This window comes from Macaca mulatta, chromosome 1, assembly GCF_049350105.2.
Source record: "Macaca mulatta isolate MMU2019108-1 chromosome 1, T2T-MMU8v2.0, whole genome shotgun sequence".
Taxonomy (NCBI): Eukaryota; Metazoa; Chordata; class Mammalia; order Primates; family Cercopithecidae; genus Macaca; species Macaca mulatta.
This window is the reverse complement of record NC_133406.1, coordinates 120622261-120766439: the sequence shown is the minus strand read 5'-3', so window position 1 is coordinate 120766439 and position 144179 is coordinate 120622261. Positions and strand designations below refer to the sequence as shown.

Here is a 144179-nt window from a genome sequence, read left to right as displayed (position 1 = left end):
GTAAATTGCTCTTATAAATCACTTACAATTTTGCCAAAACCAATAATCAATTATTTTACTATTGCATTTGATGCGTCAGCAGCATCTGACATAGTGGACAAAACTCTTCTTGAAACACTTTCTTCACCTGACTTTTACAAGGCCATCTCCTTCTAATTTTTCTCCTTCCTGCCACCAACTCCTACTCACCATATTTATCTGGCCCCTCCTTCTCCGTTCAACTTCCAAATGTTGATATGTGTATTCCAGGATTCAGTCCAGAAACTTTCCCTGTTATCCATGAATATTCTTACCCTAGCTTATTTAAACTGCTCCTGTGCCTTTAAAACTTATTCTATGCTACTCATGTCCAAATTGACCTCTCTAGGACTCAAGCACAAGGGGTGTAATTATCCTAAAGTAACCCAGGAGTTTAATAAGCTGGCCAAGGAGAGGAATTTTCCTTTTCCCATCATGAGGGGCTGTGCCTACTATAGCTCCCTGTAGAATGGGTGGCTTTCTCCCCTAAGAAAAGGGAAGCCCTTTGCATGAGCCCCAAGGACTTCAGGCGCCGGGTAGTTGATTTTTCCAGATGATCTTGTGAACAGCTGGCACCTAAATCTAGACTATTTCACACCAAAAGCCTGTGTGCTCCTCCATTGATAAAGCTGCGTCCTTGTGCTTACATGATAAAAAATTTTAACAAGTGAGACTAATGTTCCCACACTGGAATGCAGACTCCCATTGTGAGCCCAGCATTTCCTGACCATTTATGCATCAGTATTAAATAGGAGGATGGAGAATTCACACTGTCTATTCTTTTTCTGATCAGTAATCTTTGTGAGCTTTCCTAATACTGCATATTTTTTTTCTGAGCACAGATAAGGGACTTTATTGACAATACATGACAAAATGGGGTTCCCTAGGCCCCTCCCTCTTCAAGGGGTCTGCATGGAAACTGTGAGGAGGGGAGATCCTCAGTGTGGTGGGGGACTGAGTGTGGCAGGGACTCCCCAGCAGCTGAGGGCCTCTCTTTTCCTCTCATGTTCTCGCTGGGGGTGGTGGTCCAGAGGTCTTACTCCTTGCAGGCCATGTGAGCCATGAGGCTCACCACCCTCTTGCTGTAGCCAAATTCATTTTCATATCAGAAAATGAGCTTAAGAAATGGTCATTGAGGGCAATGCCAGTCCCAGGATCCAAGGTAGAAGAAGTGGGTATCAATGATTAAGCTGGAGGAGACAACCTGGTTCTCAGCGTAGCAAAGGATGCCTTTATGGGGACCCTCCGATACCTGCTTCACCGTCTTCTTGATGTTATCATACTTGGCAGGTTTTTCCAGATGGCAGGTCAGGTCCATGACCAACATGTGGGTGGTGGGTACATGGAGTGCCACACCACTGAACTTCCCATGCAGCTTATTGATATACTTGCTTACAGCCTTGACAGTGCCAGGAGATGCAAGGATGATGTTCCTTTGAGCCCTGAAGTTTTCATGCCACATTTTCACAGAGGGGTCATCTACAGTCTTCTGGGTGGCAGTGATAACGTTGACTGTGGTCCTGAGTCTTTCCACCATATCAAAGTTGTCATGGATGATCTTGGTCAGAGTTGCTAAGCATTTGGTGGGAAGCATGTTTTAACACCATCAAGAAGCATAGATGATGATCATGAGGCTGTTGTCATATTTCTTATGGTTCATGCCCATCACAAACATGGGGGTGTCAGCAAAGAGGTTAGAGATAATGACCCTTTTAGCTCTCCACTACAGGTGAGCCACAGCCTTCTTCATGGTAGTGAAGATGCCAGTGTACTCTATGATGTACTTAGGGCCAGCATTTCCCTATTTGATTTTGGTGGGATCTAGCTCTTGGAAGATGCTGGTGGGATTTCCATTTATTAAAAGCTTCCTGTTCTCAGCCTTGATGGTGCCATGGAATTTGTCATAGGTGGAATCATACTGGAACATGTAGACCATGTAGCTGAGCTCAATGAAGGGGTCATTGATGGTGACAATATCCACTTACCAGAGTTACGAGTACCCCTGGTGACCAGGTACCTAATAGGGCCAAATCCATTGACTCTGGCCTTCACCTTTACCACGGCGTCTCAGGGATGTGGCTGGTGCTGCACAAGAAGATGTGCTGTCTGTTGAACGGGAGAAGCAGAGAGCTGCAGCATATTATTTAATCCATAGTTATCATATTGAGAAATTCTTCACACACTCTGATGCCAACAGGTGTGGTGACTCGGATGGGCATCACTTGATATAGCAGGCTGACATTCCCTGAGCATGTGGACAGTTCAGTTGTCTCAGTGTCACTTGTTTAAAAGACAATCTTTTTCTCTATTGAATTTACTATTGTCAAAATCAATTGGCCATGTGAATTTAGGCCATTAACTCACACATAGGCAAAAATTCCCTCAAAATAAATTGTAGACCTAAATTTAAGGGCTAAACTATACACTTCTTAGAAGAAAACATAGATTAACATATTCATGTCTTGAATTGGCAAAATCCCAACTTTTCCTGGTTAAAAAATAGTTGAAAAATGAAACAGGATCAAAACTAAAAATGTTGGCATTTAAAAACCACCAATAAGAAAATGAAAAGATAAACCATAGACGGAGAAAAATAATTTCAAATCATATATTTGATAAAGGACTCGTGTTCAGAATATGAAATACTCTTACAACTAAGCAACAAAAAGATAAATAATCCAATTTTAAAATAGGCAAAATATTTATATAACCATTTCATCAAAAAGATGTAGGAATGGCCAATAAAGTACATGCAAAGATGGTCAGCATCATCAGTCAGCAGGAAAATGTGGATCAAAACTACAGTGTGACACCACTTCTTACCCACTAGAATGCTATAATAAAAAAGGACAGTAACACCTGGAGGAGGTGAAATAACAATGATCTGGAGAAACTGAAATATTCATGCATTGTTGATGGACATGAAACCATGTTGGAAACCAGTTTGACAGTATCTTAAAATGTTGAAGATACATTTACCAAATGTCGTAGCACTTTCACTCCTAGCTATCTACCCAGAAGAAAAAAAACCTATGCCCACACAACACATGAATGTGAATATTCATAGCAGCTTTATCCACAATAGTCCATAAAGTGGAAACACATCAAATATCTATCGACTGATAAATGAATAAACTAATGGGAGCTATCCATACAATTTAATAGGATTTGGCACATAAAAGGAATTAAATATTGATATGTGCTGCCACATACATGAACCGTAAAAGTAAATTAGGCTTAATGAAATAAGACACATACAAAAGACCACACATTACATGATTCCATTTCTATTGTCTCCAGAAAAGGCAAATCTGTAGAGTCAGTAAGTCAATTAGGGATTGCCTGGAGCTGGGGACTGAGAAAAAGTAGTGGTGACTGATGAGCATGAGGGATTTCTTAGGAATAATAAAAATGTTGCAAAACAGGATCGTGGTGATGGTCACACAAGTCTAAAACTGTACTGAAAATAATTTAACTGCACACTTAAAATAAGCGAATGTTATGTCAATTATACTTCAGTGAAGCTGTTTAAAAATAAAAGAAATTTAGTACTGTGGCCCCCATCAGTCTTGCCCTTTGTTTAATTTCTCAGTTTCTTTAGGGCTTTTATTTATTGGTTCCACTCAGAGACTCCAGGAGACACTGGCTGAAATCTGCAGCCTCCAGAACACTCAACAGCTGAGGGAATGTGCAGCCCCATCCTTAAGGCGATGGGGATGTGTAAGGTGCACTCTAGCATGTGCTACAGAAGACAAAGTTGTGTAATGCACCTGGGTGGTTTCAGATAGCGCTCCACAAGTCTTGGAAAGACCTATGGCCTGTAGCTATCAGAGAACAAGCTGCTACATCTTGCCACACAGGGCCAACCTTTTCTAGGCAAGTGGGTTTGAAGCATTCGTAGTCAGGTCCCAAGTAGCAGTTGAATGTCTACAACATGGGAGGAGGGCAAGACTGAGAGTCAGGTTTCAAAGCAAATCATGTACAGAATATTACTTCCAACAACTGCAGAAAGTATTCTTTTCAAGTGTTTATGGGATGTTCACCAACACAGACCATGTTGTGCTGCACCATAGAACAAGTCTCAATACATATCCAAGGATCAAAATCGTACAGGGTATATGCCATGGCTACAATAGTATTTAATTAGAAATTCAAAACAATAAGATATCTAGAAAATTCCCAATTTTAGAAAACAAGCAACATACTCTGTTGGTATGGGTTACTTGGGTCAAAGACAAACTCACAAGAAAAAATTCAAAACATCAGTAACTGAATGATGATAACCCATCAAAATGTTGGACACAGCTGACATAGTGCTTAGAGAGAAATTTACAACTTTAAATTCCTGTAGTGGAAATGAGCAAAGAACTAAAGTCAATTATATGTGCTTTTATAATAAGAACCCTGAAAAAAAAGAGTAAAACAACCCCAAAGTTAATAAATATAAGCCAATAATAAAAATAAAGAAAATCATGGAATAGAAAAATGAACAAACGATAGAGACAATCAATGGTCAATTCTTCTGTACTCCATGCACAAAAATTCAGTTCAGAATGATTTTATATTTAAATATATATCCAGAACCACAGAGATCTTAGAAGAATAAATAAGAAAATGTAGGAATAAAATGAGAATTCTGTGGGAATAAAAATTAGAAAGCAGTTGCTTACCAGGAAGATTGGGGGAGGGCAGGGAATTAGCTAAGAACAGGCAGAAAAGAACTTTCTGCAGTGAAGAAAACGACCTATACATTTTTTGGGTGCTACTTACATGGACATATATAACTGTCAAAGTTCATCAAACTGAGCACTTGAGATCTGGGCATTTTAATGAATATAAATTATACCTCTTTTTTTAGGTAGAGGAAAGTATCTTGGAGAGCTCATGGTGGTGAAATTTGGGCAGTTCTCAGGCATATGCTCAAGGAGCGTTCACAGCATCTTCAGTTCAGAAATTTGCTGAGAATGGTTTTGTACCCAAAAATACGGGAAAAGTTCAAACATCTATGATAACAGTCATTCGGGCATACAACCACAAATCCTCACTCTTCTGGTACAGTGTTACAGGCCAAGAAGAATGAGGGTTGTGACCAACTCCGTATACCACTGGAGGCTATATGAGCAAACAGAAAACTGTTCTCATGAAAGCAGGATGTTGGAAAACTGACAAACTTCTGCTGCCAGAAGGGGTGCTGAGGGCAATCACGCCCCCAGTGCAGTGTTCCTTGTGATTATCTGTAGAAACATCTGAAGCCTATTGTACAAAGAAGCAATTATGTGTATCTGGGATAAATCAAGCAGCTGACCAGCCATTACCTCTCCCTCCCCGTTCTTTCTACCTAATAAATACAAAGGGCTATAGAAGCTCAGGGCTGCCTTTGCTCACTAGACGCAAGGAGGCCCCAACCCCTTGTTTTAAAAGATATCCTTTTGTCTTTGTCTTCATTTCTGCATTCATCCCCCTTCATTCACCCCATAGTAACTGACAGTGACAAGTGGCGCCTGGGACAGGGGCGTGAGTAAAGAAGGTGTGCTGGAGCAGAGAAAGTGAAACTGACAAGACGAACGAGAATCCCCAGGAAGAGTCTGCTGGCAGATAGAAGGTCAGTGCCTTAAAGAGGTACTGAGATACAAGGTCAGCACCCTAAATAGGTTCTGGGGTATAAGGTCAGTGACCTAAAAAGGTACTGGGAGCGGGATGTTTTCTGAATCAGGGTAACATGGGGCAGAATGTTTCTATTCAGGAGCAACATTATGTGCATTTCCTTAAAGTTTTACTTAAACAATCTGGTGCTCAGGTTAGTTCTCAAACACTAAGATGCTGCAGGAGGTTATGCATAACCCATGGTTTCCACAGACAGGTACTCTTAATGCAGAAAATTGGGACAGAGCAGAAGAAGGATTAAAATGGGCTCATCAAAAAGGTCTTAAAGTTGATCCTTCTGGAGTTTAGTCCGTACTGTCCTCCTGCCGTTCTTTCTTTCTTATTCTGGTAGACAGCAGGAGTCAGGTTCTAAGTCTAAAAGTTTGAAAGAACATTTTGTTCCCCACCCACAGCACCAATTGAAAATAAAAAACAGGAGGAGGAGGATAAAAATTGGCCTGTATCACCCCCTCCAGTAGCAGAAACATCTGTACTGCCTCCTTCAGTAGCAGAAATAGAGACCCCAATACAAAGAAATTTATGCTCTGCTACTATTGCTGGAGAGCCCTTAGGACCTTGCACTTTTCCCATTTCTGTAAGGCCCGATCCAAATAATCCGCAGCAGTTTATTCATGAACACACCCCACTAGAGTTTAAGTTGCTGAAGGAATTGAAAACCAGTGTAGTTAATAATGGAGTACAAAGCTCATTTACTTTAGGATTGCTAGAATCTATATTTGGTGCTATAAGCCTTCCACCATTTGATGTAAAGCATTTGACTTGCACTTGTTTGTCTGCTGGTGCATACCTGGCATGGAATTTAAATTGGCAAGAACTGTGTGCAGACCAGCCTGGACAGAACTGTGCTGCTGGACATGGAAACATTTCAGAGGATATGCTGTAGGGTAATGGCCCTTATTCAGACCTAGAACATCAAATGGCACTCCCAGATGCTGCTTATAAGCAGTGTGCCTTGGCTGCTAAACATGCCTGGGCCACAATTCCAGAGGAAGGGGTCCCAATACAATCTTTTTTACATATCATGCAAGGATCGCAGGAGCCCTATGCACATTTTCTTGCAAGATTACAAAAGGCAGTGAAGCGTCAGATTCCTCATACCACGGCTGCAGAAACCCTAACCTTAACTCTAGCTTTTGAGAATGCAAACATGATTGTAAATGTGCACTGGCACCTGTGAGATGTACAAAAAACTTGGGAAATTTTCTCAAAGCTTGTCAAGATGTAGGAACTGAGCTTCATCACTCTATAATGACGGCTCAACCAATGGCCAATTTAGTGGTGGACAAATCTAAAAAAATGCCAAGGGGCAAATCCTAAAATGGGAAAATGTTATAATTGTGGAAAAATCAGACATTTCAAAAAACAATACCATCAGACCTCTGGGCAGAAGGGATCTTACAATGCAGCTCCCCTACCCCTACCAGAAAAAAACACCAGGACTTTGCCCTCATTGCAATAAAGAAAATCACTGGGTTAGTCAATGCTGCTCAAAATTTCATCAGAATGGCACCCCCCTGTTGGGAAATGAGAAGGGGGCCTGAACCCAGGCCCCACAAACAATGAGGGCATTCCCAGTCCAGGCCACAACCCCACTTCAGGGAGGGGTTTCTGGAGGAACATTGATTCCCTATTGCCAGAAACACTCAGAAATGCAGGGCTCGATCTCCCAGTCAGAGAGAGGGTTATGTTAGTTGGAGAAGACAGACTCACCAAGATTCCCACTGATATTTGGGGACATCCGCCAACAGGATATATGGGATTAATTTTGGGCAAAATCTGTCTTAACTTACAGGGAATTACTGTAGTCCCAGGAGTTGCTGACTCTGATTATGAGGGAGAAATTCAAGTAGTAGTAATGTCACAAGACCTTTGGGGTTTGAACTGGGAGAATATATTGCTTAGATATTGTTTATTCCCTGCAAATTGCACCCTTTCCCACAAAAGGAAGAGCAAGTAATTCAAGGATCTGGGAGTACAGTTAGGAGGGAAATTTATGTATCACAACCCATAGCATCTAATAGACCCACCTGTACAGTGAAAATTAAAGGAAAGAAGTTTTATGGGCTTATGGATACGGGAGCTGATGTGTCAGTAATATCTGAAAATAATTGGCTCCCATCCTGGCCCTTACAATTAACTTCTACATCCCTAGTGGGAGTAGGAACAGCTCAAAGTGTTTAACAGAGTGCTGAGATTTTACCCTGTCTTGAACCGGATGGACAGTCACGTACTTTTCAACCTTATGTTGCAAATATAGCTGTTAATCTATGGAGTAGGGATGTACTTACAGCATGGGATATGAAACTTACAAATAAAACTATTGACAATCCAGGATTTAAAATGTTAAAGAAAATGAGATATCAGAGCTGAAAGGGCTTAGGAAAGTCCCTACAGGGAAACCTTGATCCTATATCTATAACTGGGCAAGGCTAGGTCATCAGGATTTCTGACAGGGGTGATTGATATTTCTCCTCCACCCCCTGCTTTGCCACTAGAGTGACTGATTGACAAACCTGTATGGGTGGATCAATGTCCCCTATCTCAGGAGAAACTCACTCAACTCCATCAGCTAGTAAAAGAGCGATTGGATGCAGGACATATTGAAGAGGCAGTTAGCCCCTGGAATTAACCAATATTTGTAATTCCAAAAAGAAAGTCAGGAAAATGGCAATTGCTACATGATTTAAGAGCTATTAATGCACAGATTAAACCAATGGCTGCATTACAGTAAGGTCTGCCACCCTCAGCAGCCATTCCAAGGGATTGGCCTCTTATAGTTACAGATCTTGAAGATTGTTTCTTTACTACACCCTTACATGAGAAGGATAAGCCTCGATTTGCCTTCTCTGTGCCTTCTATTAATCAAAGGGAGCCTGTCTCTTGTTATCAATGGAGAGTTTTACCCCAAGGCATGCTTAACAGTCCTACGCTATGTCCGCATTTTGTAAGGCAGGCATTAAAGGAGCCTTAAAATGTTTCCTACGGCTTACATCATTCATTATATGGATGACATTCTTTTGGCCACTCCTAAGGAGTTATTACACCAATCATTCAGAGAAACAAAACAGACTTTGATTAAATGGAATCTCAAAATAGCTCCAGAAAAGGTGCAAACAACTTCCCCATACCAGTACTTAGGCACTACTGTTACTAAAAGAAGTGTTCGACCTCAGAAAGTAGTTCTCTGTAAGGACAGGTTGGAAACCTTGAACAATTTCCAATAATTTTTAGGGGATATTAATTGACTGTGCCCAATGCTAGGTATCACTTCTTATAAACTCAAACACCTTTATCGGACCCTCCAAGGAGATTCTTCATTAGATTCTCCTCGGCCTCTTACTAAGGAGGCAGAAGCTGAATTACAGTTTGTAGAACAAATCCTTCAGTAGAGACATGCCTCCTGGCTACAGGTGCAAAAGCCTTTGCTTCTGTTTATTCTTCCTACCGCCCATTCTCCAACAGGACTTTTGGGCTTTTGGGCCGGTTCATAGACGAGTCTGTAATGGTAATAGAGTGGCTCTTTTTATCCAATCAGACAGTAAAATCTTTACAACTTTTTCTTTAATTACTCAACATATAACAATTGGTAGGCATAGATCAAAAATGCTTACTGGATATGATCCAGACAAAATTATTGTTCCGTTAGATTCCCAACAACAGGTTGCAGCATGGGAAATGTTGACTGCAGGGCAAGTAGCTCTTGCAGATTTTGTGGGAATAATAGACAACCACTATTTATCAGACAAAGTTTTGCAATTTTACAAACTTCACCTTTTTATCCTCCCTGTAATTACTCATCACAAGCCTATTCCAAGAAGCCAGACTTATTTTACTGATGGCTCTTCCAAAGGCCCTCAGCTATTTAAGGACTCAAACAATAAAAACCCCTGGAGTTTCAGCTCAATGCTCAGAATTAATAGCAGTTATTCAGGTTTTATAGCTCACTGCTTCAACTCCTATTGTCTGTGATTCAGCCTATGCTGTAAATGTAGCCAGTCACATTAAGACTGCCACTATTAAAAGGACCCTAGGGCTTCTCATCGTGGCGACCCTAGAGATAAGGCGCTTCAGGACTACCGCAAGAAGCTGCTTGAGCACAAGGAGATCGACGGCCGTCTTAAGGAGTTGAGGGAACAATTAAAAGAACTTACCAAGCAGTACGAAAAGTCTGAGAATGATCTGAAGGCCCTACAAAGTGTCGGGCAGATTGTGGGTGAAGTGCTTAAACAGTTAACTGCAGAAAAATTCATTGTTAAAGCTACCAATGGACCAAGATATGTTGTAGGTTGTCGTTGACAGCTTGACAAAAGTAAGCTGAAGCCAGGAACAAGAGTTGCTTTGGATATGACTACACTAACTATCATGAGATATTTGCCAAGAGAGGTGGATCCATTGGTTTGTAACATGTCTCATGAGGACCCTGGGAATGTTTCTTATTCTGAGATTGGAGGGCTATCAGAACAGATCCGGGAATTAAGAGAGGTGATAGAATTACCTCTTACAAACCCAGAGTTATTTCAGCGTGTAGGAATAATACCTCCAAAAGGCTGTTTGTTATATGGACCACCAGGTACGGGGAAAACACTCTTGGCACGAGCCATTGCTAGCCAGCTGGACTGCAATTTCTTAAAGGTTGTATCTAGTTCTATTGTAGACAAGTACATTGGTGAAAGTGCTCATTTGATCAGAGAAATGTTTAATTATGCCAGAGACCATCAACCATGCATTATTTTTATGGATGAAATAGATGCTATTGGTGGTCGTCGGTTTTCTGAGGGTACTTCAGCTGACAGAGAGATTCAGAGAACGTTAATGGACTTACTGAATCAAATGGATGGATTTGATACTCTGCATAGAGTTAAAATGATCATGACTACAAACAGACCAGATACAAAAGCCTGGATCTGGCTTTGCTGCGTCCAGGAAGATTAGATAGAAAAATACATATTGATTTGCCAAATGAACAAGCAAGGTTAGACACACTGAAAATCCACGCAGGTCCCATTACAAAGCATGGTGAAATAGATTATGAAGCAATTGTGAAGCTTTCAGATGGCTTTAATGGAGCAGACCTGAGAAATGTTTGTACTGAAGCAGGTATGTTCGCAATTCGTGCTGATCATGATTTTGTAGTACAAGAAGACTTCATAAAAGCAGTCAGAAAAGTGGCTGATTCTAAGAAGCTAGAGTCTAAATTGGACTACAAACCTGTGTAATTTACTGTAAGATTTTTGATGGCTGCATGACAGATATGGCTTAATATAAAAATAAAGTTAAAGAAAATAATGTATGTATTGGCAATGATGTCATTAAAAGTATATGAATAAAAATATGAGTAACATCATAAAAATTAGTAATTCAACTTTTAAGATACAGAAGAAATTTGTATGTTTGTTAAAGCTGCATTTATTGCAGCAAGTTACAAAGGAAGAGTGTTGAAGCTTTTCATATTTGCTGTGTGAGCATTTTGTAAAACATTGAAAGTTGTTTGAGATAGTGGTATAAGAAAGCATTTCTTATGACTTATTTTGTATCATTTGTTTTCCTCATCTAAAAAGTTGAATAAAATCTGTTTGATTTAGTTCTTCTACAAAAAAAAAAAAAAAAAAAAAAAAGACCCTAGACCCAGAGCCGTTTAACTCGTTTCGAAGACTTCAGCAAGCTATTCACTCTCGTGCTGCTCCTTTTCATATTTCTCGTATTTGTTCTCACACACAACTTCCTGGGCCACTATGTTTAGGTAATGACAGAGCAGGTAAACTGATTGGTTCTATATTTCAACAAGCTCAAGCTTCTCATGCATTACTGCATCAAAACACTTCTGCCCTTACTCATATGTTTCATGCACCTCACACCCAGGCTCAAGCTATTGTGCAAGCCTGCCCCACTTGTCAGCATGGCCCTGGTGATACACCTGTAGAAGGATGTAGCCCACGAGACTTAGCTTCAAATGAAATCTGGCAGATGATGTTACACATGTAGCAACCTTTGGCAAACTTAGCTATGTTCGTGTGACTATAGATACTTACTCTCATATGGTACATGCCACATGTCAAACGGGAAACAGCTGACCGTGTCCAATGACATTGTTTATCGTCATTTGCCCATATGGGGGTGCTTAAACAAACAATGGACCTGATTGTGTTAGTCACGCTTTTCAAAATTTTTTACAGTTATGGGCAATCACTCATAAAACAGGAATTCCTTACAGTCCCCAAGGACAAGGCATTATAGAGTGGGCACATCAAACATCACAATGTATTTGAAAAGACAAAAAGGGGCAGTAGGAGACCAGCTACCACCTCAAACAAAATTACATTTAGCCTTATTTACTTTAAATTTTTTGACTCCTGGTACAGATAATGAGAGTCCAGCAGAACAACACTGACAAATATTACAGGGAAAAAAGAAAGTTTACCAAAGGTATTATGGAAATCCCAGGAAAAAGGACAACGGCAAGACCCAGTACATTTACTGATGTGGGGATGAGGGTATGCTTGTGTTTTTACAGGAGATGGACAAATCATGTGGGTGCCCTCAAGATGTGTGCGATCATGGAATGGGAGACTGGAGGGACCCATGGATCCCAAATCTGGGCCTGGTTCCCCCAGGACGAGCCATGAGCCAGTTGAATCTGAATGCAAAGACACAGCAAGGGCCAACCAGAGTCACACAGACATCAACCCCCATAACATGTGGACAGATCAATAAAATCACACAGGAAGCTGAGAAACTGCTGGAGCATCAGGGTCAGGCAAAAACCCCTGACTCCATGTTTAAGGCCATGCTAGCTGTAATATCCTATGCAGTATGTTTTCCCTGTGTAGAGGCGAAGGCATATTGGGCATATGTTTCCACCCGCCCACCAGAATGACCTGTACTCTGGAGTGACACTCCTCCTGAGATATATCATGATCAAGGAACACGGGCACCAGGATCCCTAATTCCCCCTGACATAGAGCAATTAGACTCTCAGAACAATGGTATCAATTATATGGCTCCTTTGGAGGGACTTCCTTTATGCATCACCCAGGATACATCGCTCAATCACAGTTGCCTTACAATTCAATCCCAGGCATGGTTGAGTTACCATGGAAAATATATGTACCTATTAGGCCTTAGCTCTATGAATATTACTGGTATAGCTACTAATCACTCCTGGCCCAATTGCCCAAATTGTATTAATTATACAGAATGGGCTCCCTTTGATCATTCTAAACCCCTCCTTGGACCCAGTGTCTTGGCCCCCTAGCTAGACAACAGTCCATGCTAATGGAAGACATTATTGACTGGGGTCCCCATGGTCATTTTGTTGGGAGAGATGAGCATAAGACCTCATGGCAAGAACTTCGCTGGCACTGGTGGTGAAACTTTAACATCTCTTCACTACACCATCTTGGGATTCAATCCCAATCTCCTGTGCAAATTGCTTGATACCACGAAGGCTTTAGCCCACGTTTGCCTCAATGGCATTATCAAGGAAAGAGAGGTCCAATTCAGAAGTTGATATGGAAAGCAGCAGTCCCATTTATGAATAGCAGCATTTGGGTGAGAACACTATTCAATACTAGTAACAGTACTAAATGCAGGTCTAATGTTACCCTTGTAGAAAATATTACCACTCAATTTACAATTTGTGTTTTTAATCCTTATGTTTTTCTAGCAGCAAAAAAGGATCAACTCCAGATGGACAATGCCCAGTTGACTTGTGATTCCTGTCAACTGTATCATTGCCTTAATCATAGCACAGTACAAACACACAGTATATCCACCCTAATAATTCTAGGTCACATTCCTGGATTATGAGTTCCTGTAAATTTGTCTGAGCCTTGGGTGGCCACCCACACATTACATCTCATAAAACTCTTTTTAACTCAGCTTACTCATGGTGCTCATAGAGCCTTAAGCATGATAATTTTTGCTATAGTCTCCTTAGTTACATTAATAACCTCTGTTGTGGTGTCCTCAGTATCAATGCACAGCTCCATTCAAACAACTCAATATGTAGAAAACTGGACTTGCACAGCCGACCAGGCATGGATGTTTCAAAATAAAAGTAACACCGAGATACAAACAGAAGTGGCAATGTTAAAGACTACTGTTCTGAGCTAGGAGAACAAGTAGAAAGTTTGCAGTTGCAGCAGGAATTGCATTGTCATTTTAACCATACTCATATTTGCATGACCAATTTGGAATATAACAAAAGTGAATATCCATGGGACCTTGTAAAGGCCCATTTACAGGGAGCTTTCACATCCAATGTTGCTTTTGATTTAATGATTTACAAAGTAAAATCCTTAACTTGAATAAGCAGACTCAAGTGTTTCAGCCCTCTTTAAAAGCTTGAACAGAATTCCAACAATGTTTAGAAAGCCTTAACCCTTGGAACTACTTCAAACAGCACCTCAATGCCTTTTTTATAACTCTTGGATTAATGTTACTATGTTTCTGGGGTTTTTTTGTTCATAGTCTGCAATATCAGCTGGACCACCAAATGGCAATTGAGAGCTGCACAACCTGCAATTACCTTTATTCAATTAATGCAAAAACAAAAAGGGGGAGATGTTACAGGCCGAAAAGAATGAGGGTCATGACCAACTCAGTATACCACTAGAGGCTATTTGAGTAAACAGAAAACTGTTCTCATGAAAGCAGGATGTTGGAAAACTGACAAACTACATCTGCTGACAGAAGGGGTGCTGAGGGCAGTCACACCCCCAGTGCAGTGTTCCTTGTGATTATCTATAGGAACATCTGAAGCCTGTTGTATAAAGAAAGCAATTATGTGTACCTGTGATAAATCAAGCAGCTGACCAACCATTACCTCTCCCTACCTGCCCTTTCTACCTAATAAATACGAAGGGCTGTAGAAGCTCAGAGTTGCCTTTGCTCACTAGAAACAAGGAGCCCCCTGACCCCTTGTTTTAAAACATATCCTTTTGTCTTTGTCTTCATTTCTGTATTCTCCCCACGTCGTTCATGCCATAGTAACCAACAGCGACAGTACAGGCCATATAATTAAGTGACTATCACTAGATAGCCTTCCTTCAATGATGTTCTTCATCTAGGAACCCAGAGTTCTCCAGGGTAAAATGGCAACTGAGGTTTTGGATATATTGAGTAAGAAAGAAAGTCACCTCCATAAAACTTAGTAATTGGAGCTGTCACCACTACAAATTTCTAAACTTTGCAAGACTGCTGCAGGATTTCAAATGATACTCTGAGAGAGGAGAGAATGAGCTCATGTGGATTTCCCTCCAAATGTATTTACTGCACAAAGGCAAAGTTCACATTACACTTGGAGATTTCTCTCAGTCTAGTTTAAGATCACAGATTGTGGATCCCAGACAACTGGTATCAACACACCAGTGTCCTGTTAAGGCTAAACCTAAGACTCTTTACCACACTGCAGCCTTAGAATTGGACTTCTCTTCCTGTTGCTGGGAAGAATTAGAGATATATATTAAAGGTCACTTTTCTTCTGAGAAAAGAGATGCTGGAAGAGACAGGAGCAATGAGTGTGTGGCAGGAGTTCAAAGTGATAAGGTGAAAGCCAGGAGCCACAGAGCATAAAGCTCCAGGGCTGCCTTAAGGGATGAAGTGACCAGCACCCTGGCTCTTCTGTCCAGCTTTTTAACAATCTAACAGTTAGAGTTTCTTTATTTTCTTTCAGCTACTCCTGGAAATGGTGAAGACATGGAATTTTTGCAAAAAAAAATGGTGTGGAGGAAAATAAAGCCTCTGTGTGAGTATATAACCATTTGACCTCTTTTTTAACCCTCTCCAGGGTCACCCTAGAATCAGATCTGCTCCCCAGCATCTTCTGTTTCCTGGAGTGTGTTGTCTGCTACTTTGGATTGGCCATGATGGGCTGGAGCTGCCTTGTGACAGGAGCAGGAAGGTTTCTGGGTCAGAGGATCGCCTGCCTCTTGGTGGAGGAGAAGGAGCTGAAGGAGATCAGGGCCTTGGACAAGGCCTTCAGACCAGAGCTGAGGGAGGAATTTTCTGGTAAGCAAACTTGATTCATGGGTGTATGGCTCCATTTTAAACTCTGCATGGGTGTGGGGAGGTGGACCTTTTCTAGCAAGTTACAGAAAGTTGTAGTCAAATCTAAGCCAATCCCACATCCACAGTCATCATAAAAAGAATATTAAATAGTATAAAATGGCATAGTGGGAAAGACACTGGATGGGGTGTCCAGAGACTGGATTCTGGCCCTGACCCAGAACTTGAGAGGCAGCCACTTTGGACACCAGGCCCATTTTCTTCTCATCTAGAAAATCCCACAACAGTTATTTTTCTTGTCTACAACTGTTTTATGTTCTGAGGCTTTTTGTCTTGGCAATTGCTTTGCAACATTCACAAAGGATGCCATTGACTTGGAGACCTCACCAGTGGGTCCCTGCCTCTCTAGACCTCCCTGAGCTTTGTTTTGTTTTGTAGCATCCTTGGCATCTTTAGTGAAGGCCAAATAAAAAGAAGTGAAGGTATAGGCAAGTGTGTAAGTATGTGTGTGTGTGCCAGAGAGCGAAACAGAGAGAGAAAATGAGGGAGAGAGAAAATCAGAGAGGGAGAATGAGAAAGACAGAGAATGCATGAGAAAGAGTGAGAAAGAGAGAGAGGATAAGAGAGAGAGAGCATCAGTGAGAGAGAAAACTCGTGCACAAGTGCACAGCACAAAGCAGAGACAGTAAGAGGCAGTATGAGGCCAGATATGCCTCATTTCGATTTTTCATATATGGCTTTATTTTTTAACCATTTGTCTCTGTTGCTCAATCATCAAGAAATTGCAGAATTTGGTGTAGCAGATCCTTGTGCAAATAACCCCATGAGGGGTATAAAAGGGGTTGTATCCAACTGAACAATGAACCATCAAGGTCCTGAAACATAAAGCAACTTGCCAAGACCATCTAATTAATGTGTAGCACAGCTCAGACCAGAGCTTCCTCCAGAGGCTTCGTCACTTGACTCCAGAGCTGATGCTTGGCAAAGTGGGTCTTCAGTCTCTCCCTTTGCCTCCCTGGGTGCCCAATTCCCTGTCCTCCTCCCCAACCCAGGAGATTGGGTGGACTGTGTGTCTTCATGTGGGCTCTGGCAGTATAGAGACTCATGACCTGCCCTCAGAGAAGCCCCCACTTGACAACATTCAGGGACCACACCCAACACTCTGTTCCTCTTTTGCTCTTCTCAGACCTCTTCCAATTTCCTCCACCCTCTGTTTTCATGGTGTCTTTCACAAACAAATATTAACACAAGACCAAGATTAAATGTTTGTAATCCTTATGTGTCACCAATATTTACAATCTAACATGTAATACCAGAAAAAAGCAATGCTCAGCCTAGAGGAATTGTTCCTTATGGTGAAAAGGCAGGGGATATAACGGATGCACAGTGACCTGTATGAAGATAAAAACAGAGAATCCTTTCAGTGTTCTTTCTGTGCCAGGCACTGTGCTACATGTTTTACATGTGCTGACTCAATTGTTACTCATAGCAACCCTATGAGATTGTTAATATTATTATCCTCCTTTCTTACAGACTAGGAGACAGACACAGAGAGGTTAACTAACTCACTGGAAGTCCCAGAGTTAGAATATGGCAAACCTGGATTTGAGCCCAGAGAGTCTAGTGCAGCATCTGCACTCTTAAACAGAGTTAGTCTAGCAGCTTGAGGAAGGAGCGAACTATGGCTCCATCAAAAAGTCCCCATTCCTAGTTTCTAGATCCCTGTGAACTCGCTGAGGAAGAGCCTTTTCTCTTGGCTTTAGACTTCTTCAACTTTGAAAAGGCAATTCCTTTGAGCCAGTCTGTCTGAAGTTGGCAGCAAAGGGGAAGCAGAGGAAGGGAGCAGGAAGTGCAGAGGTGGAAATAGAACCAGAGAAAATTCCACTCTCAGGCTGTCACCCACCTCCTCCCCAGCAGCCTCTTCCCTGCCTCCCCCATTGCAGGGCCTCCTTGGAGTTGCCTGGCAATAGGAAGGGGCTGGGAGTAGACAAAACATGACAGAGGCATCAGGAGAGTAAATGGTCCCATCTGAACCCCTGGAAGGAATTGCTCCAGTCTTGAATTTTTCACTCTGAATTTTACTCTCACTGTTCTTTGGCCTTTGTTGCCAATTTCAGTTGAACTTTCTCAGAAAAGTTTATTTAAACAGCCAGTCCTGTACCTGGTGTACAGTGTACGAGGCTTGGAGGTGGGGTGGGCAAGTTTGAGTCTCCACTAGAAACGTGACCTTAGATCTGTCCCTTAACCTCTCTGATCCTAAGTTTCCTCACCAATAAAGTGGGACTCAGAAAACCTATCTCATGAGATTGCTGTAAAAGGAAATAAGAAAGCTGTGAGTGGTATGCAGATTGTAAAGCACAAACAAGCGTAGAGTATTTATCCAAGCTCCATGTACCACAGTGTTCATGGCGTGGGCTAATTCCAGGTGACAACTTTACTGTTAGCATCATGTCTTGGGTATTTCAGAGGAGCCTGAAGACATTAAAGTTGTAACCACTGCCCTCAGTTAGACAGCTGGAATATTAGTTCATTGGTCGCTAACTTTCAGCATTGTTTTCTGCTTTTGATATCTGATAAGAGTTTTTCATGGAAATTCCTCATTTAGGCCCATCCACAATTCCCTAGTAATGGCTCCACTCTCCTCCCAATTGCCCAAGCAGGAAACCACAGGGGTGATTTTGTCTTCTTTTTCTCTCAGCCCAGATCCAGTAGGTATCAAGACCTTCAAGGTAAGGTCTGAAATTCAAACCTGTTGTATCTCTCCCCTCCTCTGCTTCCACTGCTAGACCCTGCTTCCGGTCCTCATTGAAACTTTGGCATAGATACTCTGGTTAATCTCTTAATTATCTTACTTTCTCATATCCCCTATACCAGTCCATTTTATATCCTCAAGCCAAGGTTGACTCTCCACATCATAATTCTGCTTCTGTTTCTCTCTCTCTCTCTTTTTTTTTTTTTTTTTTTGGAAACAGGGTTTGGCTGTGCCACCAAGACTGGAGTGCAGAGGCATGATCTCTGCTCACTGCCACCTTTACCTCCTGGGCTTCATTCATCCTCCTGCTTCAGCCTCCTGAGCAGCTAGGACTATGGGCACGCACCACTAAGCCTGGCTAATTTTTGTATTTTTAGTAGAGACGGGGTTTCATGAGGCTGTCCAGGCTGGTCTTGACCTCCTGGGTGCAAGCAATCAGCCCACCTCAGCCTCCCAAAGTGCTGGAATTACAGGTGTGAGCCACCATGCCCTGCCTGGTTCTCTACTTATTCCAAATATAAATAAAGGGTTTCTCTGACATGGTGCTGGAGACCCAAAATCATGATCCCGCATGCTTCTTGCTTGCTTCTTCAGTGTTTCACTGCTCAGACCTCTACGGGAGCATATAGAGAGGCAGGTTGTGGGACTCCGACTCTGCCTGGGGTGAATGTTTACAGTTCCTGAAACCCCAGTGGGTGTGTGTTACACGGTGCTCTTTTAGTCTTGCTCTTTTAGTTTTGACATCTATAGGCAGCTTGTTTTAACAAGCTACAGTAGACCCTCTACCTTATCGGAAATTCAGAGGGCTTTCTATATCTCGGGTTGTTGCTTTGGTTACCAACGCAATTGGATCACACCTGGGCTGGCAGAATGAGTGCAAGGTTTTATTGAGTGGAGGTAGCTCTCAGCAGCTGGGGGATGCCAGAAGGCGAGGGTTTTCCTCTGGAGTCAGCTGCTCAATTACCTAACTCTTATCCTACTGCCCCAGGAAAACTCCACATCATTTTGCCAGTGGGTGTGTTTCTCCCAAAGTCCAGCTGCCCATGTATTCCTCTGCTGATGTGTTCCTCTGCTGATGTGTGCCCCTCCTGACATCCAGCATCGTCTGTCTTCTTCTGCCAATCTGCTTCTCTCATTGCCCAGCAGCTTGTGCATGTGCCTGTTGGGGTCTTGGGTGGTTTTTATAGGCACAGAATGGGGGCATGGCAGGCCAGGGTGGTCTTGGGAAATGCAACATTGGGGCAGAAAATGCTTGTCCTCATCTAGGTTCCTGGAAGTGGAGGCCTAGCCAGAGACCACACTCTCCTTCACCCAGCACTTCCCTTCCCCACTCCCATATCATTTAAAGGGACCATGCTCTTCCCATCCCAGCACTTCCATATCAAGAACTTTCAGAGCCCTCCTGCCCACCTCAAAGAAGTTCTCTCGAGAGAACTAGCAAAGCTGGTTCACAGAGGTCTGTCAGGACAGAATTATCCAGCACATGCTTTCTCACAATATTTTCTTAACAAAAGAGTCTTCCAGTATGCAAAATACCATCTCTTCATCTCACTGCAGGGCCTGCTATTACAGAGCCGTTTCATGCTATGTGCCCAAAGTGCACCTTCATTTAATCCTCATCCCTTAAAGTCTTGGTGGTCTTCCTGAATTGCAGCTTTCCAAACCACTTTAAATTCAGACACATTTCCTTAAGGAATCTTGTCATGCAGTCTCACCATCTGATTCCCAGAGTCCAGTCTCTTCAGCACCACAACACCCAACCGTGGGCCTGGCCCTCCACATTCAATCTACTCTGATGCCTTTTCTAACTGAACTAATCGATTTTGAGTCTCCAGCACCATCAAAAAAAAAAAAAAAAGAAAGAAAGAAAAGAAAAGAAAGAAAGATAGAAAAATCCCTTCCAGTTTCTATTTACGCATACCTTTCAGTACCCCTAGAGTACAAGTGGGGTGTTAAGAATAACCAGTTTTTCATTTGAATTCTTAACTCTCCACAGCTCCCAATGACAAGAACTGTGAAATGACAGGAGAAGTGTTAGAGGCATCTGTTTCCTAAACCATTATCACTCCAAGGCTTAGAAAACATTTCACAATGTTGGTCATTTCCCCCTTGAAAGTAAACCACTTTCTCTGCCACCAGATTAATTGTTGAAAATATGAGGCTGTCTCTCCAGAAACTCAAATTCCACAGAGACTTTAAACTGGGCCAAAAAAAAAAAGAAAAAGAAAAAGAAAAAATAATAATCCTTACCTAGGAAATTCCTTGCTTCTTCAAGGGAAGGCACTCCGAGCACCTCCATGAGCTTCACTTCCACACAGCTCAGGGGATGCTGCCAGGTCCTCCCAGTGCAGGTGTTACCAGCAGAGGGCACACTCCTCTCCCCAGTCCTCCACCAGGCTCCACAGGAAATGCCAGGGTAGGGCTTAAGGGAAGGTGTATCACCCTGACTTTACATAACCAGGTAAACAGAGTCACAGCCAGAATTGGAAGCAGCTTTCCCAGGGAACACACAATCAGGAAAAGAGTGTGGGTTTCCAACACCTCCCCACAAGCCACTGTTTGCTCAATGACTCCAGGAATGGTCCTTGTGACTAAGTTTTATCAGTCCACTCAAAATGAGAAAAATACCAGCAATTGTATGTATATTTAAGAGTATATTTAAGAGTGTATATTGCTTATATACAACTGTGTATGGGTATGTGTGTGACATAAATTCTTCCACTGCCCTTTTCTGCCTAAGGACTGGGACTGCCCATATTCTCAGAGTATAGCTTCCTGATTTTTCAGTTTTTAATAATCTGCCTTTAATGATACTGATGTCACATTACAATTTTTCAACATCATTATTTGACAAAATATAAAGTGATAACTCTAGGTCCTTTGCCAAAATTACAGTACACACACACACACATACACACACACACACACATCCATACACCCAAAAGTCTAGAAATTCTTACTCTCCAGAACCCATATGTCAGTTTCTTTTCATTTTGGTGTTTTTCCTATGGCTGTAGCATGGCCCAGTCTCAGTCAGAGTCACAGAAGAATGGACCCCGAGTCTGTTATAACCACTGCACTTGAGAATGAATATCTATGCATGTGGTTGGGGCGCCTTAGTTATATTTCCTGACACTGACAGCACGCTTTTTGTTGGTAGTTACCCAGCTTCTGTTGGAGGCCTGTGTCCAAGCTACTGTGCCAATCTTCATCTACACCAGTACCCTAGAGGTAGCCGGGCCCAACTCCTAAAAGGAAATTATTCAGAACGGCCATGAAGAAGAGCCTTTGGAAAACACATGATCCACACCGTACGCATACAGCAAAAAGCTTGCTGAGAAGGCTGTGCTGGCGGCTAAAGGGTGGACTCTGAAAAATGGTGGCACAATGCACACTTGTGCCTTAAGACCAATGGTTATCTATGGGGAAGGAAGCCCAATCCTTTCTGCTGGTATAAATGAGGCCCTGAACAACAACGGATCCTGTCAAGTTTCAGCAAGTTCTCCAGAGTCAACCCAGTCTATGTTGACAACGTGGCCTGGGCCCACATTGTGGCCATGAGGGCCCTGCAGGACCCCAAGAAGGCTCCAAGTGTCCAAGGACAGTTCTACTATATCTCAGATGACACACCTGACCAAAGCTATGATAACCTTAGTTACACCCTGAGTAAAGAGAGAGGCCTCTGCCTTGATTCCAGATGGAGTCTTCCTTTAGCCCTGATGTACTGGATTGGCTTCCTGCTGGAAATAGTGAGCCTCCTACTGAGGCCAGTTTACACCTATGGACCACCCTTCAACCGCCACACAGTGACATTGTCAAATAGCGTGTTCACCTTCTCTTACAAGAAGGCTCAGCGAGATCTGGCGTATGAGCCGCTCTACAGCTGGGAGGAAGCCAAGCAGAAAACCGTGGAGTGGGTGGGTTCCCTTGTGGACCGGCACAAGGAGACCCTGAAGTCCAAGACTCAGTGATTTAAGGATGACAGAGATGTGCATGTGGGTATTGTTAGGAGATGTCTTCAAGCTCCACCCTCCTGGCTTCATACAGAAGGTGACAAGGGCACAAGCCCAGGTCCTGCTGCCTCCCTTTCACATAACAGCCAACTTATTGTCTTCCTCATGTCCTCAAAACCTGCCCAGTCCCTGGCCCAGCCAGAAGCTTTCTGTCCTAATCATATACCAGAAGAAAGACGATGTGATTTGCTTTTTCCAAAACTCAGTGGCTGATTCTGAACAATTGTGGTCTCTTTTAACTTGAGGGTCGTTTTTAACTACTAGAACTCCATTTCTCCTCTTAAACGAGAAAGAATCTTTTCTTTCAAATCTCCTACTTCTTCACACAGTTCAATATAAAGAGTAATAAATGTTTTAATGCTTAACCTGGAGGGAGGTGTAGTTTCTGTTAATACATAGTTCCCTCCTTTTCTTTTCATTTCCAGGTATCACCATCTTTAACTTAGGAGAGTAGTATGAAGCCAGGGTTGTGGGGTGGGCAGAGTAGTGGGAGCATCCAGAAGGGCGATGAAGACTGAATAAGCCCTACTATGTTTCAGGCATGTACAACATGACCTACATATGACATATATTCCCTCACTCAGTACTCATCAGAAACCTATCATGTGGGGGTGACTATTCCCATTTTACCATTGAGGAAACCTGTTCACAGTCACACTAACTAATTAGTGGCTAGGCCTGTTACCAGGAAGTTGGCCTTGAAAGTCCTTATCTTTCTATGGAATCATGCAGCCTGAACTGGTCTTACCAGTGGTACAGCAGAGCACTGGAGCATGGGGTGCTGATACTTGGGAGAGTCCCAGCTTTTTGGGGTTACCTCTTTCTTGCCCAGTCCGGTACAGGGGAATCTCTAGAACCCAGGAGAATCCCTGAGGGGTATCTGAAAGAGTTTGCATGTCTTTCTTAACGGCCCTTAGCAGGGCAGAGAGAAGCAAAATTGCACCAGGCCTCCACCAGCTTCAGTGCCAATTTCCTTGAAGGTCTCTAGAACACACTGGCTATACGTGTGTTGGCCATTCTGATCATACATAACCCTGCATTTCACCCTTTCAAATCACACAATGAGCCACACCATGGGTTCCTGGGCAAGTAAATAAAACAAGTGTGAACTTCCCCAAAATATACTTTCTACTCAGCCCAAAATTAGAAGTCTACTATCGCACATCCCCAGGTTTAACTGTCTCTCTCTTCTTTCTCCTTCTCTTCTTTAAATCATATCCTTTCTTCTTTTATTCTTCCATATCCTTAGCCTCTTTCTTCCCTCCATCTCCTCTTTAATCACTGGTTCTCTCATTCTTCTCAATTTCCCTGAAGAGTGGAGGCCAATAAAGACAAGTTTGGTGACTTCAGTGATGACATAGTCATTAACCAATCAATGAAAACACTGTCAAAAGAAACACTGTCATGTGTATCAGGGACAGAGTTGAACTGAAGCAGATGAGTAGGTTGCTGTGGGTCCAGAGTGTGGGGAGAGGAAGCTGTCTCCCTCTGGACCTTTGTGTATCACAGCAATGATGAGAGTCACACCCAACATCAAGATGGCTTTTTTCTTACACAGGAAATTAACAGATCATTACTCAGTTGAATTTGATTACCACAATGGAGTTAGTTTCAGTGTTCATTCTGAAAAGAAAAGGGAACCATATTCTGGCCCAGATGAACAGGTTACCACCATCTTCAAAACCCCAAGGAACAGATGATCAGCACCAGCATCAGGGGGGAGTGGCCCCAGGCAGTGTGGTAATGTGAAAAATGCAACACCCAGTGGTCACTTCCAAGATGGCCAAATAGGAACAGCTCCGATCTGCAGCTCCGAGCGAGATCGATGCAGAAGACAGGTGATTTCTGCATTTCCAACTGAGGTACCTGGTTCATCTCACTGGGACTGGTTGGACAGTGGGTGCAGCCCACAGAGGGCAAGCTAAAGCAGGGTGGGGAGTTGCCTCCTCTGGGAAGCACAAGGGATCGGGGATTTCCCTTTCCTCACCAAGGGAAACCGTGACAGACTTTCGTGGAGAAAAGGTACACTCCTGACCAAATACTGTGCTTTTCCCGCAGTCTTAGCAACCAGCAGACCAGGAGACACCCTTCTATGCCTTGCTCAGTGGGTCCCATGCCTATGGAGCCTTGCTTACTGCTAGCGCAGCAGTCTAGAGGAAGATATACTGGCAATGCTGTAGCTTGACGGAGGGGAGGGGTGTCTGCCATTGCTGAGGCTTGAGTAGCTCACAGTGTAAACAAAGAGGCTGGGAAGCGTGGACTAGGCAGAGCCCACTGCAGCTTAGCAAGGCCTACTGCCTCTATAGATTCCACCTCTGGGGGCAGGGCATAGTAGAACAAAAGGCAGCAGACAGCTTCTACAGACTTAAATGTCCCTGTCTGACAGCTCTAAAGAGAGCAGTGCTTCTCTCAGCACGGCATTTGAGATCCAAGAACAGACAGACTACCTCTTCTAGCAGGTCCCTGACCCCTGTGTAGCCAGACTGGAAAACACCTCCCAGTAGGGGCTGACAGACCCCTCAAACAGGCAGGAGCCCCTCTGGGATGAAGCTTCCAGAGGAAGGATCAGGCAGCAATACTTGCTGCTCTGCAGCCTCCACTGGTGATACCCAGGCAAACAGGGTCTGGCGTGGACATCCAGCAAACTCCAACAGACCTGCAGCTGAGGGGTCTGACTGTTAGAATAAAAACTAACACATAGAAAGGAATAGTATCCACATCAACAAAAAGGACTTCCACACCAAAACCACATCTGTAGGTCACAGTCACCAACATCAAAGACCAAAGGTAGACAAAACCACAAAGATGGGGAGAAACCAGAGCAGAAAAGCTGAAAATTCCAAAAAAACAGAGTGCCTCTTCTCCTCCAAAGGATCACAGCTCCTCACCAGCAAGGGAACAAAACTGGACAGAGAATGAGTTGGACGAGTTGACAGAAATAGGCTTCAGAACTTTGGTAATAACAAACTTCTCTGAGCTAAAGAAGCATGTTCTAACCCATTGCAAGGAAGCTAAAAGCCTTGAAAAAAGGTTAGACGAATGGTTAACTAGAATAAACAGTGTAGAGAACACATTAAATGACCTGATGGAGCTCAAAACCATGGAATGAAAACTTTGTGATGCATGCACAAGCTTCAACAGCCAATTCAATCAAGTGGAAGAAAGGATATCAGTGATTGAAGATTAAACTAATGAAATAAAGTGAGAAGATAAGATTAGAGAAAAAAGAGTGTAAAGAAATGAACAAAGCCTCCAAGAAATATGGCACTATATGAAAAGACCAAATCTACATTTGACTGGTATACCTGAAAGTGACAGGTAGAATGGAACCAAGTTAGAAAACACTCTTCAGGATATTATTCAGGAGAACTTCCCCAACCTAGCAAGGCAGGCCAACATTCAAATTCAGGAAAAACAGAGAACACCAAAAAGATGCTCCTTGAGAAGAGCAACCCCAAGACACATAATCATCAGATTCACCAAGGTTGAAATGAAGGAAAAAATGTTAAGAGCAGCCAGAGAGAAAGGTTGAGTTACCCACAAACGGAAGACCATCAGACTAACAGCGGATCTCTCAGCAGAAACCCTGCAAGTCAGAAGAGAGTGGGGGCCAATATTCAACATTCTTAAAGAAAAGAATTTTCAACCAGAAACTCATATTCAGCCAAACTAAGCTTCATAAGTGAAGGAGAAATAAAATCCTTTACAGACAAACAAATGCTGAAAGATTTTGTTACCACTAGGCCTGCCTTACAAGGCTCCTGAAGGAAGCACTAAACATGGAAAGGAACAACCACTGCAAAACCAGCCACTGCAAAAACACGCCAAATGGTAAAGACCATCGACACTGTGAAGAAATTGCATCAATTAATGGGCAAAATAATCAGCTAACATCATAATGACAGAATCAAATTCAAATATAACAATAATAACCTTAAATGTAAATGGGCTAAATGCCCCAATTAAAAGACACATACTGGCAAATTGGATGAAGACTCAAGACCCATCAGTGTGCTGTATTCAGGAGACCCATCTCACGTGCATAGACACACATAGGCTCAAAATAAAGGGATAGAGGAAGATCTACCAAGCAAATGGAAAGCAAAAAAAAAAAAAAAACAAAAAACAGGGACTACAATCCTAGTCTCTGATAAAACAGACTTTAAACCAACAAAAATCAAAAAAGACAAAGAAGACCACTACATAATGGTAAAGGGATCACTTCACCAAGAAGAGCTAACTGTCCTAAATAAATATGCACCCCATACAGGAGCACCCAGATTCATAAAGCAAGTCCTTAGAGACCTGCAAAAGAGACTTAGACTCCCACACAATCGTAATGGGAGATTTTAACACCCCACTGTCAATATTAGACAGATCAACTAGAGAGAAGGTAAACAAGGATATCCAGGACTTGAACTCAGCTCAGCACCAGCGGACCTAATAAAAACAGCTACAGAACTCTACATCCCAAATCAACAGAAAATACATTCTTCTCAGCACCACATGACTTACTCTAAAATTGACCACATAATTGGAAGTAAAACACTCCTCAGCAAGTGTAAAAGAACAGAAATCACAACTGTCTCTCAGACCACAGTGGATTCAAACTAGAATTCAGGGTTAAGAAACTCACTCAGAACCACACAACTACATGGAAACTGAACAGCCTGCTCCTGAATGACTACTGGGTAAATAACAAAATGAAGGCAGAAATAAAAATGTTCTTTGAAACCAATGAAAACAAAGACACAACGTACCAGAATCTCTGGGACACATTTAAAGCCGTGTGTAGAGGGAAATTTATAGCACTAAATGCCCACAAGAGAAAGCAGGCAATATCTTAAATTGACACCTTAACATCACAATTAAAAGAACTAGAGAAGCAAGAGCAAACAACTTCAAAAGCTAGCAGAAGGCAAGAAATAACTAAGATCGGAGCAGAACTGAAGGAGACAGAGACACAAAAAACCTTCAAAAAAATCAATGAATCCAGGAGCTGGTTTTTTTTTTTTTTTTTTTTTTTAAGATCAATAAAAAAGATAGACTGCTAGCAAAACCAATAAAAAAGAAAAGAGAGAAAGAAAATCAAATAGATGCATTAAAAATGGTAAAGGGGATATCACCATTGATCCCACAGAAATACAAACTACCATCAGAGAATACTATAAACACCTCTATGTGAATAAACTAGAAAATCTAGAAGAAATAGATAAATTCCTGGACACTTACACCCTCCCAAGACTAAATCAGGAAGAAGCTGAATCTCTGAATAGACCAGTAACAGGTTCTGAAATTGTGGCAATCATTAATAGTCTACCAATGAAAAAAAGTCCAGGACCAGACGGATTCAGAGCTGAATTCTACCAGAGGTACAAAGAGGGGCTAGTACCATTCCTTCTGAAACTATTTCAATCAATAGAAAAAGAGAGAATCCTCCCTAACTCATTTTATGGGACTAGCATCATCCTGATACCAAAGCATAGTAGAGACACACAAAAAAGAGAATTTTAGGCTAATATCCCTGATGAACATCGATGCGAAAATCCTCAGTAAAATACTGGCAAACTGAATCCAGCAGCACATCAAAAAGCTTATCCACCACGACCAAGTTGGCTTCATCTCTGGGATGCAAGGCTGGTTCAACATATGCAAATCAATAATCATAATCCATCGCATAAACAGAACCAACAATGAAAACCACAGGATTATCTCAATAGATGCAGAAAAGGCCTTTGACACAATTCAACAGCCCTTCATGCTACAAACTCTCAATAAACTAGGTATTAATGGAAGCTACCTCAAAATAATAGAGCTATTTATGACAAACCCGCAGCCAATATTGTACTGAATGGGCAAAAACTGGAAGCATCCCTTTGAAAACTGGCACAAGACAAGGATGTCCTCTCTCACCACTCCTATTCAACATAGTGTTGGAAGTTCTGGCTAGGGCAATCAGGCAAGAGAAAGAAATAAAGGGTTTTCAATTAGGAAAAGAGGAAGTCAAATTGTCCCTGTTTGCAGATGACATGATTGTATATTTAGAAAACGCCAACCTCTCAGCCCAAAATCTCCTTAAGCTGATAAGCAACTTCAGCAAATTCTCAGGATACAAAATCAATGTGCAAAAATCACAAGCATTCCTATACACTAATAATAGACAAAGAGAGAGCCAAATCATGAGTGAACTCCCATTCACAATTACTACAAAGAGAATAAAATACCTAGGAATCCAACTTATAAGGGATGTGAAGGACCTCTTCAAGGACAACTACAAACCACTGCTCAACAAAATAAAAGAGGACACAAACAAATGGAAGAATGTTTCATGCTCATGGGTAGGAAGAATCAATATCATGAAAATGGCCATACTGCCCAAGGTAATTTATAGATTCAACACTATCCCCATCAAACTACCACTGACTTTCTTCACAGAATTGGGAAAAAACTACTTTGAAGTTCATATGGAACCAAAAAAGAGCCTGCATAGCCAAGACAGTCCTAAGCAAAAAGAGTAAAGCTGGAGGCATCACGCTACCTGACTTCAAACTATACTACAAGGCTACAGTAACCAAAACAGCATGGTACTGGTACCAAAACAGACATGCAGACCAATGGAACAGAAGAGAGGCCTCAGAAATAACACCACACATCTACAACCATCTAATCTTTGACAAAACCCGACAAAAACAAGCAATGGGGAAATGATTTCCTATTTAATAAATGGTGCTGGGAAAACTGGCTACCCATATGCAGAAAGCTGAAACTGGATCCCTTCCTTACACCATACACAAAAATTAACTCAAGATGGATTAAAGACTTAAATGCAAGACCTAACACCATAAAAACCCTAGAAGAAAACCTAGGTAATACCAGTCAGGACATAGGCATGGGCAAAGACTTCATGACTAAAACACCAAAAGCAATGGCAACAAAAGCAAAAATTGACAAATGAGAGCTAATTAAACTAAAGAGCTTCTGCACAGCAAAAGAAACTATCATCACAGTGAACAGGCAAACTACAGAATGGGAGAAAATCTTTGCAATCTACTCATCTGACAAAGAGCTAAAATCCAGAGAGTTTACAAAGAACTTGAACAAATTTACAAGAAAACAACAAACAACCCCATCAAAAAGTAGACAAAGGATATGAACAGACACTTCTCAAAAGAAGACATTTATGCAGCCAACAGACATGAAAAAATGCTCATCATCACTGGTCATCAGAGAAATGCAAATCAAAACCACAATGAGACACCATTCATGCCAGTTAGAATGATGATCACTAAAAAGTCAGGAAACAACAGATGCTGGAGAAGATGTGGAGAAACAGGAACACTTTTACACTGTTGATGGGAGTGTAAATTAGTTCAACCATTGTGGAAGACAGTGTGGTGATTCCTCAAGGATCTACAACTAGAAATATCATTTGACCCAGCGATCCCATTACTGGGTATATACCCAAAGTATTATAAATCATGCTACTATAAAGACATATGCACAAGTATGTTTATTAAGGCACTATTCACAATAGCAAAGAGTTGGAACCAACCCAAATGTCAGTCAATGATAGACTGGATTAAGAAAATGCAACACAACCATAAAAAAGGATGAGTTTATGTCTTTTTGCAGGGACATGGATGAAGCTGGAAACCATCATTTTAAGCAAACTATCACAAGGACAAAAAACCAAACACTGCATGTCCTCACTCACAGGTGGGAATTGAACAATGAGAACACATGGACACAGGGCAGGGAACATCACACACTGGAGCCTGTCAGGGGTGAGGGGCTGGGGGATATATAGCATTAGGAGAAATACCTAATGTAAATGACAAGTTGATGGGTGCAGCAAACCAACATGGCACATGTATACCTATGTATCAAACCTGCACGTTGTGCACATGTACCCCAGAACTTAAAGTATAAAAAAAAATTAATTAAAAAAAGAAAAATGCAACACGCCTCCTTCCCCTGCACAAAATGCAAGAGCCAACATTTCTCCAGCTCTTGTAAGGCAAGTACAACATCCATATGTTAATGCAAAATACCATAGGAACCAAAGGAAGGTGCTGGAATCAGGGACAAGAGCCCTTCCCCTGGTTTTTCAGCCTAGTGAAACGCTAGGCTTATGAAACCACCAGGGCAATTTTCACAGGGAAAGGAAAGAAGAGGACATATCTCCAGCGGGCAGTGAGGGGTGATCAGCGAAAGAGGCGAAGAGGCCAGATCAGTCAGCAGTCTCAACTAAACAGGTACAAAGGCTTCAGAGTGTTGTGGCCAACAAAATGTGCCATCCCTTCTTACACCGGAGGGTGCCAGGCAGAGCTCCTGCACCAAGCCCCGCTGCACCTCACATGATGCACCACACGGGGGCGGAAAGGCTTGGAGGGAAAAACAAGGAAGCCTGACCTGGCAGGTACTTTTGGGTCCTTTTTCTCCACCTGGGTGGCTCTGCAGGGTACCTGACAAAGGAATGAATCAAAGCACAGGCAAGTGCTCAGCCAACAGCTTAAGGGCTAGGTGTCTATGAGTACTGAGAATGGAGCTGAGCTGAAGTCACTGGGAAAAGCCGCAGGACCCAGTGGGGCTTGAATGAGGCCTTGAATTCCTCAGTGCAGGCAATAGGCACAGCCCGAGCAGTGGTGCAGAGGAGGACGGGGGGCATAAGGAGGCCCCCCGCCTTCTGGAAAGTGTGTATAGAGGGCAGATGAGAGAGCTCGGGTGCCAGACTAAGCCACAGACTAGATAGGCAGGTTCCAAGGGCCAAATATACGTTATTATATCATATTCTCCACTTTCCTGTACGTTTAACATAGGTTATAATTTTTTAATAAGTTAAATTTGATGGGGAACAAATATGCAAACTAAGAAAACACATTCACAGTCTGGCCCCAGGATTAAGGCCTCTGATTTTCCACTTCTGCTTCCAGTCTAGCGGTCCAGTGTGGGAGATAAAATAGGAGACATGTTAGGTGCTGTGCACAGTAAATGTGAAGAGTGCCATTAGAAAGGAAAATGCTTCCAGGAGATCCATTCATAGGGGATTCATGGGGTCCTTGCATTTGGGCTAAATATCAGAAGATGGGTAGGATTTCAACAGACAGGAATGCGAGGAAAAGTATTCCAGGTGGAGACAATGGAGTCTGCAAAGACCCAGGATGGGAAAGGGGTCACTTTTACGGACCAATGAGACCAGACCAGACAGCACTATGCCAAGGTAGAAATGGAAGAGACACCTGGAAAGACATGCTAGGCACACACAGGATCACCCAGGGCCACACCTGGAGACACCCTGCCTGCTTCCCTCACTGACCTCAGAGTAGGAGTTCTGTGTCCCCATTAAAGATGACTGGCCGGGCACGGTGGCTCACGCCTGTAATCCTAGCAGTTTGGGAGGCTGAAGCAGATGGATTACCTGAGGTCAGAAATTCGAGACCAGCCTGGCCAACATGGCTAAAGCCCATCTCTACTAAAAATACAAAAAAATTAGGGGGCATGGTGTTGGTGCCTGTAATCCCAGCTACTTGGGAGGCTGAGGCAGGAGAATTGCTTGAATTCGGGAGGCAGAGGTTGCAGGGAGCTGAGATCACACCATTGTACTCCAGCCTGGGCGACAGAGCAGGACTCTGTCTCAAAAAAATAAAATAAAGTAAAATAAAATAAAATAAATAAATAAAACCAAGAAACAAACAAACAAACAAAAAGACTTGATTAAATTACTTCACACATACAACATGTCTCACGTTCTCTCAAAAACTGGACTCTACGGGAAAAGAATGTCTCCTCCAGCAATGAATATTGATGGTGATGCTAAAAGTTGGGACATCATTCACTATGCAATGGGAACTGTTTAGCTGTCCCTGGAAGATTACCTAGGCAGCATGTTGTAGGATGGACTGAAAGAGATGAAGAGGATACTTCAAGAATCTAGGTAAGAAATGAAGGCCTGATTTAAGTGTTGGTAACAAAATGGAATACAGGGGCAACTGAGGTAGGCCCGAGGCAGAATGGCCGCTAGTTTAGACAAGACTGGGTGTGGGCACAGAATTCTCATGCACCCACTTTTTCAAGCCAGAAACCTGAATGGCAGCCCCCTACTCCTCCCACCTGTCATTCAGCACTACCAACTTTACCTCCACAACACCTCTTGAATGTGTCCTCTTCCTCCCTGGCAACATCATTCCGACTTTTACTCCCCACAGGCCTCCCTGTCTTAGAGAGTCACTCATGAAACCGATCCTCAGCAGTGTTGCCAGAGTTGTGTCTCTAAACTAGTCTCACCATGCCACTCCCTTCCTTAAAACCAACCACTGGGTGGAGCTCCAGGACTGTCAGGATGAGCCTGAGGGCCTTAGCATAACACAGAGGGCCTCTGAAGCCCTGGACCCTGCCTGACACTCCAGACTAATTCTCACCAATCCCTGCCCTATCCCCAGATTCTCCTACTTCGTGCCTCAACAATTTTCCAAACTCAGCGCTTCCTGCATGCAGCATGCTTTTACATCTACCCAGGCCAGTGCACGGCATTCCTTCTGCTTAGAGGGTCCCCAGCTCTCCTGCCAGCACATCCTTCCCAGCTCCTTATTCACCATCCAAAGCACCTCTTTTACAGCCCCTGTGCTTTCTGCATATCTAGTTGCACTGCCATTAATTTTTCATTTATATATCCTGTTCCCCACCCCTACACTGACATGTCCTGAGGACAGTAACTCACCATGTCATCTCTCTGTCCCCAGTGACTGACACAAAATAGACACATGGGCTGATGGAGAGATAGATGGATGCGTGGATGGAAAGATGAAACACCAACAAACTCAAATGCTAGGATGGAGAGAGGAGGTGATGGGGAGTCGGGGAGCAGAATGCTTTGAATCACAAAGCAAGAAATAATTCAAAGATGAATTTTCAAGGTGTCGATGAAACTGAAGAAGCTGGATCATCATGATGAGAGCTGGGAAAGAGAAAAACCACACAGTGGGTGTGGTGCTGAGAATGAACTCATTTGTGTGATATGAAAAGTGAGTGGGGCTGTGAGAGGCCCGTGAGCAGGGGAAAGGGAAAGGCTGATGAAGGCGAAGCCCAGCTGCCAAGGTTATAAAGGGACTGGGAATTAGATCCAAAACCTGAAATTGTGCAAGGCCCAGAATATTTTTATACTACAAAAAAAAGGAAAATCTGCTTTTGAAAATTGAATTCAGAAGAGAATCTCCCACTCTTAGTTGACTCAAGTGAGGACCACACAACCCCTCTGTCTACATGTGCTTCTTAAGACATCGGGGGACTCTGGTGGAAATTGGAAGGGAGTTCTTTTCCTTTATCTTGGCCCAGGATCCCACCCAATGGGAATGAGCAGGGAATGGAGTCGGCGATCTGAGGCATGAAAGAGGTTCACTACAAGGAAGTGGAGGGGGAAGGCTGGATGAAAAGAAAGTGGCTTGGCCACTCTGTCCCCAAAAGCAGGGGGCACTGGGGTCAGTTGCAGACTCCAAAACAGTCAGTAATCCATTCTGGAAACCTGAAGCTCCCTATTGAACAGCATAATCTTTCCTCAAGAAATGGAAGAACCAGCACTAATGAAGTCAGCCCTTCTTCCAAAACAGGTGCTGGCGACAGAGGGGTGGGCGTGAGATGGGCTCTGGGCCTATTGTCATCTTAGCATGAACCCTGGCCACTGAAGTAGGAATACCCTTCTCATGAGCCCGGCCCTAACTCCCTCCCGCACCAGCTGGAGTCTGTCAAATCCCTGGTGTAGCTCTGAGCAGAGAAGCTCTCTGGGCACAGGGCCGGTGAGGTCACCCAAGCCTGTGCTTAACACAAGGGGCTGCCATGGGACCCCACATTTCATTTTGCACTGATCCCTGTAAAATACACAGTCAGTCCTGATTATGAGAAGTTCTTTCAGCAGCAGGCAAAATACCTATTGCTGACCTTTTGTGGTTAAATAGAAAAGGTTTCCTGGCTCCTACAGGGCAGATCAACATCTTTGTGGAGTTCAGATTTTAGAGCAAAGAAATCTTCATCAGGCATGGCGGGGCACACCTGTATTCCCAGCTACTGGGAGGCTGAGGGGGAAGATCACTTGAATCCAGGAATTCAAACAGACTAGACTTCATCTCTAAAATTTTTTTTAAACTGAAGTTAAAGAAGGATCCAGGGACCTTTATTCCAGTTTTTAACTGTGGGCTCCTTTCCTTCTTTCATTTTACCGATGAGAAAACTGAGCCCTGGGAAGTGAGATGACTTTCCCAACGTTCACCTAGGCCACTGTCTGTAATGGTGACCCAGGATTTGCTATCTTTAAGGTAAAATATTTATTAAGGGAAAAAAAAACTGGGATGAGAGACATTTGGAAAGAGGACAGAGGGCAGGTTTAAGCAGAATTCCGCTGTCTAAACCATCTCTCTTGCCCATATAACCCAACCTCTCATCTGAACATCAGCTCATGGACATGGAAGCTGCATAAATGGAGACAGGCTGGTGCTTCATGATAAAGAAATAAAATTATCTGGGGGTGAGATGGACTAAGGAAAGGGGTCAGGAGGGCAAAAAACAAGCAAGTATTCTTTTCTTTTAGAAGAATATTTTTGCAAATGAGTGAAGAGTGAAAATCCTGGGTTCTCGTTTCAATTTTGCCATTGAAGTTAAGCAAATCTCTTCACCTTCCTGGGTCTGTTTCCTTTCCTGCAAAATGAAGGTTTTATGGCTCATTTCTAAGGTCTGTTGCCAGTGACACTGGGCTGTAAAAGTGTAAGATGATTTGCATCCTCTGGCACCTGCCCACTTCTGCAGCTAAACTTCATAATAACACGAGCCTCCATGTGCTTATTTGTTTGTGTGAAGCCAAAGTTATTTGAGAAAGAGGTTTCCCAGCCATCCCCTGGCTCTAGTGGCACCTGGCACCTCACTGGGAAAGGGGCATCATACCTCTCACAGGGTTGTAAAGGATCAAGAAGTGGGGCCAAGTAGGAACCGATTCCCTCCCTCCCTGATATCTGATGACCACTGAACTGCAGAACTTAATGCTGACTTAAACATGACCTTTTATTTTGGCATTAAGCTATAGATGTTTCCCAAGTAGGTTTTAAAACTCTTAGACAATCACTAGAAATTTAAATTGGCAGGGCCAAAAGAGATAGTGCCTAGTGAAGAGGAAACGGAAACCCAGAAAGTCATGCTTTGCTCAACACCACTGCCAGTTCATGCCAAAGCTCTGCCCTGCACACTCTTCTCACAGCACACCCTCAAAGGAGATGCAGAACTAGTTACTTTTTTCTTCGTGTTCTCAGGAAAGGGAGGCCATGCCTTGTCACTCCCTCATCACCCTGCCCCAGGAGCTGGAAATCCCAGAAGATACAGTCCATATGCACCGCAACTGCCTCTCTTCCTTCTGGGATCCCAGGAGCTATGATACGAGACTTGAGGACGCCCCTCAGCAGCCCCTTCTCTGCAGCACTGAGCATGAACACCTTGTAACCACCTTGCTTCCTAACATTCACACAAGCCCGTGAATCTTACGAGAGCCTTCATGTTTGTCATTTTGTTTGATTTTTCCCACACCTTATACCTGCATCTTTCCACTGCACAGATGAGAGCAAGATCAAGAATACCTATAGGGCTTGGTCTAGGCTGCAGCAGCACTGAACAGTGGCTGTGTGAGCCCAGGGAATCTCTGGCTGTGAAGTCACGTCTGTGATTTCTACCAAATCTACTAACTTCAACACAGAAATCAGCAGAGCTACTTCAGCTGAAACCTTGAAGTGACCCTTGTTTCAGACAATCGCTAATGCTACTCTTGACAAGAGAAATGTCTAGCCAGATCCTTGACAAAGTGAATTAGCTTTTCCAAGGTCATACACTGTCCCTTCCCTCACCCAACAAAGCCAGGTACAGTGGACATTGCCTGATTTGCAGCAGTGGTGGGAACCCTGACTTATAGTTGCAAAGTCCTTGGCAGAGAATCTGCTTAACACTGAGGCTTTGTTGAATGCACCTTCGTGCCCTAGCATAACATGTGAAGCCTTGACATGAAGTTGCCCCCGTCCACCTCCCACCCCCTGCAGCCCCAGGGGCCAAATCCTTAAAGTCATATTTATAGTTGGCAAAATAATTCACCCCAAGGAGGTTGGGCAGGCAGGAAACAAAATCAGCCTTCACCTTCGCCCTTAAATGATGTTGGAATGTGTAAGCATCTCTACTTCTCTCACATCTGTCTCTCTAGCATTGAGCACTATGCCTGGAACATGCCCACTCAGCTGAGGGGTGAACTTCCCAGGGTCTCTGCTCTTAATGAGTCACAGCCTTGGGGCTGGGGAAGGCCAGCCCTTCACAGATGACATCAGAACACCCAGGCAGAAACACTCCCTACTTCAGCCCTTGATGCTTTCAGAAAAGCATCTCATTGGAGTGTCTTCAGTGAATAAGAAGAATGCATGGAACTGCTTCCAGTGCATCTGTGGTCTCCAGGAGTCTGTCAATTCTTTTACCTGTAATGAACATACTTCAAATATATGTGTGGGAATGCCAGCCTGAACACCACACAAACACCTATACCTTTTTCAAACTTCTTAAACAGAGGGAAACATGGTATATGGAACGACTTGCCACCCACCTCACTGGCTTCCAAAGCTGAGCAATCCGGGCTGCTGGATTGAGGCAGGACACCCACTGGATGCAGAGAGCACTGAGAAAAGTGGCCTGGATCTCACAGGAGCAGCTGGAAATTGAAACCCATTGGAACGTGCTTTGGGTTAGTGAACATGACCTTAAAACCACAGTCTGGCAGCAGAAAACTGCAGGTCACTTGTGGCTGTGACAGTGAGACAGAGGAGCAAGGACTAGACAGTCCATTCTGGAGACTGGCCAGGTGTGCTCCTCCCTTCCCACCAGGGGCAGAGAGGATGGAAATTATGTGATTGCCAAGGGCAGCTGAGAAAACAAGTCATGCCTGGGGTTTTATTTGTTAAGTGAACTGAGTTGGGGGAATGAAGATCTGAGAGAAAGGGAAGAAGGCAGACTGTGAGTGGTGAAGACGGTAAAGGCCAGCAGCAGCCTTCCACACCTATTCCATTGTCATCTGATGGACAGCCAAGACAGGCACTTTTCCTGGCTCTTACTTATGGTATTGTCTTCACTATTTGGCACAGACATGTGAAAGGTGGGCCTACCAGAAGCAGACAAAGCCTGTTGCCCCTTGCACTGCCCTTTGCCTCCATAATTCTGGGGGAGGAGAGAATTTGAGCCTTATATATTATACTTACTGTAATCCCGAAGAAAGAAAGGGGGTCCCTAATTGATCCTACAGAGTTCTCTCCCTCTTTGCCCATTAAAATCACCCAGGGAGTTTCTACAAAATTACAGGTACTTAGGCCTCACTTCAACTAATTGCTCTCTACATTTAAAAGACAAACAGAAAAGCTCTCCAAGGTTAAGAAAATCTGTAGCTTAAACTAATCAAACCTCAAGAATTCCACGCAATCAGTATAGTTTCTTTAATTGGAATGTGGGCAGAGGCTCACTCACATCAAAGATAGAGATAGTTGAGCACAAAGGCTCATGACTACAATCTCAGCACTCTTGGTGGCCAAGCAGGAGGATCACTTGAGCCTAGGATTTCAAGACCACCCTGGGCAACATAGGGAGACCCCATCTCTACAGAATTAAAAATTTGTTAAAAGTCTAGCCAGGCATGGTGGTGCATACTTGCGATCCTAGTCACTCCTGAGACTGAGGTAGGAGAATCCCTTGGCCTGGGAAGTGGAAGATCGCGCCACTGCACACCAGTACTCTGGGTGACAGAGCAAGATCCTGCCTCATAAAAACAAACAAAAAAAGAAGGTTAGAGAAAAAAATATATATATATCTAAATGAATAGCCTCAGCACTGGCTTTTCCAATGACTCTCTTGCTGCTTGCCAAACTATGTTCTCCATACAACAGCCTGAGAGATTTTTTAAAGTAAACTCAAATCCTATGTCTCACCTATATAAAACCTTTCTGGGGCTTCCCATTCCATTTACAACAGACTCTAAACTGATCTCCAGCTCTCCCGGACACTGCATGATCTGCTCATCCTTCCAGCTCGTGTCCTCATCACACTTCCTTTTACTCACAGTGTCCCAGCCAGATTGGTCTCCCTTCAATTCTGTAAACACGCAAGACTTTCTTGTCTCTGGATCTTCACATTTATCATTCCCTTTACATAAAATGGTGTGCCTCATCTTCTCACGGTTGGCTGTCTATTGACATGTAGATCTCAGCTGAATTGTCACTGCCCTAATGAGATGAAAGATCCCTGACCATCCTCTCCCAAATAGGCTCTGCTTCATTCATCACATCACACTGTTTCTCTCCTCCTAGCTGTTACCACAACCTGCAACTAACTTATCTATTGTCTGTTTTATTGTTTATCTGTACCTGCATAGGGACCTTAGACTGTCTTGCTTCCTGCTACATTCCCAAGAGCCTAGAATCATGCCCAATGTCACAGAGAGCCCCATAAATATTTATTAAATAAATTAATCCATGAAGGCAAAGCTGGATCAAAATACATCAGCATATCTGGAGAATTATAGCAGTCAGAGGAGGAAAACAGTGAGTTAGGATGGAACGCAGCAGAATGGGTCACTACCTAAGCCAACAGACCTGAAAAGTCTTCTGTCATTCCTCGACTGGACACTTTCCTGCATGAACCCATGCCACAGTGCAGGTCCACTTTTGCCCAGATTAACCCACAGAGCCAAGAGCTGGGTCAAGGAAACATTTGCATGAAAAATGCCAAAAGAGAAAGCAGTCCCATAGCAGTCTCCCTGGTAATAACTTCGAAGGCCTATTTGCTTAATCCAAATATACATAGAGTGCCTTCACCACCCACATATTTAGAAAGGGAAAATGAAGTATGGTCATATAGCTCTGCTTGTCTATAACTGCAATTCAGATCCCAAAATTTAAAACAAGTGAACAGCCAAACTTTCAAAACAGCAGTCCCTTTACAAAAAAATAGTTCGTTAAGTGTGTGACTCAAAGAATTCCCATTGATTCTTCTCAGAACAAAAGATCTTAATAGGGCAGATCAGTAATGACTGAAACAGCCAGTGGATTATAATGTTTTGCACATACTGTGCAAAACTATGGAACTTTGCACTCTGGACAGAAGAGCTATACCTATAAAAATTTCCCAACAGAAATCATACTCTCTATCTATGAAACAGTGCAGTAAAGTTAAATCAGTTGAAAGGGAAAAAAGCAGGTGTCATTAGAATACTTGGAAGAGTAGTGGATATTTTGGAGAATCATGGTCATTGAAAAGAAGTGCAGAAGGTTAAACTGGATAAAATTTTTATTGGGTTGGTAAAAAGAAAAGGGAAATTGACCATGCTCCCAGAGTTAGGCCTTAACTTTTTATTTAGGTGTCAAATTGGCTGCTGCACTGGTGGGCTGATAATTTGTGGCCAAGGAGGGGTCTTTAATCTGGCAACCAGGATGGAGTGCTTGTGCTGAAAGTTTAGGGAAATACTAAGAAAACACATGTCTAGGGGTGACTGTCTGGCTGACACAGCAGTCACAGCTGCATTGTGGAACAGGATGCCTAGATGACCATCAGCCTTGAAGATTAATTTCAACACCCTAATTTGAGTGACTTGTAAAAAATGGAAGCTTCATGATTTAGTCTATTTGTGCTAGTATAACAAAATATATCGGATTAGAAAATGTACAAATAACAGAAACCTATTTCTTATGTTCCAGATGCCGGGAAGTACATGATCAATGTGTCTATGAGTTTCATGTCTGGTGGGAGCCCAGTGTCTCCTTCCAAGACAGCATCTTGTTGCTGCATTGTCTGTGTCCTCATGTGGCAGAAGAATGGAAGGGGTCAGCTAGTTTCCTCAAGCCCTTTTATGAGGTCACTAATCCCATTCATGAGGGCCCTGTCCTCATATGCTAATCGCTTCCTAAAGGCCCCAACTCTAAACACTATCACATTGGCAATTAAGTTTCAACATATGAATTTGGAAGGAACACAATCAGACCATACAATTTCACAAGATCAAGAAGGAATATGGGACAAAGGTGAATTTGGTATAGCCTAACTCATGCACTGCTGCAAGGGACTTTGGGAATATTTTTTACTTTGAGTCACACAGCAAAAACCAGAGACAAGAAAGAACAGGGGAGCAAAGGAAAGCCTAAAATATTCATTGTCATGACCTAGGATGTTACAGGATTTTATGGCACTTGGACTAATGTCTATTCTGTGCAATTCACCAACCTCCAAGAAAAGTAGCAGAAAGAGAGTTTTCAGATAAGAATTTCAGGGACCCTGGAAACAAATTAATATTGACTAGCCCAGTTCTTCACCAGTACATGAGAAAGGAGATATCTTTATTTTGGTCATATTGGGTAGTTTTAGTGGATACATGGAAACTTTCTCAATATGACAGTGATTAATGTCTAAGAAATCTCTTACCCAGGAGTCTCCAAGAACATGGCCTCAGACAATGGGCAGACTCATGAGAGAGCTGTCCCACCAGCCACGTCCCACAGCAAATGACCAATTCTAGGCAGACTTTGCTCTCATCTGGTCTGTTCCCCAACCCTAATACCCCTGTCATCCATCAAGAGTCAGCCTCATGGACAGTGGGGCTTGGTATACTTACTTGAAGCGTACTCTCTGGAATTTCACTTCTAGATCGCAGAACTGTTTTGTAGATACCACCTTTCTCAGCCCCCTTCTATTTGTGTTGTTTATAACTATAGTCTCACGATTCTCCTCACATCAGAAAAAGATAAGAACATTTTAGTGCTAAATTGTTCTTTGTGGATAAGTAAATAAATAAATAAATCCTTGAATACAAGACTTGAAATCAGAGAAAACATAAGATCCAAACACCCAATCACAGTCTTCTAAATCAATTTTTTTCATGCTTTTATGCTGGTTAGTGGTCAAGTTGCAAAATTTCCCAAAGGTGCCTTTATTACAGGCACTTCAATGCAAGCATAGTGGCCAGCTTAAGGTCACCTCTTCAATCCTGAAATCACCAGCTGAAGACTTGTGGGAGTCAATAGAGATTGGTTTGGGGTAAGAGTAAAACAAATCACATGAGTATATGGTATTAAAGCAATGTGGTATACAGACAATGATATTATCTTACTTTACAAGAAAATGTAGTAGAAGCTATCTTTTTATACATCTATCTGGTGATTACTGTGCTCCTGGACACAAATGTGTGTAATTTTTTAAGTTGCATCTGGCTTAGAGGTCTACATCAAAAATTCCAAGGGAAATGAGCAGGAATCTTATCAAGATAATACCAAAAGGCTGTTTTCCATTGCTTAGAAATGTGTGAAAAGGAATGTCCACAGTAAACTGAAGAGATGCATAGGAAATCTCAGAAGGAATCTCTTACCTCCTAAAAATGTCTTACATTTGGAATGCAATCTGATGCAAAGATAGGCAACAGACATGAACAGACACCCACCAAAGAAGATATACAAATTACAAGAAAGCATATGAAAAGATACTGAACATCATATGTCATTAGAAAATTGCAACCTAAAACAAAAATGAGATACCACTGCACACGCATTAGAATGGTGAAAATCCTCAACACTGACAACAACTAATGCTAGCAAGAATGTGGAGCATCAGGAATGCTCATCCGCTGTTGGTGGGGATGCAAAATGGTACAGGCACTTTGTAAGGCAGTTTGACAGTTTCTTATAAAACTAAACATATTCTTACCATATAATCCAGCAATCATGCTTCATTGTATTTACACAAATAAATTGGAAACTTATGTCCACACAAAAACCTATTTCTAGGTTAGATCTTTATAGCAGTTTTATTCATGATTATCAAAACCTGGAAGCAGCCAATTTGTCCTTCAATAGCTCAATGGATAATGAAATATTATTCAGTGCTAAAAGAAAAAAAGTGCCATCAAGCCATCAAAAGACATGGAGGAAACTTAAATGTATATTACTAAATGCAAGAAGTCAACATTAACAGGCTACATACAGTGTGATTCCAAGTATATGACATTCTGGAAAAGGCAAAACCTTGGAGACAGTAAAAAGATCAATAGCTGTCAGAGTCAAGGTGCACAGAGGGATTAATAGACAGAAGCAGAAGATTTTTAGGGCAGATGACACTAAAATGGTGGTTATATATCAGAATACATTGGTCAAAACTAAGAATGTGTGAGACCAAGAGTAAACTGTGGACTTTGAGTGATGAAGATGTGTCAATGCAGATCAATGATTGTAATAAATGCACCATGTGGCATAGGATGGTGACAGTGGGGAAGTCTGTGTATATGTGGGAGTGGGAGTATATGAGAACTCTCTGCACTTTCCCTCAATTTTGTTGTGAAGCTAAAACTATAATAGAAAATAAAGTCCATTTTAAAAACTAAATGAGATAATATATGTAAAGCACCTGATACACAGTAAGGGACTCAATTAATATATTAGAGCTCATATGTAGAGCTTTCTATGTGCAAGGAGATGTCCCATATGACCTCTTGGTCTGATCTCAACTGATTATTCCATAAAATAAATATCTGGAGTAGACTTGTAGGGGTCAAGTGTGTGAAAGTTTAAAATATTTTGTCAGATACTCACCAAAAATTTGCATAAACTTACAATTCCACGAATAACACACCTGTCTCCCCACATCTTCACCAACACTTAGTAACTTCAGTGAATCTAATATTTGCTAAACCACTTGTGGTTTTCAAACTGAGTTTAATGAAGGGATAATGTTCTTCGTAATGCAAGAGAAATCCCCAAGAAAAGAAAGCAGCTTGTTAAAAGTATGTCAGTCTACCTTTTTTCTTCTTAAACATTGGAGTTCCAAGAGCTCTTGACTTGATTGGCACAAAGTTCCAGTTTCATCTGAAGACTGAACTGGGGAAATATCTACTTTCAAGCTCACTTACATAGGTATTGGAAAATTCACTTCCTCGAAGCTTATTGGACTGGGAACCTCAGTTCCCCTTTGACTGTTGGCTACCCTCAGTTCAATACTGTATTGTCCTGTCCAGCATGGCAGCTTGTTTCATCCAGCCCAATGAGAAAGAGAAAGTATAAAACAAGATGCAAATCACTACCTTTTCTAACCTAATCATGGAAGTAACATTCCATCATTTTTGTCCCATTATACTGATTAAAAGCAAGTTACTAGGTTCAGCCCACACACAAGGGAATGAATACCAGGAAGCAGAGATCACTGGACTCACCTTAGAGGCTGGCTACCATACCATCATTGTCAGACTCCAGAGGAAATGGTTGAGTGACATCTATCTGACCTCCCCCCAAAGATAATTGACAAACAGAGGATTCAGTAAGAAATAAAAAAAGATTTTGCTAAAACCTTCTCCTTTCTCACTCTGAAGATCTTGCCTGGAAAGACAGCCAAGTTGAGCTCATATAACCCAAAAACTCTGGCCCTAGTTCTCCCTGTATGGTGGAGGGGATGGCCCATTGTTCCTTACTTCTGGAAACTGGCTCTTCAAGTACATTTCAGATACCTGGGATCCTACTCATATCTGTGCTATAGATGGGAAGAAAGTTGCATCTCCTTGGCAAACAGCTTTGGCCTGGGCAATGATCCCAGCCTCTCATTAGCATGGGAAACTTTCCAGTATTTTCTTTTTTGTGGTCACTGTTCTCTTCTATTTCCTTCTATGTATTAGTCCATAAGCACTAAGTTTCAAAAGCACTAAGACATTCTAGAGTCTCGATTGTTCACTCATCCTTCCACTTCTTTATTCAATAAACATGTATTAAGTTCCTATGATATGTCAGATGTTGTGCAAATGTTTATGGTAATAAAAATATGTATGAGACATAGACACTTTATTTCGTCAAACACTCAACAATGTTTGAACATTTGCTCTGTACAAGGTGCTAAGGATCAGTAAAGGAGTAGTACAGTTTAAGACAACACAACAAGAACAAACTCTTCACTCCACTGGCTGTAACACCTTTTTACTGAGATCTTCATGGTACAACTTCTTGAACAGGTGTTGTTTTTAAGGGTCACTCTTTCCACATTTTTCTTCTCTTCCTCAACACACAAATGAATTGTGTGTTGGACTTTCCAGTTGAACTTCCAACCCAACTATTTGTGGAAATTGCTCTAAACAAATTACTTACAATGTTGCCAAAATCAATAATCGTTTATTTTCCTATTGCATTTGATGTGACAGCAGCACCCAACATAGTGAACCAAACTCTTCTTGAAACACTTTCTTCACTTGACTTTCACAAGGCCATGTCCTCCTAATTTTTCTCCTTGCTGCCACCAACTCCTACTCAGCATATTTAGCTGGCCCCTCCTTCTCTGTTCAACTTCCAAATGTTGATATGTGTATTCCAGGATTCAGTCCAGAAACTTCCCCTGTTATACATGAATATTCTTACCCTAACTTATTTCATCTAGTCCTATGCCTTTAAAACTTATTCTATGCTTCTCATGACCTCTCTGGGACTCAAGCACAAGGGGTGTAATTATCCTAAAGTAAACCAGGAGTTTAGTAAGCCGGCCAAAAAGAGGGATTTTCCTTTTCCCAGCATGAGAGACTGTGCTTAGTATAGATCCCTGTAAAATGGGTGGCTTTCTCCCCTAAGAAAAGGTAAACGCTTTGTGTGAGCCCCAAGGACTCTAGATGCCGGGCAGTTGATTTTTCCAGACAATCTTGTGAACAGCTGACACCTAAGTCTAGAATGTTTCACACCAACAGCCTGTGTGTTCCCCCATTGATAAAGCTGTGTCTTGTGCTTACGTGATAAAAAATTATAACAAGGGAGACTAATGTTCCCACACTGGAATGCAGACTCCCATTGTGAGCCCAGCATTTCCTGACCATTTATGCATCAGTATAAAATAGGAGGATGGAGAAATCATGCTGTCTATTCTTTTGGTGATCAGTAATCTTTGTGAGTCTTCCTAATATTGCATTTTTTTTTTCTGAGTACAGACAGGGGACTTTATTGGTGGTACATGACAAGGTGGGGTTCCCTAGGCACCTCCCTCTTCAGGGGGTCTGCACTAAACTGTGTGGAGGAGAGATTCTCAGTGTTGGGGGGGACTGAGTGTGGCAGGGACTCCCCAGCAGCTGAGGGCCTCTGTTTTCCTCTCATGCCATCGCTGGGGCTGGTGGTCCACAGGTCTTACTCCTTGGAGGCCACGTGAGCCATGAGGTTAACCACCCTGTTGCTGTAGCCAAACTCATTTTCACATCAGAAAATGAGCTTAACAAAGTGGTCATTGAGGGCATTGCCAGTCCCAGGATCCAAGGTGAAAGAGTGGGTGTCAGTGGTTAAGCTGGAGGAGACAACCTCGTTCTTAGTGTAGCACAAGATGCCCTTATGGGGGCCTTCTGATGCTGCTTCACCACCTTCTTGATGTTATCATATTTGGCATGTTTTTCCTGAGGGCAGGTCAGATTTATGACCAACATGTTTGTGGTGGGGACCTGGAATGTCATGCCAGTGCTCTTCCCATGCAGCTCATTGATATACTTGCCCACAGCCTTGACAGTGCCAGTAGATGCAAGGATGATGTTCCTGTGGGCCCTGCAGCTGTCATGCTACAGTTTCACAGAGGGGCCATCCACAGTTTTCAGTCATAGCACTGACTGTGGTCATGAGTCCCTTCACTGTATTAAACTTGTCATGAATGATCTTGGCCAGCGGTGCTAAGCAGTTGGTGGTACAAGAAACATTGCTGATGATCTTGAGGCTGTTGTCGTATTTCTCATTGTTCATACCCATCACAAACATGGGGGTGTCAGCAGAGGGGTTAGAGATGATGATCCTTTTAACTGTCCCCTGCAAATGAGCCACACACTTCCCCATGGTAGTGAAGATGCCACTGGAGTCTACGATGTGCTTAGTACCAGCATTGCCTTCTTTGATTTTGGTGGGATTTAGCTTGAGGAAGATGGTGGTGGGATTTCCATTGATGACAAGCTTCCCATTCTCAGCCTTTACAGTGCGATGGAATTTGCCATGGGTGAAATCATATGGAACATGTAGACCATGTAGTTGAGCTCAATGAAGGGGTCATTGATGGTGACAATATCCACTTTACCAGAGTTATAAGTAGGCTTGGTGACCAGGCACCCAATAGGGCCAAATCCATTGACTCTGGCCTTCACCTTTACCATGGTGTCTCAGGGATGTGGCTGGCACTGCACAAGAAGATGTGGCTGTCTGTTGAACGGGAGAAGCAGAGAGCTGCAGCATATTATTTAACCCACAGTTATCATATTGAGAAATTCTTCACACACTCTGATGCCAATAGGTGGTGACTTGGGTGGGCATCACTTGACATAGCAGGCTGACATTCCCTGAGCATGTGGACAGTTCAGTTGTCTCAGTGTCACTTGTTTAAAAGACAGTCTTTTTCCCTATTGAATTTACTATTGTTAAAATCAATTGGCCATATGAATTTAGGCCATTAACTCACACATAGGCAAAAATTCCCTCAAAATAAATTATAGGCCTAAATTTAAGGGCTAAACTGTACACCTCTTAGAAGAAAACATAGATTAACATATTCATGATCTTGAATTAGGCAAAAACCCAACTTTTCATGGTTAAAAAGTAGTTGAAAAATGAAACAGGATCAAAACTAAAAATGTTGGCATTTAAAAGCCATCAATAAGAAAATGAAGAGATAACCCATAGGCTGAGAAAAAAAAATCAAATCATATATTTGATAAAGGACTCATGTCCAGAATACGAAATGCACTTACAACTAAGCAATGAAAAGATAAATAACCCAATTTTAAAATAGGCAAAATATTTGAATAACCATTTCATCAAAAAGGTGTAGGAAGAGTCAACAAAGTACATGAAAAGATGATCAGCATCATCAGTCAGCAGGGAAATGCAAATCAAAACTACGAGACACCACTTCCCCACTAGAGTGCTATAACAAAAAAGGACAGTAACACCTGGAGGAAGTGAAATAACAATGATGTGGAAAAACTAAAATACTCACGCATTGTTGATGGGACATGCAGCCATGTTGGAAACCAGTTTCGCAGTATCTTAAAATGTTGAAGATACATTTACCATACGACCTAGCACTATCACTCCTAGCTATTTACCCAAAAGAAAAAAACCTATGTTCACACAACACATGAATGTGAATATTCATAGCAACTTTATCCATAACAGTCCATAAAGTTGAAACACTCAAATATCTATCAACCGATAAATGAATAAACTAATGGGAGCTATCCATATAATTTAATAGGATTTGGCACCTAAAAGGAATTAAATATTGATCTGTGCTGCCACATACATGAACCATAAAAGTATATTAAACTAAATGAAAGAAGACAGATACAAAAGACAACATATTGCATTATTCCATTTATACGGTCTCCAGAAAAGGCAAATCTGTAGAGTCAGAAAATCAATTAGGAGGTGCCTGGAGCTGGGGACTAGGAAAAAGTGGTGGTGATTGATGAACATGAGGGATTTCTTAGGAATGATAGAAATGTTGCAAAACAGGATCGTGGTGATGGTCACACAAGTCTAAAATTTTACTGAAAATAATCTAACTGCACACTTAAAATAAGCAAATGTTATGTCAATTATACCTCAGTAAAGCTATTTAAAAATAAAAGAAATTTAGTACTGTGGCCCCCATCAGTCTTGCCCTTTGTTTAATTTCTCACTTTCTTTACGGCTTTTATTTATTGGTTCCACTCAGACACTCCAAGAGACACTGGCTGAAATCTGCAGCCTCCAGGACTCTCAACAGCTGAGGGAATGTGCAGCCCCATACCGAAGGCAACGGGGGATCTATAAGGTGCACTCTAGCATGTGCTACAGCAGGCAAACATGTGTGATGCACCCGAATGGTTCAGATAGTGCTCCACATGTCTCAGCAAGACCCAGGGCCTGTTGCTATCAGAGAACAAGCTGCTACATCTTGCCGCACAGGGCCAACCTTTTCTAGGCAAGTGGGTTTGAACCATTGGTAGTCAGGTCCCAAGTAGCAGCTGAATGTCTACAACATGGGAGGAGGGCAAGACCTAGAGTGGGGTTTCAAAGCAAATCATTTGTAGAATATTATTTCGAATAACTGTAGAAAGCATTATTTTCAAGTGTTTACGGGATGTTCACCAACACAGACCATATGCTGCACCATAAATCAAGTTTCAATATATATGCAAGATTCAAAATCATACAGAGTATATGCTATGGCCACAATAGTATTAAGTTAGAAATCCATAAAAATAAGATACCTAGAAAATTCCCAATTTTAGGAAACAAGCAACGTACTCTGTTGGTATGGGTCACTTGGGTCAAAGACAAACTCACAAAAAAGAATTCAAAACATCAGTAACTGAATGATAATAACCCCATGCACCAAAATGTTGGACACAGCTGACATAGTGCTTAGAGAGAAACTTACAACTTTAAATGCCTGTAGAGGAAACGAACAAAGGACTAAAGTCAATTATCTATGCTTTTATAATAAGAACCCTGAAAAAAAAGAGTAAAACAACCCCAAAGTTAATAAATATAAGGCAATAATAAAAATAAGGAAAATCATGAAATAGAAAAATAAACAAACAATAGAGACAATCAATGGTCAATTCTTCTGTACTCCATGCACAAAAATTCAGTTCAGAATGATTTTATATTTAAATATATATCCAGAACCACGGAGATCTTAGAAGAATAAATTAAGAAAATACAGGAGCCGGGCATGGTGGCTGATGCCTGTAATCCCAGCACTTTGGGAGGCTGAGGTGGGTGGATTACATGAGGTCAGGAGTTCAAGACCAGCCTGACCAATATGGTGAAACCCTGTCTCTTCTAAAAATATAAAAATTAGCCAGGCATGGTGGTGCATGCCTGTAATCCCAGCTGCTTGGGAGGCTGAGGCAAGAGAATTGCATGAACCCAGGAGATGGAGGTTGCAGTGAGCCAAGATTGTGCCACTGCACTCCAACCTGGGTGACAAAGCAAGATTCCAACTCAAAAAAAAAAAAAAATATATATATATATATGAATAAAATGAGAATTCTGTAGGAATAAAAATCAGAGAGTAGTTGCTTACCAGGTAAATTGGGGGTAGGGGAGGGAATTAACTAAGAACAGGCAGAAAAGAACTTTCTGCAGTGAAGGAAATGACCAGTACATTTTTTGGGTGCTACTTACATGGGCATACATAACTGTCAAGATTCATCAAACTGAACACTTGAGATCTGGGCATTTTAATGAATATAAATTACACCTCGATTTTTTTAAGTAGAGTAAAGTGTCTTGGAGAGCTTACAGTGGTGAATTTGGACAGTTCTCAGACATACTCTCAAGGAGCATTCACAGCATCTTCAGAAATTTGCTGAGAATGGTTTTGTACCCAAGAATATGGGAATAGTTCAAACATCTATGATAAGAGTCATTAGGACATACAACCACAAATCCCCACTCTTGTGGTACAGGCCATATCATTAAGTGGTTAACACTAGATAGCTTTCCTTCAATGGTGTTCTTCATCTAGGAACCCCAGAGCTCTCCAGGGGAAAGTTACAACGGAGGTTTTGGATATATTGAATAGGAAAGTAAGTCACGTCCATAAAACTTAGTGATTGGAGCTGTCACCATTGCAAATTTCTAAACTTTGCAAGACAGCAGCAACATTTCAAATGACACTCTGCGAGAGGAGATAATGAGCTAATGCAGATTTCCTTCCAAACATATTTACTGCACAAAGGCAAAGTTCACATTACACTTGGAGATTTCTCTCAGTCTAGTTTAAGATCACAGATTGCGGATCCCCGACATCTGGTATCAACCGACCAGTGTCCTGTTAATGTTAAACCTAAGACTCTTTACCGCACTGCAGCCTTAGAATTGGACTTCTCTTCCTGTTGCTGGGAAGAATTAGAGATATACATTAAAGGTCACTATTCTTCTGAGAAAAGGGATGCTGTAGGAGGTGGGAGCAAAGAGTATGTGGCAGGAGTTCAAGGGGATAAGGGGCAAGCCAGAAGCCACAGAGCAGAAAGCTCCAGAGCTCCCTTAGGGGATGAAGTGACCAGCACCCTGACTCTTCTGTCCAGCTTTTAACAATCTAACTAACAATAAGAACTTCTTCATTTTCTTTCAGCTACTCCTCGCAATGGTGGAGACATGGAATTTTTGCAGAAAATGGGGTGGAGGAAAATAAGACATCTGTGTGAGTATATAACCATTTGACCTCTTTTTTTAGCCTTCTCCAGGGTCACCCTGGAACCAGATCTGCTCCCCAGCATCTTGTTTCCTGGAGTGTATTACCTGCTACTTTGGATTGGCCATGAAGGGCTGGAGCTGCCTTGTGACAGGTGCAGGAGGGTTTCTGGGTCAATCATCCGCCCCTTGGTGAAGGAGAAGGAGCTGAAGGAGATCAGGGCCTTGGACAAGGCCTTCAGATCACAATTGAGGGAGGAATTTTCCTTGATTCATGGGTGTGTGGCTCCATTTTAAACCCTGCATGGGTGCAAGAAGGTGGACCTTTTCTAGCAAGTTATAGAAAGTTGTAGTCAAATCTAAGCCAATCCTCCACCCACAGTCTAAAAAAAAAGAAAAGAAAAAAAAGAAAATTAAATAGTATGAAATGGCATGGTGTGAAAGATTCTGAATGGTGTGTCCAGAGACTGGATTCCGGCCCTAACCCAGAACTTGAGAGGCAGCCACTTGGACACCAGGCCCCTTTTCTTCTCATCTAGAAAATCCCACATCAGTTTCTTGTCTACAAAAGTTTTCTTGTCTACAACTTTTTTATGTCCTGAAGCTTTATGTCTTGGCAATTGCTTCGCAACATTCACAAAGGACACCATTTACTTGGAGACCTCACCAGGGGGTCCCTGCCTCTCTAGACTGCCCTGAGCTTTGTTTTGTTTTGTAGCAACCTTGGCACCTTTGGTGAAGGCAAAATAAAAGGAAGTGAAGATATGGATGAGTGTGTAAGTGTGTGTGTGTGTGAGAGAGAGAGAGAGCAAAAGAGAGAGAGAAAATGAGGGGGAAAGAAAATCAGAGAGAATGAGAAAGAGAGAGAATGCATGAGAAAGAGTGAGAGAGAGAGGTAGAGGAGAGAGAGAGCATCAGTGAGAGAGATAGACAGCATGCACAATTGCACAGCTAAGAGCAGAGACAGAGGAAGGGGCAGTATAAGGCCAGATATCCCTCTTTTCGATTTGTCATCTAAGGCTTTAGTTTTTAACCATTTGTCTCTGTTGCTCAATACCCCCAGGAAATTGCAGACCTTGCTCTAGCAACTCCTTGTGCAAATAACCCCAAAAGAAAAGTAGAAAAGGAGTCATATCCAACTGGACAATGAACTATCAAGGTCCAGAAACATAAAGCAACTTGCCAAGATCATCTGGTTAACGCGTAGCAGAGCTCAGACCAGAGCTTCATCCAGAAGCATCATCACTTTACCCTGGAGCTGATACTTGGCAAAGTGGGTCTTTGCCTCCCTGGGTGCCCAATTCCCCGTCCTCCTCCCCAACCCAGGGGGTGGGTGAACTGTGTGTCTACACCTGGGCTCTGACTGTGCAGAGAGCCATGCCCTGCCCTCAGAGAAGCCTCTACTTGACAGCACTCATGGACCACCACACCCAAAACTCTGCTCTTCTTTTGTTCTTCTCTGACCTCTTCCAATTTCCTCCACCTTCTATTTTCATGGTGTCTTTCATAAACAAATACTAACACAAGACCAAGATTAAATGTTTCTAATCCTTGTGTGTCACCAATATTTGCAATCTAACACCTAATACCAGAAAAACAGCAATGCTCAGCCTAGAGGAATTGTTCCTTATGGTGAAAAGTTAGGGGATATAACGGATGGGCAGTGGCCTGTATGAAGATAAAAACAGAGAATCCTTTCAGTGTTCTTTCTGTGCCAGATACGGTGCTACATGTTTTGCATGTGCTGACTCATTTGTTACTCATAGCAACCCTATGAGATTGTTAATATTATTGTCCTCCTTTCTTACAGATTAGGAGACAGACACAGAGAGGTTAATTAACTCATCGAAAGTCTCAGAGTTAGAATATGGCAAAACTGGATTTGAACCCTTGAGGTCTAGTGCAGCATCTGTGCTCTTAACCAATAGTTCTTCTAGCAGCTTGGGGAAAGAGGGAGTTATGGGTTCATCCACAAAGTCCCCTTTCCTGGTCTCTAGATCCCTGTGAACTCACTGAGGAAGAGCCTTTTCTCTTGGCTTTAGACTTCTTCAACTTTGAAAAGGCAATTCCTTTGAGCCAGTCTGTCTGAAGTTGGCAGCAAAGGGGAAGCAGAGGAAGGGAGCAGGAAGTGCAGAGGTGGAAATACAACCAGGGAAAATTCCATTCTCAGTCTGTTACCCATGTCCTCCCCAGCAGCCTCTTCCCTGCCTCCCCCATTGCAGGGCCTCCTTGGAGTTGCCTGACAGTGGGAAGGGGCTGGGAGTAGACAAAACATGACAGAGGCATCAGGAGAGTAAATGGTCCCATCTGAACCCCTGGAAGGAATTGCTCCAGTCTTGAATTTTTCACTCTGAATTTTACTCTCACTGTTCTTTGGCCTTTGTTGCCAATTTCAGTTGAACTGGCTTAATCTTACTCTTTCTCAGAAAAGTTTGTTGTAAACAGCCAGTCCTGTACCTAGTGTACAGGGTACGAGGCTTGGAGGTGGGGTGGGCAAGTTTGAGTCTCCACTAGAAATGTGACCTTTGATCTGTCCCTTAACCTCTCTGATCCTAAGTTTCCTCATCAATAAAGTGCGACTCAGAAAACCTATCTCATGAGATTGCTGTAAAAGGAAATAAGCAAGTTGTGAGTAATATGCAGATTGTAAAGCACAAACAAGCGTAGAGTATTTATCCAAGCTCCATGTACCACAGTGTTCATGGCGTGGGCTAATTCCAGGTGACAACTTTACTGTCAGCACCATGTCTTGGGTATTTCAGAGGAGCCTGAAAACATTAAAGTTGTAACCACTGCCCTCAGTTAGACAGCTGGAATATTAGTTCTTTGGTCGCTAACTTTCAGCATTGTTTTCTGCTTTTGATATCTGATAAGAGTTTTTCATGGAAATTCCTCATTTAAGCCCATGCGCAATTCCCTAGTAATGGCTCCACTCTCCTCCCAATTGCCCAAGCAGGAAACCACAGGGGTGATTTTGTCTTCTTTTTCTCTCAGCCCAGATCCAGTAGGTATCAGGACCTTTAAGGTAAGGTCTGAAATTCAAACCTGTTGTATCTGCCCTCCTCTGCTTCCACTGCTGGACCCTGCTTCCAGACCTCATCAAAACCTTGGCACAGATACTCTGATTAATCTCTTAATTACCTTACTTTCTCATATCCCCTATTTCAGTCCATTTTATATCCTCAAGCCAAGGTTGACTTCCTACATCACAATTCTGCTTCTGTTTCTCTGTCTCTCTCACTTTTTTTTAATAGGCTTTGACTGTGCCACCAAGGCTGAGTACAGAGGAATGATCTCTGCTCACTGCCACCTTCACCTCCTGGGCTCCGTTCATCCTCCTTCCTCAGCCTCCCGAGCAGTTAGGACTATAGGCAGGCACCACAACGCCTGGCTAATTTTTGTATTTTTAGTAGAGACAGGGTTTCATGGGGCTGTCCAGGCTGGTCCTGACCTCCTGGGTGCAAGCAGTCAGCCCACCTCAGCCTCCCAAAGTGCTAGAATTAGAGGTGTGAGCCACCATGCTCTGCCTGGTTCTCTACTTATTCCAAATATAAATAAGGGGTTTCTCTGACGTGGTGCTGGAGACCCAAAATCATGATCCCGCATCACCTGCAGAATTAAATTCGAATTTTCCCCCTTATATCCAACTCTCCACAATCACCCTACTCTCTTTCAATATTTTAGTGAGTTTCCCATGACTCTAGAAATGCTTATATTCCAGGTACACTTGACAGCTCATTGCTCAGATTACTTTTCTGAAATGGGATGGGGTAGAAACAGATGTTTGCTCTTTCCCAATAAATTGCTACATATTCTGACTTCTGTGTCTTTGTTTACTTGTTCCTTCCATGGAATGTACACCCTCCACTCCAACACCACGACTCTAACCTTTCCCGAACACCTATGTAACATCATCTTTATCAGGAAACTTCCAAGCCAGTTTCAGAAATGTTCCGATCTCCTGACCCGTGTTCACACAGAGCTCCAGAACAAGACCAAGCTGACAGCGCTGGAAGGAGACATTCTGGATGAGTCATGCCTGAAGAGAGCCTGCCAGGACATCGTGGTCATCATCCACACCACCTCTGTCATAGACGTCATCGGTGTCACTCACAGAGAGTCTGTCATGAACGTCAATGAGAAGGGTACGGTAGCCTGGGGAGGAGATGAAGCAAGGTGGGGGATTAAGGATCACAAAGAAGGGCAGGAAGGAAAGAGAAGTCCCTCCACGGAACACCTGCTGTGCTCTGGGCCAAGTGTCTGCTAACCATTACCAACTGGGGGAGTTCAAAGCTGCTATCTTCAGCTTTTTACATGAGGAAACCAGTGCTAGAGATGGCAAGTAACTTGTGCAGGGCCCGCCAGGTAAGTAAGTAAGTAGGAGAGTTAGACTTTAAACTCACTCCCGTGTGACTCCAAAGGCTGTGGACACTTTTTCTATTATGGTTCCAGTCAAAAGTTGACTAAACTCCGACTTCAGATTCTTGATATCCAGCCACTCTTTGCCTCTGGGACAGAATCAAACCTTCCAGGTGCCACCACAGTCATCATTTTAAACCTTGTGTGTAGGCTGATGATAATGAAATGGGCAAAATTCCCTCGTCCCCCTCAGCAGGCATGCAATGGGGGTGTGGCTTGCTTCTTCGGTGCCTCACTGCTCAAACCTCTACGGGAGCATACAGACAGGCAGGCTGTGGGACTCCAACACCATGGCAGTGTCTGGGGTGAATGTTTACAGCTCCTGAAACCCCAGTGGGTGTGTGTTACACGTACTCTTTTAGTCTGGCTCGTTTAGTTTTGACATCTATGGGCGGCTTGTTTTAACCAGCTAAATTAGACCCTCTACCTTGTCGGAAATTCAGAGGGCTTTCTGTATCTCGGGTTGTTGCTTTGGTTACCAGGGGAATTGGATCACACCTGGGCTGGCAGAATGAGTGCCAGGTTTTGTTGAGTGGAGGTAGCTCTCAGCAGCTGGGGGATGCCAGAAGGGGAGGGTTTTCCCATGGAGTTGGCAGCTCAACTGCCCAACTCTTCTCCGACTGTCCCAGGGAAACCCCACATCACTCTGCTGGGCGGTGTGTTCCTCCTAACGTCCAGCTGCCCATGTGTTCCTCTGCTGATGTGTTCGTCCGTTGATGTGCCCCTTCTGACATCCAGTCCCTTCTGTCTTCTTTTGCCAATCTGCTCCTGTCATTGTCTGGCAACTTGTGTGTGTCCTGCTATGGTCTTGGGGTTTTTTATAGGCACAGAATGGGGGCATGACAGGCCTGGGTGGTCATGGGAAATGCAACATTTGGGCAGAAAATGCTTGTCCTCATCTACATCCCTGGGAGTGGAGCCCTAGCCAGGGACTACACCCTCCTTCACCCAGCACTTCCTTTCCCCACTCCCATACCATTTAAAGGGACCACGCTCTTCCCTTCCCAGCACTCCCATATCAAGAACATTCAGAGCCCTGCTGCCCACCTCAAAGAAGTTTTCTCAAGAGAACTAGCAAAGCTGGTTCACAGTGGTCTGTCAGGACAGAATTATCCAGCACATGCTTTCTCACAATATTTTCTTAACAAAAAGGGTTTCCAGGTGTCCAGAATACACAATCTCTTCAGCTCACCACAGGGCCTGCTCTTACAGAGCCATTCCCAGCCAGGTGTCCAAAGTGCACCTTCATTCAATCCTCATCCCTTAAAGTCTTGATGGTCTTTCTGAATTGCAGCTTTCCAAACCACTTTAAATTCAGACACATTTCCTTAAGGAATCTTGTCATGCAGTCTCACCATCTGATTCCCAGAGTCCAGTATCTTCAGCACCACAGCACCCAACCGCGGGCCTGGCCCTCCACATTCAGTCTATTCTGACACCTTTTCTAAAGCAGCTAATTGCTTTTGGGTATCCAGCACCATCTCAATAAAAAATCTTTCCAGTTTCTACTTACGCATACCTTTAAGTACCTCTACAGTGCAAGGAGGGTGTTAAGAGTAACCAGTTTTTCATTTGAATTCTTAACTCTCCACAACTCCCAACAACAAGAAATGCGAAATGACAGGGTAAGTGTTAGAGGCATCTGTTTCCTAAACCATTATCACTCCAAGGCTTAGAAAACATTTCACAATGTTGGTCATTTCCCTCTTGAAGGTAAACTACTTCCACATTTTCTCTACCACCAGATTAATTGTTGAAAACATGAGGCTGTCTCTCCAGAAACTCAAATTCCACAGAAACTTTAAACGGGGCCAAGAACTAAAAAAATAATAATAAAATAAGAAAAAATAATAATCCTTACCTAGGAAATTCCTTCCTTCTTCAAGGGAAGGCACTCCGAGCACCTCCATGAGCTTCACTTCCACACAGCTCAGGGGATGCTGCCAGGTCCTCCCAGTGCAGGTGTTACCAGCAGAGGGCACACTCCTCTCCCCAGTCCTCCACCAGGCTCCACAGGAAATGCCAGGGCAGGGTTTAAGGGAAGGTTTACACCCCCACTTTACATAACCAGGTAAACAGAGTCACAGCCAGAATTGGAAGCAGCTTTCCCAGGGAACACACAATCAGGAAAAGAGTGTGAGTTTCCAGCATCTCCCCACAAGCCACTGTTTGCTCAATGACTCCAGGAATGGTCCTTGTGACTAAGTTTTATCAGTCCACTCAAAATGAGAAAAATACCAGCAATTGCATGTATATTTAAGAGTATATTTAAGAGTGTATATTGCTTATATACAACTGTGTATGGGTATGTGTGTGACATAAATTCTTCCACTGCCCTTTTCTGCCTAAGGACTGGGACTGCCCATATTCTCAGAGTATATCTTCCTGATTTTTTAGTTTTTCAATAACCTGCCTTTAATGGTATTGATGTCACATTATAATTTTCAACATCCTTACTTTGCAAAATATAAAGTGATAACCCTAGGTCCTTTGCCAAAATTAAAGTACACACACACACACATTCATACACTCAAAAGTCTAGAAATTCTTGCTCTCCAGAACCCATATGTCAGTTTCTTTTCATTTTAGTGTTTTTCCTATGGCTGTAGCATGGCCCAGTCTCAGTCAGAGACACAGAAGAATGGACCCCGAGTCTGTTATAACCACTGCACTTGAGAACGAATATCTATGCATGTGGTTGGGGCCCCTTAGTTATATTTCCTGACTCTGACAGCATGCTTTTTGTTGGTAGGTACCCAGCTTCTGTTGGAGGCCTGTGTCCAAGCTACTGTGCCAATCTTCATCTACACTAGTACCCTAGAGGTAGCCAGGCCCAACTCCTACAAGGAAATCATCCAGAACGGCCATGAAGAGCCTCTGGAAAACACATGGTCTGCTCCATACCCATACAGCAAAAAGTTTGCTGAGAAGGCTGTGCTGGTGGCCAATGGGTGGACTCTGAAAAATGGTGGCACCTTGTACACTTGTGCCTTAAGACCAATGGTTATCTATGGGGAAGAAAGCCCAATCCTTTCTGCTGGTATAAATGAGGCCCTGAACAACAATAGGATCCTGTCAAGTTTCAGCAAGTTCTCCAGAGTCAACCCAGTCTATGTTGGCAACGTGGCCTGGGCTCACATTCTGGCCATGAGGGTCCTGCAGGACCCCAAGAAGGCCCCAAATATCCAAGGACAGTTCTACTACATCTCAGATGACACGCCTCACCAAAGCTATGATAACCTTAATTACACCCTGAGCAAAGAGTTCGGCCTGCGCCTTGATTCCAGATGGAGCCTTCCTTTATCCCTGATGTACTGGATTGGTTTCATGCTGGAAATAGTGAGCTTCCTGCTCAGACCCATTTACATCTATGGACCGCCCTTCAGCCGTCACATAGTGACATTGTCAAATAGCGTGTTCACCTTCGTTTACAAGAAGGCTCAGCGAGATCTGGCGTATGACCCGCTCTACAGCTGGGAGGAAGCCAAGCAGAAAACCGTGGAGTGGGTGGGTTCCCTTGCGGACCGGCACAAGGAGATCCTGAAGTCCAAGACTCAGTGATTTAAGGATGACAGAGATGTGCATGTGGGTGTTGTTAGGAGATGTCATCAAGCTCCACCTTCCTGGCTTCATACAGAAGGTGACAAGGACACAAGCCCAGGTCCTGCCTCCTCCCTTTCACACAATGCCCAACTTATTGTCTTCCTCATGTCATCAAGACCTGCCCAGTCCCTGGCGCAACCAGAAACTTTCTGTCCTAATCATATACCAGAGGACAGATAATGTGATTTGCTTTTTCCAAACCTCAGTGACTGATTCTGAAAAATTGTGGTCCTTTTTTTTAATTTTTTATTTTATTTTTTTTTTGAGACGGAGTCTTGCTCTGTCTCCCAGGCTGGAGTGCAGTGGTGCGATCTCAGCTTACTGCAAGCTCCGCCTCCTGGGTTCACGCCATTCTCCAGCCTCAGCGTCCCGAGTAGCTGGGACTACAGGTGCCCACTACCACAACACCCGGCTGATTTTTTGTATTTTTAGTAGAGACGGGGTTTCACCGTGTTAGCCAGGATGGTCTCAATCTCCTGAGCTCATGATCTGCCCGCTTCGGCCTCCCAAAGTACTGGGATTACAGGTGTCATCCACTGTGTGAGCCACTGCGTCTGGCTTGTGGTCTCTTTTAACTTGAGGGTCGCTTTTAACTACTAGAGCTCCAATTTTCCTCTTAAATGAGAAAGGATTTCATTTCTTTTCTTTTAAATCTCCTATTTCTTCACACGGTTCAATGTAAAGAGCAACAAATGTTTTAATGCCTAACCTGGAGAGAGGCATGGTTTCTGTTAATATATACTTTCCTCGTTCCTTTTCATTTCCAGGTATCACCATATTTTACCTAGGAGAGTAGCATGAAGCTGGGGATGGGGGGTGGGCAGAGTCGCGGGAGGGTCAGGAAGGGCGGTGAAGACTGAGTTCTACTATGTTTCAGGCATGTACAACATGACCTACATATGACATATATTCCCTCACCGAATACTCATCAGAAACCTATCAGGTGGGGGTGACTATTCCCATTTTACTGGTGAGGAAACTTGTTCACAGTCACACTAACTGATTAATGGCTAGGCATTCTACCAGGTACTTGGCCTTGAAAGTCCTTATCTTTCCACAGAATCAGACAGCCTGGACTCATCTTGTCGGTGGTACAGCAGAGCACTGGAGCATGGGGTGCTGATACTTGGGAGAGTCCCAGCTTTTTTTGGGTTACCTCTTTCTTGCCCAGTCCACATGCAGGGGAATCTCTAGAACCCAGGAGAATCCCTGAGGGGTGTCTGAAAGAGTTTGCATGCCTTTCCTAATGGACCTGAGCAGGGCTGAGAGAAACAAAAAATGCATCCAGCCTCTATCAGCTTCGGTGCCAATTTCGTAGAAGGTCTCTAGAACACTCCTGGCTATATGTGTGTTGGCCATTCTGATCATACATAACCCTGCATTTCACCCTTTCAAATCACAATGAGCCACACCATGGGTTCCTGGGCAAGTAAAGAAAACAAGTGTGAACTTCCCCCAAAATATACCTTCTACTCAGCCCAAAATTAGAAGTCTACTATCCCACATGCCGAGATTTAATGCCTCTCTCTCTTCTTTCTCCTTCTCTTCTTTAAATCATATCCTTTCTCCCTTTATTCTTCCATATCCTTAGCCTCTTTCTTCCCTCCATCTCCTCCTTAATCACTGGTTCTCTCATTCTTCTCAATTCCCCTGAAGAGAGGAGGCCAATAAAGACAAGTTTGGTGACTTCAGTGATGACATAGTCATTAACCAATCAGTGAAAACACAGTCAAAAGAAACACTGTCAGGGGCATCAGGGACAGAGCTGAACTGAAGCAGGTGTGGAGGTTGCTGTGGGTCCAGAGTGTGGGGACAAAAGCTGTCTCCCTCTGGACCTGGGTGTATCACAGCAATGATGAGAGTCACACCCAACATCAAAATGGCTTCTTTCCTACACAGGAAATTAACAGATCATTAATCAGTTGAATTTGATTACCACAATGGAGTTAGTTTCAGTGTTCATTCTGAAGAGAAAAGGGAACCATATTCTGGCCCAGATCAACAGGTTTCCACCACTTTCAAAACCCCAAGGAACAGATAATCAGCACTACCATCAGGGGGGAGTGGCCCTAGGCAGTTGGGTAAGGTGAAAAATGCAACATCCCTCCTTCCCCAGCTGTGCACAAAATGCAAGAGCCAGCATCTCTCCAGTTCTTGTAAGGTGTGCTCACGATCCATATGTTAATGTCAGGTACCATGGGAATCAACGGAGGGTGGTGGAATCAGGGACAAGAGCCTTTCCCCTGGTTTTTCAGCCTAGTGAAACCCTACACTTATGAAACCACCAGGGCAATTTTCACAGGGAAAGGAAGGAAAAGGACAGAGCTCCAACGGGCAGCGAGGGGAGTTCTAAGAAAGAGACGAGGGGGCCAGATGAGTCAACAGTCTCAACTGAACAAGCACAAAGACCTCGGAGTGTTGTGGCCAACAAAATACGCCATCCCTTCTTACACCTGAGGGCACCAAGCAGGCAGAGCTCCTGCACCAAGCCCCACTGCACTTCACGTGATGCACCACACGGAGGCAGCAAAGGCTAGGAGGGAAGAACAAGTAAGCCCGACCTGGCCGGGATTTTTGAGTCCTTTTTCTCCACCAAGGTGACTTTGCAGGGTACCTAATACAGGATTGAATGAAAGAACGGGCCAGTGCTCAGCCACCGGCTTAAGGGCTAGGTGTATATGAGTACTGAGAATGGAGCTGAGCCGAATTCACTAGGAAAAGCCACAGGAGCCAGTGGGTCTTGAATGAGGCCTTGAATTCCTCGGTCCAGACAGTGAGCATAGCCCAAGCAGTGGTGCGGAGGAGGACAGGGGGCGTGAAGAGTCCCCTCGCCTCCTGGAAAGCATGTACAGAGGGCAGATGAGAGAGCTCGGGTGCCAGACTAAGCCACAGATTGGATAGGCAGGTTCAAAGGGCCGGGGTGGGCCCCAGAGCCTGTGATGGACTGGTGAGAACTGGCAGGAAAGTGGCCGGAGGCCAAATCTTATGATGTGAAATCCTGTGATTTCTAAATATTAGTGACTAACTCTAAATTTGAAAAAGCAGTGTGAAGATCTGCTTCGGGAGAGGGATGTGTGGGCTAGTGTTCAAAGTGTATCTGCAATAATTTATATCTTAAAACGTGGTGGCGAGGTGTCAGCAGCAAATCTGTTCATTCTTGGCGATAAGTCCCAATATACATTATTAGATCATATTCTCTGCTTTCCTGTATGGTTAACATAGGTTATAATTTTTTAATAAATTAAATTTGGTGGGGGAAAAATAAGCAAACTAAGAAATCACATTCACAGGCTGGCCCCAGGATTTAAGGCCTCTGATTTTCCACTTCTGCTTCCAGTCTAGTGGTCCAGTGTGGGAGATAAAATAGGAGACATGTTAGGTGCTGTGCACAGTAAATGTGAAGAGTGCCAGAAGAAAGGAAAATGCTTCCAGGAGATCCATTCATAGGGGATTCATGGGGTCCTTGCATTTGGGCTAAATATCAGAAGATGGGTAGGATTTCAACAGACAGGAATTCGAGGAAAAGTATTCCAGGTAGAGACAATGGAGTCTGCAAAGACCCAGGATGGGAAAGGGGTCACTTTTACGGAACAATGAGACCAGACCAGACAGCACTACGCCAAGGGAGAAATGGAAGAGACACTTGGAAAGACATGCTGGGCACACACAGGATCACCTGGGGCCACTCCTGGAGATGCCCTGCCTGCTTCCCTCACTGACCTCAGAGTAGGAGTTCTGTGTCCCCAATAAGGACGACTTGGGCCAGACACAGTGGCTCACGCCTGTAATCCCAGCAATTTGGGAGGCTGAGGCAGGTGAATCACCTGAGGTCAGGAGTTCAAGACCAGCCTGGCCAACATGGCAAAAACCCCTCTCTACTAAAAATGGAAAAAAAATAGCCAGGCAAGGTGTTGGTGCCTGTAATCCCAGTTACTTAGGAGGCAGAAGCAGGAGAACTGCTTGAACCCGGGAGGCAGAGGTTGCAGTGAGCCGAGATTGCGCTAGTGTACTCCAGCCTGGGTGACAGAGTGAGACTGTCTCAAAAAAAAAAAAAAAAAAAGACAACTTGACATTCAATTACTTCACACATACAACATGCCTCATGTTCTCTCAAAAACTGGACTCTACGGGAAGAGAATGTCTCCTTTAGCAATGAATATTGATGGTGATGCTAAAAGCTGGGACATCATTCACTATGCAATGGGAATTGTTCAACTGTCCCTGGAAGATTACCTTGGCAGCATGTTGTAGGATGGACTGAAAGAGATGAAGAGGATACTTCAAGAATCTAGGTAAGAAATGAAGGCCTGGTTTATGTGTTGGTAACAAAACAGAATACAGGGGCAACTGAGGCAGGCCCAAGGCAGAATGGCCGCTAGTTTAGACAGGACTGGGTGTGAGCACAGAATTCTCATGCACGCACTTTCTCAAGCCAGAAACCTGGATGGCAGCCCCCCACTCCTCCCACCTGTCATTCAGCACTACCAACTTTACCTCCACAACACCTCTTGAATGTGTCCTCTTCCTCCCTGGCAACATCATTCCTACTTGTACCCACCACAGGCCTCCCTGTCTTGAAGAGTCACCCATGAAATCTATCCTCAGCAGTGTTGCCAGAGTGCTGTCCAAACTAGTCTCACTATGTCATGCCCTTTCTTAAAAGCAACCACTAGGGAGAGCCCCAGGACTGTCAGGACTGTCAGGGTGAGCCTGAGGGCCTCAGCATAACATGGAGGGCCTCTGAAGACCTGGGCGCTGCCTAACACTCCAGACTAATTCTCATCAATCCCTGCCCTAGCCCCAGATTCTCCTACTTTGTGCCTCAACAATTCTCCAAACTCAGCGCTTCCTGCATGCAGCATGCTTTTACATCAACCTAGGCCAGTGCACGGCATTCCTTCTGCTTAGAGGGTCCCCAGCTCTCCTGCCAGTGCATCCTTCCCAGCTCCTTATTCACCATCCAAAGCACCTCTTTTTACACCCTCCATGTTTTGTGCATATCTAGTTGCCCTGCCGTTAATTTTTCATTTATATGTCCTGTTCCTCACCCCTTCACTGACATATCCCGAGGACAGTAACTCACCATGTCATCTCTCTGTCCCCAATGACTGACACAAAATAGACACATGGGCTGATGGAGAGATAGATGGATGCGTGGATGGAAAGATGAAACACAAGCAAACCCAACTGTTGGGATGGAGAGAGGAGGTGATGGGGAGTCGGGGAGCAGAATGCTTTGAATCACAAAGCAAGAAATAATTCAAAGATGAATTTTCAAGGTGTTGATGAAACTGAAGAAGCTGGATCATCATGATGAGAGCTGGGAAAGAGAAAAGCCACACAGTGGGTGTGGTGCTGAGAATGAACTCATTTGTGTGATATGAAAAGTGAGTGGGGTTGTGAGAGGCCCATGAGCAGGGAAAGGAAAGGCTGATGAAGGCGAAGCCCAGCTGCCAAAGTTATAAAGGGACTGGGAATTAGATCCAAAACCTGAAATTGTGCAATGCCTAGAGCATTTTCATACTATAAAAAAAGGAAAATCTGCTTTTGAAAATTGAATTCAGAAGAGAATCTCCCACTCTTAGTTGACTCAAGTGAGGACCACGCAACCTCTCTGTCTACATGTGCTTCTTAAGACATCGGGGGACTCTGGTGGAAATTGGAGGGGAGTTCTTTTCCTTTATCTTGGCCCAGGATCCAACCCAATGGTAATGAGCAGGGAATGGAGTCAGCGATCTGAGGCATGAAAGAGGTTCATTATGAAGTGGAGAGGGAAGGCTGGATGAAAAGAAAGTGGCTTGGCCACTCTGTCCCCAAAGGCAGGGAGCACTGGGGTCAGTTGCAGACTCCAAAACAGTCAGTAATCTGTTCTGGAAACATGAAGCTCCCTATTGAACAGTGCAATCTTTCCTCAAGAAACGGAAGAACCAGCACTAATGAAGTCAGCCCTTCTTCCAAAACAGGTACTGGCGACAGAGGGGTGGATGTGAGATGGGCTCTGGGCCTATTGTCATCTTAGCATGAACCCTGGCCACTGAAGTAGGAATACCCTTCTCATGAGCCCGGCCCTAACTCCCTCCCGCACCAGCTGGAGTCTGTCAAATCCCTGGTGTAGCTCTGAGCAGAGCAGCTCTCTAGGCACACGGCTAGTGAGGTCACCCAGGACCTGTGCTTGGCTTAAGGCGCTGCCATGGGACCCTACATTTCATTTTGCACTGATCCCTGTAAAATATGCAGTGAATACTGATGATGAGAACTTCTTTCAACAGGAGGCAAAATACCTATTGCTGACCTATCGTGGGTAAATGACAAAAGCTCCCTGGTTCCTACAGGGCAGATCAACATCTTTGTGGAGTTCAGATTTTCGAGCAAAGAAAGCTTCATCAGGCATGGCGGGGCACACCTGTATTCCCAGCTACTGGGAGGCTAAAGGGGAAGATCACTTGAATCCAGGAATTCAATGCCGGACAAGACTTCATCTCTAAATTTTTTATTAAATTGAAGTTAAAGAAGGATCTAGGGACCTTTATTCCAGCTTTAACTGTGGACTCCTTTCCTTCTTTCATTTTACCAATGAGGAAAGTGAGGCCTGGGAAGTGAGATGACTTTCCCAATGTTCACCTAGGCCACTGCCTGTAATGGTGACCTAGGATTTGCTACCTTTCAGATGAAAAGGGGGGGTGAAGGCATAGAACTAGGAGGTTGCCCTACCAACATATTTATAAAGGGCGGGGAGGACCTGGGATGAGACACATTTAGAAAGAGGGCAGAGGGCAGGTTTAACCAGAAATCAGCTGTCTAATCCATTTGTCTGGTCCACACAGCCCAACCTCCCATCTGCACGTCAGCTTGTGGACGTGGGTGCTGCATACATTAAGACAGGCAGAGGCTTCGTGCCATAGAAATAAAAGTAGCTGGGGGTGAGAGGAACTAAGCAAAGGGGTCAGGAGGGCAAAAAACAAGCAAGTATTCTTTTGTTTTAGAAGCAGAATATTTTTGCAAATAAGAGTGAAGAGTGAAAATCCTGCGTTCTCATTTCAGTTTTGCCATCGAAGTGAAGTAAATCTTTTTACCTTCTCGCATCTGTTTCCTTTCCTGCAAAATGAAGGTTATGGCTCGTTTCTAAGGTCTGTTGCCAGTGACACTGGGCTGTAAACGTGTAAGATGATTTGCATCCTCTGGCACCTGCCCACTTCTGCAGCTAACCTTCATGATAACACGAGCCTCCATGTGCTTATTTGTTTGTGTGAAGCCAAAGTTATTTGAGAAAGTGGTTTCCCAGCCATCCCCTGGCTCTAGTGGCACCTGGCACCTCACTGGGAAAGGGGCATCATACCTCTCACAGGGTGGTAAAGGATCAAGAGGTGGGGCCAAGGAGGAACCAATTCCCTCCCTCCCTGATATCTGATGACCGCTGAACTGCAGAACTTAATGCTGACTTAAATATGGCCTTTTATTTTGACATTAAGCTATGGATGTTTCCAAGAAGGTTTTAAAATTCTTTGACAATCACTAGAAATTAAAATGGGCAGGGCCAATAAAGACAGTGCCTACTGAAGAGGAAACAGAAACCCAGAAAGTCATGCTTTGCTCAACACCACTGCCAGTTCATGCCAAAGCTCTGCCCTGCACACTCTACTCACAGCACACCCTCAAAGGAGATGCAGAACTAGTTACTTCTTTCTTCATGTTCTCAGGAAAGGGAGGCCATGCCTTGTCACTCCCTCATCACCCTGCCCCAGGAGCTGGAAATCCCAGAAGATACAGTCCATATGCACCGCAACTGCCTCTCTTCCTTCTGGGATCCCAGGAGCTATGATACAAGAGTTTGGGACGCCCCTCAGCAGCCCCTTCTCTGCAGCACTGAGCAGGAACACTTTGTAACCACCTTGCTTCCTAACATTCACACAAGCCCCTGAATCTTACAAGAGCCTTCGTGTTTGTCATTTTGTTTGATTTTCCCACACCTTATACCTGCATCTTTCCACTGCACGGATGAGAGCAAGATCAAGAATACCTATAGGGCTTGGTCTAGGCTGCAGCAGCACTGACAGTGGCTGTGTGAGTCCAGGGAATCTCTGGCTGTGAAGTCATGTCTGTAATTTCCACCAAATCTACTAACTTCAACACAGAAATCAGCAGAGCTACTTCAGCTGAAACCTTGAAGTGACCCTTGTTTCAGACAATCGCTAATGCTACTCTTGACAAGAGAAATGTCTAGCCAGATCCTTTTCCAGCCCCTTGACAAAGTGAGCTAGCTTTTCCAAGGTCACACACTGTCCTTTCCCTCACCCAACAAAGCCAGCTAAAGTGGACATTGCCTGATTTGCAGCAGTAGTGGGGACTCTGACTTAGAGTTCCAGAGTCCTTGGCAGAGAATCTGCTTAACGCTGAGCCTTTGTTGAATGTACCATCTTGCCCTAGCATAACATGTGAAGTCTTGACATGAAATTCCCCCCTGTCCACCTCCCACCCCCTGCAGCCCCAGAGGCCAAATCCTTAAAGTCATACTTATAGTTGGCAAAATAATTCACCCCAAGCAGGTTAGGCAGGCAGGAAACAAAATCAGCCTTCACCTTCACCCTTAAATGGTGTTGGAATGTGTAAGCATCTGTACCTCTCTCATGCCTGTCTCCCTAGCACTGAGCACTATGCCCGGCACTTGCCCACTCAGCTGAGGGGTGAAATTCCCAGGGTCTCTGCTCTTAATGAGACACAGCCCTGGGGCCTGTGGAAGGCCAGTCATACACAGATGGTATCAGAACACCCAGGCAGGGCTGGGCGCGGTGGCTCACGCCTGTAATCCCGGCACTTTGGGAGGCCAAGGCGGGTGGATCACAAGGTCAGGAGATTGAGACCATCCTGGCTAACACGGTGATACCCCATCTCTACTAAAAATACAAAAAATTAGCCAGGCGTGCTGGCAGGGTCCTGTAGTCCCAGCTACTCGGGAGGCTGAGACAGGAGAATGGCGTGAACCTGGGGGGCGAAGCCTGCAGTGAGCCGAGATCATGCCACTGCACTCCAGCCTGGGCGACAGAGGGAGACTCCATCTCAAAACAAAACAAAACAAAACAAGAACACCCAGGTAGAACCACTCCCTACCTCAGCCCTTGATGCTTTCAGAAAAGCATCTCAGTGGAGTGTCTTCAGTGAATAAAAGAATGCATGGAACTGCTTCCAGTGAATCCCTGGTCTCCAGGAATTGGTGTCTGGCAATTCCTTTACTCAGGTTGGAAATCCTTCAAATATATGTGTGGGAATGCCAACTAGAACACTGCACGTACACTGACACCTTTTTCAACTTTCTTAAAATCATGGGGCAACGTGGTATATGGAACACCTTGCCGCCCACCTCACTGGCTTCCAAAGCTGAGCATTCCTGACTGCTGAAATGAGGCAGGGCACCAGCTGGATGCAGAGAGCATTGTGAACAGTGGCCTGGATCTCAAGGGAGCAGCTGGAAATTGAAACCCATTGGAATGTGCTTTGGGTTAGCAGAGATGACCTTGAAACCACAGTCTAGCAGCAGAAATCTGCACTCTACGGGGTACTTGCGGCTGTGATAGGGAGAGAGGAGCAACCACTAGGCAATTCGTGCTGGAGACTGGCCAGCTGTGCTCCTCCCCTCCCACATGGGCAGAGAGGACGGAAATTATGTGAATGCCAAGGGCAGCTGAGCAAAGGAGTCATGCCTGGGGTTTTGCTTTATTAAGTGAGCTGAGTTGCCGGAATGAAGATCTCAGAGAAGCGGAAGAAGGCTGACTGAATGGCGAAGACGGTGAAGGCCAGCAGCAGCCTTCCACACCTATTCCATTGTCATCGGATGGACAGCCAAGACAGGCACTTTTCCTGGCTCTTACTTATTATAGTCATGATTTGGAGCAGCTGTGTGAAAGGTGGCCCACCAGGAGCAAACAAAGTATGTTGCACCTTGCATTGCCCTTTGCCTCCATACCTCCCAGCAGAGGAGAAGATTTGAGCCTTACGTATTATTATACTTACTGTAATCCCCAAGAAAGAATGGGGGATCTCTAATTGGTCCTACAGAGTTCTCAACCCTGTTTGCCCATTAAAATCGCCTGGGGAGTTTCTATAAAACTACAGGAACTTAGGCCTCACTCCAATTAATCGCTCTCGTCATTTAAAAGGCAAACAATCCAAAAAGCTCTCCAAGGTTAAGAAAATCTGTAGCTTAAACTAATCAAACCTCAAGAATTCCAGGTTGACCAGGTACAGTATTTCTAATTGGAATGTGGGCAGAGGCCCACTCACAGCAAATTCAGGGTGAAGTAGCACAGATACTATGCAAATGTGCCTGGGTATGGGTATGACTGTATTCTAACGCAACTTTAGGTACAAAAATATGCAGGGCAGATTTGGTAGTTTGTCAACCCTTGTTCTACAGGAACATAGCTTCCATAGGTAGAGCTGAGTGGCATTTAATGTGTGTCAAAGAAGAATGACATGGTAAAAGACTGATATGGATTTAATGACAAATATTCCATATTGGTTGCTGAACACCAGAATGCTGTCCAAGGAACCATCATTAAATAAAACAACCTGAAAATAAGGCAATTCTCACATATACAAGCACACTCACACAAAACCTGTTACTTTTAGGATCATTATTCACTATTTTAACAAACAGCTGTAAAATAACATTACAGTGAAGAAAAATGTGCACAAACTTCAGAAACACAGTTTAGATTGTCTATGAACACAGTTCCTTAATTTGTATTTTTTCACATATGTACAGTCTCTTGATTGTAAAGAGACCACATGGCTCAAGGGGTTAACTTCTCATTTTCTCCTTCCAACTCGGAGCTCAAGATTTAATCAAAACCATTTAGCCTATTTAAACTGCTCCAGGTTTTGCTTAGTAAAGAGCAGCAGCAGAAGACTGCTCTTCACCAAATTCTCCAGGAAACAAATAATACACTTGCTTCCACCATCATTAACGAGTTGGTGGAAAAAGTCCTCAGATGAACGTTTTCAAGGGTGAACCGCAGTTAACAGGGTTTGCCAAAGAAATATTATTCTAAAACTAGATAGAAGAAACAACCTCCTGAATGCATTTGACCTCACTTAATGCAGATAAGTTCCCTGAAGAACTGTAAGAAAAAATGGAATCACATTTTAAACGCACCAATAGAGTCGGGCGTTGGTAGTTGGATTGTTTTCTTCTAAGAATTTGCTCATAGAAGGGATATCAAAGTAGCAGCTGACTCTCTTATCCATGGTAATAGAAATAACGAGAGAGGTAAACGAAGTCCAAAGATTCCCACTGCCACTAAACTATTTTACATTAGCTTCACTCTCCACTCCCTGTTGAACCCATTCTCTAAAGTTGCTGATATGTAGTATATTTGATGCAGACAAGACCAGGCATAGCAATGGCAGCAAAAAAAAAAACCAAAAAACAAAAAACAATAAAACGGATAATCAATCCATGAATAATCAAAAGGTGGATGAGATTTCATAGGCACAGACTTGAGAGAACTTAAAACAGCTGGAAGAGGTAGATATACATGGAAAGAAACTCACAAAGCAGTAAGATTACCTAAAAATTGGCTATATTATTTTCAGGTGGGTCTAATATGCTTCCTATTCAGATTAAAATCAGAATTCAAAACGGACACTTGCTTTGCTTGTATTACTCCTGACTAAAAGAAAACGAGAATTAATGTCATTCAAAACTGTCTATAGTTTGAAAACCTATTTGCATTTGTGAATAACAATAAATTGATTCAGAGGGCAAGATCAACAGGCATCATACAAGCCCAGAATTATCAGGATTTTTAAGTGTTTTTATAACCACAAAAACATGCTTTCCTACAGTCCCCAAAGAGGTTCTTTACTAGAATACAACTGATCAAGTATAAATTACTAGCATCCACAGAAACTTTGCTAAAACTGTAAAAACAATCTCGTAGCTTTTTCCCCCTTCAACTGTGTCCAATATTTTGTGAAGATGCTTCCATGAAATGTGTAGGGTAACAATCACTAGTGAAGAAAACAATACCGCTTTCCACAACTCTAACTTCTAAAGGCTAACCTAGGGCAGGGATCTTCAGCATAAATAACTGAAATCTACACAATAGTCATCTAACTACAGCCCCCTACTAGAAATGGAACATGGCTAGGATACCCCAATTAGGTGACAAAGACCAGCTTTGTCAATAAGGACATGTTTGGCCCTTCTAGGCTAGCCTTAAGTTTTTCATCAAGCATAAGAATTTTCAGTGTCCTTATTTTATTATATAAATCATGACAGGCAAGTCTTCCTAGCAGCTGAGCTGGAGAATGCAAAAGGTCAGGCTACAATTATTCACACTGTCCTCAGCCTCTCTTCAGGACAGCCTGCACGCTCCTGTTCCCAGGCCTTCCCTAAGACAGGGGTCATAATACTGATCTAACTCACAATGATGTGAGAAACAACTAACAATTATTAAAAAGCATAAAGCACTTTGCAAATATCAAAGTGCTATTTTGGCATCTATATAACAACCAGAAAACATTCATTGTTTGTGCTATTTGGCAATTTTGCATTTACACCTCTCCCTGACTGGGCTCTCCTGGGTAAAGCCTTGAGATTTCTACTGTGCCTCCACATGCAGGAAAAAGACACTCTTACTTAGACTAGATCCCTCATATGCACGGAGGTGGGGGTTAGTGGAGGTCACTAACAAATGCTAAGTGAAGGCAAATGAGACCAAGGAGTTTTGCATCCCAACAATGTCAACACTTTCCTGGATTTCTCACATAAAGGCCAGCAAAACTGCGAGCTAGCTGACTTTTTAGCAGGTCACTGGGCAACTGTTGATGGTCTAAAGTTCACTTGAAACATCTACATCAGGGTGAGGTGCAAAAAGGAAAGTCACGCATAGCTGTGATTGTTCCTTTTCCCTGCACTTAAAAGACCACAGTTGAGACCTGAAAGAAATACTGGATGTGGCACACACCTGGGATGGGGAGAGGGAGGGGGAGGGGGGTCATCCAGGTAAACCACCTTGACCCAGCACGAAGCTAGATTATTTTCAAGGAAGTAGCAAAGAACCCGGAACAGAATCAGGATTTCCCACATCTGAGAACCAGTTATTAATGAATTTGTAAACCCCAGACATTGCCCCTTGAAATGAGTGCAGCGTTTTTCAGCCCACTTTCCCTTGGATGCCTCAAAATAGCAGCTAACTGTGGCTCAGAGAAAGGAAAAGTACATTAAATATCCTTTCCTATGTGACAAGGTTCCCCTACTTTTTGTGAGACAACAGGTGATGTGCAGAGACCGGGCAAACTCTGGCTTACCGCTTGGTGGAACCAAGAGAGAATCACTTATACTTGGTTTTATTTTGCCCCATAGCCCTCATTTACACCCTCTCCCTGCAGACTCCTACAGGCCATCGCGGCATACCCTAGTCTATTGCCCGCCATCCTGTTCCCACCCCAGCCCACGAACTGCCCTTCCTCAAAGTCCTCAAAGCGCCTGGTCCTCCAAGCTCTTCACCCCCTACAGCATGTATTTAAGGAAGTCATCATCCCAAGCGCATCTCCTGAACATTTCTTCCATGGAGAGGAGGCAAGTATAGCACCGGGAAAGAACAACTCTTACTCAACCCTCCTCCCACTTCAGGAAACCCCGAACACCAAAGGCTCCCCAGTCACTCTCAGATTGTCCCTCCCGCCCCTTCCCCATTTCCTTCCCCTGGGTCAGTCCCAGGACATCTACCCCCTAGAGGCTCCCCAGAGGGCAGCCTCCCTCGGACCCAGCCCCTAGCACAGGTGCAGCTTCTGGTGCTGCGCGAGGTGCGTTTTGTAGCGGAAGCCTTTGCCGCAGCCCGCGCACTTGTGCGGCTTGTTGCCCGTGTGGATGCGGCGGTGGCGGATCAGGTGGGAGCTCTGGATAAAGCTCTTGCCGCACTCGATGCACGTGTAAGGCTTCTCGCCCGTGTGCGTGCGCTGGTGCTGCGTGAGCGTGGAGAAGTCGCTGAAGCGCTTCTCGCACTGGCCGCAGCGGAAGGGCTTCTCGCCGGTGTGCACACGCAGGTGGTTCACCAGGTGCGAGTTACGCCCGAAGCCCTTCCCGCACTCGCGGCACACGTAGGGTCGCTCACCCGAGTGCGTGCGCTTGTGCGTGAAGAGGTGCGAGCTGACGCTGAAGGTCTCGCCGCACTCGGAGCACATGTAGGGCTTCTCGCCCGTGTGCACGCGCTGGTGCTTCACCAAGTCCGAGCGCCAGCTGAAGCGCTTGCCGCACTCGCCACAGCCGTGCGGCTTCTCGCCCGTGTGGATGCGCTGGTGGTTGGCCAGGTGCGAACGGCGCACGAAGCCCTTGCCGCACTCCCCGCAGGCGAAGGGCCGCAGCGCCGCCGCCCCCGCGCCGCTGGCAGCCGCGTGCGCGCGCCGGTGGCTCAGCAGATGCGAGCTGAGGCTGAAGGCCTCGCCGCACTCTGGGCACGGGTAGGGCTTCTCGCCCGTGTGCAGGCGCCGGTGCTTGAGCAGGTCGGCGCGCCAGCTGAAGCTCTTGCCGCAGTCGGCGCACAGGTTGGGCCGCTCGCCCGTGTGCAGGCGCAGGTGGTTGGTCAGGTAGGTGTTGCGGCTGAAGCCCTTGCCGCACTCCCCGCAGCGGAAGGGCTTTTCGCGCGGTGGCCTGGCCAGCGGGGGCCCGGCCCCGAAGCCCCCCGCCACACCCACCCCCATCATGCCCACCATCGCGTCGCACTCGCCCGCCAGGCCGAAGGGCTCCAGGCTGGCGGCGGCAGCGGCCTCCGCCAGACGGTGAATGCGCTGGTGCTGCAGGAAGGCGGCGCCGGGACTGAAGCTCTCCCCGCAGTCGGGGCAGATGGTGGGCGCGTCCATGATGCTGGCCACCAGGCTATCCAGCTCCCCGAGGTCCATGGCCATGGGGTGGTGGAGCCGGTGGAAGCGGCGGTGGGCGGGCTTGTCACCTCGGTGCCGACTCCCCAGGGAGAGGTGTCGCCTCCAGGGAAGTACGGGAGGGGCCGGCTGCTCCTCTTCCTCCTCCAGCCGGTTCTCCCCAGCACTCTCGTCCTCCTCCCGGAGGCTCCGGGATATGCTGTCAGACTCAGACAGTCCTGGGAACATCGCCATGTCAGCTACACCAGATTGGGCATCCTCTTCCCCATGGACAGGAACGCCTTCTTCCTCATTCAGCTGCCCCCCTGCAACAGAAAAAGGTGGCAGTGGGGGATTACGATATTTGGCATTCAAAAGGTAAGCCCAGAGGAAACCTCAGTAATAAAACTGTGATCCCCTCCCCCAGGCACTTAGGATCCCTGCCCCTTCAAGGCCCCCTGAGAGTGTAGCCTCTCGCAACTGGATCCTGCAGGGAAAGGCCTAAAGGAAAGTGCACTCATTGACTCCTCTGCCCACCAGTTCTTCAGGCAGCTGCCTCAGGCCCAGGCCCCACTAGCTGGACCCGAGGCACTGCCTAGCAGAGCCATCTGAAGGCCTGACTGCCTGTGTTCAGGATAGTCAAGTCTGTGCCAGGTGGGACACTCCCTAAGAGCTCAGGAGAAAAGGTTTACTCCAAGAGCTACCAGTGCCTTTTAAGATTCTAGTCTCAAAAGACAAGAACAGTCTGCCAACCTGAGAAAGACCACCTGGCCTAACCAGGCCCTGGACTAATTTTTTCTTTTTTTTTTTTTTTATTTTTCTTTCTTTTTGAGATGGAGTCTTGCTCTGTCGTCCAGGCTGGAGTGCAGTGGGGCGATCTTGGCTCACTGCAACCTCTGCCTCCTGGGTTCAAGCGATTCTCCTGCCTCAGCCTCCTGAGTAGCTGGGATTACAGGTTCATGACACCACACTTGGCTAATTTTTGTATTTTTAGTAGAGATGGAGTTTCACCGTGTTGGTCAGGCTGGTCTCAATCTCCTGACCTCGTTTTCCACCCACCTCAGCCTCCAAAGCGCTGGGATTACAGGCGTGAGCCACCGCGCCCGGCTCCCTGGACTAATTTTTAAAGTACATTTGGTCAGTCTGAAACAGCTTATGGTGGAACAAAAAACTGAACTCACCTTCAGGACTTTACTGTGGGTCGGGGAGGAGGATAGTAGTAGGGAATAGAGAAAGAGATGACAGAACCTAGAGCTGGTGAGCCCAGGTTAGAGGCTGGTCCAGGACACACACCTGTTGGTCTCTGGCTGCGTACCCCCAAGCAGAGGGAAGATGCTGAGATGTGAAAGGCCTCACATGCGCCCTCCTTCACATGCTTGTGTGCACTGTGGAGGAGGGCAGCAGGGAGTCTGGGACTGTGTCACAGGGGAAGGAATGTAACCTCGCAGTCCTAGCCATAAAGTATTTTAGCTCATTTCTGTCCCCAGAGCATGCACTGAGCAGTAATGAATGCCCAAAGACGGAAACAAGGAGGTGGGTGGAGGCCCAGCATTCTCTCTTTCAGGTCAGTGAGAGTAAGGCATTTAGCAGAGGCCATGGGCACTTTGGGAATTAGCCACATGAACCTAGGCAGGTCACTCACCACTGAGTTGACTTATCGCAAAGGGAGATGAGAACATAACTGTAAACATCTGGATACTTCCTATTTGCACAGTACTGTGCTTAGTAACTCTATATACAGCAACTCATTTAACTCCCCAAAACCCTGTGAGGTAGATTCTAATACTACCTGGGTAATTCTACTGTGGTGTTGTTCCAGGGGTTAATTTAGAGCCGCATTCTCTACACTGTAAAGTACTGTGCCACTGAGTGAGCCTCTTCACAGCTCACCTCAGACTGGGCTGAAGAAAAGGATCTCTTCAGGCTAACACAAGAAAGGCAAGTCAGTACAGAATCCCGCTGAATGGTCCTCTCTAGGGAACTCCCTTACAGAGAATGCTGTCCCTGGTTAGGATTCTAGAGGAGCTAGAAGTAAGTGTAAATGGGGCAAGTTGCATGGAAATCCCAGCTTTCTCCTCACCTGTGCAGGTGTCGGGCACTGCTTCCCTGTGCCTTGAGTCCTGTGGGTTGGAGCCCATCTCTGGCTCCAGATGGCCTTCTCTCTTGTTTGTGTCCTGTGGATTAGAGCCCATTTCTCTTTCTTCTGGGTCCCCTTCCCTGTCCTCAGAGTCCTCAAAATCGGAACCCATCCCTTTGTCTTCTGAGTCCTGGTGTGCACAGACACCCTGATTATCTTCTTGTTTCATCCAGGAAGAAAAGGGCAAGGGAGGTGACCAGGAATCCCTGCTCCAGAAAAACACAAAGAAAGGTCATGTCAGTCTGGTCTCATCCCCTCACCACGTCTAGCCTTAATTTCCAAGTCGAATAAAATGTATAGAGTTCCAAGCCCCAGATGGCAAACCTCCACTTCACTCCACATTTTAAAGTAAACAAGTGAGTGCAAAGGAGGGTGGACTGGGTGGCAGGAGAACAGTGACAACCTCACTATGAGGCTGGATGCCAACTCTCACTGGACCAAATCTTGATCTTCTGGGTATGATATGGATGTCTATTAGTGTGGTTTTATAGTTTAACAGTGAAGTAGCTGTTCCCATTTTTACAGGTGAGAAAACTCAAAACTCAAAAAGAAGAGGCCACTAGCCCAAGGCTACATAACTTATAAGCACTAGAGTGGGGATTAAGCAATTGTGCTGCCTCAAAGTTCCATGCTTTTCATACTCTTATTAAGCTTGTTCTCCAGCCCACAGCAACCTTGCAAGTATTTTGGTTATCATGCAAGAATTTTGGCTAATTTAAGGAGCCAGAGAAAAAGTACATCAAGACACAAGATAACAGAAGCATCAAGTATAGTAACTTCTTGTCTAAGACCATGTTATCAATAGCACCACCAACCTGGCTTTGTAGTAAGGATCTGCTTTGGAGGGAGGAGTGAGCCAAGATGATTCAAGTAGGCCTGGTGGGGCCAGGAAGAAGAGGTACAGGGGACCCTCTATATTAGAAGCCATCTCTATCATCCTAATTACATATTTTACAGCATCCGAATTGCAGAGGACCCTTAACAGGAACATACACCAGAGATAACTGGTAACCCCTCTACAGAAAAGGCCAACATGTGAATCATAGGGAGAAAATGACATCAGATTCCTAAGCCTTTTGTAGATGTCAGGATAACATTTCAAATTTAAAGGGCCCCCTGCCAAGACTGTGCAGTTGAGCCAAAAATAATTTATTTCTGCCATCCATCACTCCTACAGCTTAGCTCCAGGCAGCCAAACAGTTTCTAGGTCGAGGATCTTGGACTATAACTTTGAAGAGACTAGCTCTCTGCCTCAGCAGTCCCCAAACAGCAAGAACATGGCTGAGCAAGATGCCCCTTTCTTGGCTGGGAGCTCTTCCTGCCTCTGCGGAGGCCTTCTCTGAGGTGGCCCTGGTTCTACAGAGCCTTGGGAATGGTAAGCTGGAGTTCCAGGCAGCGGAAGTTGGAAATTCCAGCTGGGTCAGCCTCACTGTAGAGAGCCCAAAGCAAGTCAATTAACCTCTCATTGTTCCAGTGTCCTCATGAGTGGAAGAAGGGTAATGCTACTTAACCTTTCTCACAGGGAGGGTGTTAGAAGGAAACTAATGAAAAAGCACTTTGGAAAATATTGCAGAGAGTAACTGATGCTTTGAGTTTTACAAGCATGTAATACACACATTTTCCCTCTTAAGTCCTGATGCCATTCCAGCACACCCCAAAGACGTGCCACCCGCTCTGTAATTTTGGCAGATGCATCACCACATTAGACTCTTTCTGAGAGATGATGATATACTCCCTAAATTAGAGGGAACATCGAGCCCTTTCCTTTAATGTCTTAGGATATGACTGTGTCTGAGGTTGGTCAGTCAACAGGTCCTGAAATGCAGTTGAATTCCTTTAGAATGTATACTGTTTAAAATGCCAAGTTTCCAACATTTGGAGATTTCTTGTCTAAGACAGTAGGAGAAAAATCTCATTAAAGCTGTAAACCTTTTAAGAGGTATACTCCATGACTACTGACCCCAAATCACTTCTGCCCATCACTCTTGCCTCTTTGGAGCTCAGACGCAATGGACAAGTACATCCCTTGAGTCTGCATATATAATACGCCTGCAAGTGGATAGGCAAGAGTAGGGTCATCAAACATGACCTATTGATTTGCTAGTAGTGAAAAACTGCAGGCGTTGGCAAGGCGGGGGTCAGGGGACGGGGGAAGTTAAGAGGGGACCAATCAATGGTTTCTACCAATCTGAGACCAGCAGGAGGGTTCTGTGTCAATAAAGTCAAATAAGCATGTCATCAGAAACTCACAAAACTAAAACGGCAATGTACAGTGCCCAGCATGGCACAAAAGGGACTGCAGCACTCCATCCTGAGGGACAGGATTTAGGAGTCCAATCTGGGAAACAGGGAGCAGAGCTTCACTTCTAAGCCCTTTTAGGGACAGTCTTCTTAGGGGGCACCTCAGACATAGCAATAATGGAACAACAGAACGTTCTGATTTGTGATTTACTGGGAACCGAGATATCAGATATTAAATGTGGAAACATGGTTTGTCTAGATTTAAAGGCAGGGAAAGGGGAGAGCCAGAGTGAGTTCCCCACTTACAGCTGACATATGAAAAGTTCACAGTGCTGCCTCAGAATTAAGGCAGGTTCTGAGCTCCCAAGGGAGTACTTCCTGATCCTTATTCTCATTTAGACTAGGGGAGGGAGGATTAGGTGTGCTCTGAAAAGAGCTTGAAGTTCCTGTCACCCAGATACCATTCATGGGACAACAACTAAAATTTGTTTAAAAATGCATTATGTTAGTGCAAATCTGGAAATCTGCATGCCCAGTAACACGGATTCAGTTCCATTCACACTAGCACATCATGGGTTTTAGGCAGTTGTCAGGTAATGGAGAAGGTTATTTAGAGGTTAGGAAAGGTGATCACGATATAATTATATGAAAAGCAGCTGGTTTGAAAAATATTTCATTTTGGCTTATATGCATACTAACATGTATACTTACACGTGTATACACAGATCAGACAGGAAGATCAGAAGTTTAGTAAAATATTAAACATCTCGGTCACTTTGGGGGCTTTGCAGCTATTAACTCATTTAATGTTAACCTAATGAAGTAGGATATTTCCAACTTCACAGATAGGAAACGGGCACAGAAGTGTCTGAAGTCATACACATTATAAACTGCAGAGCAGGGATACATACTCTTGCAAGTCTAGCTCCCGTACACACGTTCTTAACCAGAAGCTGATATATAGTTTGAGAAGACTTGTCCTCTTTGTATATCTGTATTTTCTACATAAACAGGTATTTTTTAATCAGAAAAATAACCAACTTTGTTTTTAACATGATAGAAGATGTTAAAACTACAATTACTCTAGAAGTAATAAAAAGGAAGACAAGGGCAGGAGTTGTCATAACCTCAGTCTAGAAAACTTCATATTCAAAAACACTAGACACCATGGTATAAAGTGTCAGATATTCAGGCATATTTTGTTCCAGCTCCTTTCCCATTCACTCTCAAAAACTAGCAACATGTTTTCCTAGGCAAGGCTGGAGCTGGATATCCAATGGGCAGCAGGGCAGTGTGATCATTTTATGACCAGATTGACCTGGGTTTGAATCCTCTGCTCTTTGCCAGCCACTTTACCTTGTACAAGTTTCTCAGCCTTACTGAATCTCAGATTCTGCATCCATAAGAACAAGGATGCTGCCTCCTACCTTGCAGGGTTGTTTCTCAAGCCACAGAAATTAATGTTTATAAAAGCTGCTGGCATGTTAGAGACACAATAAATGGTAGTTATAACTATGATGAAACTTCAACCAACTTCTTAAGAAAATTATACACACCCCCATTCTAAACTGGGGGTCACCTATTCACAGCTACATTCATGGAGAATGGCCTTTGGCAAGTACAAACAGCTTCCCCCAGCCTTGCTGCTAAAGGTTCTATTAATGAACAACTCACAACGTGGATTCAAGAACCAGGGAGGGTCTAGTTGCTTAAGGGAGCTAGGTAGAGGGAGAAAGGTTTAATTCCAAATTCAGTTAGTTTTCAGCTGCTGATTGCCCATCCTGTAAACAGAGTATAGGCCTAAAGCTAAATAGGGTGTGGGTGCCTGGTTCAGTAAACTCTGACTTACACCATCTCTAAGGGAGCTCTCCTTCCCCCAATAAGAAGAAATAGAAGTTTAAAGGGGAAAAGCAATAGCCTGGTGGACATACAAAACTTAATTCTACATCTAGTTGTAATCACTGAGGGAGACAATTCTGGTTTTTGGCCAACACAACCACTGTGCTGTGTGACTTGAAGCATTTGCCCCCTTCGGGCTTCTGTTCCATGAGAAGGTTGGGTTTGAATGTTCCTGAGTCCTCTTCAGGCTTGTCATATGACACACAGGTGAGTTGATCCAGGAAGGCATCATTGTCAGTTTCATTAGACGTTTCCAGCTCCAGCTTGTTAATCCACACAGCCAACTCTTAATCCCCAAACATTCCACCACCACCATCACAAAACCTTTTTCTTGGATGCAGATCACTTCAGGGTGGGACTGGGCAACTTCAAGACTGCTCGAATCCTGGTTTCTAGAACTTGTGATATTTTCATGTCCCTTTCCCCTACCTCCATTTCAAAAAAGTAAGGCCTATCACCAGGAAAATGCTCAAGAGCCTTCTAGACAAACTCAACCCCACTTGAAAGAAAAATCAGATCACTTTGAAGACACTGCTACAGAGCAGAGGTGAATGTGATAAAGTATCTCTAAAAAGAGAAAAAGACTCCAGCGTGGGCAATAGAGCAAGGTCCCTTCTCTACAAAAAACTTTTTACAAAATAGCTGGGTGTGGTGGCACATGTCTTTAGTCCCAGCTACTTGGGAAGCTGCGGCAGGAGGATCACTTGAGCCCAGGAGTTCCAGGCTGCAGTGAGCCAAGACTGCCCCCAGCTTCCCCCGCACTCCAGCCTGAGAAACAGAGCAAGACCCCATCTCAAAAAAAAAAAAAAAAAAGAGGGAGGGAGGGAATGAGGTGGGAAGATGGGGGAGGGTAACTGAAGCCAGTAGCAGAGCCAGAATTAGAATTTAAACCAAGTTCATTGGCACATTCTCCAAATCCCCCACTTTGGGGCTACTTGTAAAATCTATCCCTATTGAACAAGAGCCCCACCACTTTGTGGATTTAACCTAACTTCCTATGAAGAGGTTAGGGCAGAGGAGTGTACACATCTCCCCCGCCTTCCTGGATTTTACATAGAAACCAAGGCCAGAAATAGTACCAGGTCTGTCCCAGCCTTTAAAAGATAAAGCAGAGGCGCAGCTCCCGCCTCGCTGGGGCAGCCTTCTGCGCGGACCCCACGCGGTCACGCGGCCCCTGGCCTGGATGGCGCTGCGGACGCGGTGTCGCCTTGGAGCAGACCTAAGCACCTTCCAATGAACTGCAGTGGGTTCATTTCCTTTGACTCCAGTAACTGAGAGGTAAATCAGGGTGACCCATTTGACGTGTAAAGAACACCGAGGCCACAGAAGCTGAACCCCAGGCGGCGTCTCTCTCAGAGGCAGCGGGTGTTCCCCTCCGCTGGCTCCTAGAAGGGACAAATAGCCAGCGAGTTAGGACTGGAAGAGGAAGGCCAGTCCCCAGCGAAGCAGCGCGGGCCGCACCTGGCAGCCCTGACCAGCAGGGACGGCCAGTTCCAGAGCAGATCACTCCCCGCCCCCGCTTGGGCCCCGCCAGCCCCCAGGGCAGAGGGCGGAAGAGTCATGTGCCGCGGCGGCCGCTGCCAGGTGGCGGGGAGCCAGGCCGGCAGGGCTGTCATGTCAGTGGAAGGAAGCGGCCCGGCGGGCGGCGGGCCAGGAGCTGCTCCCACTCGGGCCTCCAGACTGCACCTCGTTTCCTGTCTCCCACTCATTTCAAGGGTCCCTTCCCTACCTCCTCAGAGGGACGCAGAGCCGGCCAGCAGCAGCTGGAGGCTTCCTCCCTGCTCTTCCCACGCCCCCGTGCCCACCACTATTTCCCAAGGGAGAGCTTCCCTAGCAGAATCCAGGCGGGGACACCCGATTGGGTAGAGTGCTGGAAAAACAATTTCAGCCTGCGGTTCAAAAGGCTGAACTCATGACCACAACTGGGGTCTAACCAGAGATTCCAGGGGGTTAATCATTCGTCCATCTTCAGCACCAACTGGGTGAAAAGCCAGCTAGCCTCTCAGGGGATATGATCATCAGGGTCCTGCCTCCTCACTGGGAAGTTTATGGTCAAAAGGAACCCAAAGGGCAAAGAAAGCCACCTCGCCATATTTGCAGGGGATGCCTCTACTGAGCAAGGGGTAAGCATCTTACACAGAATGTGTCCACAACCAAATGTGGCAGGCGAACTTCCCCTCAGCTGGCTTTGTCAAGCACAAACCCAGACTGCCCAACCCAAAATGCCAGCCACCCACGTGGCAGACTGCTGCATGAGGGTGAACATTAATTCCAGACAGGGACAGCCAAAAGATTACTGCACCTAAGTGTTGCCCACTCTCCAGACAAGAGGAGCTAAAATAATATGGTTTCTGCCTTGTGGTTACTGCTTTTTTCCCTGGAGAAGGAAGCCCAAGTTGGAAAAAGAAGGCTCAAAACCAAGGCAACAGAGAAATCAACCTGCATCCCCACGGGTCAGCACCAGTCTGAGGCTCCTTCCGATCTCTGTGATCAGGAATAGCACAAATGCCCTTGGGGTCAGGCATTTCCTGTCCATGGGTTGGGTTAGGGCCCCTCAGTTTGGCTTGAGGGCCTCAGCTTATCATAAATGCCAATCCTCCACCACCACCCTATTCCTCCTGCACAAAATAAGAATTAGTACAGTGCAGACACAGATCCTAAGAGCCCTCAGAGTTAGACTCTCTGCCCTCAGCTGAGAAGTCACAAAAGCTAAAGGTTTTCCTGTTGGCATTTACTGTCCATGTTTTACATTTAACTGATTAGAATCTTCTGCGACATAAATCAGGGTGATCCATTTTCCTGTATATTTTCCTTATATACAGGAAATCCTTCTGTTCATGGTTTTTTATTCCCTGTGCTCCACCACCACTACTGTTTTACACCCTCAGCTGTTTTATTTCGTAAGAGAAACTTTGGGCAGCCCTCAGACTTATTATCTCTAGACACTTTCTCAGCAGCTGGCTCAAATGTTCCATGTTTGCATTTCAGCAAATCACAGACCTTGGAAATCCCTTCATTCAACCTTCTTTTACAGAGATGAAACTAAGGCTAAAAAGGGAAAGTGACTGAAAGTCAGGTTTTACTAGAAGAGTTGTGGCCAGACTCTCAATGTTGCTGATGGTGTCTCCAATGATCTTTGCATCTCTTTAATATAAAACACATCTTCAAAAAAGAGCCAGATAAATCGAGGACATATACTTGCCTTTTTTTTTTTTTTTTTTGCACACTGATTAATCAGGGTCCTCCTGAGAAAGAGAACCAACAGGATGTGTGTGTGCATGTGTGTATGTGTGTATATGTGTGTGTGTGTGTGTGTGTGTGTGTGTGTGTATATAGAGAGAGAGAGAGAGATTGATTTATCATAAAGAACTGGCTCATGCCATTACGCGGTCTGGCAAGTCCAAAATCTGTAGGGTGGGCTGACAGGCTGGAAACCCAGGAAAGCAGCAGAAAATTCCTCTGAAGACCAGTCTGTTTGTTCTATTCAGGCTTTCAACTGATTGGATGAGGCCCACCCACATTATGGTAGGGAATCGACTCAAAGTCCACTGATTTATATGTTATCCTCATCTAAAAAACATCCTCACAAAAACACCCGAAATAATGTTTGACCACAAATCTTGGCATTCCATGGCCCAACCAAACTGACACATAAAACCGTCATACATACTGTAGCTTAAAAGTGTAGTCTGCCGTAATTGCATCATATTTCAAAATTTACCCATATAAACATTTTTCATGAAAACCATTATTACATACAGATAGTCGAATAGAGTCTCAGGGTATATGTGCTATAGAGGACAGCAGGAAAAAATCAAGATTAATCTTAAAGATCTGCACAGCCACATGTATGTATTGTCTGGATTGGGGTCCTAGTTGTGTAACACTCCTACAGCAGAAAGACATGCAATTTAATCATGCATTTCACTGAAGGACAAAAGAGAAAACAGGCTAAGACTGCACCAGGGGTTTATGTGAGATATGGGAGTTGTTAACAAACAGCCTTGTTCTGGGAAAGTTGATGCTGGAATCCCATATTAATGTTGCCAGATGGGGCCAGGTGACCTCAGGAAGTCTTTTCCAACCCAGATGATTTTGCGATCATATTTCCACTGTAATGAATAGCCCTCAAGAGAATGCTTATCATAGCAAATAAGGAGAGAGGGGTGTTGGGGCCAAAGGACTTGAGGCATACATTCAATCACCCCAGCTTCCCACTGTAGATTCAACAACAACAAAAAAAACTGCTCTTCCAATTCTTTGCCCAAAATAACTGTTTGGTGTTGTTGATGAAGAATGGCTGGCGTGTTCCAGCCCAGCGCATTTCAGCAGTGGGTAAGTGACACCTCTCCTTATAATCTGCCAAGATATCTTCCAAAAAGAAAAAACAGGAATAAAAACGTAAAGAAGTCACCTGATGCCTGAATTTTCCTGCCTACCTGTTAACCTCCACAGCTAGTTTTCGGCATGAAGTAAAACTTTGCATACACTTAAAAACATGTTTTAAATAATTACATACCTGTTACTCTTATTTCCTTAAAAATTACAGATTATCAGCAAAAACCAGATCATAGGAATGTAACACACATGATCCACTTTCTTCAATAACAATGCAACAGTGACAAAAATGGCAAAGAAAGGGGAAAGTAGAGAGAACTGTAGGTCAAAAAACATAAACAAATCAACCAACCCCAATATACTGACCTTATTTGAATGCCAACTCAAACTTACAAATTACAGAAACAAATTATAAAATAACTGAGGAACTGTGAATATTAATTAGATATTTGATATCAAGAAACTTCATTTTGTCAGGTGTTGGTACTGAAATTAAGTGTACAAAGAGTTCTTATATATTTAAGAGATATATAATGAAATATTTACAAGTGAAATGGTATGTCTAGAATTTGCTTCACCATAATTCCTGGGCAAAGGGGAATGGGCTGGGGTACAGATTAAGCAATATTGGTCATATATTGACCACCGTTGAAGCTGGGTGGTGGTATATGTAGGCTTATTACACTAATCTATCTACTTTTATATATTTACTAGAAAACTTACTAATAAAAAGTTTTAAAATGAATAATTATATTTGTTCTGAAATTTTGGGTTATTTATGTTCATTTAAGTTATGGCCAGAACATAATAAAATATCAGTGATTTCCATAAAAGGAGTAGCCTGCTTTTATAAATCATGCCAAAACAAGAGTGGTTACGAGGCTTAATACTGAATAGAGCTCATGGGAACTGGGAGAAGGGGCAATGGGGCAAAGATACTAATAGAAACTTAAGTTTGATGCTTTTTGCTCTTTTTTAAAATGAGATAAAGGAATAGCTGTTATGTTCAAAATAGAATCAGATTCTGTTTCCATTTTCATCTACTTTTATATTTCCAAACAACGAAAAAAGGATCCTGCCCACCAGAACTTGTTTATTTCCACCATTAATGCAGCAACTCTACACTCCAAACCAAGAAGGAATAAACTGGATTAGGGGTCCTAGTTGTGACAGTTCTATGAGGGGAATGCTTTATCCCCAGCACAGACAAACTAATGAAAGGATGTGAGTGTCCAGTAGGTTAAGTACATCAATAATTGGTCCTCCCTGGAATCACCTTCTAAGGGGATGAAAAATGGAAGAGTGTGCACAGATGAAAAGGAAGATAACACAGTAGTGATTTATGAAAATATGATCTCCACGAGATGAACTCTGAGAGGAACAGAATTACTTTACTAGCTCAAACTGAGAACTTTTAAATTTAGGTATGTCCTCAGACAATGGTCAGAGAAACTCTGAGGATGCCAGTCAAATTGCTTCATACCACAGTACAGAGAGCAACTAGAAGATATTATGCTCCTACTTTACATGAGAACTGAAAGCTCACAGGTATTTTCTGTTTCAGCCAATGGTGCACAGTAAATCTAGGATGCACACACCCAGTCACAGGACACAGCTTTCCTCCAGGAAGTGATGCATCTGTCTCAAGAAGGAGGCTTGTGTGTCTGGGACTCATTCATACCTGGAACATCACGTTACTAAGTCATTCATCAGGTTCAGTCTGGGTTCCTTACCTTTAGTTCGTAGCACTTCCCAAAGAGAGCAACAGTACTATACAAACTTGCAAACAGAATAACGGTATTTTTCTTGAGCACCAGTTCTTAGTCTGAGAACCTTCAGAATCCGTGAACTCCCTGCAGCCTTATGGAAATGTGTCTGTAGGCACTTTCTCCTGATGAGAAGGCCCAAAGCTTTTTCTTGGACTCTGAAAGGATCCATGGAACAGAAACAAAAATCCTGTTATAAACCACTATTACAAAGGACTCATGATACATATCCTTATCAAAACAATTCAAAAATCATCCAGAGTGGTTTTGGGTAAGGGGGAGAAGAGCAATTTCACCACTATATGCCACAAGATCTTTTGGTGTGCTGGTGGAGAAGAGAAGATAACGGCAGTAAGTCCAAAAGCAGGCAGTAGTGCAGACAAAAATAGCAGTAAATTTCAAACACATATGGAGAGTGAGGGACCCAGCAAATGTAACCTGCCTGATCCAGTTTGGTGACCTCACCTAACACCCTATTTTATAGATGAGTCAGGCAATGGAAACCAAGAAAGGTTAAGTAAATTCCCCATGAACACACCAGTTAAGGGCAGACACGAGCCTAAATCACTGGCATATTAACCTTTGTTCCAATCCCCCCTTGCTACTCAATCCAACATAACCTATGGTGCTTGGCTAATTAACACTTGCGATTTAGGTCTCCCAGCATCATTAGTTCACCGGCTTTTCACTTCCTAGTCACTCAGGTTATGTGACAGGTGCACTAAGAGGGAGGGAAGTTGTTCCTCAAGACTGTAACACCCTGCCTCTCTTGGATGTATCTAATTTATAAGCTTGACCCCAGGTTTATGGCTCCTGTCAGCTGCTTACTTGGGCAGTGAGTAAAATCACATTAATCAAGCCATAACCTAGCCAGTACACAAAATGCTTTGTTAGTTAATCCTTCTCCTCTCAAAGGAAAAAGAATTAAAATCTGGACAAAGTCACAACTCATTCCTAACAAATCTTCAAAGTGTTAGCAAAGTCATCTTGCCTGCAAAGAATAACATGCAAATACTCGGATAAAGAAGGGCATTCTGGGAGTTACACAAAACTGCAACATAGGGAGGCCTAGTTCACATTTAACTGCACCATGAGATCAAGGACTCAGTTCATCCAATGGGACCCATTACTACAAATACAGATTCTCAGCTCCACCCTGTGCTTTAACAGCTTTGTAGTCCCCATACGGGAAGTTATATAGATGTGTGCCTGGTGGCAGGGAAAGCACCACTCCAAGTACATTTTGCTGTAGAGAATGTATCCACAGATAATGAGCAAATCTTACAACTTGAATTCACAAAGGTGTCAAGTTGGTAGAGGATGGGGCCACCCTTCAGATTACTGGATTCCTTTTAGGTACAATCTCCCTTGCACCAGATTCTCCCAACCCGCTCTGTCATATTCATGAGTTTAGTGCTCTGGCTTTAGTGACAGCATTTCACTGACTTCATTTTTCCTGTTTTCTTCCAGACTCCTGATAATTTTTTTCCTTTTGTAGTTTCAATTATTTTTTCTCTAGAAAAACATAGAAAATGTTCTTCAAACTTAACTTCATATGATCCTCAGAAATGATCTCTGACTTAACAGGTTTTGGATTCTCTGCTGTTTTTACTAGAGAAAAACATCTTGTTGGCTTGAAAAAAAAAGCAGTTGTTTGAATTAGCATTGACTTAATGAAATGTTAGAGTAAACACTGAATAATACTGAGTCCTTTGTATAGTATTTGAAAAAAATCATCATCTGTGTGTGTGTATGTGTGAGAGAGAGAAAGAGAGAGACAGAGAGAGAGAGGAAAGAGAGAGAAAGGAGAGGTGAAGACCATGAAGCCTCCAAAGTACTGGTTATACCGTTTAAAAAACTCTTTAAAGACATTTTTCTATTCAAACTATGAAACTCATTAAAAGGGGAGACTGCTTCATTCTGCAGTATCATTTTTAAATCACTAAAACCAATTATCAAACTATATTATATTTTCTCCTGCAATGCCATTTTTTTGCCAAATGAATCTTACAGGCTATTGGGGAACGGAGGAATAAGTATTAGTGAGCCCCAGTTAAAAACTTAACGTCACCACGACACTCTCACAGTTTCCCAGTGAACTTGGGCTTCCAGATGGGACAACCTCAGCAGACAATGTTAATTGCTAACATTTAGTTAGTGATCCAGACCCACATCAATTATCAGCTATATTATTTCTACCTTCCAAATTCAGTGGTCTCTTCTCCTTTGATCTCACCATCAACACTGTAAAGTGCTTGGCATGTAATAGGAGTTCAATAAATGGCCGCGGAAATCTTGTTGAGACACTCTCCTTGGAAATTCTCTTTGCTTAGCACCCACAGTATTGCACTGTCCTAGTCCTCCTCATACTTCGCTGACCACCCTGTCTCCTCTTAACTCCTAAAATAGGTCAGCCTTCAAGGGTTTTTTTTACATTTTCTTCTCCCTCTCCCTCAACTGTTTGGCCTCTTCCTGTAGCTTTATACAGCTCTTCTATCCAAAGACCTCACAAATTTGAATCTCTCACCCAACCCCTGACCTGCACTCCAGATCCACATTTCTCATGATGCCCCAAGCATTACAGCTGAGGAGCCTGAACGTCCCTTCCAGTCCTGAGGTGCTGTCCCGCATGTCCCATGTGATAAGGGACAGGAGGCAGCAGAAACAGGAAAATCATACGCAAAGGAGTCACCAGCATGGATTCAAGTAGAAGTCTGTCACTGACACACGGTGTGCCCGGGACAGTTATTTCACCTCTTTGAGTCTTAGTTTAATCATCTCCACAATAGGGGAAAACAAGCTACCTTGAAAGGATGCTATAAAGACTCAATGAATTTCCATTTGTAATGTATCTGGCCCAAGTCAGGTTTAAAAACAAGTATTAGTTCTTTTCTTGAATCTTTGCTACAAATCAGCTCCTCCTGGCAGTGTCCATTTCTGTTAAAGCCGTCTTTGTTCTTACTCAGAAGCTCAAAACCCTGGACTCAACTTTGACCCGTCCCTCACCCCTTTCAATCAAATCAGTCGCCATGTTCTTTTTACTTTTCTCTTTTTTCAGTTGCTACTATCACTGCAGTACATACTCTTACTAGTTACATGCACCTACGTGTCAGTACTGCACCAATCTTAAAACCTAATTGTCACTTTATTATTCTGCTCAGAAACCCCTAAGTGACTTTGTCATATAAGCGCAGACTCGAAGTCGTTAACAATCTAGCCCAAGGCTCTCTTACCTCATCTTAACCTCTGTCCCCTAACCCCAGCCCAAAAGGGTTGCTGTAAATCCCCCAGATGGCACCCGGTTTTCCCTTCCTCAGATGCTTTTCCTCCTCAAAGCATGGGTTACAGTCTGTCCTTTTCTGGAGGGAGTGGCACCTGTAATGGTTAAAAGTTCAGATTCTTGCCAGGCACGGTGGCTCATGCGTGTAATCCCAGCACTTTTGGGGGCCGTAGCCAGTGGATCCTTAAGCTCAGGAGTACAAGATCAGCCTGGGCAACAGGGCAAAACCCCGTCTCTACAAAAAAAAAAAAAAAAAAAAATTAGCCAGAATTGGTGGCATACACGTGTAATCCCAGCTACTTGGAGGGCTGAAGTGGGAGGATTGTTTGTGCCCAGAAGGTATTCACACCACTGGACTTCAGCCTGGGTGACAGAGCGAGATCCTGTCTCAAAAAGCCAAAAACCAAACAAGATTCTGGAGCCATACAGCCTGTGTCTAGCTGTTAGCCTTAAGCAAATTGTTCAACCTCTTTTAGCCTTAGTTTTCTTCATCTATAAAATGGAGAGAACAACTGAACCTACCTTATAGGGATATTAAGTGCTCAGATAGTATTATTATCATTATTTTTTCACTTTGTATGACTTAAGATACTTTTTCTTATCTTATTCTGCCTAATATTAGTTTTTAAAATACAATCATACTCACAATAATTCATATCTTATTTTTGGCTCTCCTTTTTCTCCTACCACCTCCCAACTGTAAGTTCCTTATGGGAACAAACACTTTATTCACTTTGATAATTCCCTCACACCATGGACCTTCAAATAGTTCTTGAAATGGATAAAATCAGTAGTAATTATTTCTTCCCCTCAGTCTCAAAAGGAAGACCTAAAAAGACTAGGAAATCTAGTGATTCGGCAAAATCACATCAGGTAAGGTAGAGTCATAGAGACAACCTAACTCTCCTAACTGGATCCAATAACCTGTTAGCATCAGGAGCCAAGCATGCTTAATTACCCTGAAAAATAGGTAGCCATGACAGGAAATGGCAATTAGCCTCAAAAGTTAGGCAGACCATTCTCAAAAAAGAATTCTGCATCTCTTGGCCCAAATGCCAGCATGCTTTGTTTGTATCAAATGGCCCTGTGTGGGTCCTCCCTCCACTCCAAGGGTTTAACCCTTGATCAGCTGTGCAAACAGAGGTGGCACAGGGCTGTTTATGTTCACTGTGGGGAATGCTACTAGACTCTCCCCCCATGACAGGACAACTGCTTCTGTCCCACCCAAGGAAAGCTAGGACTAGCAGTTACAGAAATTAAATGAAGAATGAAGAAAGACCAACATTTAACCTTCAAAGTAATTACAAAACTAAAGAAGTTGCTGGGTGAGGCAGGGCAGGGAGTGCATTCAACCGGGGGAGATTTGCATTTAACATTAAGAGTGGCTATTCAGACTAAAGTTTTATTCTTTGGCAGTTTTCAAGGGTTTCATGTTTCGTTTTGTTTAATCTTACTACAACAAGAAAGGCATGGATTTCTCGATTTCTCTTCTCACCTACATAGAATCATCAGCCTAGAAAACCCTTTTCCTAAAGGCCCAGAATTTGGCTGGGAAACAAATGAAGGCCCTTAAGAAAGTTAGTAAAGATTACATGCCATATAGGAAGTGTTGACCAGGAATACTTACCACACCACCAATTCAATCAATAAACACAAGCATGTATTAGGAAGTGGAGAAACAGAAACAAAGGATGTCCTGTGACAACTGCCCCCCAGACTAGTGTACGTTATGGCTGCAGTCTGGTTAAATTCAACTGACACTTATTGTTTTAAGGGTGGGTGGTAAAAGGGGAGTGTGTCTTCAAGTTAACTTCACATTTTGGTTTCTCAGTTCTGGAGTAAACTAAACTAGTTTTATGTTAAATTAAATCTGGCACACCACCACCCCCCCCCCCCAAAAAAAAAAAAAAGAAAAAAGAAGCAATGGAGAAACCTCATATACAAAAAAAAAAAAAAAAAAAAAAAAACCACCAAGAAAACGAGTCACAGGTGGGGAGAAAATATTTGCAAAAAATATATATATGATAAAAGACTGTTAACCAAGATATAGAAGGAACTCTGAAAACTCAATGAGAAAACAACCCAATTAAAAAATGGGCAAAAGATCTGAATAGACACCTCACCAAAGAAAATATACAGATGGGAAATAGGCACATAAAAAGATTTTTAACATTGATACGGTTTGGCTGCATCCCCACCCAAATCTCATCTTGAATTGCAGTTCCCATAATCCCCACGTGTCATGGAAGGGACCAGGTGGGAGGTAATTGAATCATGGGGGCGGTTACCCTCAGGCTGTTCTCAGGATAGTGAGAGTTCTCAGAAGATCTGATGATTTTATAAGGAGCTTGTCCCCCTTTGCTCGGCACTTCTCTCTTCTGCTGCCACGTGAAGAAGGACACATTTGCTTCACCTTCTGCCATGATTGTAAGTTTCCCGAGGCCTCCCCAGCCATGCAGAACTGTGAGTCAATTAAACCTTTTTTCCTTATAAATTATCCTGTTTTAGGTATTTCTTCATAGGAGCATGAGAACGAACTAATACAAACATCAATGTCATTTGAGAATTTCAAGTTAAAACAAGATGCCACTACTTCGCTTATTAGAATGGTCAAAATCCAAAACACGACAACACCACAGAGTTATCAAGCTGTGAAAAAACATGGAGAAACCTTAAAACGTATACTACTAAATGATAGAAGCCAATATGAAAAGGTCACATACTGTATGATTCCAACCATATGACATTCTGTAAAAGGCAAACTACGGAGACAGTAAAAAGATCAGTGGTTGCCAAAGGTTAGGGGAAGGGAGGGATAAATAAGTGGAGGACAGAAGGTGTCTAGGACAGTGAAATTATTCTGCACTACACTACAATGGTAGATACCTGTCATTATACATTTGTCAAAACCATAGAATATACACCAAGAGTGAACCCTAAAGTAAATTGTGGATTTGGGGTGATAATGATTATCAATATAGGTTCCTAAGTTGTACCAAATGTATCACTCTGGAGCAGGATGCTGAGAGTGGGGGAGGCTGTACATGTGTGAGGACAGGAGGCAGACAGGGACTCTACTTTCTCATTTTTGCTGTGAACCTAAACCTGCTCTAAAATATTTTTGAAATTTTATATATATACACACACACATAATGTACATGTATGTAAGATATCTTCCCCAGCTTATATAATTTATAAGCATACAACCTTACCCATACCTCATTGTAAAAAATGGTTTGTGCCATCATTTTAGGAACAAATTTAAATGAAATTTTAAAAATACATAACATATTCATTCAACAAATATTTATCAAACCCTTACCATGCACTACCCATTATTCTAGATTCTCTGTTATAGAGATTACATTCTAATGAACTTTCTATTCTATCTTCTATTTCTAAACCACCTTCTAAACCACCTCTACTTTCTAAACCACCTTCTATTATCAGAAATCATTGTCAGTACCTGCCTGAAGGATTATTTTCAAAACTAGCAAAACAAAAATAAAGTGATTCTTTGAAATTCACAAAAGTTCCCAGGTATGGGGGACAAAAAAGTTCAACAACTGGAAAAGTCTTCCTATAGTGCCCTGCTAAACTTCATCAAGCATCAAAGATGTGCTAAGCACATGAAATAGCTCTGAGGTGATGAGCCAAAGCAAAACGTTTCTTAGCAAATAAAACCCAGAAACTTTATTCCTCTTTTATAATTATGGTAAGATCCTGATAAACTTCTCAAAGACCATGTATATCTGAAGTAGCTCTCTGAATAAAAGTAGGCCCTTTCCCTTTAACTACCCATAGCAAATTTAGCCTCCACAGGAAGGAAAAACCTGAAGTATCGCATGTGACCCTCCCACACACCTGCTGGAACACTGTTGCTGGTCTAGGGATGCACAAAACGTGACTTGCTGAATAGATTCAGTGATCCCAAGGACTGTCCTATTCTCCTTTAACATGACTAATGTGCTTATAACAACCCACAGCATGCTGTGTTTATACCAGGGCTTTCAAAATTCTGTGCACCCTTGAGGTCAGAGAAAAAGAACGTTTAGTCAACCTAAATAAATGGGTTCAATCTTGTGATAGGTGAAACCCTCTTCCACCCAAAGAGGAGAAACTACTGATCTTTCAACCATCCCTTATCAATACATGATGAAATGAATGCCAAATCTGAGCCCCACACAAATCTTGCTGCTCTGATGAAAACAGAATGAATTATCTTCCTTCCTCTCCCCAGCCCTCTTTTCCTCCAATAAGTGCAGCCAGTGAAGCCCCTCTGATTTTCTCAGATGTGCATGACATCTGAGAGATTTGGCATGACAACAAAGGGAAAGGTACTAAACAATGCCCCACCCCACTACCCCAAATTATTAAACACTATAAATCATTCAGTGCCCATGTTAGTCAAGCTAAGAAAACTCAGCTTACAGTGGTCTGCTCTGGCATATTTCCAGAAGGTACTTTCCTCTTTTGGAAGTTACATGAAAAGGGTGAAAATTAACTAAGAAAATAATTATCCTCTCTTTCTATCCCTCTTCTACAATATAAGCAAACTATCAACATGCAAATAATATTTCATGCCTCCATTTCTGCATTTTAGTCAATACCAATTCATCATTAACTCAGTTTCTGAAAGTCTACCATACGCCAGGTCGTGTTCTGGACATAAAGTCCCTGTCACATGTCGGAACCCACTCAAGTCTACTTTCATTAAGAAAACACTGAACTGCAGAATTTTAAACAATGCAAGAGATTAGGGGAGAGGCTGAGGGTGGCCTGGTGTAGTTGAAAAAGGCTACCCAAAAGAAGTGAGACTTGGCCTGGCAAGAGGAATTCAGACAGGCTGGGAGAAAAAAGAAAAGAATTCCAAAGGTCTTATTAGGGGTACCCAAAGGTCTTATTAGGGGTTCTGAACCTGGCCTTTCCAACTGATGGTCATGAGAGTTTGAGGACATAAAAATAACAAATCTATGAAAAAAACAGTACTTCTCAGAATAAGATCCATTAGGATGATTTCAGAAGCACAACAATGTGACTGGTAGGAAATCTGGGAAGTGAAGGACTTCAGGAGAAGAAGGAATAAAGAACTGTCCGTTTTCTCCCATGGAAAGCAAATTCTGAACAGGCTTGGCAGTCAGCAGACCTAAATTCCAATCTACACTCAGTTCAGAATCTGGGACTCCAGGCAAGTTTCTTACCTTCTCTCCAAGCCCTAGTTTCCACATTTTTAGAATAGAGATAACAATATGTAAGTCATCAGATTAAATAAGTTATCAGAATAAACATGTAAATCACCTAGTTTAGTAGCCAATATACAGATGTTCCATAAGTGGCGACTATTATTGTAATCACATAAAAAGAAGCATGAAAAATTGCCCAGTTCAAGTTAACTGAGGGACTATTAAATTGTAGTGTCTTTGGGGAAAGTTTGAAAGTCTGATTTGTTGTCTATTTCTATATGCTACATTTTAATCCTGGTACATTGCCTGGGCTATAAAAATAAAAATGACATGGTAAATGTCTGGCTTACTTGCCAATAGCAGGACAGTCTTCGTAGTGCTGCTTTTGTAATGAGCACTTTGCACTTTCATAATTGAATGGAAACAGTTACCTTCTTCAGTCTAGAATAATGACAAACATTGTTGATTATTTGCTTGGGATTAATCCACTCCATATTCTGCCTGAGAGTTTAAAATGTAGGCTGGCAAAGAATTTATTCAACAAACTTTTTGTCAGTGTCTTTGTACTAGACACTATGATAGGTACTTTTAGGGTCTCTCAATCCAGGAGCAAAAGGAAAAGCCTCAGTCTGGCATGTCCTAGATGCTTTATTTTCACAATTGCAATGAATCCTCACAGGTCTATGAGAAAGGCTCCATCCCCTTTTCTAAGGAAAGGCAAGAGAATTAAGATTTTTTTTCATCCTTTCACTCATTCTTTGATTTATTCGTGTTTTCAAGTCAAACATCCTTTGAGCACTTGTTAGGTATTAACTCCTAAAGCAGGTGTCATTGAAATAATACAAATTACCAAGGGGTAAGATTAATTTTGACTGCAAAGGTTGGCAAGAGTTCTATAAGGGAGCTAATCAACTGGGCCAGGATATGTACCAAAAATAATTAGCGACAGATGCAGGGATGTCCAGCAAGCATGGGGTTCAACCTGGCAGTCACAGAGGTTCAAGAATGTCTGTTGCATCTTCAAGGATTGGGGAGTTATTTGCTCCAAGGATGGGGAGGTAAATTGGGGTGGGCAGGTCCAATGAAGGACAGAGGTAGGTAGGCACTGAATTGTGAAGAATTTTAAATCCCAAAGTAAGGAGTTACTTTTGTTGATTATATTAACTCTACATAGTGTGTGGTACTGAGAAACCTGTTAAGGGGCAGGTGAAAGAAAAGAAAGAAGTAGGATCTTAGATACAAAGAAAAGCCCATATGCTACTGACATAGGTTCAAGCTCCAGAACTCTTACTGACACTACATCTATTTTTTTCTTTCTACATAACAGACAAGCTCCTTCTTGCCTTAGTTTATCATCCTTGCAACCAACCTTTACCCTTTCTCCTTCCTTTCACAGGACACTAGTAATTAGGCAAAAAAGAAAAAATGTAGATTCTGAGGAAATTCAAAGAGTTTTTGGTGGGGGAGGGAGAGGAAATGTGATGCAACTCCATGAGCCTTAGTCATGCTCTGATGTGAGGTCATCATTTACCACTTCAATCCAGCCACATCAGCTGGTTCTTCTGTCTGACTAGCATCCATTTACCCCTCTATCCCAGTAGTTCTGAAAGGCCATCTGTGTGTTCCTTTGTGTAATGTAAAGGGCAGCCTGACTTCACATTTATGATCTTGTTCAATTAGATGCCATCTTATTCTCTGTTGAGCATGGCTGAACTTTTGACATCAACCTTCCCTTAACAACAACCCCCACTTCCAACATACACACACACACACACACACACACACACACACACACACACAGCCAATATGTTCTAACTAGAAATCATCTGAATTCACAGAGCCTCTTCCCTTCACTTCATTATCCTCATGCCCTCATCCTAAAGAACTGGGTTGTTGTTGTTATTGTTGTTTTCTCAATCCCATTCTTTATCTCAGTTCAAATGCCTCATCTCTCCTAAAGAAGCCAGGGTAGAAATGTTTTGTTTCTCCTCGAAAGCCATTTATATCAGGCTCAGGGCTCTCTCCATGCCCTACAGCATCATTCTTCCAACCATGAGCCTTGCATACTCCTGCCTGGCCACATAAGTGGCATTCTTAAAGGTCCATTTGGCTCCTCAAACATCTTCCACATTAAATAATATCCACATGTTGGCTTGTTGAGAGAAGAAGGTAAACAGTTGGGAACATCAACAAAAACTCAGGTAAGGGGAGAAAGGAGAGATAGTGAGTGTGGCCCCTTAGGCGTGCTGAGTTCAGTTACAACAGTCACACTTGGACTGTGTTCAAAGTTGCCCACTCATCCACCGCAGCTCCTCAAAGACATTTAACTTGCTAGCCATTATCCGACCGACCGCATTTACCAGATGCTCAGTCTTGAGGGAGGAGGGTAAGGCAGTAGGGGATGCGGAGTATTGGTGTCATCCTACAGGTTAAGGACAAACATGCCCGCTACAAGGAGAGGGATACATCACCAACTTCAATTCAGCCGAGGGTTCATGTAGTAAGGGGTGGGTGATTCACTCCTGTAGGGGAGGCAGGGCGGTGGGGGCGCGGTTAGGAAAAAGGAAAATCGTGGCAAGTCCCAGAGGAAGTGGTAGTCGATTTCCGATGCATGGTCATAACACTCAGCGCCTCTGTGTCGCTGCTCCCCCTCAACCTTTTACTCACCCACTCCTCCCAACACGCGCCTCACCCGTGCCTCCATGCACAATCCTGAGCCTCGGCATCCCCGTGAAGGGTGCAGGTTCCAGCTTTGCCCACCACCCCACCACCTGCCGACATGGACATTTGTGGTTGGAATGCCTCCCGGGGCTAGACGGCGACCCCTCTTGGGCTGCGAGCTGCTGTCCATCTCTCCACCCACTCGTCCTTATTGTGTCATTTGCCCGGTCTGATGGCAGCCCCAAAGCCGCTCATCTGTGTGGGCTAGAATGGAGAAGAGAGGAAAAGGGAGGCACACATTTCATTCACTAGTACCCAAGATGACCTGCCGCTTCTCTTCTGCCCCTTCTCGGAGCCCCCTACCCTCCCTTAGCCCCAATGGGGCTGGGGACACGGACAGACAAGGCAAGGAGAGCGCAGTCCGTCAAGGTCCACAACTGCACACAAAGCCCTTCACCTTCTCCTTGCCTTCCAAGCTCCTCCCTGGGCTTGGCTTCTCCGAGGGTCTCTGATGCCCCCTTCGGTGGTCGGCGGGACGGTCCTATTCCCTCTTGCATCGCTGTCTCCTCCCTCACGTCTCAGCCTCCTCCTTCCCGCCCCTCGCCACATACCCCTGAGGGAGCTCAGCCCCGGCTTTGCGGGCGCGAGAGCACCCCTTAAGCCCGGGGGCCTGCGCCCCAGGGGAGCGGACAATGGTCCACTTTACGAGGCACAACTTTGCCCAGCCGTTCCGCCACCGCACTCGAACACACACCCCATCCCCGCAGCGGTCGGGTCTGGTCCCGATCAGCCCCATCCCGGAGAGGCGGTTGAGCCCAGCCACAGCCAAGCTCCTACCTGCGCGGCGGCTGGCGCGGCGAGGAGCTAGGGCACCGAGCGCCCCGGCCCGAGCCCCGCACCGCAGCGCGTCTGCCCTTGTGCGGCGGCGGCGGCGGCGGCGGCTGCAGCGGCCGCTGGCTGGCCCGCTGTATGGTTGGTTGGCTGGCTGGCTGGCTGGCTGGCTGGCTCGCTGGCTGGCTGCCCGGCTGACTCCTCACTGGGGCTTCCTGTAGGGCTGGACAAAGGACATTTCCTGGGAGGAGCGGGAGAATGCTCCCAGCATGCCTCGATTTGTAGTTCCCGGGGACTTCCTGCCACCGCAGCAGCGGGCGCCCTGGAGGTAGCTCCGGCCAGGCTAGGACTCCGGGACAGGATGAAAGGCGCTCGCTGCTTCCCTAAGCGCCGTGGGGAAGGGAGCGGCCGGCAGGTCCTGCCCCACGCCCCGCCCCGCGGCGCTCATGGAGCCCGCTGCCCCGGAGGGCGCGAGATCCCAGCCCGGCACTCCGAGCTCGCGGCACCGGTTACGGGCGGCCGGAGGACGCTGCCACTGAGCTGTCCCATGGTGCGAGAAGGCTCTGCGGTGGGAGAGGCCCATTCTTTAAAAACCAGGAAGTTTGTGATGGGTTCGCTTTTTTAAAATTAATCTAAAAAGATAAAATCTATCTTTTAAAATAGATTTTCTTTTTGTCTTTTAAGCCGTTGACATCCTGCTGGGGGCCGATTAAAGAACTTGATTTCTCACCAGGAATTCAGGTTCCTTAAGATCTTGGCGCTTCATCTTTAAAACCATACAGAGCTGATTGTTTCCAGATCCCGACCCGGTGACATTCCTCCCTCCATTGTTGGCCTTGTCCCAAACATCTTTTCAAGAAAAGCAATTAAATTGAGATTGAAAATAAATTACGTAAATTAAATATTAGACATGTGAAAACGTGTGTGCTGCTGAATTAGGAAAGTGCTGGACTTTCTGCATATCTTTCCTTCATTAACCTTTAGGATTCAGCTTAGTTGGTCCTACAAAACAGATGTGATGGCCACTGTATATTGAGTGTGTGTATTTCGGGAAGTGGAAGGGTGAGGAGAAGAGGACATTGGCTACAACAGGGGTACTCCACTTCCAGCCTAGCAAGAGTCTATGATGCCCTGAACACGTTTTTGTCTCTTTCTGGGACCACAGACTCAAGACCTTTAGAAAATCAAGGAAGGACCACATAGAGACTAAATGAGTAAAAGCTGTATTCTCTCCAGGAGCATGAGCAGAATGTAATAAACTGAACTAGGAAAGGACAAGTTCTAGGATGCTCTAGAATGTGTTTGAAAAGTAATCAGATAGAAAAGTCTATGGGAGGCCGGGCGCGGTGGCTCACGCCTGTAATCCCAGCACTTTGGGAGGCTGAGGCGGGCGGATCACGAGGTCAGGAGATCGAGACCATCCTGGCCACGGTGAAACCCCGTCTCTACTTAAAAAAAAAAAAAAAAATCACCAAAAATTAGCCTGGCGTGGTGGTGGGCACCTGTAGTTCCAGCTACTCAGGAGGCTGAGGCAGGAGAATGGCATGAACCCAGGAGGCAGAGCTTGCAGTGAGCTGAGATCATGCCACTGCACTCCTGTCTGGGCAACAGAGTGAGACTCCGTCTCAAAAAAAAGAAAAGAAAAGAAAAGAAAAGTCTGGGCTTGGTGGCTCATGCCTGTAATCACAGCACTTTTGGAGGCCGAGGTGGGAGGGTCACTTGAGCCCAGGAGTTCAAGACCAGCCTGGGCAACATAGTGAGACCCTGTTTCTACCAAAAATAAAATAAAATAATAAAATAGAAATGAAATGTGGGTGTGGTGGCGCGTACCTGTAGTCCCAGCTACTCGGTCGTTTAAGTGAAAGGGTCGTTTGAGACTAGAAGTTTGAGCCTGCAGTGAGCCATGATTGCACTCCAGCCTGGGTGACAGATTGAGACTCTGTTTCAAAAAATAAAGTCATAATTACCTGTCACCTCCACTTGTCATTTCACATTTTAAATCCATATGATTAAAACATTTGGGCGAAGGGTTTAGCTTACATGTAAGTAAAGTTTATCCACTAGTAGAATGCTAGAGTTCTCTTTCTCCAGAGATCCTTAACCACAGGAATAAGATGGTCTGGATTAAAATGTAGAATTAATGAGAAGCATGCAGATAGGACTGTCCACCTCCCAAAAGTTCCTGTTGTATGCCCACTCTGTTGACTGTCCACCTAAATTAATTGTGCTGTGATCCTTGCATTTTCTGGACCGTACAAATTACTGCTCCTTCACATTCTCAACCTGGTAACGTTCCAGTGAAACTAATTCCCCCATGTCCACCCCAAAGAATTGATTACTGTTTTGCAAATCAAGTAGCCTCTAATAGTGTTCAATTTGAAAAACATGATATACTTGCTTGTAGCACTTAACGTGTAACATTGCCCATTGAAGCTATTTTTTGCCTTGCTTTTAATACAACACACTCTCCCCCTTCTCCTACGCTTCTAACTTAAGCTCAGGATAGTTAAACTTTCATTATTTCATTATTTCACTCATTATTCCACCCCATTCCAAACCTATCCCTTCCTTTTGTTTCTAATCCCAGTTATTTTGTTCCTTCAACAAAGTTTTATTTAACACTTATTCATGCTAGTCTCCATGCCTCAAGTAGACATGTAACATTCAACAGTAAGATATTTTACTGAGTAACTACCAGCTATGACTTACCCCCAAGAAGCCCACACTCCAGTTGAAAAGACAGATGTCACACAATTACTTCACGGTGTTTTAAGGGCTATAACGTTGCCTTATACTGGGGTTCGTGTTCTCTAAAAGTGGGGCTCTTTCCATAAGCCTTCTGTTCCAGTGAGTGACAGGAGTGGACAGGAGTGGCCGGAGGCAGGCTTGGGAGGGAGGAAATACAGATGGTAAAGAAGACACGTAGTGTGTGAAATTTGGTTGTGAACGGGGTAGTAGCTGAGAAGGAAGTGGGATCAAAGGACATTTTTCTGTTTGTGGGAGTTTTATGCGTTTGGTTTTTAAGATGAGAGAGCCTTGGGGATGTTTAAATGCCAATGAGAAAAGTCTTGGAGAGAAGCAAAGGGTAACAAAGAGGAGAGAGGATAAGGGATTCTTATTCAACAAATACTTGTTGAATTAACTAATTCCTGCAACTTAGTGTTGAAAATGTTGAGATTGAAATGAACAAACTGCACATTCCCAGCTAAGATACGCAGAGTCTGAGAACAGAAGGAAATGGCATTTCTTTCCTCCTTGTCATATGCTCTGTCCTGCCCTTGAGGCCCTCAAGGGAAGGTGACAGACAAGTAAATGAAAGGAGAGAATAGAGGCTTCCTCCACTGTTGAAGATGAAGTCTTTTCCAAGTTGACAATAGGTTGGAAAGGCACACCGCAACTTCAGGAAAGTCTAAACTTTCAAGCCTGTGGGTTTTTATTTCATTTTTAAACTAAAAAAAAAATTTACCCTTGCCCTTTTCTTCTTCTTCTTCACCACTTTGAGGCAAAGTAAATAATGATTCTCATCCTCATCTGTCAAACAGAGAGTTGAGCCTGGACAGATTTGCTTACATTTTTTAAGCTTTCAAGTATAAAATGGATGGACCTCTGTTGTTTTTCTTAACCTAGCAAGCATCCGTTTCCCTTTTTTTTTTGGTAACAGCACCTTTGGGAAATACCCCCATTTCCACCCTTAGGTCTTGTGGTTTAGAGAAGGGCAGAGCCCATCTTCACCTCCACTTCATTGGCAGGTAGTGATCAAGACCCGCCAATTAGCCAATTCAGTGTTGTATGAGGGATGAGCTATTAAAGGAAGCAAAACTGAGAAAAGGGGTGTGGGAAGGGATGTATGCATAAGCAAATTTTTATGACTTGTTTGATCATGCCTGAAGCCAAGTTACCCTTAGACTTTTTAGTTACATGAGCCAAATCATTCCCTTTTGGGTTTAAGCTATTTTGAGTTAAGTTCTATCTCTTGCAGCCAAAAGAGTTCTATACAGCTGGAAGTGGGATGCTGTAGTGCAGATCCTTAAATGTAAGATTGGCTGAGTTGAGGAGTGGTGAAAGTAGGAAAGATCCCTCTCTGCCAAGCTAGAGAACTGGAAATTCTTGTGATATGGTAGCCAAGAAACTGAGTGAGAAGTCTCAGACCCCAACATTTCCAGGGTGGAGTTTGAGAGGTCTTGATTGACAAATGTCAGGGTTTTAGAGAGTTTGGTCTACTTACAGTTTTTGTAAATGTTCCAAAGAAAAAGGCGTGCTAATGTTGAAACTGGCCTATGTGGTAGCAGAGAGGAAAACAATTACAGTGTGATTAAAAGATTCCCTTTCTACCAGTAGCTAGCAAACTCAAATGGTCCAAAGTCAGATATATTGAGCCATGCCATGTTGGAAAACTGAAATCCTCTGCCTCTTGCACAGTGACAGCAAAGGCATAAGGTAAAAAATTGATAATAGAAAGACTGTCTCCTGAGTCTACATCAAACTCTTCCTGCTGTGCTGTTCCTGCCAGAGGAAGGGAAGAATTAACCCCATTTTAATTGGGTGACCATATAATTTCTTATCAAAATGGGACAATTCTGAGTGTAAGTATGGGTGCTATTAATAATTATACCTAGATGACAGCTCTAAAGCAGGTCACCCTAATTAAAAGAGCTATCCACCAGGACACCACCTTGCATCAAAAGGCCACGCCATTAGTCCTCCTCACCTGCAGATAGTTATTTCAAGTTGCCCTAGGCAGAAGCCAAGATGGTGGCTGTTCAACTGAAGACTGTTAAAATGAATCAGCTCTAAGGCTTTTCCTTAAAAGACAGAAACTCCCAGGACAGGGTCTAGAGCATAGAAAGACTCCATATCCCTGAAATACAAGAGAAGGCAGGGGGTGGCTAAAACAATTCAGTCCCAAGAAAAGGAATCCTCCTCAATTCCCTTTATAGTTGTGACCATGGAGGAAAACAGTCAACAGGAATCCTTTCTGAGAGTAAAGCTGAAGGTAGGTAAATTGGCCGAAGAACTCAATTCCCTGTGAGGCAGGTGATTCTTGCTATTTCTAACTAGCAGAACGTAATATATCCCGTGGTACAGTCTCCATACTGATTATTTACCCTTTCCTTGCTTTTCTGTAGGAGTTACTCTATTTTCCCCTCTACTGTTTTATACTGACTATGTGAGGAGGGATCAGATTTGTAGGTTAGTCATAGGATGTCAGAAAGAGAGAATGAAAATCATTAAAGGTCATGGACCAGGAGCTAGACACAAAGAAAAAACAAGACAAATGAAACGAGTTAGACATGTGAAAATGCATTTGCCTTTTTGGAGAGTGGGTGAATGCATTTTCATGCATATGTAGAATAATCGCATGCTGTTAAATGGGGGCACTTTAAAAACCGTATGGAAGAAGAGAAGCCAAGAGATGGACAGTAGAGTACGGCTACTGTTTTTTGACGGCTCAGCATTCATTCCCACTTTCTTGTAACAGCACTCTAATTTTCCTTCTGAGGAACCACCCCTCCTTCAACTTTAGTCTTATCTGGAAGAGGATCTATCTTTCCCTACCTCTACCACTTCATTGCCCAGTTCTGGGGCTGGATCTGTAACCCAGGCCTGGCCAATCAGTGCCTCCCATAGCTCACAGACCAGTAACTGTGTCAGAGACAGATATGACCCAGAAGATAAAAATCAAAGAAGCCCTCTTTTTCTGTTGGAATTGCTAGTTGGAAAAAGTAACATTAAGTTGAACATGCTGGAATGTGTAGACTGAATGTGGAGTCAATACAGAAAGTGGAAGAGCTGAGAGAGGGAGACACAGAAAAAGAGAAATTGACTTGAGCTCTTCATTCCAAGCATTCCGAAATCTATCCTTGCACTTTTTAGTTCTGGGAACCATTAAATTCTCCTCCCCCACCATTTTATTTATCTGATTTGAATTGGATTTTTGCCTAGTACAACAGAAATAGTTCTGAGCGAACTCAGAATTTTAATGTTTTTTTGGAATTTTTTATGGTGAAATTACTCAGGAAAGAGGGATATGAGAACAAGCCAGGGGAAAAGGGGTAGGTTCACATGAAAAACAGCTTCCAATGAAATGTTCTTTTCCTTAGTAGAGACACTGTTGTTCTCACCGCCTGCTCTCTAACTCCATAATGCAGGCTGGAGAATTAGGACTGTGTGTGGTAAATTGACCACTTGCTAGGACATAAATGATGGGGACACATGGATCAGTCAGTGCCTATTAGGAGAACCCAGCTATGTTTTCATTCTTGTATCAGTTCTTTCAAAAAAAAAAAAAAAAGGCTGGGCATGGTGGCTCATACCTATAATCCCAGCACTTTGGGAAGCCAAGGTAGGAGGATCCCATGATCCCTATGAGTTTGAGACCAGCCTAGGCAACATAGTGAGACCCCATCTCTGCAAAAAAATTATATAAAAAAAATTAGCTGGACATGGTAGTGTATTCTTTTAGTCCCAGCTACTTGGGAGGCTGGGGCAGAAGGATTTGCTTTAGCCGGGAGGTTAAGGCTACAGGGAGCTCTAATCATGCCACTGCACTATAACCTGGGTGACAAAGTGAGACTTGGTCTCTATCAAAAACAAGCAAACAAACAAATTCAATCCTTAAAGTGATTATTTAGCCTGGTTGGTTTATTAGTAGGTAGCATACAACTTGGCTTTCCAATCTTATGTTTTGTTTTGTGTCCTGGTGGCATTTAGCTGCTTCATCTTAAGTCCTAAGACTTGTATTCTATTCCCACCCAGATCAGGGCCTCTTCCCCATTTCTACCTAGAGTCAACACTCCACCTCCAGCCCCAGCCTTTCTGTGGGTAGCTCCTTCTCATCCTAAACCTGAATGTCACCTCCTTATAGCAATTTTCTCTGGCCACTCTATCCAAAGTAACCTTCTTTATTTTCCTGCAGTCCTTTATTTTCTTCTATTCAAAATGCTTTCAATTTTGTTTACCTAGTTTGTTTTCTCTCTTGAAACTAGCTGGAAACTCCACAAGAGTAGGGATCTCTATGTCTGTATCCTTCCTACATTTGTCTCAAGAGTCCAACTTGTAAAAGCTCAGCTTTTACGATAGGAACTCATAAGAAATTTGCTGAAGACACTTAATGAATATTTTTAAAGCAGCTGTGAGGAACATCGTTGTTCATTTGTGGACTACTTCTCTTGGATATACTTTTTCAAAGTAAATTTTTATTGAAATGTAATGTATAAAAGTGCATATTTCATTAATATGTTCAGATTTTGAAGTGTATCTTATTCCCCAGAGGAGAATTTAGGGAAGGGGAAAGTGAAAGTATTTCCCAAAGGAAGTGGAAGGAGGAGGAAGGGATGTTGTCACTGGGGTTAGCTGGGCTGAAGACTGGCTCTAAAACAGACTGCCTTCTACAAATGTTTCTCCTAGCTAAAAGCCAAAGACACTGTTTCCTTGCGGGGCTTCACATAGCCTGGAACCTCTAATCCCTCAAGGTTGGGAAGAGAAGGAAAATCAATTGTGAGTTACAGGAAAAGTAGGTAACACAGATCAAGGTGTAGATTTTACTCATCTCTACACTCCAAAAACTAGAAAGACATTTCGTTCACGAAGTTTTTAAAACACATCTGTATCTGATTTAATGGAGAAGTTTTTGATGCTCTCTCTCTCTCAGATTAAATACAGGAAAAGGATGCCCAGTATCACTGCTACTCTTCCACTTAGCACTGGAAATCTAGTCCATCCCAATAAGAAAAGACAGTTAAATGTATAAAGATTAGAAATGAAGAAACAAAACTGTTATTTGCAGGTGGTCTGATCATTTTCATAAAATTTATTATAAACCAGGAGCCATCTAATTTGTTTAATATTCACATAATCTCTATTTCACAAATAAGGAAAATAGGGCTCTGAGAGGCTGCATTTACCCAAGATCGTTCAGCAGTCAGATTCAGAGGCTGAGTTTACGTCTGTGTGACAAGAAGAAAAAATGGGAACATTCAGAGTGAGAGCGTGAAGGGGAGAGCCAGGAAGCTCCAACCATCCATCCATCCCTTCAACAGTGAACAAAATATGGTTCCATCCATTTATTCTTTCAATAGTAGGAAACTTACTGTGTTGATTTGCACCTGCTCTCTTCCCTGCACAGTGCTCAGCACGAGGGACACCCCTGTGAGCGCAATCCAGTGAAAGAATGATAACCAGGCAAGGAGACAGAGCTGTTATCACTGAGCTTGCATAGCAGATAATGGGTGCTGAAGAAATTGGGGGTGTCAGAGATCGCTTCCCTGGTGGTGACGCCTGAGCTGAGTCCGCGTAGAGGTAAGTTTTCTGAGGGAGGAGCTGGGTGCTTCAGGTGAGGCCAAAGACCTGCAATGCTGTGAAGGGTACAGGGCAGCTGAAATGAAGGACAGTGCATGAGACTGGAGAAGTATGAAGGGACCCAGAATGCCCGTGTAGACAGTGGACACAGTGTCACAGGAATGACATACAGACTCTCTATACCAGTAGATAGACTAAAAGTAAATGACCCATCCCTGTAGGCTGAATGAGGCAGTAAACTGTTTTTTTTGAGAAGGAGTCTCGCTCTGTCACCCAGTCTGGAGTGCAGTGGCCGGATCTCAGCTCACTGCACGCTCCACCTCCCGGGTTCACGCCATTCTCCTGCCTCAGCCTCCCAAGTAGCTGGGACTACAGGCATCCGCCACCACGCCCGGCTAATTTTTTTGTGTTTTTAGTAGAGATGGGGTTTCACCGTGTTAGCCAGGATGGTCTCAATCTCCTGACCTCATGATCTGCCCACCTTGGCCTCCCAAAGTGCTGGGATTGCAGGCGTGAGCCACCATGCCCGGCCTGCTTTGTTTTCTTTTACTATGTCTACACTCAGTAGTCTCAATTTCACTTCCGTTGGCATGCTAATTTTCTTATAATGTATCACCAGTCACAGCTTTTTAAGTGGTGTCACCAAAACTTTCTCCTATTCTCAATAAAACTGCTTTGGCATCTAACTGACTTGACTAGTACTCCCCACCTACTTCTCTTTTCTCTGGAGGCATTGTGACTTCATCACCAGGTTTATTGTTTCTGATCAACTAAGGGGATATGGCTTCAGTGAAGGAGAAAAGATAAATCTATTTATTTAATACATGTTTATGGAGCATTTACAGCGCTAGGAATACAACAGTGAATAAAATATGGTTTCTACTCTCAAAGAGCTTGTAGACTTGAGTTGACCAAACAGGTAATAATAATACTTAGTGCCAGAATCAGAATCTCAGATATTCTGGCATTTGCTGATTCTGATACTGCGTGCTAAGTCTTGTTAAATATGCTTTGTATATGAACCCTTTAGTCATTCAATACTCTTGACAAGCTTTTGAGGCAGGTACTATTGTTATCACCCTCACCCAATTTACCTTCCTTGCCCATTTCATCTTCTAGTTGGCTTAGAACCCAAGCAGTGTATCTTCAGTGTCTGTGCTCTGACCTTCTTCACATTAATTGCTTAATGACAATCTCATGTGATAAATGACCTGATACAGACACACTACATTAGAAAAATGTCCAGGGTGCTACTGGCACCTACCATAGTCTTAGGGGTGAAGAAACGTTTTCTGACAAAGTTTCTAGCTGAGCCTGGAAGGAGGAGGAGTTAGCCAGGTACAGAGGAAGGAGGGAAGTAATTTGGGGTCAAAGGAATCTTAAGTGTAAAGATCCTGAGCCTAGAAACAACTTTTCACTCAGAAGAGCTACAGAGCATTTTGGAAGGCCAAAATGGGTCCAGGATGAGGGGGTGAGGGTGAGGGTAGGAAGGGGTAAAAATAAAGTTGGCTGTTTTAGATCTTAACATTTTACTGCTAGAAGAAATTGCATAGACAAGGCAATAGAGCCAAGTTCCAGAAAATCCTGAATTTAAATATTACATCCCTTTTAAGGCATGCTGGCCTTTTTTCTTCAAACCAAAATCAGAATCATGTTTTGGACTTGTGGACTTACTTAGGTAATAAGTCTCAGAAAAGTAGCTCTTATTAATTACATGGAGTTTGATATTTAACAATTCACCTTTGTTGAAAGAAACAAAAGTACATTAAATTACATAAAATTACCCCATAAATGAGTTGATACAATGATTGAGCTGTCATTCTTATATTGAACATGTATTTTTACTGAGCACTGCTATATATCAGGCCTAGTGTATGACACTATAGGATACATCAATGAAGAAGAAGAAGACAGGTGCTTGGGCTTGCAGTATGCATAGTTCAGCAAATCCTGAGTATCTCGGTCTGAAAAGCATGCTATCCATACTTCTAGAATATGTAAGGGTTTTAATCCAAACATCTAATTTTACAAATGAAGAAAACAAAGAGGTTAAGTGATTTACCCAAGTTCATGCACTTCAGTTTAGTACGGTGCTGGAGACTTGACCTAGTGTCACACACTGGCAAGCCATTGCTCTCTCCAATAACACCCCACTCCCTCATATATTATGAACCATGGATTTAAGAGAGTTGTTTGACAAGAAGTCAAAGAGTCTTGTAAGTCAGGATTCTCACTGTAATATTTCTTTAATAATTTCATATTCTTCTTCACTAGTGAAATAATAACCTACTCATGTCCAGCATCATCCTCTTTGCAAAACTGTTTTCACATTCATTATCTGATCTGATCTTTGAGTGGCCCTATGAAGTGGATTCTGTGGATATTAATATCCACATTTTACAGATGCGAAAACTGAGTTTAGGGAGTCGTTTCAGTGACATGAGCATGGTTACAAAGTGAGGACCAGACTAAGGGCAGACTCAGCTGCCCCAGGCCTCAATTCATGGAGGCACTAAAATATTACTGGAATTAATCAGAGATTCAGTGCTATTTAACTCAAGCTTCTACCAACACTGCAACGCAAGTGATGAAATGTAAATTAGTTTTACTCCCACTCAAGAAGGAAGTGTCTTTGGAGAGAAATGTAAAAACACTCCTAGGGCTGCAGATTTATCTGCGATATATACATGCATGTTTCTTGGTGTAATTAGAGTCCTATCCCAATCCCAAGAAGACCAGAAGCTAGCAGCTGAATTCTGAAATTGAACAATGTGTGGCATAGCAGGAGGAATAAGGTATTTTTCAGACTATTAATTTTAATCCTTTTAGTATATCTCCCATTGAGATTATCTAATTGGACAATTGAAAACTGAAGAGAGAACAAAAACTAGAAATGTGGCAAATGTTTTATTGGTATGAGAGCCAATAAGTAAATAACTAATACAGGAGAAATTGTAAAAACATATTCCTGTGCATAGATTCTGCAAGTGATGTGTGAATACATTTTTGCTATTAAGGAATTACCATTAAGTTTTTAGATTAAAAAGTAAAGTTCGGCCGGGCGCGGTGGCTCAAGCCTGTAATCCCAGCACTTTGGGAGGCCGAGGCGGGCAGATCACGAGGTCAGGAGATTGAGACCATCCTGGCTAACATGGTGAAACCCTGTCTCTACTAAAAACTACAAAAAACTAGCCAGGCAAGGTGGCGGGCGCCTGTAGTCCCAGCTACTCGGGAGGCTGAGGCAGGAGAATAGCGTGAATCCGGGAGGCAGAGCTTGCAGTGAGCTGAGATCTGGCCACTGCACTCCAGCCTGGGCAACAGAGCGAGACTCCGTCTCAAAAAAAAAAAAAAAAGTAAAGTTCACTTTTCATATGCCACCAGTGGCCTTGCTATCCTCATAGCACTTTCAGAAAAAATATTTTGACCAAGCCTGTGTAACTATGCCAAGTCAGTTATCTTTGCCCTTGGTGAGCGTGAGTGACTAATGCTTTCTAGTTATGAGCACTAGAAAAATTGTGAAACAAAGGACAATTCCAAATAAGTAGAATGTTCTGCTCTAGTTAGTGCATATAGCAAATCCCCTATTTGAGCGTAAAGAGAGATTTTATTTTATTAATGAAAATAATTGTCAATTTTCACATCTCTTGCTGTTAAAGGACATTAATTTGAAGGGACACCAAATTATCCAGGGACTGGATCTCGCTCTTAAGGCTTCTATTCAGTGGCTGGGGCTCCGTTTTCCATTTGACAGGTTTTTTGTTTTTGTTTTGTTTTGTTTTGTTTTCTCTAAATTCCCCTTTTACTACTATATATTTCCCAACCCTGTGAATGCCTATCCTTCTGATAAACTGGACCACAAAACACTCGTGTTTCATTTTATACTGTTTTCATTGGCTCTTGGGATGCTTCATGCCATGTATTGCTTCTGTCTCCTCAATTTGAAGCTCTTTGGCACAAGGATCTTGCTTCATGCTTTGCCTGTCCCACCAAGTGCTTCCAGCTGTGCTTCACACAGAGCAGCTCAGGAGTCCCTCCAGGCATGTAGCCCTCCCCTCTCTCTTCCACAAAACTCAGAGGGACTCTTCAGGAGCCACACGCTCTCATCCAGCAGAAACTTTTTAAGAGGTGGACAACAACCCAGAGTAGACACAGAGCTGGTGCTCGTCCAGCAGAGGTAAAGTCTCGGCTGGCTCTCGGTGCCCTGAGGCCTCACAGATGAGCCTCCCTCCCCACAACCTCGCTGAGCCTCTTCCTGGGCCTGATTCCCAAAGTAGACTTTCCCTTGTAGTGTAGTTAGTACTCCAGCGTCACTCACTTCCCAGCTTAACTTCCTGACTCTTCTCAACCAGCAATCTTTTCTGGTTCACAACTTTAACTATATTAGCTCTCTTATTTCTCAAACTTTGTTTCCCTTTCCTACTGTAGGACTCACTGGCTGCTTCAGTTTCTCCTGGCTGCTTCCAGAGGCACTTCATCCATTAGCAATGGATTATTTAATAGTTGCTTTAATTATCAGCGCTTACAGTGATGTATAGAGATTTCCCAGACTAGGCTATAAAATGTTTCCCTCCATCCGTGTCCATGCAATGGGGACTTCTGTCCCTTATAATTGTGTCTTATGGGCTTAAATTATACCAGCATGTTCTCCATGCATGTTTTTCCCCTGTGAGATTTTATTCATGGCCATTTGTTTCAGCTGTTGATATAGAGAAACCAGTTTAACAGCTTCAAAAGGTCAACTGAAAAAGGAACCAGTCACCCTGTGTACTCATTAAAAATAAATGGAAGCATTATGGAGAGTTATTGTATATCTTATATCAAGGCTTTTTGGGAGGGGAAATGGAATGCAGGGCCAGGTGGGAGACGGATGATTACCTGGGATTATATTCTTAGGTACATCTGTTAGGATATTTGGGATTCCTCCCTGTGAAGAGGCTAGAAAACCAGAACAAGAATTTATACCAGGCTGGGATCTCTAGAGATAAGGATTATGTGACAGGCTTTGTAAGCACAGAATCCAGGGGAGTAACTATTGTAAGAGTTCAGATAGCGATTAAGAACAATGTTGAAAAATTAGACCAAGTGGAAAGAGAAAGAGATACGAGCTGTCAAGCCAGAGTTCCGCTAAGCAAGCTGGTTAATGGTGAATACCAGTAGCTTCTCTATCTGTGTGCTGCTTACATCAACCCCAATTCCTCATCCTATTGTAGAGTTGGTACTTAAATCTGAAAACTCAGGTGTGCCCTGAACTGATATCCAGCTGAGAAAGCGTAGGGAAGAAAGGAATGGGTGGGCATAGCTAAAGATAATAGTAGAGCAAAGCAGAGATACTGGATTCTCTAGAAGGTGGCCGATGAAGGAACCTATTGTGACCAAAGAGAGTTTACCCAAGAGACCCTAAGACATTGCATTAGCAGACCAGGACACATGACTGTTTCTTAATTCTATCTCCAGTTTAGAACTACATGTTAGGTAGAGTTGACAGAAGCAAAAGAAAAAGAACAAAACAAAACAAACAAATAAACGAAACCTAACATTAAAGAAGGAACTACATGTCTGCTATAAATGGTGTTCAGAGGGCAGGGAAAGAGATGAAATGTATTTTCCTGCTTCTCATGTCTCATTGAAATATAGATGCTGTGGGTAGGGTATTCATCATCCCCTTCCTTGGTAAGTCCTCAGATTGCAGTGGGCCACCTTGTAGTAGTATTGTTTGATGACACAGTCAGGAAGGATGGTTAATGCATAGCAGTAGGTGGACAGAGTTCAGTTGGTCTTAAATATTTAGATCTAGTGCCCGTCTAGGGATGGTGCTATGGAAAAATAATAACTGGTAATTATTAAGAGTGTAATATATTCCAGAGACTGAGCTAAAAGTCTTAAGGGTATTTCCTCATTTGCTTCTCCCATCAATCTGATTAGACAGTTATTACTTTCTTTACTGTACATATGAGGACACTGAAGCTTAGAGAGGTTCAGTAACTTGCCCAAGGTACACAGCCAATAAGTAGCAGAGATTTTCCAACCCAGGCCTGCCTCCAGATCTCATGCTGGAAATCACCTTGCTGTCCTAGGAAAGGCACTGTTAGCTCACATGGCTGAAACAAAAGTTAATGCTACATTTTTTTTTTAACCCTGCAGGTTAAAGAGTTAAAAATAGAGGTGAGATGCTTATTTCCTTACCCTTTTTCCTGCATTTTTCTCATTTCATCACGCATTATACCCCATATCCAGATGCTGGTCTTGTGCTTTTGGTTACATGCTGAGTTGTGTGGAAGGGCAAGCCAGGTTTATTTCAATGAAAGAGTGTTCATTCACCAAATTGACCTACCATTATACAACAGCAATGCAGATGACACACTCTACCGGGGTGTGGAGAGCAGCGTGCACAGTCCTCACGCTCAGGAAATTTACAACCTCCTTTGGAAGATAAGACATGCCTGTAAAAAGGTAATCCAAGGCAGCATATGATAAGCACTAAACCACCAGGAAAAATAACTGCTCTTCACGTTGGAAGAGGGAGAGAGAGCGCTTCTCAGTGGGTGGTCAAGGTAGGATTCCTGGAGGACACGGCTGGTTCTGAAAACTGAGAGAGCTATTTATTTTTGGGTAGTGGAATCATGAAATGAATCACAGAGACAGGAAGTGAAAGGTGTGTTTGGGAACAGCAACAGCACCAGGCTGACTTTAGCTAGGCCCACCGGGGGAAGAGTAGGAGATGGGGCAGGAAAGGCAAGCTGAAATTGGGTTGTGCAGATCCTTGAAAACAATGCACAGCAGTTTGAATTCATTAAAAAAGATTCACAACGTAAAACACCAGGCCTACATAGGCACTTAATAAACCAGGGAGGTTTGAGTGCAACAATAGCAGAAAGAGTGAGAGCTTTGGAAATAAGGTCAGCCTGAGTCAAATTCTAGCTCTGCCATTTATTAGCAGTGTGACTTTGGGCTACTGAATTTCTCTGAGTTTCAGTTTATTCATCCGTAAAATGTAAATACTTCCCATCTCACACAGCTATAGAGCAGGGATCAGCAACCCTTTTCTGTAATGAGCCAAATTGTAAAGATTTTAGTCTATGGACCACGCAGTCTCTGCCATTGTATGGTGAAAGCACATTGACAATACGTCAACAAAAATGAGCATGCCTGTGTTCCAATAAGACTTTATTTACAAAAAGTCAGCTAGCTGAACTTGGTCTTTGGGCCACAGTTTACCAACCTCTGTTACAGAAGATTAAATTAACCATCTATGAAACACCTAGCACAAAATAGATTTTCCATAAGCATTCCAACCTTTGACAATTTCTTTTGTTCCCCCCATGCAGTGGCTTCTATCTCCATTCCCACACTCTGTTGTAGTTGAGACTTACGTGTATATTATCACTTGTTTGTCTGTAGTGCGGCCATAATATTGCCCCATAAAAATGGATTTCAAAACCGACAGAGTTTTTGAGGTTTTTAAGAATATTATTTGCTAAAGGCATACAGAAAAGGGACTTTTGCTAGTCGTAATCTTAAGTGAGAACCATGTCCAATTTCTGGGCTAAGGGGATATGAGGCAACATGTTCTGTCCCCTCCCTTCACTTAAGGCTATAAGAAAAAAGCACTGGACGTCTACACACTGAATTTGGAATAGAACGGTGCAGGGAATTTGGAATGAAAGGGAGCCCCCTCATGGAAGTTTACAAAACACAGTTGAATTCTGTTTCACTACTCCAACTAGGATTAACCAAGATGAATTTAACTTGTGAGCAGTTTACTCTTTCCAAGCCTCTCACGTTACCTTTCTCTCTCTCTCTCTTTTATTTTTATTTTTATTTTTATTTTTTTTGAGACAGGGTCTCATTGTGTCCTCCAGGATGAAGTGCAATGGCATGATCATGGCTCACTGCAGCCTTGAACTTCTGGGCTCAACTGATCCTCCTGCCTCAGCCTCCTGAGTAGCTGGGACCACAGGTGTGCACCACTATGCCTATATAAATTTTTCTATTTTTAGTAGAGACAAAGTCTCGCTATGTTGCCCAGGCTGGTCTCCAACTCCTGACCTCAAGCATCCTCCCATCTTGGCCTCCCAAAGTGTTAGGATTATAGGCATGAGCCACCATCCCTGGTTGTGTTACCTCATTTGGTCAACAACTGCATTGCAAGATAATTTTGCTCCTGAGGAAATTGAAAAAGAAGCAGTTACGAATCGGGCCAAGGCTGCCCTTCATAAGGCAAAGCAATTGAGAGAGAGCAGACTAGGTGTTGGAGGTGGACACAGTGGAGAAGGCTTACCAGGGCCAATAGTGGGATGCTTTGCCAGGCCCCACAATTTTATGTAGGACCTGTTGTCAACACCATATCACCCTGAAATACAGTAAGATATCATCAGCCCTTCTCACTGAAGCCTCTCCCACTGCAAAAGAGTTGTAATTGAGCTTGCTAAGCTCTAGGCACAGCAGCCCTCCAGCTGGTAAGCCAAGCTAGCCAACAGGGTGACCTTAATGGCTCTTTACCAACAACACCGTCCTTTGGAGTCACAGGACACTCATTTGCAACTGGCTGTTCTTCATCCCCTCTCCCCCCGCCAGTAAATCACCTCCTTAGTTGCTGAATGAGGCTTGTTGGCTATGGGACCACATCCCTGGGCTCTGCATTGCAGCAAGTATACACAGTCACCCAGGAGCCCTCTGTCATCACCTGGGAATACTGGAAGCCTGAGGATAAGAAGTAAGTCCAACCATGCTGAGGAAGGGGAAACTGGAGTAAAACCTCAATAAATTGACCATCTGATTCCTCTTTGAACTGTATAAATAATAGAATTTGTAAGGTAAATTAAGAGCAAAACCAAGACTGTGGTAGGAAGTATTTTATTAGCTTAAGAAAACAGACAGATCTGAAGCAAACCCAAGCACAAATCCTAAGGAATCTTGTTCTTTAAAGCAGTAGTTCTCAAACTCAGCCTCTACTTATTCTGTAAACCGGAATTTTTTTAACTGAATTTGAATCAAATAATGGCATTTCTCCAGGAAAAAAAAAAGTTAATGGGAAAATTTTCTCAGTTCTATCTATAATTGTTTACCATTTACTTACAATAAATCTAGTGTGAGCACGAACGTATTCTTTTAGTGAACATTTAACATAGCAGTATTTTATCCTATTTTTATTTTGTTTTATTTTTGGTGAAGAGCACTTTCACCTCAGACTGTTCTTCACCTTAACGTATTTAAGGACCATTAAAATCAACACTACTCATAGAGTGTCATCTAAGAACAACAGGCTAGGTAGTATTTCATTATTCTTCTGTTTTAATGACAAAACAAATTTCCAACTTGAATGCAATTTTAGCATATCAATCTCTTATTTACTTCAGTCTGCAGCCCGTTAGAATGAGAATTTTCTCTCGTTGGTTGATACTCATTCTAAAGGCTTGGGCTCTCTCCTTGATGGATCTCCAGGATATTCAGTGTCCAGTTACCTCCCTCTGTTGCTGATCTCTGATAATCCTTATCATAGGGCTGACTTCCTTGTGAGCCTTGTCTTTATGTAAGGGACCTAACCTGGAAAGCCAGAAGACAAGAACTGGCTAGAAATGTTAGATGTGCTGGCTAGATATGTTGAACAGGAATAATTAGGTTTGCCATGTTTAGGTTAGAATCTTCAATTGATTGTGGGTCCAAGTTCTTTTTTTTTTTTTTTTTTAAATTCTCAGTTTCCTAATCTGCTTGTCCAGACCTCACCAACAGACATTCATGTAGACATGAGCAACACTGTCTCTGAAGGTCCTGTGTGCGCTCTGGGCATATCAGCCTCCTAACTACCATGGAGATTTGGGAAAAATGAAGTAGATGTTGACTGGGCGCGGTGGCTCACGCCTGTAATCCCAGCACTTTGGGAGGCCCAGGCGGGCGGATCACGAGGTCAGGAGATAGAGACCATCCTGGCTAACACAGTGAAACGCCGTCTCTACTAAAAAAAAAAAAAAAAAAATACAAAAAACTAGCCGGGCGTGGTGGCAGGCGCCTGTAGTCCCAGCTGCTCCGGAGGCTGAGGCAGGAGAATGGCGTGAACCCAGGAGGCGGAGCTTGCAGTGAGCCGAGATCGCGCCACTGCCCTCCAGCCTGGGCGACAGAGCGAGACTCCGTCTCAAAAATTAAAAAAAAAAAAAAAAAGAACTAGATGTCCAACTGTCTCTAGTGGGGCCCATTCTGGGACCCAGAAGCCAGATTAGTAGGGTGACCAATCATCCTGATTTGCCTGGGACTGAGGGGCTCATGGGACTTTGAGTTCCAAAGCTGGTAAAGTCTTGGGTACAAGAGGCTCAGCTGATCTCTTTGCTGGTTAGAAAGGACTAGAGCCTTGTCTGTAATTGTAGTTCAGAGGTCTACTGAGCTATCTAAAGAACTGGAGAACCCTGAGGGATGTGGGACACTAGGGACTCTCAACTGGTCCCCTGAGAGCAGATGACCAGGAATAAAGAAATGTATCTAGAGTGGGTCAACTGAGCAGTAGCGTCTGGAGTCAGAGGAGCAGGAGCTCCAGGCATAATGCCCAGTGGTACTTGCTACCCTTCCATGCAGTCCCTCTTTGGTCCCAGGGTACCTGTGAGCTCTGGGAGGGTAAGGCATTGGTAGAAATGCTAGAATTGTATCTAAGAGCTCACATGGCAGAGCTGAGGGATTCCTCTCTGAAAGAACTGGACATGTCGATGTACTGGCCAGAGAGAAGAGGGCACAGGAGACTGGGAGAGAGAAAGAGATGTCAAGAGAAGGACGGCAGTGCCAAGACCAGCACCGGAAATGATGAAAGTAACAGTGGACAACAGAGGAGAGGGTCCACAGAGCCCCTGATTATACATGAGGAAGAGATCACCAAAAACCGATGGTTACCCCAAATTATGTATTTTCTGGGAATTCTCGGATATAGCTGGAGAATTGAACACTGAAAAAATAAAAGCCTACTAATCAGCAGTTATGGGCAGCATGAAGGATTGAGATTTGGATTATTATGGCAAATATGATCCTGGGCTATACTTACATAAAACTGCCTAGTAAACATACAGACTATAATTACATTAAACCATTTTATGTAAATTTTCTATTGAAGTAAAAGTACATAGAGAAAAGCACACTAATCACAGGTGCACGGCTCACTGAATTTTCCCAAAGAGAACATACTTGTGTACCCAAAATCTAGATGAAGAATCTAGTATCATCCCAGAGGCCCAGCTCATGCCCTTCCCAGTCACTGCCTCCTCCCAAGGGCAACAGGTATCCTGATTTATAACACCATACATTAGTTGTTGTATTTGTCTGTTTTTGAACTTTATATAAATGGCAACATATATAACTCCTTCAAGTACCTTTTTTCACTCAACATTATGAGATTCATTTTTATTGCTACGTGAGGTTGTAATTTATTTTTTGTTATTGCTGTATGGAATCCCATTATGAAAATACCACTATCTATTTATCCATTCTACTTCTGTTAGACATTTGTGTTATTTCTAGTTTGAAGCTCTTTTGAATAGTGCTGCCATGGACCTTCTACTATGTGAAATATGGTAAATATATGATGCATTTCTGCTAGGCATATACCTAAGAGTGGAAATGCTATGTCATAGGGCATACGTATGCTCAGCTTTGGAAGATACTGCCTAACAGTTTTCTGAAGTGATCATGCAATTTATATTCCCCCAAATAATGTTTGAGAGTTTCAATTGCTTTACATTTTCTTCAACACTTTCAATTTGGCCATTCTAGTGGGTGTGAATTATATATAAAACTTTAAGTTTTGGCCAGGTGCAGTGGCTCACACCGGTAATCCTAACACTTTGGGAAGCCGAGGCAGGAGAATTGCCTGAGCCCAGGAGTTCGAGATCAGCCTGGGCAACGTGGCGAAACCTCATCTCTGCAAAAAATACAAAACTTAGTCGGGCGTGGTGGCATACTCTTGTAGTCCCAGCTACTCAACATGCTGAGGTGGGAGGATGACCTGAGCCCGGGAGGTTGAGGCTGCAGTGAGCTGTGACTGCAGGCTCACAACTATAGCTATGGAAGGTTAGCTATATACTATACAAGAACATTTCCTTTTCCTCCTGAGCTGGTTCTTTATTTTATTTTATTTTTTTCAGACAAGGTCTCACTCTGTCACCCTGGTTGGCATGCAGTGGCCCGATCTCAGCTCACTGCAACCTCTACCTCCCAGGCTCAAGCAGTCCTCCCACCTCATCCCCCTGAGTAGCCAAGATTACAGTCCGTGCCACCATGCCTGGCTAGTTTGTTGTATTTTTGGTAGAGACAGGGTTTCACTATGTTGCCCAGGCAGGTCTTGAACTCCTGAACTCAAGCGATCTGCCCACCTCAACCTCCCAAAGTGCTGAGATTACAGGCATGAGCCGCCAAGCCTGGCCTTGCTGAGCTGGTTCTTTAATACACTACAGTAAGGCTTGATGCTTATATCCTTTCTAATAGATGCATGTTGTCTCTTTAGATGTCTGGCCACAATACCATAACGTATGAACCTTTCATTTAATCTACATATCCCAAAGTAGAGAATATAATTGCTGGAGACCTGCAGGCACTATTAGCAGGGGAACTGCAAGGCTTTTCATATATTTGCTCTCACAAGGGAAGACTGTTTTCTCATAGACCATTTCTCTAGGGGCTGCTGTGTGACTATAAGTGGAAGGAATCTATCATAACCAAATTGTAGACAATAAAGCAAATCTGGGGGTGACATGGGAGTTTCTTTGATTTCTACTCTAGAGATCAATGTGTAAAATACGCATGATTGGTTTTCTCTGTTTAATGTCATCCTTGGGATGCCTAGGGATTTTGAATTCTGCAGAGTCATTTTTGCCTTTAAATGGATCATTGACCTAGCTGTCCCCAATGTGTTAAAATACTTGCATTGAAAAGATTGAAAGGGAATGAGGGAGTCTCAAATTCTATTAGTAACTTTCTCTGTTCTATGAACTTACTGGTCTTAGTTGGCTTGAAAGAAAGAATCTCCCCCACTGGCCTGAAAAAAATTAAAAAAAAAAAAAAAAAAAACAACTAAAACTAAATTGTGCCCATGTGCAAAATGGGCTTCATTCTTCAGGGCTGATAACAAGTACAGTTAAGAAACCACGGAGCCAGGTGCAGTATTGCATACTTGTAATCCCAGCTACTCTGGAAGCTGAGATGGGAGGATAGTTTAAGCCCAGGAGTTCAAGGCTATAGTGCACCATGATGGTGTCTGTGTACTCCAGCCTGGGTGACATAGTTAGACCATGTTTCTGCTTTTTTGTTTGTTTGTTTGTTTGTTTTAGTTGGCGTTTCACTCTTGTTGCCTAGGCTGGCGTGCAATGGTGTGATCTTGGCTTACTGAAACCTCCGCCTCCCAGGTTCAAGCAATTCTCCTGCCTCAGCCTCCCAAGTAGCTGGGATTACAGATGCCGACCACCAAGCCCAGCTAATTTTATTTATTTATTTGTTTGTTTGTTTGTTTGTTTGTTTGTTTATATTTTTAGTAGAGACAGGGTTTCACCATGTTGGCCAAGCTGATCTGGAACTCCTGACCTCAAGTGATCCAGCCTCCTCGGACTCCCAAAGTGCTGGAGTTACAGGCATGAGCCGCCGTGCCCAGTCAGTGAGACCACATTTCTAAAAGAAAAAAGAAAAGAAACGACAAACTGGCCAGGTGCGGTGGCTCAAGTCTGTGATTCCAGCACTTTTGGAGGCCGAGGCGGGCGGATCACGAGGTCAGGAGATAGAGACCATCCTGGCTAACACGGTGAAACCCCGTCTCTACTAAAAATATTTTAAAAATTAGCTGGGCATGGTGGCGGGCGCCTGTCGTCCCAGCTTCTCGGGAGGCTGAGGCAGGAGAATGGCGTAAACCCGGGAGGCGGAGCTTGCAGTGAACCGAGATCGTGCTACTGCACTCCAGCCTGGGCAACAGAGTGAGACTCTGTCAAAAAAAAAAAAAAAAAAAAAAGAAAGAAAGAAAGGGCAAACTAAAATACATGACTGTGTAGATGAGGAAGGACATAAAATGAAACAGGAAAAAGGTGACCTGAAAACTTTAAGAATTTTATGTTATCATTGGTATTTTCCTCAAAATCACTTAAGTAACATAAAGCTTTGCAGGAAACCTTTGGTTTGGCTGCAAGGAGAGAATTCAGGACATACTCACCCAGTTGTTATCTGAGGGACTTCCTCTTAACAGCTCTTAATTTCAAAGATTATGTATCATAGCCTTGTTCCTCAACCAGACTGTAATCCTCTGGAGGGCAGGGACCGCCAATTCACTCAAACATTTTTGTTAGGCACCTGCTAGATGCTGGGGATGGTAAGTTGATACTTCCTGCCATCAAATCTTCCTACGCCAGCCACCTGCCTGCATCCCTGACTATCGCCTGTTCGCCAGCTCCTGGGAACTACACTCTCCTCTTCTAGAGACACCCTGTACTTTTTGCTGAGCCCTCATGATGCCAACTGTCTGTCTGGATCAGCACCTGTTATTTGCCTCAACATATGTTCTGCCTAATAGACCTTTCTCTCCGTCCTTGGAGCCAGTCTACCACTCCCACTTCTAACTGCCCCTCTCTGTTGGTCTGTCTCCTTCAAGGTTCTAGACCCTATTAGGCTTCCCATCCAACTCCTTTCTGGGCTATGTTACTTCACTCATAAAGATTTTCATTCCACAAGTGTTCATTGAGCTTCCACTTAGTGCCAGGAGCTGTGCCAGGTGATAAAGATACATGTTAATGGTTATCAGGCTGCTAAGAAAAACATATGCATGTGAATAAGAATGTATAAGAAAATTCTACAATTGCCTCAAGAGATGTGTGAATGAGATAGAGGGGCACCAAAACGCAGGTGATCAATTTTTCCATGAGGTTGGGGTGGGCAGGTAAGATTTCATGAGTAAACATTAGATAAAGTAGCTTCAACTAGATCTCTGCTTCTACAGCAGTTCTCGACATTCTCACTTGACCACACTGCATTGCTGGTTAGAGATCTGGCAGCACTGGACAGAAGAGAGGGCAAGACAAGCTATCTGAGGGTATCTAGGTCTCATCTCCCAATTGGGTTCTTTATTCTTGTGTTGTTGAGTAGTAAGGTTCATTATGTGCTATGGATACATGTAATGAACTATTATTTCATTATGTGTTTTCCTCTAAATTAGCCTTTTTTTTTTTTTTTTTTTTTTTGACAGGGTCTCACTGTGTTGCCAAGGCTGGAGTGCACTGGTGTGATCATGGCTCACTGCAGCCTCAACCTCCTGGTCTCAAGCCATCCTCCTGCTTCAGCCTCCCATGTAGCTGGGATTACAGGTGCACTCCACCACAGGTGGCTAATTTTTGTATTTTTAGTAGAGGCAGAGTTTCACCATATTGCCCAGGCTGGTCTTAAACTCCTGGGGTCTAGCCTCCTAAAGTACTGGGATTACAGGCATGAGCCACCATGCCAGGGCCTTCTAATTTAGTCTTGACATCTCTCTTAGGATAGAGGCTATAAACTCTAGCCCTGGGCTTTGGGGAATTTGGTCATGGCTGCTTACAGTGTACCTTTCATGAGATACTTCTTTATCCTGAAAGATGCTTTTGTTGCTGTCTGATCTGTGTCCAGTTTATTCCTACCAAGATGGCCACTCCCTAGGAGATCCCTGTCTAGTAAGAAGTTAGATTTGAGTGTGTCAGTCAGGGGAGCCATGTAAGAGGCAGCACAGTAAAATGCATGAAGTAGCAGAAGCAGTGTATTGCTCATGGGTCCCAGAGGGAGGAGGAGAGCATACCAATAGGAATGGAGAGCCGCCTGGTACAAAAAAGCCCAACTTGTATTTAAAATGGATGCTGAGACACCATAAAACTGTAAGAATTCAGTACCATCCCTTACAAATTGTGATTTGTAAATATTTTCTCCCATTATGTAAGCTATCTTTTTACTTTCCTGATGATATTCTTTGAAACACAAAATTTTTTATTTAAAGAAGTCTAATTTATTTTTGTTGCTGTTGTTGCTTATACTTTGAATGTTGTACATAAGAAGGGTTTGCCTGCCCCAAAGTCACAAAGATTTGCTCCTATATTTTCTCCTAAGAGTTTTGTAGCTTTAGCTCTTACATTTAGATCTCTGGTCTGTTTTAATAAACTTTTATAAATGGTTTGAGGAAGGGTCCAACTTCGCTCTTTTACATGTAGGTACCCAGCAGTTCCAGCATCAATTTTTGAAAAGATTATTCTTTCTCTCATTGAATTGTCTTGACTCCCTTGTTGAAAATCAATTGAACATAATTATAAGGGGTTATATATGAACTCTCAATTCTGCACTATTGATTTATAAGTCTATCTTTAGGCCAGCACCACACTGTCTTAATTACTATAGTTCCGTAGTAGGTTTTAAAACCAGGAAGTGTGGACCCTCTAACTTTTTACTTTTTTTTAAGATTATTTTGGCTATTCTGGGTGCCTCACATTTGTACATGAATTTGTGTTTAGTTTGTCGATTTTTGCATACAAGCCAGCTGGGATTTTTACGGATTGTGTTGAATCTGTAAATCAATTTAGGGAGAATTGTCATTTTAACAATATCTAGTCTTCTGATCCATGAGCATGTATGTCTTTCCATTTATTTGGATCTTCTTTAAGTTATTTCAACAATGTTCTATAATTTTTAGAGTACAAGATTTACCCTACTTTGGGAGGCTAGGGCTGGAGGATCACTTGAGCCCCATAGTTCGAGGCTGCAGTGAGTTGTGATCATGCCACTGTACTCCAGCCTGCGTGACAGAGAGAGACTCTGTCTCTGAAACAACAACAAAAATGACTTACTTTTCTCTTACTAAATGTATTCCTATTTCTATTTTATAATTCCTGTTTTCTTGATGCTGCTGTCAATGGAATTATTTTCTAACTTTTTCAGATTTTTAATAAAGCATATAGAAGTACAATTCATTTTGTGTATTAATCTTTTTATTTTTATTTCTTCTTTTTGTTTTTAGAGGCATGAGCTCACTATGTTGCCCAGGCTGCTCTCAAATTTGTGGCCTCAAGAGATCATCCTGCCTTGGCCTTCCAAAGCTCTGGGATACAGGCACAAGGTAATATACCTGGCCCATTTTGTGTATTAATCTTAAATCTTACAACTTTTCTGAACTCATTTATTCGTTCTAATAGTTTAAGTAAATTTCTTAGTATTTTCTATATGCAAGATCATGTCATCTGCAAATAGAGTCGGTTTTACTTCTTCCTTTCCGATCTGAATGCATTTTATTTTATTTTCTTGCCTACTTGCCCTTCCAGCACACTGCTGAATAGAAGTGGTGAGAGCAGACATTCTTATCTTATTCCCAAGCTTAGAGGGAAAGCTTTCAATCTTCCATCATTAAATATGGTGTTAACAATTGTGGGTTTTGCCGGGCGCGGTGGCTCAAGCCTGTAATCCCAGCACTTTGGGAGGCCGAGACGGGCGGATCACGAGGTCAGGAGATCGAGACCATCCTGGCTAATACGGTGAAACCCCGTCTCTACTAAAAATACAAAAAACTAGCCGGGCGAGGTGGCGGGCGCCTGTGGTCCCAGCTACTCGGGAGGCTGAGGCAGGAGAATGGCGGGAACCCGGGAGGCGGAGCTTGCAGTGAGCTGAGGTCCGGCCACTGCACTCCAGCCCAGCGACAGAGCAAGACTCCGTCTCAAAAAAAAAAAAAAAAAAAAATTGTGGGTTTTTCACAGATTCCCTTTATCAGGTTGAGGAAGTTCCCCAGTATTCCTATCATGAAAGGATATTGGATTCTATCAAATGCTTTTCCTGCATCTATTGAGATATCGTATGATTTTTGTCCTTTAGTCTATTGATGTAGTATATTACATTAATTACATTTTGGATGTTAAACTGACTGTATTCCAGGAATAAATCCCACTTGGTCATGGTATATAATTCTTTTTACATGTTGTTGGATTCAGGTTTTCAGTACTTTGCAGAGGATTTTTGTGTATATCATCATAGAGAATATTGGTTTGGCTTTTAGTGTTGAAAAATGAGTTGGGAAGTGTTTACTCATCTTCTTTTTTTTTTTTTTTTTGGAAGAATATGTGAATAATTGATACTAATTATTTTTAAATACTAATTATTTCCAAACATGTTTGGAAGGCTCTGATGAACAGTCTTTTCATAATCTGACAAGAGAGATTGCAATTGAACATTGCAGCCCAACCCATTCATGAGCTTGCATATGAAAATCTTGACCAAAAATACCAGTGAATCAAAAGTGACCAAAAAAATCACAATGATACAGTAGGTTTATTTCAGGAATGAAACGACAAAGTACTATTTTTTAAATTTTTTTTAATGTTTAATTGACAGATAATACTTTTATATATTTGTGGGGTACAATGTTATGATACATGTATACATTGTGGAATTATTAAGTCATGCTAATTAACATATTAATTACCTCACATACTTATTTATCTGTGATGAGAATGTCTAAAATCTACTTTTAACAATTTTGGTATATACAATAATTGTTATCAACTATAGCCACCATTCTGTGCAATAGATCACTAGAACTTATTCCTCCTAACTGAATTTTGTATCCTTTAACCAACATCTCCTCTTTTCTCTTCCACCTCTCCTCCCTGCCCTCTAGCCTCTGGTAACCACTAGTCTCACCTTCTCTATTTCTATGAGTTTGACTGATTTATTTACGTATTTGTTTTTGAGACAGAGTCTCACTGTGTCACCCAGGCTGGAGTACAGTGGCACGATCTCGGCTCACTGCAACTTCTGCCTCCCAGGTTCAAGCCATTGTCCTGCCTCAGCCTCCCGAGTAGCTGGAACTATAGGCACCCACCACCACGCCCGGCTGATTTTTGTATTTTTAGTAGAGACAGGGTTTCACCTTGTTGGCCAGGCTGGTCTCAAACTCCTGACCTCAGGTGATCTACCTGCCTTGGCCTCCCAAAGTGCTGGGATTATAGGTGTGAGCCACCGTGCCCGGTCATGTTTGACTTTTTTAGATTCCACAAATAAGTGAGATCGTGTAATGTGTGTCTTTCTGTGCTGCCTTATTTCACTTAGCATAATGAAGGAGAAAGTACTGCTAAATTGTCTATTAATATCAATAATAGGCCAAAAAAGAAATCATACAAACTCAAATGATGCTGAAACAGCATTTGATAGACTATTCATTCTGATAAAGGCTTTAAAAACTTACTCATAGAGGAAAGCTTCCTTAAAAATGAAAAAGAATATATACTTCAGACCAAGAGGCAACATTGTACTCAATGGTGAATCATTGAAAGTCATCCCATTGTGATGCCTATTATCTCTATTATTATTTATTGTCATTCGAGAAGTCCTGGCTAATACATTAAGATATGACACAAAAATAAAAGGGATGACATTTAGGAAGCAGAGCACAAATAATTGCTGTTTACAAGTGATAGTATCCACTAGGAACCTTGAAGAAATAAACTGAAAAAAAAGTTTAAATTAATACAAACAGAAGGTACAGTGGCCAGATCCAAGGTAAATATAATTTGATAGTTTACTTTGCAAATAATAATAAAACCCATTTTACACGAGCACATGTTGTGTGGTAGGCACTGTGCCAAATACTTTACGTGTACCATCTGATTTAACCTTCTTAAAGTCCTTCAGCCATTAATTAATGAAACTTTACAACAAATCTTATAAGGTATGTGTTACCATTATCTCCACTTTATAGAAGAGGAAACTGGGGCTTTGGGATACAAATTAACTTGCTTAAGGCCACAAAGCTAGTATAAAACAAAGCTAGAATCCACTAAGCTTCACTCTTCATTATTCTTTTTTCATACCAATAATCATTGTTATTATTATCTTGACTGATATTATTATGTGCTGAAAGCGTGGGGGCAATTTTTTATGGGTCTCTCCCATTGCTCATCTTGTGAGCAGGGGCAGCACTGATAGATAGCCTTTGTTCCTGACTGTCTTTTCCAGGCTGTTTGTATAATGAATAGCCTTGGAAGCTAGAAGTGGTATCTCTATCTGTATCAGGACAAGCCACAGACAAAACCCCTCAGACACGGAGATAGTAAAGGGAGTGGCTTTAATCAGCTGGGAGCATCGGCAGGCTAGCATCTTAAAATCCCAGCTCGTCAGGTGCTCCACTTCTGTCCCTTTTAAGGGCTCACAACTCTAAGGGGGTCAGTGGGAGAGGGTCCTGAGAGTTCTCACTCTTATTTTTGCTACTTATGTCTTCTTGTGCAACAGATTGATAATGATTCATATAGTACACTTGTGCTGAAGCATTTTGGTGAACTAAGGTAGTGATGAAGCTTTTTATCATTTGAAGAAGTACAGGTAGCAAACAAGGGAGCAGTAAGCAGGTTTCTATTACTATTATAACTCCTATTATAAGAGTTTTAAATCCTCCTAGCGCTGGGAACCACCTTCTAAACATGGCTTCAGGGTCAAATCCGCGCTACACTTGTACGTGCACATGTGCCAGTTTTGTCATATTTCTAACTATGTCTTTAACTACTTGCCTTTGATTATCTATGTGTAGACAGTAATTAGTAAGGTTAAATTTTTTATAGACCTTTCCTTCAGCTACTAGCAGGCAGTCAAGAGCTAGTCTATTTTGATAGATAGCATTCCTCATCTGAGTTTCTTGCCAGGCTAGAACAGTCAAGGCTTGACCAGTTTTATTAGTGATGATTTCTGAAACAGCTTGCAACCGTATGATTCGATTGAGCATGTAAATGGGGGTCTGGTATCCCCATGAGCCGTCTTGTGCCTAAGTAGCAGGCCTATAATATTGTATGATTCTCTTAGGGAGCTATTCATTATTTTTCAATTTTTTTATAGCTATGCTTTTCTTTTTGTGGGAAGCATAGACAGGGAAGCCCAGGAGTTCACCTGTTTTTATGGGCAGTAGGAAGAAAGATGGTTTAATAGTGCCAGTAACACAACTACCTGTCCAATGGTCAGGCAGCTTAGTGTAGGTTCTATGTCCGCTTATCTAGTATACCCTAGTGGGGGCCGTCTAGTCCTGGTGGGATTCTGGGTGAGTTTAAGTGGTCTGCAACTTTGGAAATTTACTGAATAGATTTTTATCTGTGTGGTTTGAACTCCACCATGTAACTGTTTTGTGGTACTATTATACAATTTTTGTCCTAGGCAACTAAGTCGTCCTACAGAATGAGTGAATTCTTTCCTTTTTTTAGCTATGCAATATTGTCTAATAATTGAGAATTTTAGAACCTAGAAATGATCAGGGTGATTCTTTTGGGCCAGGAATTTATCAGGAACTGGGTCTGTAGGCACTAATTTTCAGGCTTCTTATGGCCATTGATCTCCTATTACAGTTCCTCCACAAACATAACATTGTGGCCTACATAGCATTATACAAACAAGTTTCTTTTAGAGTCCCAGTACACTTATAATAACCATCAAATAATAGGACTGTAGCAATCTTTTGTCCTACCTCAGTGACTTGATGTATAGACTGGGAACAGTTCTCAGTCTGAGGAAGGTCAACTGAAGTCCTTACTGTACAAGTCCAAATTTTAAGGCAAATGAGTCCTGTGATGAGTTTCCTCATGCTTCGGCCATGTGTGGACCAGTCAGCTTCCGCGTGTGACTGGAGCAGGGCTTGTCGTTTTCTTCAGAGTCACTTTGCAGGGGCTGGCGAAGCTGCTCCCATCCACATACAGCTCCCAGTCTACTGATGTTTAAGGATGGTCTTGGAGGTTGGGCCCACTAGAATAAACTGAGTCCAATACTTCTACACAGCTATGTTCAACTGGGTTCTCTCATACCAGGAGTAAGGTGGTGGGGTTCAAGGTGTTGCAAACTTCAATGGTTATGCGGGGATTTTCACAGAGCAAGCTTTGGTATCTAGTTAGTCTAGTATTCGTTAGCTAATGATGTCCTTTGGTATTTATTAAAGTCACCACAGCATGGGGGGGACTTTACGTTTAGGTTTTGCCTAAGTGTTAGCTTATCTGCTTCTTGTGCTAACAGGGCCATTGCTGCTAGGGCCCTTAGACATGGGGGCCAGCTTTTGGAAACCACATCTAGTTGTTTTCAGAGATAGGCTACTGGCCTTGGCCAGGGCCCTACAGTCTGGGTTAAAACTCCATCTGCCATTTTTTTTTTTTTTTTTTTTAGACACATAGAGTGCAAAAAGTTTTGTCAGGTCAGGTAGCCCCAGGGCTGGGGCCGACCTGAGTTTTCCTTTTAATTCATGAAAAGCTTATTGCTGTTGGTTGTAATAGATGTAGTTTATCTAATTTACATTTTTATTAACTATCACCCACTAAAATATTGGCTTAAATTCTGTAGCTACTTGATTTCAAGCTTTAAATTGAGCCAGTATTCCTTGTGGGACTCCAATTGCATCTAAATGGACGTGAGAGTCGAAAGACCTATAAGGGGGCTTCTCTCGCTTTATGATGTCTTATTATTCCTCCCTCTGGATGATGAAATGCCAGGGTGAAAGGGATAGCCAATTGGACTAAAGTATAAGTGCCACTCCTGTTATTCAGCAGAGTGCCCAGTAAAGGTCCACCACAATACCACCACACATCTGCTTGGGGATGAACAAGGGCTGACTGATTGATAAGCTCTTGAAAATTCTTAAGCTCATCGTATCCCTTCAGGTCTCCAAGGAATGCTAAGTTTCCTCCCTGTCGTGAGAGACACGAAGTGAACTTAGTGTTGGGAGACAGAGGCTGGATGGCCCTTGGGGGCTGACCCGCAGGGTGCCGGACTTTGGGATAGACCAGAGAGAGGTTGGCACGACTTATTACTCCAGGCTGTAGAATCCTGAAAAAGAGCTACCATGGAGCCCATGTTAGGTCGACTGGAAGACCACCTTAGTAGAAAGGGGACAATCTGGGCCTCTGGCCTGCCATGTGCACAAACATAATAATTGCTTTTGTTTAACGCGCAGATGGAATATTTGATCCATTCCAACCAGGCATTTGCATCTTGGTGTGCTGTCTTAATTGCCAAAGTTTGTTTTAAGTCTTTAACTTCTATGATCCTCTAGTAAAATGAATATTTCCTTTAGCACCTATTTTTATTAGTCTTTAGACCACAGAAAGCTAAACACCATTTTATATTTAATAATGCTTCTTGTATGATTTTTATACCAGCTAAGCTAAATTTCACCTTTATATTAATGTGCTATTAAGGTTAATCTTAGTTTTAATAAAGCTTTGTATACATATTTATCCAATTTTTAATGTTTGACCATAAGGTAAGATTTTATAGACTCTTTTTAACCTTTTATAATTTTTGTTAAAGAGCAGGTTGGTGCTTTAAGAAAAGCCTGCTATGCTCTTATTTTAATGTCCAATTTACAGAAAAACTGGATTATACCTCTTTAACTTTAGCCAATGTTTATACACAGAATTTTCTTTCCAATTAACATTTTAAAACTTGATTAAACCTTTAAAACAAATATACATATTTTTAATCTTTTAGTATAGGTAAAAATTTATATTCTTATGCCTCCTTATAATTCTTTTATCAAAGGTATATTTTATTTTCCTTATACATGTTGCACATAAACTGTTTCTTCAGTAGTACTCAGGAGGCCTTATTACTTTTAAATTATACAACATTTTTTGCATAAAAAATTTTTTATAACATTTTTTTCTTTCACAACTTTCGCAGACAATTCTTCGACATGTCTCAACTTTCTGACCTATTACAAACATTTCTTTCTTTAAACAACCAGTTAATTTATTTCAGGACAAGAATTTACTATATGACACTCTTTTTGCGTAAATTCTGCCTCCCCGCTTCCCACCCCCCCTTTTTTTTTTTAAGATAACCATTCTTTTTTTTTTTTTTAAAGTAAACTTTCTTTATGTCTGTGGACTAGACTGTCTAAGGCCACAAGATTAGAAGTTACTATAATACATGTTACCCTGTTAACTTTTAGCAAACTTTACTTTTGTTGAAAACCTTCTAAGTTTGGGATTTCAATTATCCTTTGCTATTAATAAGACCTTGTTTAGTCCAACTTAACTTAGAATTGGTATAGATGGCCCTTTTTTTCTCTCTCTCTCTCTTTGACTTTCTCTCTCTTTGACTTTCCTTTTGCCTCTGTCTCTTCTTCTCTTTCTGCTTCTCTCTTTTTCTGTCTCTGTCTTTTCTTGACTCCTTCTTTGTCTCTCTGTCTCTTCTTCTCTGTCTTTTCCTCTCTCTCTTTGCCTGTTTTTCTCTCTGTCTCTTTCTTCTCTTTCTCTCTGCTGGTCTTTCCTTGCCCCTTCCAGTCGCTTCTGCTGCTGTTCTCTTAACTACTGTCGGGGGGGAAGGGAGTCTAAAATCAGCTGTAACTGTCTATGTAGGGAAACCGGTCTGGGTGCCTTGGCTTACAGGTTACCTTGTGCCATACCTTTGAAACAAGGGACCTGTCCAGGCTTCCTTCTGATGGCCAACCCACCTCTAATGCTGGCCAGTCTATTTCACACAAAGTTCTAAGTGTTCCTGGTGTCATAGTAACAACGTAATCTCCCTTAAATCCTTTCTTGAAATTTTTCACCATAGCTCCTAATGGGATGGGCTTACTTTGTGCCTGACCCACGTCTCCTCAAGACAAAACACCACGCTCACACCATATGCACACTACAAAACAAAGAACGAGTAAAAAGGGCACACACACAGTTTTACAGTTGATGCCAAACCAGAATCAAAACCAAAATCAGAGTATCAAGAAATCCAAGCCAGGTCAAAACCAAAACCAAAGTATCAAGCAATCCAAGTCAAGTCAAAAACAAAAACCAAAGTGCCAGTACAGGTACACCATGGGTGATCAGGCCACGCTTCCGCTCAAATGGAGTGGGCAAGTTCCTAAGACCAGTCCTGTCAAGCAATTCAAACCAAGTCAAAACCAAAACCAAAGTGCCAATACAGGCACGCCGTGGGTGATTAGGCCACACTTCCACTCAAATGGAGTGGGCAAGTTCCAAAAACTAGTCTTACTAAGTTTTAGATGTCCGAACTCCAAGTGCCAGTTCCTTCTGGTGTTCAGCAACTGCGTTGATCCTCCATGGGGGCCTGCCACACACTGCTCTGGCGAGGTGTCCAACCGGGGCACATACCTACCCGGGAGCGCTCTCAGGATCTGCGTCGCTCCGACTGGTTGGAGTCCCCCGCAGAGATGTTCCACAGGGCAGGCTAAAGCCGCCTAAGGAGCTGCCTCGATGGTCCGATGGTCCGTTAATCACCTCGCTTCCCGGTCAGGCAACCAAGAAATGTAGCGGGACCAGCCGCAGACAAAACCCCTCAGACACCGACATAGTGAAGGGAGTGGCTTTAATCAGCTGGGAGCATTGGCAGGCTAGCGTCTTAAAATCCCAGCTTGTCAGGTGCTCCACTTCTGTCCCTTTTAAGGGCTCACAACTCTGAGGGTTCCCCGTGAGAGGGTTGTGATCAATTGAGCAAGCCGGGGGTACGTGACAGGGCTGCAAGCACCAGTGGTCAGAGTGAAACAGAACAGAATGGGAGGTTTCACAATGTCTTTCCATACAATGTCTGGAATCTATAGATAACATCAGTTGTTAGGTCAGGGGTCGAATTTTAACTACCAGGCTTAGGTCAGGCAGGCCCAGGTCTGGTTTCAAGTCTGGTTCCTAGGCACCGGGCTACCTGCCTTTAGTTTCGCTTCTCTTTCCTTTTTGGAGTATAACACAATATAAAACAATATGAGAGGGTCTCTCTCTTCCCTCATTTCCAGAGCAAAGGACGGGTTTGTTTACTGTCCAGTATAATAAAGATAATGTCTCCCTTAAGGAAAATTTTCTTTAAAAAATATTTTAAAAAGAGAAAAATGCTCAGGGCTCTTCTCATGTAATGGCAGGTTTCTACTGAAACAATACATTGCCAAGAATCACTAAGTTTTTTTAAAGCAGAAAAAAGAAAGAGGAAGTACTTGCTTTAGCAGATGTTAAATTAGTCATAAAGCTATAATAGCTAAAACAATAATTGTGGTTCTGGCATAAGAAAAGATAGGTAAATCGATGAAATAGAAAGAATAGCTCAGAAGCAGATTCTAAAACACAGAAGTTAAAATATGAGGAAAGTGTTACAAATCAATGGTGAAGGGTTGAACTACTGGATAAATTGTGGCTATGAAAAACTAGTTGGATGTTTTGGGGAAAAATCAATTTAGGGATTCACATGATACGTCAATATGCAATTCTGATGGATAAGAATTAAATATAGAGAAACACATCAAACCATTAGTAAATATAAAAGCAATGCCTGGATGAAAATCAAATCTCCAGGTAAGAAAGAACATTTCGAAATGGCCTTCAGAATTTTTAAATTATCATGTTTTTTGACTCAGCAATTTAACTAAAAGAATGCAAACATCATTTTTATGGATCTCAGACAATTGACTGGCTTGCTCATTGCTACATTTGTGGGTGGTAGAAAGTCAATAAATATGAATTTAAAAAGAAGTTGCACAAAAACTTAAAGGTGTACGTTCAGAAAGGATGTCATAGCGGTGGCCATTTGTGTGAGTCAGTAGCCAACGGTCACCCTGTGCCTTGAGATTTAAATGAAATTCACCTGGGAATCCTAACCCTGTGGAATGTACATGGCCCTTCCTGTGATTTCTGTGAGTTTTGGCAGTTTTATTTTCTCACAGTTCTTTCTATGTTGCTCAGAGCTCTGGTTCTGTTTCAAGCCCACTTGCATCTCACCTCTTTTAGCCTGTGTTGTCTTTTTGATTTGAACCAACGTACATGTGAAATTTAACCCTCTTTCCTTACCATTCTATTTTTTCAAGACGAAACAAGACAAAACAGAACAACAAAAACACCTCCCAAGCCATGTGAATGTGGATTTTTTACAACCACACAAACTGACTCATTCAAAAATTAATATTAGACCTTCTCATACATAAAGGCCTTTTGTTCTCTTTCCCATGAAGAATTTCTCACTGACCACTTTTGTCCATGGGCTCTGGTATCCTGCTTTTTCACTTGACCTTCTCTCTCCACCTCAGGCATTTCCTGACATCTTATCAGTTCTGTGTTTTCAGGATTTGCTTTCCCATGGACTATTTAGGGACAGTTAAAATACCCAAGGGGGAAAAAAAAATCAAGCTTTTAAAGAATTAAAATAAATTTTATTCACGATTCTTACTGAGGACTATAGACTGAGGCCCATAGCCCGGGAGGAGTCTTTTAGGGAGATCTATCGGACTCCTTCCTCTAAAGCAGTGTTTCAGCCCATTGGTAGGTAGGTGGTGGAGGTTAAGTATGTGCAAAATCACATCTAAGTTTGGGTGCAAGAGTACATTTGAATATAGTTTACTAAAGTACATTTGGTTATAGGTAGTAGAAGCATAATGACTAACCCCATGAGATGTTATCGTGTGTAAGAAAAAGCAAGGACTAGAGTCACTTAACTTTTAAGAAATACAGTGACTCAGGCAAGAGGCATGGGGGATCATGTGCTCTATCCGGTTTTGTCAAAGTATCTTTCTGGAAAGCTGCAGGCCTCACAGTCAGGGGCTTTGTAAAATTACCCTGGCAAGCAGAAACAGGCAAACAGCCTCCTTCCGTTTGCTACTTTGTCTCGCGGTATGCAGAACAATTCTGCTTTCTAACCCTCTCCATTCCTCGACCTTCTTTGCATTTCTAAAGCTTTGATAACATCTAGACTACTGGAGGGACCATTAATTTGGCCTCAAGCTTTAACAGTACAGAAAATCGGTGGAGGTTTCCACATTTCAGACCTCCTTTTCTTTTACCCACCAAGATTTATAAGTAAAAGGAAGCAATATGGATACTCGTTTTCCCTCTGCTATGAAATATGCCTTTCCTCTTCCCTTACAAATGGCCACAGACAGTTTGGATTTTAAATATTTTTTTTTCACCAAGCTACATTTGTAAAAGTAAGAAAATTAAAAATGACCCAAAGGATCATCAATAGAAGATACCAGGTTAATAAATCATGATACAGTAGATTGAAGAATGTAATAGGTCCAGATGTTCTGAAATGGAAAGATGACCAAATCTGTTGTTAAGATACAACAACAACAACAACAAAATGTAAGTTAAAAAGCCAGTTGCCCGAAAGTATGTGTAATATGAAACCATTTGCAATGTCTGAATACATTATTGGTTGTCACAACTAGGTGGTAGTGGTGGTGAGGCTACTACTGGCCTCTAGTGGGCAGAGGTCAGGGTTGCTGCTAATCATTCCACAGTCCACAGGGCAGCTTTCCAAAGAATTTGCTGGCGGCAAATACCAACAGGTCTGAGATTAAGAAACCCTGTTCTAGGCCGGGCGCGGTGGCTCAAGCCTGTAATCCCAGCACTTTGGGAGGCCGAGACGGGCGGATCATGAGGTCAGGAGATCGAGACCATCCTGGCTGACACGGTGAAACCCCGTCTCTACTAAAAAATACAAAAAACTAGCCGGGCGAGGTGGCGGGCGCCTGTAGTCCCAGATACTCGGGAGGCTGAGGCAGAAGAATGGCGTGAACCCGGGATGTGGAGCTTGCAGTGAGCCGAGATCTGGCCACTGCTCCAGCCTGGGCGGCAGAGCGAGACTCCGTCAAAAAAAAAAAAAAAAAAAAAGAAACCCTGTTCTAGATGAATATACACCAAACTCTTAACAGTGGTTATCTCCAAGAGTTGAATTACACTTTTCCTAAATTTTAATCTTTTTGCATTTCTTGTAACGAGCTTATTATAATCAGGAAAAAATGTGAAAAACTATAAACAGTTGGAAGAGCTTGCACATAAAAAAAAATTTCTAATCAAATTACACGGAAGATGAGCAGATAGGGAGAGAGCAGTGCCACAGAATCTAGGAGAGGAGAGACGTCCCCTCCCAGGGACACCCAGTTGGGAGAGAACTCAAGTAAGAATCAGCCTTTCATTCAAACGGAGGAGTTTCCTCCTGAGAGCACATCTCACCGATAGCCAGTTCTTTCCTAGTCTCACCGGGCAGTGCTCTGTCTTCGGAGATTACGAGTGGTTGAAGGGGTAGAGAGGCCAGGTGTGGAAGCTTGTGCCCTGTCTGAACATCACACCCAGAGTCCAGGGGTTTGGAGAATGTAACTGTTAGGTGTTTAATAGAACATAAAAGTACACGTGAAATAGAAGTCATAGCGCTATTTATTCTTCCACGGGGCAAATTTCCCTTTTTAATTTTTCTGTAGTTGTTTTGTTACACTGGAGTCTCTTGACCGCCATCTGGTGGACAGATTTCCATCACCCAATCGGATGGTCAGCCTTCCCCACAAACGTTTTAGTCACACTGTGTCACTGTCTGGCAGGATCATGTCTTGTCTTCAATTCCCCAGCACTTTGTGCAGTTGACACATTATGGGTAACCAGAGTCTGTTTGTTGAAGTAGTAAACATTGGTCCATTAGAAGCTGTGAGTGAATAGTGAAGTCATGTATGAACTGGCATTGGGAAGGAGGAACTGAAAACCAGGAATAAGCTGTCCTGATTGCGAAGGGTGAGTGCAATGCCGGACTGAGGAATGAAACCAACTCCAGGCCAAAGAGCGTTGAAGATTCCCAACAGGCTCCCCAAGGACACACAGGGAGCCCAGTAGAATTTTCCTGGAGCCTACTGAACTTCTGCTCGGAGTGGACTCGGCCCTCTGCCCAGATGAGGTGCCATGAGGTACACAAAGGCTCTAATATGTAATTTGACACTTCCCTGGGTAAAATAGAAAGTACAGTGGCCAGACCCCAAAGTAAACTTAGGTACTTCCTCTTTACCCCTTTTTTTCTGCTTTAAAAAAAATCTCAGCGCTTCTTTCCTGCCTTTCAGCTCTGCTCCTCTCAATTCCGCAATAACACAAATCCCTGGTCTCCTAAGAGTGGGCCCCAGGAGAGTCTGCAAACTCATCACCTTCTAACGGGGACTGCTGTCACTGAGTGGTCCCAAGTGGGCACTAGAGGCCAGTGTTGCAATGTTTTCAGACTTTTCAAAAGAAACAGAAATCTTTATTATCTTGTGAAATCCCTTAATTTGGAGCCAATACTGGCTCCAATTACTTTTGAAACACTCCATGGGCCAAAAAGCACTTGTGTTTATGGCCAACAATTAGTGACCCATCAAAGAGGCTCCCTGGACTGAGTGTGGTGGCTGATGCCTGTAATCCCAGCACCTTGGGAGGCCAAAGTAGGAGGATTACTTGAGCCCAGGACTTTGGTACCAGCCTGGGCAACATAGCAAGACCCCGTCTTTACAAAATTTAAAAAATTAGCTGGGTGTAGTGGCATGGCTCTGCAGTCCCAGCTTCTTGGGAGGCTGAGGTGAGAGGATTGGTTAACCCAGAAGGTTGAGGCTTCAGTGAGCTGTATTCTTGGCACCGCACTCCAGTGTAAGTGATAGAATGAGACTCTGTCTCAAGAATTTTAAAAAGTAAAAAATTAAAAACAGATTTCTGAGCTTCTTCCCAATGTTTCTGCCACACTGTGACTCTGACCTCTGCCCACATTTCTACATGGCTAATTTTTAAATCGGGTCAATTGCTGATCCTAGGTCAGCAGGAACCACAGGGTCAGGAGTGTTCTTTCTTTGAAGTTTCAGATTCATCAGTTTATCTTTAGGAAAAAGAACGAAACTTCTCTTTAGGTAAGGTATCTACCAGAGCAGCCCCCACTCCCACCCGAAAGTCACCTGAATACAGCTATTTCCTGTGCTTCTTTCTGCTACAAATCTCTGCTGCATGTTTTGTTTTATGCATCAAAACTAGGTCGACCTCTGCATTCTGATCATTTCCCCATGGTGTTGTCTTTTTCCAAACTTTCTGTTTTCATTAACTTAAAAAGTCTATGATGCTCTCAAACTGATTAAACTCATTCCAATCAAGCGCTACATGCTGAAGGTAGTGAATCGCATTGCCAGTTGGGCTTTAAAAAGAACAGGTTTGAATGTACATCCTAATGTATTATATAATAGATTGTGAATATGGGTTGTGTTGAATCTATAATTATGAGGGATTTAATACATTGGGGTCTACATTCAACCCCGATATACACATACTTATATATATGTAAAATGTTTGGCCCCTTAACTTAGCCTTGCTGACAGTTATGGGAAAGTTTCTAGAGTTGTCAGACACAAGCTCCTATGAGAATCTGATCTAAGCAACTCAGCCTTCCCTCAAGAAAAAAACACTCATAAGCAAACAGTTTCCCAAAGTCTGTGCATAGACCCTTAGGCATACCTGGGCCCCAGGTAAGAACTCCTGTTATATCAGTAAGGGGCAAGGCAACTGCTCAGAGCCTATAGGTCTCGTTTGATTTGAAGGTGGCTTGTTGACCATAAGCTCTTTCTCAGTACATCACACCTTCCAGTAGAACTGAACCAAAACTCTAAGATACCCTTTTTATGCTCCCTTGGGAATTTAGGGCCCTTACCATGTATAGCTTCTCTGGGGTGGTTTCCGATGCTCATCAATTCTCTGATATCAACTGGGTATGTTACCAGTGGAAGATATCCTGGTTATCAGTGGCAAATTCATATATCTCTGCAGCAACCTCAATTCTTGCCTCCTCAGAAGAAAGAATTCAACTGAGGGGCATAAGGCAGGAAAAAGATAGAGGCAAGTTTCATTGTAGGAGTGGAAGTTCATTAAAAAGCTTTAGAGCAGGAAAGGAAAGAAAGTGCTTTTGGAAGAGATGCAAGTGGGCACTGAGAAGGTCGAGTGCCCCGTTTAACAATCATCTTAGGACTTTATAGGCCAGCAAACTCTGGCGTCTTGCGCCCCCTTTCCATGATTCTTCCCTTAGGTTGGGTTGCCTGCATGCACAGTGCCCTCCTTACCCTTGGGAAGTGAGCACATGCAGTGTGTTTAGGAAGTTGTACGCATGCCCGTCTGAGGCTTTCTTCCCTTCTCCTGTGGAGTGCCCTCAGAAGGTCATACTCCACCATTTTGTCTCTTAATGCGCATGCCTGGGAAGTTGCCTCTCTTGGCGTCTGCAGTCAGTCAACACTTTAGTGCAACGGTTGTGGACCATCAAGAAATGACCTCTCTCCAGAGGCTGGCTGCCAGTTTATCACTTAGAGAGACAACGTGATAATCATCAAACCGTCACCTGACATTCCTGGTGGGTGGAGGAGAGCCGTTTCCTGCCCCAGTCACACCTGTCTAACTACTTACAACAAGTATCCAAAAATTGAATTATGACACTATCTGGAGTTAGTGCAGATCCCACAGATTAAGGGCTCAGTCCTATCAGACTTCCCTCACCTCAAATGTCAATCTCATCTGGGCCAGGCCACCCATAGTTCTGACCTACCAGCTATAAATCAAGGATTCCCAGGATCCCCTCCTCAAGTTCAATAATTGGCTAGAAGAGCTCACAGAACTCAGAAAAACAGTTTACTTACATTTACTGACTTATTATAAAGGATACAACTCAGGAACAGCCAAATGGAAGAGATGCAGAGGGCAAGGTATGGGGGGGTAGGATGAGGGTGGCACAGAGCTTCAATGCCCTCTCTGGGTGTGTCACCTCCCAGCACCTAGTAGCTCTCTGAATCTGTTGTTCAAGAGTTTATAGAGCTCAAAGCTGTATAATACCACTTCCTAGAGGTCAGAGGGTGGGGCTGAAAGTTCCAACCTTCCAATCACTTGGTCTTTTTAGTGACCATCCTGTTCTGAAGCTATCTAGGGACCCCATCTTAAGTTACCTTGTTAACACAAGCTTCAGTGTGATCTCACAGGGCTCATTATGAATAACAAAAGGTAATCCCATCAGTCATGAAATTCAAAGCATTTTAGGAGCTCTGTGCCAGGAACCCAGGAAGAAGACCAAATACATTTTTAAAATGATCTCACAGCTTCTCTGTGCTTACTAAGATTATAGCTGATCACTCAGTGTTCCCACCTCTAACTTTTTGCTTGATTGCCATCTTCTCCATTCATCTGTATTTCTCTGTCTTCAACTGGATTAGGACTGGGCTTAGGGTCAGAACCAGGGTTCTTTTGGCATTGGTGATGGATCAACCAAGAGAAGGCTAAAACCTCCAAACCTGATCATTCTATCAAGTTGGGACTGACTCCAGTAGTAAGTAACACAACGATGTCCAGGGAGAAGCAGGAAATAAATATCCAGGCATGTGGGCAGTGCAGAGCCCCCAGAAAGCCAAGCAGGATAGCAGGTGGCATTAGAGATGGCTAGAAGCAGGAACCTAGCCAGACGACTGCAGTTCAAGGCCAGGACTTTAATCTCTGGAATTGGGAAGAGCAAGACAGGAAATAGAGTATGAAGCCAGGAGTCAAGGTAGGAAATTGACACAAGGGAAAAGCAGGCACCCAGTTACCAATGTTGTGGTACAAGCATTGTATTTAAGATAAGGAAGATGGGCACGGTGGCAAATGCCTGTAACCCCAGCTACATGGGAGGCTGAGGTAGGAAGATTGCTTGAGCCCAGGAGTTCAAAACCAGCCTGTGCAACACAGCGCAAACCCATCTCGATAAATGAATAAATACACAAATAAAATTTAAAATAACACAAGGAAATAATCCAGAAACAAGTACATCTAAGCTGAGCTAGCAATAAGGTGGCTTGATTCCAAGTCAATGAGCTTTGACCCTATAGTTCTTAACACACTTCTTAGGGATCAATTCATCTCTGAATCAAGATGAGCTGAACCTGCAAATGGGGACCAAATGGATCTAGTAGGGGGTTTTAGAGGTCTTCAGGTGGTAGAGAGCCAGGTGGGAAACAAGAGGGATGCCATCAGCATCCTCATCTTTGGTAATTTTTAAATAACAATTAATATGAGAAGTCAGTGCTGAATATTTCCTGGGCCAGAGGCAGATAGTCCAGGGATATTTTCCTGTTTACCTTAAAGCAAGTAGAAAGACAACAGAGTATTGTGGTTATAACTGAATTTGTTTTGAGACAGAGTCTCCCTCTATCGCCTCGGCTGGAGTGCAGTGGTGCAATCTCAGCTCACTGCAAGCTCCGCCTCCTGGGTTCTCGCCATTCTCCTGCCTCAGCCTCCTGAGTAGCTGGGACTACAGGCACCCACCACCATGCCCAGCTAATTTTTTGTATTTTTAGTAGAGACAGGGTTTCACTGTGTTAGCCAGGATGGTCTCAATCTCCTGACCTCGTGATCCACCCACCTCGGCCTCCCAAAGTGCTGGGATTACAGGCGTGAGCCACTGTGCCTGACCCCAATTTTTTAAGTACTATATTTGATTAGTAAATAATATAAACCACTGATACCTGGACATGGATGTAGCCATAAAATGACCTTAAATATATAGCATCATCCTAGCAGTCAGGGATGGGCAATAAGAACAGATATTGTAGCCCAGAAAACTGGTGAGCCTTGTGGAAGACAGACCACCATCCTTTCTTTTCCCCTAGGGAAAGTTAATGTCTCTTTCAACTATGTTCCACAACACACATGAAATACTTTGGATACCTAGTTATTTCTGTATGTTTCCTCAGAACATTTACTTTGTGGAGCTGTTTATCCCCAGCATCTAACAGAATGTCAGGCCCAGAAATATGGGTTGGATGAATGAATGAATAAATGCCCAATGAATGAATGAATGGTCAGGGAATTCTTTTCTGAGACTTCATCTAAATAGGATTGGCTATAAACACATGGCATCTCTAAAGGTTATGAGAGCCTTTCCTTCCCTCTGAGTGAAGAGATTCACGTTAGTTGTTCATCAAGGTTAAGTCACTGGTGAGCCAGGGCTTCAAGACACACTGGAAATGATATGTAATAAATTCTAAGCTTTGCTTACTCACAATGTCCCTGCTGGCCAATGAAAAGTTTCCTTTATTCGATGCATCAGATTTATTTCTATAAAAAGGGCCATAATCAAACTCCAGGAGAATGGTAAATTGCTGCTGAGATGATATACAGGATACAAAAAAATATAAAAATAAGCCTTTGTTGAACCCCAAAATATTCTTTGTAATAGATTTATGCTTATTGTAGAACATAAGAGATCCCAATGTCTTATTCTTCCTGTTCTTGTAATGCCTATGCTATGAGAGCAGAAAACAGAAGGAATCAATTATTCAGTAATTACAGAACAAATAACTGGAGGATTGAATTCTGTATCACATTTGGTTCTATTAAAACAATGAGGCTGGGCACGGTGGCTCAAACCTATAATCCTGGGAGGCAGAGGCAGGAGGATCTCTGGAGCACAAAAATTCAAGACCAGTCTGGGCAACATGGTGAGACTCTGTCTCAACAAAAAAAAATAATAATAATAATTAAAAAATTAGCTGGGCATGGTGGTGCACCTCTGTGGTCCCAGCTACTCAGGAGGCTTGCTTGAGCCCTGGAGGTCGAGGCTGCAGTGAGCTGCAAAAAGCAATGATAACATGTACACAAATCAAAACAAAAGAAAAAATTATCTATAATGCTACCATCTTACAATGTTTTAAATTTTTTTCTTCAAGACAGGGTTTCACTCTGTCACCCAAGCTGGAGTGCAGTGGTACAATCACAGCTCACTGCAGCCTCAGTCTCCTGGGTTCAAATGATCCTCCTGCCTCAGCTTCCCGAGTAGCTGGGACTATAGGCTCATGCTCCCATACTGGCTAACTTTTTTATTTTTTGCAGATGAGGTCTCACTATGTTGTGCAGGCTGGTCTTGAGCTCCTGGCCTCAAGCAGTCCTCCAGTCTGTCCTTCCAAAATGTTGGGATTATAGGCATGAGCTACTGCACCTGGCCTGTTTTAATTTTTATATGGTCTGTTTTACGCTTTATGTTTGTCTGTATTTTTCAAACACATAATGAAAAGAACTCATGCATGCAAAACACGCACAGACTGCTTTTATGTGTATACGGGCTAGGCCAGCCTGGTGGTAGACATCAGGTCACACTAGCAGTAATCAGACAATGTTTCTCTGATTCTAGCCCTACTCATTCTGCAGAAATTCCAGTTCTCCTCACATCCTTCCTAACTAGTTTTTGAATTCTCCGGAACTAATCCTCTCAGCTATCATGTGTCATCTCTGATTTTCCTCTCCTTTTTAGCATCTCCCTTTCAGCATGTCTCCTGTTGCTGGTGCTGCTGCAGAAACTTCAAAAGCTGCCCGGTTCCTCTGCCCTAGTGTTATGCCCTCTTCCATTCTTCTTCCAGCAGCCAGCAAAGGCTGGTTTGACTCCTTGATTAGCTTGCTTGTGATCAGCAAGTCCACTGTGTTGGAATCAGGGACATGGGCTATCAAGCAGTGCAAATGTGGAGATTTTAATGGAACTGCCCTTGTGGTTTTTACAGGCTTTTTATTGCAGCCCATACTCCTTTGAGCATCTGTGAGTCCACAGTTTGAGGGAGAGAAAATTAAATGGCTAACAGTCTTTTTAGGACCACCTATTTCTTTTTTTTGCTGATTCTATTCCTAAGCTGAGGTTGTAATACTTGAGTCTCTTTTCCTTATAATGAATTTTTGCTCAGTAGGTTCCTCAGTACCACATGCAAACATATGCCAGGTAGGTCTCTTCAGACAGGCCTAAATATGCTCAAAGTCTTGCGTGAACGCAGTTTGAGGTGTCTGGGCATCCTAATACAATAGCAAAGATAGAATTCCGAGTTTTGCTTTGTTCATTTCACATTGTGAGTGTGTTTGCAGGTCACTAGAGAGTTCTCATAATTATTAACTAAGTGGTTATATAATAAATATTATATAGGATGGGCATGCCATAATTTACCTAATTGTTCTCTTAATTTGCACATTTATGTTATCACTGATTTATCTCTAGTTAAATAATGTGAGTTGAGCAAGGACAAATTAGGTGGTCTTGATTGTGTGTTTTATTTTGGAGACATATATATTAGTTAAGGGAATTCTTGGTTCTGTAACCCCCCACATTTCAAGAGCACAAAACTCTAACCATTTATTTATCAGCCATATACCAGTCCAGTGTGGGGCTTTTTATCAGCAATGTTGGGGAGAGCTCTGCCCCACACATTCATTAAGAGACCCAGGGGATGGGGGCGCCACCATCATCAGCACATGGTTTTCAAGGTCTCTCCAGGCACCATAAATAGCCAGCAGATGAATAGGAGAGACAGGTTTGTGTGAGAGTTTTTTAAGTTAAATTCACCCATTTTAATGGTACAGTTTGATTTACTTTTGCTAATTGTGTATAGTTGTATAACCACCGTGAAAATAAAAATATAGGCTTTCTAACATCCTAAAAATTTCCTGTTGCCTTTTTACATCTGATCCCCTCTTACAAACCCCTAGCGCCAGACAACTTTCTGTCAATACAGATAAACTTTGCCTCTTCTCTAATCTCATACAAATGGAACATAAGATGTATTATTTTGTGTTATGCTTCCTTTGTTTAGCATAATCCATGTTGATTATTGTATTAGTTTTTCATTGATTTTTGTTGCTGTGTAGTATTTCATCGTATGGATACACAATGATTTGTTTATTCATTCACTGTTTTTTGATGTTCGGATAAGCCCTAGGTATTAGCTATTATGAATAATGGTGCTATGATTTGCATATATGCCCTTTTGTGTACATATACTTTAACTTCTCTCATATCTACAAGTGGAATTACTGGGTCGTATGACAAGTGGATGTTTAACTTCGTAAGATACTGCCCTACTATTTACCAAAATTGCTGACCATCTTGCACTGTCACCAGCAATATCTGGGAGTTCCAGTTGTTCCAAATTTTGTCAATGCTTGTCATTGTCAGTGTTGTTAATTTTAGCCATATCAGTGTATGTGTAGTAGAATCTTATTTCTCATTTGCATGATCCTAACTAGTGAGGTGAGCATCTTTTCACATGTTTATTGGCTATTTGTATATTTTATTCTGTGACATGCCTGTTCAAATATTTTGCCCATTTCAAAAATAGGGTTGTCTGTCTTATTACTGAGTTGTAAGAGTTCTTTAAATATTTTGGATATGAGCAAAGAGTGTACTCTTCTCTATCCAGTACTTTGCAGTACATTCATTATTGCTTTTTGCCTTATGTCCAGATTTGATAGGTGTTTTGTATGAAGGAGTTGGTCTTGCAGAATCTTACTGTATCAT

General features: G+C 43.2%; 3 protein-coding genes and 3 pseudogenes across 7 annotated transcripts; 4 read left to right on the top strand and 2 right to left on the bottom strand.

Annotated features, from left to right (window-relative positions):
* Window positions 1-9713: 9713 nt before the first annotated feature.
* Window positions 9714-10954, top strand: LOC693577 (26S proteasome regulatory subunit 10B). Its single transcript, XM_015149335.3, is given in 2 exon segments — window positions 9714-10578; window positions 10581-10954. Coding segments are annotated over 2 exon segments (870 nt in total). The 5' UTR covers window positions 9714-10026; the 3' UTR covers window positions 10899-10954.
* A 1242-nt stretch (window positions 10955-12196) lies between these two features.
* LOC713156 (3 beta-hydroxysteroid dehydrogenase/Delta 5-->4-isomerase type 1-like) lies at window positions 12197-24395 on the top strand (annotated as a pseudogene). The gene is made up of 6 exons (XR_013410684.1): window positions 12197-12431; window positions 13346-13406; window positions 15470-15690; window positions 17805-17875; window positions 18293-18416; window positions 21600-24395. The product of XR_013410684.1 is annotated as a 3 beta-hydroxysteroid dehydrogenase/Delta 5-->4-isomerase type 1-like (transcript).
* Window positions 24396-44176: 19781 nt separating this feature from the next.
* On the bottom strand, window positions 44177-55027 carry LOC100430949 (glyceraldehyde-3-phosphate dehydrogenase pseudogene; annotated as a pseudogene). Its single transcript, XR_001447569.3, has 2 exons — window positions 50763-55027; window positions 44177-46670 (listed from the first exon to the last, which is right to left on the bottom strand). The product of XR_001447569.3 is annotated as a glyceraldehyde-3-phosphate dehydrogenase pseudogene (transcript).
* Window positions 46667-64993, top strand: LOC713272 (3 beta-hydroxysteroid dehydrogenase/Delta 5-->4-isomerase type 1-like; annotated as a pseudogene). The gene is made up of 3 exons (XR_013399383.1): window positions 46667-50934; window positions 54635-54799; window positions 57826-64993. The product of XR_013399383.1 is annotated as a 3 beta-hydroxysteroid dehydrogenase/Delta 5-->4-isomerase type 1-like (transcript).
* A 4154-nt stretch (window positions 64994-69147) lies between these two features.
* On the bottom strand, window positions 69148-98075 carry ZNF697 (zinc finger protein 697). Of its 2 annotated transcripts, none has more exons than XM_015149364.3 (3): window positions 97875-98075; window positions 75613-75875; window positions 69148-73858 (listed from the first exon to the last, which is right to left on the bottom strand). In XM_015149364.3, exons 2-3 carry the CDS (start codon window positions 75836-75838, stop codon window positions 72450-72452), a joined length of 1635 nt encoding a protein of 544 aa, XP_015004850.2. In that variant the 5' UTR covers window positions 75839-75875; window positions 97875-98075; the 3' UTR covers window positions 69148-72449. The 2 variants fall into 2 exon arrangements, with proteins under 2 accessions (XP_015004850.2, XP_015004844.2); XM_015149358.3 differs by lacking the exon at window positions 97875-98075 and adding an exon at window positions 89147-91155.
* LOC144331831 (uncharacterized) lies at window positions 91181-98781 on the top strand. The gene is made up of 2 exons (XM_077950231.1): window positions 91181-98418; window positions 98553-98781. The coding sequence occupies exon 1, from the start codon at window positions 97730-97732 to the stop codon at window positions 98087-98089; it is 360 nt and encodes a 119-aa protein (XP_077806357.1). The 5' UTR covers window positions 91181-97729; the 3' UTR covers window positions 98090-98418; window positions 98553-98781.
* The last annotated feature ends 45398 nt before the right edge of the window (window positions 98782-144179 follow it).

What these genes read in the sequence shown, in the direction of transcription:
- ZNF697 (XM_015149358.3), bottom strand. An exon ending in AGTGCCCGACACCTGCACAG is followed by an intron (nt 73,859 to 75,612) that starts GTGAGGAGAAAG and finishes TTTCTGTTGCAG; the next exon opens with GGGGGCAGCTGAATGAGGAA.
- LOC144331831 (XM_077950231.1), top strand. Translation starts at nt 97,730, where the DNA reads ATGGTCCACTTTACGAGGCACAACTTTGCCCAGCCGTTCCGCCACCGC.